The sequence below is a fragment of the Myodes glareolus genome, chromosome 21 (genome assembly GCF_982192425.1).
Source record: "Myodes glareolus chromosome 21, mMyoGla1.1, whole genome shotgun sequence".
In the NCBI taxonomy this organism is placed as follows: Eukaryota; Metazoa; Chordata; class Mammalia; order Rodentia; family Cricetidae; genus Myodes; species Myodes glareolus.
The window spans coordinates 7930564-8074742 of NC_142046.1; the positions used below are offsets into that span (position 1 = coordinate 7930564).

Genomic DNA, 144179 nt, shown 5'->3' on the forward strand with positions numbered 1-144179 from the left:
GTTATGTTTCTGTAACAGAGTAATAGTAGTTGATTTCCCTCAAGTCTTATCTAGTCTCAGATCCTGACTACTTTACCAGTGCCATTTATGGGTACCATCTCCTGGAGTAAGCATAAAAGCAATCAGAAATGGTTAGTTACTATCATCACACGCCCCTATTGCCCCAGTATATCTTCCAGGCAGGTCACAGTGTAGACTACGAGTTCATAGCTGGGTGCTATTGAGGATTACTCTTAACTCTAATGATGTGTAATACCCACATTTTTCTATCAGATTCAGATTATCTGCTCTTATGTTGAAGTTTTGAGTTTAGTTTTGGACAGGGTGAGGAATCTGATTCTCTTGTTGGTCTAGTATCGTTTGTTGAAGATGCTGTCTTTTATTTCAGTGTGTGTTTTTGGGTACATTGTTAAAAAGCAGATGTTTGTAGGTGTGTTGACATATGTCTGGATATTAACTTCAAGTTCATGTATCAACATGTCTACTTTTATGTAAATATGAAGAGATGAAATCCCCAGGCCATGTAGGTTATGTGGAGGAAGCCGATCCTGAATGCAGGCTGCAACAAGACTAAGTGTAGTCTACCCAGATTGGAGTGAAAGAGCTGGTAGAATCCTGGGTTTGTACCAAGTGGTGGAGTCCCCAGAGGTTGGAGGTAGGCTGGGGGAAGGATTCCCACAGGCAAGTAGACTCAATTGTGTCCATTAAAAAAGTCATTCTAGATCTCGTGTTTATGAGTGTTCTACACAGTAACTATCATGGCTTTTTGATAACCTTTAGTGTTATTTATCATCACCATACTTTCCTTTCTACATTTCCTTCAGCTTCCCACCCATTTCATCATTCCTGACTCATTATTCCCTAAAATTCAATACTAGTATGTGCTATTTCTCTACCCTAGAACAAGCCTCCCTATTTCCCCTTCATAATTTTCTGATCTCTAACAATAATTCAAATTGACCATGCATGTCTGAAGAGGTTTGCATTCACTATGGAAGGAAACATGTGGCTTTTGTCTAAGTCTGACTTAACTTATTCAAAGTGATGGCTTCCTACCCTATGCATTTATCTCTGAAGTTCAAATTTTCATTCTTCTCAATAGCTGAGTAGTATTCCATTGTGAAAATACACCACCTTTTCCTCATCAATTTTTCATTTGATGAACACCTGGACTCTCTTCTGTCTGTTAGGAGTATAGCGTAGGATACAAGGTCCAGGTTTATGTGGAAGAGGAGCACAGTTAAATCATATGGTAGGCAGGTTTCTTTCTTTCTTTTGGAGCCACTTACTGACCAATTTCCATAGAGGTTTTACGGCTTTGCTTTCCCACCAGGAGTGGACCATTGTCTCCACTTTCCAATATTTGTATCAGCATTTGTCATCATGTGGATTTTTTTTTATAGTGGTCATTTTGATTGAGGCAGGATGGAACTTAAAATACATTTAATTTTTATTTTTCAAGTGGATAATGATGTTAAAATTTAAAAAGTGTTTTTTCTTTGTAGGACATTTTTTGAGAGCTTTTTTGTTCTATTCCCCAATTTTGAGTCGTTTACCTTTTTAATGTTTATTTTATTCTATATTTTAGTTCTTTATATATTGTAGATACTAAATCCATGACAACTAATGAAGACATTTTCCCATTATGTAGGCTTCCTCTTTGCTCATATGTTCCTGTCTTTTGCTGTACAGAAACATATAAGTTTCATGTGGTCTGAATTATTAGTTGTCAGTTTTTATGTCTGCACTGTTGGCATCCTGTTCAGTCAGTACTTTTCTGTGTCAGTGACTTTGAGTATATTTCCTAGTTTTCCCCTATATAAGATCCAGGCTATCAGAGAGTTTTGTGTAGTGTGAGAGGTAAGGATCAAATTTTATTCTTCTACATGTAGCGACTCAGTTTAACTGCACTATTTATTAAAGATGCTGCATCTTCTCCAAGTGTATGACCGACTTCCTTGTAAAAAATCAGGGCACTGTAGGAATGTGGACTTATATGAAGATCTAAGTTCTATTCCTTTGATAAGTGATGTTTTTTCTGACAGTGCAATTTCGTATGCATTATTGCACTGCAGCATAACTTGAAATCTGTCATGGTGATACTCCCAGCTTGTTTGTTGTTAGTTTTGATGATGTTTAATATTTGGATTTGTTCTTTATAGCCTCAGTCATTGCACTCATTCTTTATGAAATTCAAAAAAGCTTTTTAATTTCTGTGAAAATATTTCTTGGTATTTAGAAGGCGATGCATTGAAAACATGATGCACAGCCATTTTCACGACACTAATCCTGCCAGTCCATTAGCATGGGAGGACTTTCCATTTGCTGGTGTATTCAATTACTTTCTTCAGTGTTTTAAAGATATTATTGCACAAATCACTCATTTTTTGGTTAGATCTATTTAAAATTTTGTTTTGTTTTATGTGACTATTGAGAATGGAATTGTCTTCTTGATTTATTTCCTTGTATTTGTCATTTTTATGTAAGTGGATGTTGATTGCTGTGTTTTAATTTTGTGTCCTGCTACTTTTTGGAATATTTATTAGCTGTAGGAGTTTCTTGTGTACTCTAGGATTTTATGCATAGAATTGTGTCATCTGGAAATAAATTTATCTTGACTTCTTCCTTTCTCATTTGTATTTGCCTCATCTCCTCCTTTTGTTTTATCGCCCTAGGTAATATTGTAAGAACTATGTTGAGAAGAATTGCTAAGAATGAACTTTTTTTTTATGATTTTAGCACAAACGTTTTGAGTTTCTTCTATTTTTAGGATGACTTTGACTGTGGGTTTCCTGCTTATGCCTTCATTATGTTGAAACTTCTCCCTCCTGTCCCTATGCTCTCCATGACTTTTTATCATAAATAGATGTTGTATTTTGTCAAATGCCTTTTATGAATCAAATGGGGGCTATCATTGTTCTATTCTTTAGTTCACGTATATGGTGGATTATGTTTTTAAATTTACATACGTGGACTCTTTCTTCCATCTCTGGTGTGAATTTGACTTGAGCTTAATGTGAAATCTCTTTGTTATTGAATTTGGTTTGCAAGTATTTTACTAATATTGTTTGTAGGTAGTTCAACAGAGATGTTGGTCTATAATTTTCCTTTTGGTTGTTGGTTGTTTGACTTTGGCACCATGATTAGACTATCTCCAAATATCTACTTGATAATATTTCCTGGATGTTTTTGGAATTTCTCACTTTTCAAACTGAGGAAGTGCTGCCAATAATTTTTATACATTCATTCTTCAATATTTATGTTAAATTAAACAGTATTTTGGACATAATATCATTCATTACCAATACAAGTTACTTTACTATGCACATTCAAAGTAAAAATTGATCTTTGGTTTTGAACCATGTAGGATCATGTTCCTTCTAATGTGGGACTAATGTTTTCAGAACCGAATCTGATTCCTAAATGTCACACATTAGGGCAACCTGCTATTTCCTGTAATGTGCCCTGTTTTGTAAAATTTGTTGCTGATTCTCACTTTAAAATTAAAAACTGTTAACATATCCTTTATTGACATGAAAATAAACACTAGACAATTTTACTTTTTGTTTTTTTAATTGAATTTGACCAGATCTATTGATGAACATAAGAAGAAAGATGATGGAAAGAGAATCACACTTGAGATACTCACAGAGGACATCCCCAGCTGGAGTACTGTATGTACACAAAGACCAATATTTCATTGCATGGAACTGACTGAGGGAGGGAAAGGGCAAGGGAGGGGAAACAGGAGGAAATTTGAAGATAAGGCTGATGACAGCAGGGTGACAAAAAGGGAGGTAAAGATTTAGGTAATGCTACCTGAAAAAAATATCTTCATGCACACAAATATGTCTTTGCCTATGTTAAAGAGTTACTACTAGGCAGACTGATCCATATTAGCTCCAGTACAACATGCTTAACAAATTGTTTTGTGCCCAGTGACTTAAATTAAGAGAGATGTTGGGGGTTTTATATGTAATGTGTGCTTGTGTGTCTGTGTGTGTGAGCAGTGCTGAGGATAAACACGGGCTCTCACATGTGCTGTACAATAGCCATCTCTGAGGTACACCTCTATTATGAAATTTCAATTTCCCATTGAATTTCAATTTGACATCTATTTCTCCGGTAGTGTTCTCCCAGAGAAAATAGTGTTTCCAGAGAAAAGTCTGCTTGTGGGCCAGGTATTGCACTGATCCTTATGCGAGTTTATTTAATCTGTAGGTCATTGTTTTATAAGATCATCAGGAGTAATTGGGTTGAGCGGAATGGTTACTATAAAGGGACTGGTCTGTTCTTTGTTTTTATATGCAAATGCATTGAAATGGGATTCTAAATTTTAAAAATGTGGTGCAGTAACTAATATATTCATGGTGAACAAAATATTGCAAACAGTCTATGCACTTAGTTCTGCACAAGCTCTCTCTATACCAGACAATGTAGCAGTGAAGGAGGCAAATGGTAGAATTATAGTGTATCCTGTCCAATAGTGAGGAGAATGGTCTCACCTGAGTTTTGTACCAGAATGCCAGGAAGGCAGGCCTGAGCAGACACTCCCAAAGGAAAGTGTTTTCCTTCCTTCTTGATTTCAACTGTGACAAATTCTTTTATGCTTAACATTTGTGTGTTATTACAAAAATCACCTTGTTATCTTAGGAAGCCAATTTTATTTAGATACTGTTGCACGAGTGGCTGTATCTTTCCATGCTTGTCATTCTTGTGGACTGCAGGGTCCACAGTTTGATTAGACTGAAGATTGCTATTGTGCTTCCAATTGGATAGCAGGTATCCCAAACTCAAGTATTATTAGATTTAGACCATAGGCATGGTTTCCAAGTCAATACCAGCTTCATTTCCCTTTTGTTGTGTGACTCAAGTACATAGTATCTTCAGCTATAGGGATTTGCAATCATTCCTGAATAGTAACCAAAAACCATGACAATAGCCTAATATTTCAGGGTGTATGGAGACCCACTGTGCAACAACTCCAATAGAAATCATCAATTCTTTGGCCTAGGAGTTTTATTTTTAGCCTGTGAGGTGCAGCATGTTTATTGTCACAAAATTAATGTCAGATACTAGACTGTGAAAGGATTTTCCTTTAGCATTGACCACTTCTTTTAGAGAGAGGCATCTCTGCTGTTCTTCTTCTCTAAGACTTGATTTTTGGAGGATACAATCTGCAAGTGCAGATCCATGCGCTTTCAAAAATCTGTCAACATAGTTAACTTTCTAAGTGTCATGTGTAATAGCAAAGTTCTGAGAATAACTTCCTCTTTCTTGGACATTTTCTAGTTATAAAGTATAGTAGATATCTCCTACCAAGGAGACCTTAGTCACTGGCAGATTTAGGGATGAAATTTTAATGACTAAAATTTTTATTCTGGATTCATACATTCATCATCTCAATGGATTCCAGGGACAACCAAACTAACCATGAAGCTAGGTACAGAGAAATCCTCATTTCAGAGTGTTGTTGTTTTAAATTCTCTAACAGTTCATATGAATTTATGATATCTGAATACATGATATGTAAAGAAATAATTCAATTTTATAAACAAAATGTGTGAAAACAAGAAACTGCTTCTCCATCTCTTCAATTGTCCACCCTCTCATTGTCAAATCAGACTCAGCTGAGGACCAGAGGCTGTGTAACTCCTCTGAAAATATAATCTCATTGTTTGACCTTTATATTTGTCTGGGCATGCATATGTGCATGCATGTGTATGTGTGTGTGCATTCATGCAATATGGACTTGTGTGTGTGTGTGAGTGTGTGTGTGTGTGTGTGTGTGTGTGATACAATTCAGAGACAGCCACGATTGCTTCTCTCATTCTACCATGTGTATTCTGGGTTCTATTCCCCGTCATAAGGCCGAGGGGAAAGCACTTTTGTTTTACCACCCCTCCCCCATAATCCAGTCCATCAGTTCACATCTTATTGTATTTTGACTGATCCAAATTTTTACAGGAATCCATGTTAGACTAAATTTCCTACTGCCCTCAGGTTTTGTAAAGGAAAGGAAAAGCACACTCATGTTTCCAGCCTTCTATTTGTTTTACTTTGCCATTACTTGAACTGAGCTTTGGTTACTTGATGTGGAAAATGTTTGGATAAACAGCTATCAAATCATGTATTTCATGAGCATTATTAACTAGTAACATTTTCCTCTGTGTTTTCTACAGTCGTTCACTGTAATAGCAGCACGATCAGACACAGTGAATGACATCATCAAGAAGTTAAGACCGTTGCTGGGAATACCTGTAAGAGACTTGAAAACTCTTTTTATTTGTTCCATGTCTTCTTGTGATTCATTAATATTTAAATAAGTGCATAAAATCACTGCCAAATACATGATTACTCTGTATGAAGAATTTCCATCTTCTTCCAACTTCCAGAAGTAGTCACCTGACTCGTTACATTAGTCTATATACGGCCTCTGCTCTTGTCTTCTCCCATGAAATTTGATCTCAATGATCAGCATGTGTAGTTGATTTGTACCACTAGTGCACAATAAACAGTGTATGCTGCACATGTCAATGCATATATAATGAATTGTTTGTAAACGATCATAATGTAAAGTTGCTAATACGCATCACTAGATATCTTCAGGTGCCATTTTCTACATATTTTTTGTCATGTAAACATTTTTGATACTGATTTATTCCTTATGGACAGAGGTTCAAATTAATAAGGATATCATGACAGGTTTGATAGACAATTTCATCTAGAATATATCTCTAGATGTAAACCCTGTGGAATATTTGTATCGAGAATCTAATAGAAGATTCCTAAAATAACTTGTAAAGAGGGAAACATTTTGAAAATGGTCTTGAATGTAGGGCGTTCATTCATTCAGTTTTAGTGTGTGTATATACATATGTGTATAGGAATGTGCTTTTTAATTGTCATAATATCATAAATAGGATCTCAATATACAAGTAAAAGTCATTATTTTCCATCAGGAACCAAAAGTAAACAAGTTATCAGTAAGCCATAACTCTACTTAATGCATTTTTCTTTTTTATCTCATGTGTTACTCTATCATAATTCTATAGATGTTACATAATTTACATTGGCTTATTATATAAATCCCAAGATGATGGGCAATAAATCTGTCGTGGATCTTGTTATTTGCTTCTGGTTTGTTATGAAGGTTAGATACTTTTCCTTTCTCTATGAAGAATGGTGACTCTCTGAATGAAGGTCAAATGCTGATTTCTGGATTTCTCCTCCAGGCCTCTCTAGCCTTTCTCTCCTTTACTTGGGCTACTGAGGTTCCAAGGTTTCTAAGTTTAGCATTGTTCAGTCAAAGATATGGTGGGCATAAGTACACTGTAATAATAACTACATAAACATGGGTAATAGGTTGTCTGCACAGGAACACATTACGACAAAGCTCAATGTTCTCCAAAATTTGAAGGACATGGATGACAGAGACACTTTTCTTACCTGGAGACAGGGCATGGAGTGATGACTTATTTCCAGTGTCAGAAAAATGCAGCAGAAACCACACATTTTAAAATAATAATTCTGTTCTACCAGCAATTAGAAGGCAGGAACTTCAATTTTTGCAGATTTCAGAGGGAGCAGGTACATGGGACTCACTACTGTTAATTCCCAATGGCAGACTCTTCTTACATAGACCAGAATTCTTGCCTGCCTCAATATATTCCAGTTTTAAGGATGCAGATGACAAAAGAAAACATGCACTTAACTGTGTCCTGGGAAAGTACAGTGTGACTTTGGGTTCTTTTGTTCCCCAGAATGCTGAGGAAGATTATCAACTGTGGTTCTCTGCTAGCCAGGAAGAAGCACCAGGCCCACTCCTGGGTAAGCACCTGAGAAACATAAGCAGGCATTGAGTTAAGACTGTAACCCTAAATTGTTGACGTTTTCATTGATTTTCTTAAGCTTACTCATAAATGCAAACATTTTACAAAATGTTCTCTCATGCATTTAAACAATACGTACAATGCTTGAAATTTCATACATGAATCGTGTATTTACATCATTTCTGTCTCTCCTTCTGGCCCCGTCATCTCTTTGTACATTTTTCTTAGTCCCCTTCAATTTTATAACCATTTAAAATTAATCTTGTTCCTTTGTTTCTTTGTTTCTTTGGTTGGCTGTATGTGTGTGTTTGTGTGTGTAAGGCAAAAAGAAAGAGCACATTTATTGTGTCTCATAGGGGTATGTGTTTAGAGATGAGCAATTGGGGCAGAAAATCCCCTATAGTTGGTCCATCCCTGGGGAAGTCAGATTCTCCTCCCTCTGAGCAGCCACTGACTGTTTTTAGCTCTCCATCTAAGGGTGAGGCCTTATGAGATCTCCCCGCCCACAGTGGCTGTTCAATTGGTGCTGCCCCCTTTTTGAGTCTCATTTAGGGAATTATATTGTTGAGATTTCAAGTATGCAGCTTCCCTCTCATCCACTGAAGATAGGATCTCCTAGAAAAGATCCTGGTTCTCTGCCTCTCACAAGCTTTCTTCCTACTCCCCCAGGAAGCTGTCCAACCTTAGGTACAACAATTGCACTATAGATGTACCAATGGAGTTGTGGACTCTACAAACATTTATTCTCTGACTGGCTGTTGATTGCTACATTTCTTAAACTCTCTGCATGCAACAATATCTGATCAGTCCAAAGATCTAAGAGCCAGAGGAGACCTGCAGCTCTTTTAAATATGTGCTCATGCTCACAAAAAGGACTTTTTGGTCATTCATCACTGTTAGCATTAATCTATATTTAGTATTTTCTCTACACAGGACACGAGAACCCATATGCCATCAGAATGAGTGACCTTCGAAATTCTGCCTTTGTGGCAGTGGGGCCAAGTGACTACACTGGTTATCTTGATATCAGCAAGGCAATCCGGGAGCTACAGTCCCCACATGTGCCGGGACTATTCATCCTGAAGTCCAAGGACCCACCCAAAGACCAGAGCAGTGAGTCTCCTACCTCCTAGGTTTTTATTTTACAGGTTCTTAAATTCTACTGTTCCTATTTCCCACCAGTAATTCCCTTGTGATCTCACTGTTGTTTCTTTATCTAATTAAAGCATATTTTCATTTAGGTAAGTGATTATGAAAGAAAAGAAATTGTACTAAAGATGTTTGGTTGTGATTATTACTGTGTGTGCATCCAGCTATATTTTGCTTGATTAACATAACAGTTTTTTGGTAAACATGCTCTGCTGTCTCCTAATTACTTTCTTTTCTTTTCTTTCTTAATTCTTTTTTTTTTTTGAGACAGGGTTTTTCTGTAGTTTTTGAGCCTGGCCTTGAAGTAGCTCTTGTAGACCAGGATGGCCTTGAACTCCCAGACATCCATCTGCTTCTGCCGAAATTAAAGGTATGCACTACCAACGCCTGGTTTATCACCTGATTTCTAATGAATGTTTGCTTGACATGGGTGGAGCTACAAAAAGGGTTTGACAGACTTAAACAAAGTGGGGGGTATTAAAAAGGCAAATGAAGATACTGGAGAAGTTCCTCTGAGATTCAGAGCTCTGGCTGCTCTTTCAGAAGTTGCGAGTTCAATTCCTGATTACCACTTGGCAGCTCATAGCCCTCTGTAATGAGGTCTGGTGCCTCTATTTGGTACCCTCTTCTGGGACACAAGCACACATGCAGGTAGAAAGCAGTATATAATAAATAAATACATTTTTGTAAAAAGGTGAATCAAATTAATCATTACAAATCTTTATCAAACTTTCTTGGTTAAGAACAAAGTCTAAATATAATTTTTTCATCAGTTTAGCAGAGGCAACTTCTTAGAAGCTAGCATGAGTGGAGCATGCCACATTCATAAAGAAAAGCACAAATACAACATCTTTAGTTTTTTTTTAATTTCTTTTTGTTTTATTCATAAAACTTTCCACTTCCTCCCCCCCACCAATACCCTCCCACTCCTCCCACTCCCTCTTCCCCTCCCTCTCCAGTCCTAAGGGCATTCAGGGTTTCCTGCCCTATGGGAAGTCCAAAGTCCTCCCCCTTCCATCCAGGTCTAGGAAAGTGAGCATCTACACAGACTAGGCTTCCACAAGGCCAGTTCATGTAGTACAGTAAAAACCCAGTGCCATTGTCCTTGGCTTCTCAGTCAGCCCTCATTGTCAGCCACATTCAGAGAGTCCAGTTTGATCACATGCTCCATCAGTCCCAGTTCAGCTGGCCTTGGTGAGCTCTCATTAGATTAGTCCCATTGTCTCAGTGGGTGAATGCATGTCTTAGGGTCCTAACTTCCTTGCACATGTTCTACCCTCCTTCTGCTCCTCATTTGGACCATGGGAGCTCAGTCCAGTGCTCCATTGTGGGTCTCTGTCTCTATCTCCATTCATCGCTGGAAGAAGATTCTATGGTGATATGCAAGATATTCATTAATGTGGCTATAAGGATAAGGCCAGTTCAGGCACCCTCTTCTCTACTGCCCAGGGAACTAGTTGGGGAAATCTCTGTCCACTCCCCCTCCACCCAAAGCCTGCCCTATTGTCTGTGACATCCTTGGCCTAGGTACAGTTCCTGCTCCTGCACTGAGGAGATCCACCCAGCGTCAGTCACAGCATATATTAGATCAAGACACCAAGACTCTCCTGGCTGAATTTGAATGAAGAGATGGGCAGGCGTCAATGCAAGAATTCCTCCAATAACCTGAAAGGCAACATGAGAACACCAGATTCCAGGGATTTCGTAACAAGAAGACTTGAACACCCTATTCCAGAAGAAGTAGAAGAAATCGACTTTAAACGTAATGTTATGAAAATGATAGAGGACCTTAAACAGGATGTGAAAAACTGCTGTAAAGAAGTGGAGAAGACAAACAGAAAGGTAGAAGAAATGAATAAATCTCTCAAAGAAACCCAAGAAAACCACGATAAAGCAATCAAACAGGTAATGGAAACAGTTGAAGACTTGAAAAATGAAATGAAGAAAACAAGATACTCTAAGACAAAAGCAGATTTAAGCAATACTTAGCCACAAACCCAGCCTTACAGAAAATACTAGAAGAAAAACCGCAAACCAAGGAAGCCAACTGTAACATGAAGGGACCTGCTTGTTTGTTGGGGTTTTCTGTCCTGCCCTGCCCCCCAGCTGGCAGGCCCCAGAGAAAATCAACCACACAGAGATTTCTGTAAGTTATAAAGCTGATTGGCCCATTAGGTCAAGCTTCTTACTGGCTAACTCTCACATCTTGATTAACTCATTTTTCTAATCTATTTTAGCCATGTGGCTCAGTACCTTTTTCAGTGGGGCAGCTCACATCCTGCTGCTTCGGTGATCTGGGTAGGAGTGGGAGAATCAACTTCCTCCTCCCCAGAATTCTCCTGCTGTCCTTGCTTTCCACTTCCTGTCTGGTTTTCCCACCTACACCTCCTGCCTGGCCAATCAGCGTTTATTTAAAACATGATTGACAGAATACAGACAATTCTCTCACAGCCAACACCCATAATAACACAAGCATTTAACAACCCTACACCAGCACAACTTAAAGAAGGGAAACACACAAACACTGCCACCAGGAAAAATAACCAGAGTTAGCAACCACTGGTCATTAATATCACTCAATATCAATGGACTCAATTCAACTATAAAAAGGCACAGGTTAAGAGAATGGATACGAGAACAGGATCCAACATTCTGCTGTTTACAAGAAACACACCTCAAACTGAAAGAAGACACTACCTCAAAGTAAAGGGTTGGGAAAAGGCTTTACAATCAAATGGATCAAAGAAAAAAAGCGGGTGTGTCTATACTAATATCTAACAAAATTGATTTCAAACTAAAATCAATCAGAAGAGATGGAGAAGGGCACTTTATTCTCATAACAGGAACAATTTCATCAGGAGGACGTCTCAATTCTGAATATCTATGTCCCTAATACAAAAGCACCCACTTATGTAAAAGAAACATTACTAGAACTCAAAGCATACATCAAACCTCACACTCTAATAGTTAGAGATTTCAACACTCCGTTCTCACCAATGGACAGGTCAACCAGACAGAAACTTAACTGAAAAATAAGAGAACTATCAGATGTAATGAACCAAATGGACCAAACAGACATCTATAGAACTTTCCATCCAAACAGAAAAGAATATACCTTCTTCTCAGCATCTCATGGAACTTTCTCAAAAATTGATCACATAATTGGTAACAAAGCAACATCTATAGTTAGAAAGAAACTGTAGTAACCACCTGTGTACTATCGGATCACCATGGAATAATGTTAGAATTCAACAACAATTCTACCCCCAGAAAGCCTACAAACTCATGGAAACTGAACAATCAACTACTGAAGCACCCCTGGGTCAAGGAAGAAATAAAGAAAGAAATTAAAGTCTTCCTTGAATTTAGTGAAAATAAAGACACAACATACTAAAACCTATGGGACAATATGAAAGCAGTGCTAAGAGGAAAATTCACAGCACTAAGTGCTCAGTTAACAAAAACGGAGAAAGCACACATTAGAGACTTAACAGCACACCAGAAAGCTCTAGAAAAAAAGAAGCAGACTCACCCAGGAGGAGTAGAGGATTGGAAATAATCAAACTGAGAGCTGAAATCAACAGAATTGAAACACAGAAAACAATCCAAAGAATCAATGAAACAAAAAGCTGGTTCTTGGAGAAAATCAACAAGATTGACAAACCCCTATCCAAACTAATCAAATGGCAGAGAGAGAACATGCAAATTAATAAGATCAGAAATGAAAAGGGGGACATAACCACAGACACAGAGGAAATTCAGAGAATCATTAGATCTTACTACAAAAGTCTGTTGCCACAAAATTGGAAAATGTAAAAGAAATGGACATTTTTTAAAAGATAAGTACCATATACCAAAGTAAATCAAGACCAGGTGAACAGTTTAAATAGACCGACAAGTCGTGAGGAATTAGAAGCAGTTTTCAAAAACCTCCCAACCAAAAAAAGCCCAGGACCAGGTGGTTTCAATGCAGAATTCTACCCAAATTTCCAAGAAGAGCTGATACCTATATTCCTTAATGTATTTCACAAAAAAGAAACAGAAGAGTCATTGCCAAAATCATTTTATGAAGTTACAGTTACCCTGATACCAAAACCACACAAAGACTCAACCAAGAAAGAGAATTACAGGCCAGTCTTATTCATGAACATCGACGCAAAAATTCTCAATAAAATACTGGCAAACTGAATACAAGAACACATTAGAAAAATTATCCATCATGATCAAGTACGCTTCATCCCAGAGATAAAGGGCTGGTTCAACATATGCAAATCTATCCATGTAATCCATCATATAAATAAAATGAAAGAAAAAACATATGATCATTTCATTAGATGCTGAAAAAGCATTTGACAAAATTTGACACCCCTTTATTATAAAGGTCTTGGAGAGATTAGGGATACAAGGTTCATACCTAAATACAATAAAAGCTATATACAGCAAGCTGACAGCTAATATCAAATTAAATGGAGAGAAAGTCAAAGCCATTCCACTATAATCAGGAACAAGATAAGGTTGTTCACTGTCTCCATACTTCTTCAATATAGTTCTGCTTGAAGTTCTGGCAATAGCAATAAGACAACATAAGGAGATCAAGGGGATTAAAATTGGAAAGGAAGAAGTTAAACTTTGTTATTTGCAGATGATATGCAGTGTTCATAAGCGACCCCAAAAACTGTACCAAGGAATTCCTACAACTGATAAACATCTTTGTAATGTGGCAGGATACAAGATCAACTCCAAATACAACATCTTTAATGCTCTGAAAATGCAAATGATTTCTTGTAAGATGAGAGGTTTTCATCTGGGAACCTGATGGTTTCACTCTGCCCATCCAACACCAGAGACCAGAGATGACTGTGTCTTTTAGATTCCACATCTTCCTTCAGTGTCCTAGAGGATTTATAACAGCAAATCAAGCTAATTTTCATTCTCAAATTCTCATCTCTTAGTTCATACAATGAGATATCATTAACTAAAGTTGGTTTAAGATGATTAACTAAGTTAAATCTGATTAATCAATATATACATTAATAATGGATACAAGTTACTTTGTTAAATCTATGTTTCTCAAGGCAGAAGCACAGGTCCCACTTGTCACAGTGGACTGAGAAGTGTTCGCATCTCTAATATCCACGATATCATTCTGATAGGATTTCTGAGATTTTTGGTTGGGTGATTTTTATTATTCTTCATCTAGTAGCTGAACATATACTTCTAAATCAAGAGACAGAAAATAGATTAGGGTGTTACTGTTGTGATATGGCAACATGACCAAGAGCAACTTTAGTAGGAAAGGGTTTGTTTCAACTCACAGTTCCACATCACAATCCCTAACTGAGGGAATTCAGGGTAAATGAATTTCTGCCCTCTCCTTATAATAAGGTTCTAATCTGATGCATGAAGCTAGATTAAACAGAACTGAAAAAGTACAACAACAGGGTATGTATGAACAATGCAGCCACTGAGTGGATCCTCCAGTCTAGAGACCTGAGTCAGAGGAGTTTCTTGCTTTTTGTAGAAACAGGGTAGAAGGCAGTGATGTGCTTGTTAAGGTACTGGGACACTGTCTGGGTCTGGGGTCTGATACCTGTGTCCTGGGTCCAGTGGTCACTTTGGCATCTGTGGCTAAGTGTGCCATTTTGTTCATTGTTTTTCATGGGGTTTTGTGAACATGCTGACTTTTGTGGGCACACCCTTATGGTGGGAATCTCTTTGATTGCAGACTGCAACTTCTAGCCAATTTCTGTCTGGAAGTGGGAGGGTGAGATCTTTTTGTTCCTAAACCTCAAGACTAACTTAGGAAGCTCTCAAAATGGTAAAGCAACAACAACAACAATACATGTTTCAGGAGCCATGGCACAGTGCTGTTCTTCCTTCCTTGCTCAGCCTGTCTTCCTACAACTCCCAGGACCACCATTCAGGGGTGGCACCACCCACAGTGAGCTGAGGTGCTGGACATCAGTAGTAAGACAGATCACAAGAAAAGAGATTACAGTCTTTCCCACAGGCCAGTCTGATGATGGCATTTTCTCAATAGAAGATCCTTCTTCCCAAATGAGTCTTGCTTATGTCAAGTTGGCACAAACTTAGCTAGGACAGAGCTTTCCTCTTACAGTATTTTCATTAGAGAGCAGGAGTAAAGTATATTCGGATGGAATTCAAAATAATGAAATCAGTTTGGGAATAGAGAAAACATGTTACATAGAGAATGTGAAATGTCTGCCTCCATGTTTAGTTTCCAAATATTTGTATCTATGAACTTATAGAAGCATCTTCCTGGATGTATGGATGCGTATGCTTTCTCTTTTCCCACATTTTAAAGATGATTGGGTATTAATTTCAGAAATGGAGCTGTGTGGTCACAAGACCTTATACCTGTCAGCGGCTGCTCATCCAAATACAATATAGCTAAGGAGGCTGTTTTGCTTACAATGGCAAAAAATCACCTAAGTAAGGGTTAACATTTTAGGAACATTATTTTGACCATGCTTTGAGGTATGCAGTGCTTAATGCACGCATGGGTAGGTAGTCTCATTCATAATAAAATTAATTAAACAGAAGATAAAAGATTTTATTGATTATTTGGCAATTTCATATATGTATATATATAAAATCATAATTTTTCCCAACCCCAACTACTCCCATTTTCAAGCCTTTTTCGAAACACACCTGCTTTGTGTCCTCTTTGTTTTCCTTAAAACAGTTTTAAGCATTCAGTTATATTTTGTCCATCTACTGTTGGATGTGTGGCCATCTGCTGTATCGTGATCCTCCAAATGGAGACAGCATCCTCAAAGCAACCTGAATTTCACTATTGGCAGATTGGAATTGTCCATAAACCATTACATGTGGTTTCTGCCCAGTTACTTGAGTAACTGACTTAGTGTTGTTTCCCAGAGTCAGAATCCTGTGTAGTACCTTGTACAGTGAGATGAGGTCATTTAAAGGTAAATACAGAAAAGACAAGTGACCAGGTAGATAAGATATTGGGTGAAATTTCACACATCTTCTATAGTGTGCCCTATCTGTTCACTTTTAAATTATTTGATGTATGCAGCTTATTTAAGCAAATATTATAGTACCATGTTGGGAAATCATCAATCTACTGCAAGTAATGACTTCCTTTCTTCCTCAGATTCAAAGAAAACAGTTAGAAGAGGATGTTCTTTGATAAACTGGATTTTTCGGCGGGGCCCTGACTATGTCCGACTGGACTCACCAGCCCCAAGCACTGGGCAGCCTTTTGCAAGGCCCCTCATGGATATTTGTGAAGATGGTGATCTGTCTGCTCCAGTTCTGGTAAGCATGATATTTTGTCTTCTATGGCCACACTATTTCTACAGAATACGGCACTTTCAAATCCTTTCTCTAACTGGAAGAACCAGTAACAACCCATGACTAGGAGAGAAAGCTGGTAAAATTTCACTTTTAAAGAAAAATAATACCTCTTTTCAGTTTTAATGATTTATAGAAAGAAAGAAGGCAAACATGAGAGGAAAATTCATCCTTGCCTTTTTCACTGGTTGAAGCAGTAACTATCTTCTGGATGATGGCAGGGGATACAATGAACCTGATCCTGTGAACTGACCTCTGCCTCACATCACCCTGTCAGCTTCCTCCTTGAACTCTGTACTTGTCTGAGAGGTCCTTCCATGGCCAATGATTGTTCTGAGAGTGCATATTCTTTTTTGCTAATTAATTCATTAACTAATTATTTTTCATTCCAACCACAGTTTCCCCTCCTTCCTCCCCTCCCTTCCCCTTTACCATCTTCACTTCTACTGTCTCCAAATCTTCTGCCCCATCTTCTTCCTGAATCTACTCCTCTGCCATCTCCATTCAGAAGGATAAGGCCTCCCATGGGAGTCAACAATGAATGGCATATCAAGTTAAGGCAGGACCAAGTTCCTCCCTCTTGCATGAAGCCTGGACAAGGCATTCATAGGAATAGATTCCAAAGAGTGAACTCAAAGGTCAGGGAGAGATCCTGGCCCCACTCCTAGGGACCCTAGAAAAGACCAAGCTATAAAACTGTCACCCAGATGCAGAGGGTCTAGGACAGTCCCATGCAGGCTCCCTATCATGCAGGTCCAGTGTCCCTGCATGTCCCCAAACTCAGGTCAGCGTTTCCCTGTCATGATCTTGACCTCTCTTGGTCATAGATACTCTTCTCCTCTCTCTTCAGGAGCTCAACCCAGTGTTTGGCTGTGGATCTCTGCATTTGCTTCCATCACTGGATGAAGTCTTTATGTTGACAATTAGGATAGTTTCCAATCTGATCATAGCACTCTCTCCTCTGTTGCTAGGAATCTTACCTAGGGTCGTCCTTATGAATTCCATGGAGTTTCTTTGGTACTAGGTTTCTCCCTAACTTCATATTCACTCCTTCTATCAAGATATCTCTTTCAGTGCTTTCTCCAAGTCCATTTTCCCCCATCTAGAACACCTATTCCCTCATTTTCTCATCCTCTGTTCCCTCTTCTTTACCTCTCTACCCTACACTCAGTTTACAAGAGATCTTACCTATTCACCTTTCCCAGGGTGATCCATGCATCCCATTTTGGGGCCTCCTTGTTGCCTAACTTCTCTATGGCTGAGGATTGTAGCTTGGTTATCCTTTGCTTTACATCTAATATACATTTATGAGTGAGAATATTCCATTTTTGTCTTTTTGAGTCTGGGTTGCCTCACTCAGGATGATTTCTTTCTAGTTCCATCCATTTGTATGCATAGTTCATGATGTCATTGTTATTTTTGGTTAAGTAATACTCTATTTTGTAATATCACATTTTCTTTATCCATTATTCAGATGATGGGCATGTAGTTGTTTCCAGGTCTGGCTATTATGAATAATGCTGCTATGAACATAGTTGAACAAGTGTCTTTGTGGTATGATTGAGCTTCCTTTGGATATATGCCTAAGAATGGTAATGCTGGGTCTTGAGGTGGAGTGATTTCCAATTTTCTGAGAAACCACCATACTGATTTCCAAACTAGCTGTACACGTTTTCACTCAAATTGCCTGTAGACGAGTGTTTTTCTTACTTACTCCACATCCTCTCTAACATTAGCTCTCATTAGGATTTTGATATTAGCCATTCTGAGAGGTGAACGAAGGTATCTCAGAGTTGTTTGGATTTGGCATTCCCTGATAGCAAAGGATGTTGAACAACTCCTTATGTTTATCTTGGCCATTAGAGATTCTTCTGTTAAGAATTCTGTTTAAATCTGTACCCCATTATTAATGGGATTATTTGGTATTTTGATGTCTATTTTCTTGAGTTTTTTTAAATATATGTTGGATATTAATCCTCTGTCAGATGTGGGGTTGGTGAAGATCTTTTTTCATTCTTTTGTCTGTCATTTGTCTTATTGAAAATGCCCTTAGAATAACAGAAGATTTTCAGTTTTAGGCATTCCAATTTATTAACTCATGTGATTCAACATGTTTTTTTAAATGTGGCATTAATCCTTTTATCTCAACCAAATATATAAAAAATATATTTCTTATTTTGACCAATTTTAACTTTAAAAAGTTATTAAATTTTCATTGGAAATATTTATTGACTATTTAGCATCTCTCCAAGCACTGTACTCCATATCAGGAAGTTAATGCTACATTGGATCAAGATTATCATATTAGGTACAAGATTGTACTTGAAAAGCCTCAAATGTTTTATAAAATTTAGCAATGTCTACATCTGTCTAATCCTACATTTGAGAATTAATAAAAACTTTGGTAAGGTCTGTGTATCACTCAAGGTTACAGAGTAAATCAGTGGCAGTATAGATTGCATTCACTGTGGTTTTGTGAGTCTGACAGCATCTTTCTATACTGAGAGCTATAAATACTAAGACAGAACAGAGTAAAATCGAAGACTGGTTCAAATACGTGTCATCACTAAAACATCCATAAATCCAGATAGTTGCTAATCAAATAATAGAAGGATCAGGACTTAACCATTTTATAACCATTTTTAATCAAAACTGAAAATGTAATCTGTGCATGTGCATGGTCAATATGCCCAGTTGAATCCTGTGTGAGGTGCTCACTGTAGAAAGTTCATGTCTTATTTTTTTACTCTTAGTGGCCCATGGGACTACAGAGGATGGCAGAGTTCTTAAAAAATTACTTGGTTAAAATATCAACCACTCTCAAGAACAAAGCCCTGTGCCAGTGTTTATTATGTTGCTACTTTCAAAATAATCTGTCACTCTGCTTGCTTCTCTTGAATACAGATGAAATACTGAAAAGTTAGTCTTCCTAAATGGTTGAAATTTAATATACTGCACAATGAATTTCTGAAATAATAGACTAAGTGAAGTAAAATTTTCTTTGAAGTCAGCAGTTAGCACCCTAATACCCAGAGATTTACAGCTATCAGTTTATAATCCAGTCTAGAATGGAGGTGAGATTCTGGACTTATAGTCACACATCTGTAGCCCTTTAATTTTTACATTGCTGACGTTTCTTTGCTTGATGGAATTTGTCTAATTGTTTTAGAATGTCTTTAGAAACTATTGCAGTTAGAACTGAGGTGAGTCTAGTGTCTGAGAGGATATTTGTACTAAAATAACATTTTTTTATTCAACAGTGACTATCAAACAACCTTTCTGCCCAAGACCGTTAAGTGCCACAGTGTTCTTCACAAGGGACAGCTGCAGCGGGATGTCTGAGGCCCCATCTGGATCCATCCATGCAGCTAGCTCGCCATCATTATTTTCCTTCATTAGAGACTAGAATCATTGTAACCACAAATTACTTCTTTCTTCATTTATTGCTACTGTATCCTTCTGACAACTCTTTTCAAAGTACTGACAGGACTGGTTACAACTTGGTTTAAATCTGTCTGTACAGAAATAAGAGAATTCTTCAACAAAAGAATCAAACCACCAAACAGAAACTTCGAGAAGCATCTGAGTTGATGCTTCCTTTCACCTATTCACAACTGAGAAAAATCTATCTACCAATTATCTCCCGTTTTTCTACTTCATATTATTTGAGTTTTTATTGTTTATTATATGAATTAAATTTATCTGTTTATTTTGTATTACATTAATTCTTTATTGTTATAATAAATATTTCATAATATGATGTCTAGACAGTTCTTCTTCATTACCTCCATTTCAGTTTTTAAGACTTGAAGTGTTTCCATTACCTTTTTGATTGCCTTTTCCTGGTTCCTAGGGTATCTTTGAGGGATTTATTCATGTTTTTCAAACTTTTTGTTATTCTTCTCATCCATTTCTTTAAGGGAGTTTTTTACTTCCTGTTTAAGGGACTCTATCACTTTCATAATGTTACGTTTAACGTCTATTTCTTCTACGTCTTTTGCATTAGGGTGTTCAAGTCTTCCTGTTGTATGTTCGCTGAATCCTGATGTTATGTTGTTTTCAGATTGTTGGAGGAATTCTTGTATTGGCATCTGCCCATCTCTTCCTTCGATTTCCCTCCAGAAAAACGGATAATCTGGTACAGGATCTAGGATGCTTGCTGGCCAGAGACCTCGCAGGCAAAAGGGCATGCTTGCTGGGTTCGGGCTCAGCGGGACAAAGAAACTCCTGCAGCAGGTGCCCTCACCACTTTGTCCCCAGACCCTCAGCCCCGAAGCAGGCTGAGTTGGGGAATCCTATGACCCAGCAGATGGAGAGCGGTGCTTGTGAGGGGAAGCTGGAATGGGTTAAGAAGTGTTAGGCAGCAGCCTTGGGGGAATCCCCTGCTATATGGGCAGAAAGTTTAGGGGGGGATGGAGGGTGCCTGAGCTCCCTTTTCCGGGGTGTCAGGCCGGATGCTGGTCAGGCACTCACTTACCCCTCTGGAAGGATGGATCTTCTGGTACAGGGTTCAGGCCATTTGGTGGACAGGGATCTTGCAGACTAAAGAGTACCCTTGCTGGTTGCAGGCTCATTGGGACAAAGAAACTTCTGCAGCAATTGCCCTCACCACTTTGTTCCCAGACCCTCAGCCCCGAAGCAGGCTGAGTTGGGAGATCCTATGACCCCACAGAAATAAAGGGGTTCTTGGGGATCAAGCTGAGCTCCCTTTCCCGGGCTTTTGCTGACCGCTGGTAGGGCGCACACTCAACTCCCCGGAAGGATTGATCGGATCTTCTGGTACAGGATCCTGGCCACTTGCTGGCCAGGGACCTCGCAGACAAAAGGTCTCACTTGCTGGTTGCACACTCAGTGGGACAATGAATGTCCTGTCGCAGTTGCCTCACCACTTTTACCCTAGACCCCCAGCCCGAAGCAGGCTGAGCTGGGGAAATCCTATGACTCCGGATATGGAGAGGGGTGCTTGGGAGGGGAAGCTGGGATGGGATAAGAAGAGTAAGGCAGCAGCGGGGGGCGGGGAGGTAGGGGAAGCCCCCACTGAATGGCCAGAAAATTTAGCGGGGGATGAGGGGGTGCCTGAGCTCCCCTTTCCGGGGCATCAGGCCGGCCACTGGTCTGGAACTCACTCACCCCTCCAGAAGGACAGATTGTCTGGCACAGGATCCAGGCCATTTGCTGGCCAGGAACCTTGCAGACTAAAGGGCTCTCTTGCTGGTTGCAGGCTCAGTGGGACAAAGAAATTCCCTAACTATCTGTGATGAAACTCTACATTGGGACTTGAAGATTCTTGGACCTCACACCCTTAGGTAAATCTCATCCAATATGTTGATGATCTTTTCATTGCTTCTAAGGACCAAGATTCTTGCTTACAGGCAAACAGAGACTTACTTCAGACTTTATGCCAATTGGGGTACAAAGTGTTGGCTAAAATGGCCCACATGTGTGTCCCAGGATATATACTGAAAGAAGGTAAGAGATGGCTGCTGCCTGTTCAAAAACAAACTATTTTCAGTATTCCAGTCTCCCAAACCCGGAGATTGGTTCGGGAGGTTTATGCTCAGCTGGATTGTGCCGGCTCTGGGTACCAGGATTTGGTGAATTTGCAAAACCCTTATATGATGCTACCCATGGGGCAGAGGAACCCTTCCTCTCTACTGGGACTCAAGAAGGAGCTTACAGAGCCACAAGGAAAGCTCTGGTAAAGGCCCCCACCTTAGCTCTGTCAGACATAAATAAGTCCTCCCAACACTACCAGGCTTTGCTCCTAAACCCCCTTGCATTAGGTTCCTTCTGAGATTCTTGCTCAACCCAGTGACCTTGCTGCTGCCTAACTCAGAATCTGATGTCATCCATGGCTGCACAGAGATACTTCAGCAAGCACATGGAAGCCGATTGTGTGCTCAAATCCAGATCTCATGCATTTCACAGGCGGTGGCAGCAGTTTTATTGGAGAAGGATGCAGGGTCAGGTTCTCTGGGATTGTGAATTGTAAGCTGTCTTTTTAAATGGTTTTGTTTTATGTCTAAAAGTCACTTATAAATGACTACATGTGATATTTGTCTTTCTGGGTCTGGGTTATATCACTTTCTAGATCTATCCATTTGTCCACAAATTTCAAGATGTCATTATTTTTCTGCTGTGTAGTACTCCATTGTGTAAATGTACCAAATTTTCTTTTTCTGTTCTTTGGTTGAGAGACATTTAGGTTGTTTCCAGTTTCTGGCTATGACAAACAATGCTGTTATGAACATAGTTAAGTGCATGGTCTTTGAGATATATATATATATATATATATATATATATATATATATATATATATGTGTGTGTGTGTGTGTGTGTGTGTGTGTGTGTGTGTGTGTGTGTGTGTATGTATCCATATTTGGGTATATACCCAAAAGTGGTGTTACTGGATTTTGAGGAAGATTGTTTCCTAATTTTCTGAGAAATCCCCATACTGATATCCAAATGGGCTAAATCAGTTTACATTCCCACCAGCAATGCAGAAGTGTTCCATTTGCCCCACATCTTTTCCAGCGTAAGTTGTTCTTAGTGTTTTTGATCTTGGCCATTCTTACAGGTATAAGATGGAATCTCAGAGTTGTTTTGGTTTGCATTTCTCTGATGGCTAAGGGCGTTGAACATTTCCTTAAGTGTCTTACAGCCATTTTATTATTTTTTTAAGTGAATTTAAATGCACTTTATTTTTAGACAACCTACATGACATGTTTTTTCTTTAAAGAAAAAAAAGGAAAAAAGAAAAAAACAATGTCTCCACTCCAGATAAATCACGGTCAAAATAAGAGCTCAAGGTGACATCAGTCCCATTTGTCCTAAGTCCTGGTGTTGTATGAATGGGAAGCAGCAGCCGGTTATGGTGACAGGTGATAGATCCAATTTGTTAACATTTCTCCATCTCTAAGCCATCCTTGAAGAAAATCATGTATGGAGTCACGCCATCTCACAGTAGTCCAGGAGAGCAGCCATGCCATCTGGATTCATGTTCTCACCAATAGAAAACTGGTAGTTATTGAAATTAGCAAGGATGTGCTTAATCTGCTCTGCAGTCCCAGTCATAAAAGGCTTTACTCTTTCTGGTTTCTGTTCTTCAAGTTTGCCTTTGAGTGATTTCATGTAATCTTTGATGTACTTTTTGTAGGCCTCTTTTGTGAAGCTGGTTTCTTGTAAGTGGTGGTTCATGACAATGTCAACACCAGTGACTACTGTGCTTTCGGTACCTTCGCCCTCTGGGCCTTCAGCGAAAGCATTCCCACCAATGAGCGAGTCATCGATGTTACCCTCTGTTCTACTGACCATCTTGCCCTCCACCTCCAGGCACAGCCTGTCCGCGATCTCCCGGATCTTGTAGATGTCGGAGAACAGCTCGTCATGGCTTATGATATCCCGGTAGATGATCATGGTGGCGACTGGGGATGGAGGCACTAGCCTGACAGCCCGGAGCAAGCTCGGTGCAGCCGGATTGGCGCTGGGGGGGGGGGGCGGGGAGTGGGCGGAAAAGCTCTTACAGCCATTTTAGATTCCTCTGTTGAGAGTTCTCTGTTTCGGTCTGTACTCCTTTTTTTGTTGTTGTTGTTGTTGGATTATTTGTTCTTTTGATGACCAATTTCTTGAGTTCTTTGTATATTTTTGAGATCAGTCCTCTATCTTATGTGGGGTTGGTAAAGAACTTTTTCCATTCTGTAGGCTCCTGTTTTGTCTTGTTGACCTGTTCTTTGCTTTACAAAAGTTTCTCAGTTTCAGGAGGACCTATTTACTAATTGTTTCTCTCAGTTTCTGTGCTACTGGGGTTATATTTAGGAAGTGGTCTCCAGTTGCAATGTATTCAAGTGTACTTCCCACTTTCTCTTCTAAGAGGTTCCATGTGATTTTCTTTATGTTGAGGTCTTTGATCCATTTGGACTTGAGTTTTGGCAAACACACATTTAATCCCAGCACTTGGAGGCAGGTGCAGGCAGATCTCTGTGAGTTTTTGACCAGCCAGATCTACATATCGAGGTCCAGGGAAGTCAGGGCTTTCACACAGGAAAATCCCATCTCAAAAATGGCCACACATACATAAATGCGTTTTTTAAGAAAATTCTTTGTGGGAATTGCAGGCCCGAGTTACATTTCCCTGCCCCCATTTGAGGTGGTTATCTGCAAAGAAAACATAATGACTTCCCTCTGCTCCTGGAGTTGGGTAAGGAAGTTTGAGTGCACGTGTTCATTCCTTGATCCCTGCTGGGGTCACGTGACAGTCCCTGCTTGGGTCAGGTGACAGTCCCTGCTGGGGTCAGGTGACAGTCCCTACTGTGGTCAGGTAACAGTCCCTTCACAGCCCCTTCCTCTTTTGGTGCCATGGTATAAAAGCTAGCCCCAGCAGAACAATAAAGAAGCTGTTCCTCCTCAACCTCGTGCTCTGTGGATTCATTCAACCTGGATACCCTCTGTCGAGACTCCTGTTTCCAGCCCGCCCTTGCACGGTAATTGGAGATCCCACCGAGATCTCCAGGATCCAACATTCTGCTGTTTACAAGAAACACACCTCAACCACAAAGACAGACATCTACTCAGAGTAAAGGGCTGGGAAAAGGTTTTCCAAGCAAACGGACCTAAGAAACAAGTGGGTGTGACCATTCTAATATCTAACAAAATCGACTTCAAACTAAAATAAATCAGAAGAGATGGAGATGGACATTTCATACTCATAACAGGAACAATTCATCAGGAGGAAGTTTCAATCCTGAATATCTATGATCCTAATATAAAGGCACCCACTTATGTAAAAGAAACACTTCTAGAACTCAAGGCAGTCATCAATCCACAGACACTAATAGTAGGAGACTTCAACACTCCTCTCTCACCAATGGACAGGTCAATCAGACAGAAACCTAGCAGAGAAATAAGAGAATTATTGGAGGTATTGAATCAAATGGACTTAACAGACATCTATAGAACATTCCACCCACATAGGAAAGAATATACCTTCTTCTCTGCAGATCATGGAACCTTCTCGAAAATTGACCACATACTCGGTAACAAAGCAAACTTCCACAGATACAAAAAAATATTAGTAACCACCTGTGTCTTGTCAGACCACCATGGATTAAAGTTAGAATTCAACAACAATGCTACCCCCAGGAAGCCAACAAACTCATGGAAGTTGAACAGTCAACTACTAAATCACCCCTGGGTCAAAGAAGAAATAAAGAAAGAAATAAAATCTTCCTTGAATTTAATGAAAATAATGACACAACATACTCAAACCTATGGGACAAAATGAAAGCAGTGCTAAGAGGAAAGTTCATAGCACTAAGTGCCCAATTAAAGAAAATGGAAAAAGCACACATTGGAGACTTAACAGCACACTTGAAAGCTCTAGAAAAAAAAGAAGCTGATTCACCCAGGAGGAGTAGAAGATTGGAAATAATCAAACTGAGAGCTGAAATCAACAAAATAGAAACACATAAAACAATCCAAAGAGTCAATGAAGCAAAAACCTGGTTCTTGGAGAAAATCAACAAGATTGACAAACCCCTCTCCAAACTAATCAAATGGCAGAGAGAGAACATGCAAATTAATATCAGAAATGAAAAGGGGGACATAACCACAGACACAGAGGAAATTCAGAGAATCATTAGATCTCATTGTAATTTCTTATGAAGTTCTAAGTCTTATTTTATATACACACATAAGTGTAGTGAGCACCCTCATTCCAAGGGTGGTACTCATTACAGTAAACGGAGACCATCACTACTGTAAACAAGAAGCCACAACTGTAAACACCAAAGCAGGATTCCCAACCCCACTGAATAGATTTATTTGCAGCCCCTGCATCTTTATCTGAGGGAACATAGCAGAAGAGGGATTGGAACGAATGTAAGAGCCAAATACCAGGAAGTCGTCTGTGAAAGTTTCTCCTAGAAATAGCTTCATAAACAAGATCAGAAAAATGGCACTATCGACAGACATGTTAAGAACATATACACATTAGAGTTCTACTCAGTGGTAAAAAATAATGACAACTTGAATTTTGCATGCAAATGGATGGGAATAGAAAACACTTTACTGAGTGAGACAACCTAGATCCAAAAAGATGAATAGGGTATGTACTCACTCATTAGTGGATTCTAGCCATAAACAAAGGACATTTAGCCTATAGTTTCTGATCCTAGAGAAGCTAAATAATAAGGTGAACCCAAAGAAAAACATATATTTATCCTTCTGGAAATTGGAAGTAGACAAAAATCATAAGGCAAAAGTTGGGAGCACAGGGATGGGGGGGTGGGGTGGGGAGAAGGGGAGAGGTGGAGAGAGAAGGGAGAAGAGGAGGATTGGGGAGAGCTTGGGGGAGTGGTATGGTTGAGATGGAGGAAGGGTGGATGTGGGAGCAGGGAAGTAAATATCTTAATTAAGGGAGCCATTTCAGGGTTGGCAGAGGCTTGCTATGGAGGGGTTCCCAGGTGTCCAAGGGGATGTCCGCAGCTAGGTCCTTGGGCAGCAGAGGAGAGGGTGCTTGAAGTGGCCTTCTCCCATAGCCACACTGATGAATATCTTCCATATCACCATAGAACTTTCATCCAGCATTGGATGGAGATAGTGACAGAGACCCACATTGGAGCACTAGACTGAGCTCTCTAGGTCCAGATGAAGAGCAGAAGGAGGGAGAAGATGAACAAGGAAATCAGGACCACTAGGTGTACGTCCACCCACTGAGACATTGTGACTGATCTAATGAGAGCTCACCAAGACCAGCCGGATTGGGACAGAACGAGCATGTGATCAAACTGGGCTCTCTGAATGTGGCTGAAAATGGGGTCTGATTTGGAAGACAATGATAATGGCACTGGGTCTTGATTCTACTGCATGGACTGGCTTTTTGGGAGCCTAGTCTGTTTGGATGCACACCTTACTAGACCTGGATGGAGAGGGGAGCACCTTGGACTTCTCACAGGGCAGGGAACCCTGACTTCTCTTAGGACTAGAGAGGAAGGGGGTAATGAAATGGGGGGAGTGGGAGGAAAATGAAGGAGGTGAGGTAAGGAGGTGGATTTTTTTTTTTAAAAAGAACTTAGACAACAATGAGTACCCTAAGAGAACACACATAGATCTAATTTACATGGGAAGTGGAAAAAGACAAGATCTCCAATAAATTGGGAGCATGGGAACCTTGGGGGAAGTTTGATGGGGAGGGGGAGAAGCCGGGAGGAGGGCAGAGAAAAATATGGAGCACAATAAAAAACAATAAAAAATAATCTGAAAGAATAACAGGAAAATATTTCACAGGGCCCCATGCCTAGGAAAAGAACTACAGAAAACTAATGGCTGCTGGCAAAAGGAAAAATAGCATCTCCTAGGAACTGATCCCTTACTGGCTTTCCAGTGCAGTGTGGTCAGACTTGAAACAATGAACACACAAATACCAAAATCAGGGTCAGCAAGAAATATGTGTTTGTATGTGTGTGTGTGTGTGTGTGTGTGTGTGTGTGTGTGTGTGTGTGTGTGTATTGTACACGCAATAACAAAAGAAACAGGAGACTATCAAGTTAAGAGTGGAAAAGAATTGGAGGATTTAAAGTGAGGGCAGTTGGGATGGAATCTATGTAGGAAAGGGAGAGAACAAGATGTAAGTCTATTTCAATTAAAACATAACAAAATTCCATAAACAAAAAATAATAATGGAAAGAACCATTGCTTTAGTGGGGATTTTCTAGCCTTAACTGTACAAGTATGTATTTCCTAGTTCTGTGAATGGAGTCATTTCATTCCATGGGTTTATATGTTGAAGCTTATTCCCCAGTGTGGCAAGGATGAGGGATGGTGGCATTTTTAAGAGATGGACAACCCTAGAAGGCCACCCTCTGTTTGCAAGTACTGACCTCAAAAGGGATTAAAGCTGATTTAGTGGGACCATTCTCATGGATACATGAACATAATTGACTGAGAACAAGGTTAAGCCTGTCTTCCTTGTCTGGCTCTTGTTTACCCCACGCTGTCTCATCCATGTCCCCGACATGACACCATTTGAAATGATGCAAAATAATCAAGGTTAAAGTGATCAGAGACCAAACTGATAGACTACTTTTATCCTTTCAAACTTCAAAATGGTGAGTAACAGAAAATAATCTAACATATGTAGCTATCATAGCACATTAGGGTTTTGGGGATGTAGTACAAGTTTGTGTAGTCTCAGCATCTCTGTTCATCCCTAAAATATTTTTGAAAGTAAAATTTTGTCGGATAAAAACAGATGAGGGCTAGGTACATGTCATTTTGTCAGTTACATCATGAGCCTCAGAACTCTGACATCACAGTGCTCAGTCTCCTTGACTATTGCAGACTCCTCAGACTTCAGTAGTTGGTCTGCCAACTGCTGTGGCTATCTGTGGTGTTTAGTGCCAAGGAGAAAAAAAAAAAGAGAATTTCAAGTCCATTGAAAGGCTCTCCCTTCCAGGCTCTGCTGAAAAGGTATTCTAATATCCACTTTTGATCCTTAGGATGGACTGGTGTTCTCAGGAGATGTCCTATCTTGATCCTTCCAGATTATGTGAACTAATTCTTACACTTTGGTTCCAGCTTTACAGAAGGCTACTTAGAATAATAATGTTAAGTGCTGTCACCTAAAGAAGGGAGACATTACATGTCAGGGGACGAATGCTCTGAACTACATGGGAAGGAAATGTCTGCAAGTTTCTTAAAGTGACTGTTGGAGTTGTGGGGAGGTTTCATGCTCTGCTCAGTCCAGTTGTTTTAACTATTTTGATCACAGAGCAGTGAACTGGAGAGTGGGCACATTTCATCCACAGTTCTAAAAAATCTCTGGCTTTTAGGAATCTTTTGATGTTTCCAAATTTATTTGTTGTTCTTCAGTACCTATTTTCTAAAATATGAGCAATCTCTATGGCAGGAATGACATTACAAGAAATCTAATTCACTCGAATTATGTCACTAAATTGGAACTACTTCTTTTCACAGCTTCTCAAAGTTTTCAGCTTGAGGGAAAACTATTGTTTTCTTACCCCTCCTTTTCCCTTTTCCTTCAGTCCTTGCTCAGTAAATGTATTATATTTATGTGAGTCTTTCTTGAAGAATGGAGCGTAGGAAATTAGTTAAATGTGTATGTATATCCTCCACATATATATGTATATATACATTTATATATATGCTGGTGTGTATAAAGACATAAACATATTATATACGTAGCCACACTGCATAGATTAATGGTATCTTTAACGTAGTAATTCATACTCTTCAAAGTTGTGTATGAATGTATGTTTTCATTCCCAGATTTTAATGATTTCTGCAAATTTGTAAATCATTCCTAATTAAAGAATTTTCCAGTTCAGCCTCTTTCTTGGCACTGTAGAACTTATATTACTCTGACAGTTTACACAGACGTTAGTGCTTAAGCACTTGGAAACAGTAGACTGACCGTAAACTTCACACTCTAGCAGTTGCTCATTTTCCTGCTGCCACCAAGAGTGGCAAGGCGGTTTTTTTGTTTTGTTTTTGTCTTATGGGAAGGAATCTAAGTACTATTAGAATTGTTTTTATTTTTTTTAAGCAGAACTACTTTTCTCCAGTAAAAATTGTTTGTTTTTAAATAGTATAATGGCTATTATTCATAGGAAAATAACAATGTGACTCGTGTTTTTCTAGTGCCGTCTGTTTTGTAGTCTTCTCAATATTTTATATCATTATAATGTTTTTTCTGAATTCTCTGTTTTAATCTTTTAGAGAAAATAGATTTTTAAAATATAATATATCCTGATTATGGTTTTCCCTTCCTCTTTTCCTCACAGCTTCTTCCCACCTCCCCTCCCATTCTGATCTACTCCCTCTCTCTTGCTCAATAGAATATAAGCAGACTTCTAAGGGATGATAATAAAATAAAATAAAAAACTTAAAAGAAAAGCTAGTTTTTTGGAACTTGAAAAAAAAACCCAAAAAACAAACAGACCAGCAAATAGTAGAAAAATAGTTAAGAAAAGGCCCAAGAATCAGAGACCCACTTGTTTGCACACTCAGAAATCATATAAAACACTAAGGTGGAAGCCATCATTTATATGCAAAGGACCTGATAGAACCAGTGCAGGCCGTGTATGCTGCCTCAGTCACTGTGAGCTCAGATGCGCATTGGTCATGTTGATTTAGAAGGTCTTGTTTTCTTGGTGTCCTTCAATCCTCTGGCTCTTACACCCTCTCTGCCACTTCTGAAGGATTTCCTGTTCCCTGAAAGGACAGTTTTGATGGAGACCTCGCTCTTAGGGCTGAGTGTTCCAAGTCTCTCAGTCTCATTCTATCGTCTGTGTGTGGGTCTCTGTGTTTGTTCTAATTTTCTGTAGGGGGAAGCTTCTCTGGTGGCAGTTGAACAAGGCATTTATCTGATAGCATAGCATATTTCATTAGGAATCATTTTATTACTACATTATTTAATTAGAACAGCAGTACTGGGTTCTCCCCTTAGTCCCTGGGCTACCTGGTGTCAGGTTCTTGTTCACACTGACTGTGATGGTTATGGATTACATATTATGGAATTGGCCTTAAGTCAAATCAAATACTGGTTGTTTGCTCCCACAAGCTTTGTGCTCTGTACCATTGCAGGCAGGACACCACCGCAGATTAAAGGTTGATAGCTGACTTGGTGTTTACATTTATTTTTGGGTAGTGTGAACAAAGATGCTAGATCGAAGGAATGAAGGCTCTCTGTAGGCATCAGTTCAAGTTCTGTATCTTCAATGAGTTGTGTATGTGTTTCCCTCAACTATGGGACCTTGTGATCAGTTTGAAGAGAGAAACCTAGAGCCTTGGCAAAAGCCTGGGTTACTTGGAGATTCCAAAGGGAACATGGCAATCCACTGGACAACAACTCAGTTAGATGCAACTGATTTTGGGACAGGAAGCTTTATTTCGTGACAAGATATGGACAGTTGAATCTTCTTTGCCTCTAGTGTCTGGCAGTTGCATTTAGATAATGAAGCCTCTGCTGCATTCAGCTTCCATCCTACTCATGAAATGGCCCTCAGCTTTAGCAGCTTCTCCTTATATTCCCTCTATGTCTCACACTCCCACCGCCCTCCCATATGATCCTCTAATTTAACCCCCCACCATCAATTCATAGCTAACTGTTTACCTTTCCCCTGGCATCTGTTCCCACACCCTCTTAATCTATACTTAACAACGTGGGTCTAGAGATTTTGGTTGCTTATCATGAATTCATTCTGAAAGGTATTGTTTACCTACTTCTATCTTAGTCAATTTGTCATTTGTATACAGGAAGGCCACTGATTTGGGTGAGTTAATTTTCTATCAAGCTACCTACATTCCTCAAAGTGTTTATCAATGTCTGAATTTGATGGTGGGGTTTTTTGGGTCACTTATTTATACTATCACATTTTCTGCAAATAAAGATACTTTGACTTCTTCCTTTTCAATATGTATCCCTTTGATCTCTCTTTAGATGTCTTAGTACTCAGTAAAGATGTCAGATACTGTATTGAATACATACGGAGAAAGTGGACAAGTTTGAATTGTTCATGTTTTTAGTGGAATTGCTTTGAATTTCTCTTCATTTAAGTTGTTGGCCTTGAACTTCCTGTAAACTGCCTTTAGTATGTTGAGGTATGGTTCCCTGTATCCCTAATTTGCCCAGGACTTTTATCATAAAGAGGACTTGGATTCTGACAAAGTCCTTTTGTACATCTAATGAGAAGATTATCTGACTTTTTCCAGTTTGTTTATGTGGTAGATTACACTATTAATATCCATATGTTAACCATCCCTGCATTTCTGGAATGAAGCCTTCTTGGTCATGGGGGATAATCTTTTGGTTATGTTCTTGGATTCAGTTAGCAAATATTTTATTGAGTATTGTTGCAATTATGTTCCAACGGAAAATTGTTCTGCAATTCTCTTTCTTCTTTGGGTCTTTATGTTGTTTGGGTATCAGAGTGTGATCTCATAAAACAAATTGAGCTCTCCCTCCATTGATTTTTTAATGTAAGAATGTTATTCACAGAATACCATTATTGTCACATTTCTATCAAATGGCTTTGATTACGTATGTAATTCCATAATTTTAAAACTCTGTGTGCTATACAGTCATATAAACAATTCTAACATGGATATATCAGTTATCAATGACACAGAATACTTAGATCTTCCTCAAGCCTTAATTATCTGCTTTTAAGGTTGTTTATCTATAGTAACTTTACAATTATTATTGCTGCCAATATGAATTTTTGATATTTCATACATTATCTAAGGAAATAATGCTTCAGTTTAGTCATCCTATTTCACTTTAAATAGCTCCTTAACCAAGTCTTTGGTACCCAAAATTCTTCATGTGGGTATCAATTTCTTTAAAGTAAATTAAGCTGTGTTCTTCAAAATTCTTTCACATTTTCAAAAATTTATTTTCTGCTGTTCCACATTCTTGGCATCTGTTGCAGCAGCACTAGGTCACCTCCATGGACTATGAAGATGAACTACCTGTGTAACAGTTGTTAGAATCTTAATCACTGAAAACAACACCGATAAACTTCAATTCTATCTGCAGTAAGCACAGGTGGACTTCCTAGTTCCTACACTCAGGGGGAACAGGTAGATCAAGGATATGATAGACTGCATTCTTCCTTGGAGACTCAGAAAGCTTTGATTCTTGGTTCATTTAGAGTTTGACTAAATTTGATTATTGCAGAGAGGGTGGTCACCTGAGGACTGTAGTTTTCTCAGGGAAGCTGTATTTCTTCACGGTCTTTCCATTCCACTTCAGTCAACAACCGCAATGTTAATACCACTTTTCTTCAAATCTGACTTTTTCTAGAGTAACAGGTGTCTGACCCTACCTGAGTAGATCTCTATGATTTATACTATCTTAGGTGATGAGAACGGAGCTGATGGGTTTCAGGATCACAATGCTAGTAACATCTGCATGATGTCTGTCCCAACTGACATATTCATAGTTTGGAAGAATCAGGGATTTGGGATCATTGATGAAATTTCTATATTTTATGGTCTTTTACACTAGTATTCCCATCATTCCACCGATACTGTTCTCTTTGGCTTAATGTTCTCAATGACTTACATGTTGCTAATCCATTGGCCAGTTCTCAAGTGTTATGATTGGACTTAATGTATTTTTTGACACAACTATTGCACACTATCTGTAGTATGGTCATTTCTCTTTTCTCAGTGTGTTTGATGATTATTTTACCTCCAAGTATATTATTCTTCAAATTCCAGATCTTCAATCTGTCCTTAGTACAGTTTCCTAAATGTACTCATGTACTCTGTATCTTTTAAAACTGTTATACCATGGAACCCTGCTATAAGAACTGAGCCTTCATGATTAATTTTATGTAACTCCCCAATCTTTGTGTTAGGTTATTTTGTTGACTATTGACTCTCTATTCTGTTAGTGTTTGGCCTGTACCAGGAAAAGCCTCTGTACTGCAATGGAATCTGTCAATGAGAAAGCCTCAACTGGGGAGATGAATATTCAATACCTGGTGTCCCATGGACCAGTGGAGCTCAGACGAGGCTCTAGCAGTAAGAAGTGTCATCTGCATTTGTACAGAGACTTCTTGGTTGTGACCAAAGTCGGTATGTAATTTCTTCATGTTTTACTGATGTCAAGGATTGTATTGTCTCCAGCTCTTACTGTACAACAAATCAAAAAGATTTTTATCCTTCTGTGCTTACAAATGTTTTTGTTCCTATTCATTCAACATTGTGTTGAGGTCCTATTCTGTCCTGTGCTCCTGTAGAAAATCCAGTCAAGAATCTACTGGAGCATTAGTAATTAGGGAAAATGTCAGTAATCCTACCACTTAGGAAAGTTATTGTCATAGTCAGGTAGATCTGGTTATTAAGAGAAAGAAACACAGTGGGCATCCTATGAACAACTGTTTTGTAAAATGTCATGGTATGGTGCATTTTATATATCTCCATGGTAGCTGTAGATTTATTGGTAACAAGTGTATGTAATTTGTCCCTGTACATAAACATGCAGTCCCAATAGAAAGGCTGATTATCCTGGGAAGAAAATGAAGCCAAGACTTTATAAAGGAGGGTCACTTCTCTTAGTGGTGCTCCCAAATAGAAACTTTAGGAGAGAAGAGATGAACCAGAGAGGCCCAGCAGTTCTGAGCTGTGCTTGACTATTAGATTGTCTGATTCTATCCATGTCTGTGCAGCTCTGGGTATTAGCCATTATGGGATTTCCTGTAATAGAAACAGGATCAGGTGATGTTATTTGCAGACTAAATATTTTCAAAGGATTTTCATTAGAGGCAATTGCCCATGAAGCACTTAAGAATAGAATTATGACCTTGAATTTAAATCAATTTATTTGCATAGGTGTTGAGAAAGTATCTTAGGAAGTTTTTAAAATGAGGTTTTCCTTGATTCATACAAAAAATTTCAAAGCACTGTTTTAAATACACAGTATAATTTATACTTTTCATTCAACATTCTGAATATACAAACCATAGATATTTGCAAATATGGAAAAGGTATATGCAGAACCTATGCTAGGTAAGCTTCCCTCAGCCTCTGCTTTGTTAAGATGCATTTGTTCATTTGTGAGCTGTGTCTGCAGTGATAGAGATGGGTGAGTCCTGCTTTTCCTGGGTCAGGAAGAACTAGGTCTTTCTGTTAGCCCCACTGCTCCTTTATTCAAGAAGCAAACTAATGGATCTTCTCTAATTCTCATTTTAGGTGTAAGATAAACTTCAAGATAAAATACATCATCCCGCTGGCTGCCCTGTGGATGGGGGAATGTGTGGTCACTGACTTTGTAGGCCCCAGTCGGGCCAGGAAATCCATTCTCCTGGGATGGCCTATGGAGAATTTTGTGGCCACCTTTCGGTAAGACCCATAGCTTGGTCTTTGTGCTGCTGTGAGCTGCCTGTGAACATAGTCAACTTCATAATTGTCCAACAAAATCGAAAATGTAGATGAAAATTCTTTTTACTAGAACAGTTATTTTTTTCAAGACAGAGTTTTTCTGTAGCTTTGGAGCCTGTCCTGGAACTTGCTATTGTGGACCAGGCTGGCCTCAAACTCACAAAGATCCACCTGCCTCTGCCTCTTGAGTGCTGGGATTAAAGGTGTGCGCCACCACTGCCCGGCTTAACTAGAACGTTTTAAGAGCAGGAAACTGTTTTATCTGGTTATAAACACAGTCAAGTCTCTTTCTAACCTGATGTTTTGACACTTGGCTTGTGTAGTATTTACCTCCTGAAAGCTACCTACACGAAAAAAGTCCAAATGGATCAATGGTTGGTAGTACTGGAGTCCATTCTAAGATATAAATCCTAGGTTTGTCAGACTCTCAACATCCTTGTGTCAGTGGTGAGAGGGATCCTCAGGTACTGTGGAAGGAAGCTGAGTGAGTGAGCAATTGTCCTCCTTGCCATATTGTTCCAACAACAATCTGATGTTATGTTTAGTAAAATTACGTGAGTATGTATTTTAAATACTATTGAGCAGGCAAGTTAGTTTTTAAAGTTTTTTAATACTACCAAATTAGCATTGTTTTGTTATATAAAAAGATAATTACACTATAGAATCTGTCGTTCCTGAATGTCTCTGTAGCAGGTTGTCAGTCTTAGTACCTACAGAGAGCTTGGCAGGACTGGTCTCATTGGACTGTCAGAATAACAGTGACTTGTGGGCATATGCCAGTTTCCAGTTCACATGCTCAGGCTGACATGTAAATATGGAAGACCTCTGTGTATTTGGAAGTTCTCCAGCGGAAATGCTGCACTCAAAGGGATCCTGGGACCAGACCTGCTGCAGGAGTTCATCCTGTGTGTCCCATACCCTCCTTTCCTCATTCTCTCTTCTGCTCAGCCCTCATCAGATTTCAGTCAGCTAGCATACGTACCCCCATGTTTTGTTACCTTATCGAATGCTGCTTCAGTTGTTGGCTTGAAGAAAGTATTTACAGAGCTGTTTAGTAAGACGTTTCTAACTGTGACATTCTCTGCATATCTGCTTTTGCATATCTGAATTATTTAGTATTTTTATTTCCGATCCTTTTTTCAGTTTTGCCTGTTCATATGAACAGTTTATATTGGACATGTTTGGAGTGTTTGAGAGGAGGATTAACAAGTTTTCTTACATCTTTTATATGTTATGTTGGGTTATATAGACATATAACTGAATATTGGACATTTGTGACAATGACTGGCACCCATTGCATTCCCTGTTTGCTATTATTTCTCTATATCACTTGGTGTAATTAGAAGTAGTATCCATGTACTTGTGCATTTTGGGAGTTAGAGGGATGGTCTAACAGATCAGATGAAATTGATCTACTAAAACACTGGTGGGAATTAGGAGAACAGCTAGTAGAACGAATATAAATTATTATAGACTTTGGGAAGAGAAACCTGGTTACATAGAAAGTTGAACAGAATTTGTGTGTGACTTAACAGTTCCAGTTCTGTGTGCAGACCCATGAAAATGGCAGTACACCACCACACACAAGTCTGTGAATAAAATTAACTCACAGCATGGACTAACAGCTTCCAAACAGAAGCTAGAAACTAAGTATTTATCCACTGAATGTACAAAAGAAATATGGAGTAGTGTGTAGGAGAAGAATGAGAGTAGTGAACTCATTTAGGGATAATTTATGACAAGGAAGATGTTCCTGACATAATCATGCTAGTGACAGCTATTGTGGGAGAACAAATATTGTCACTCTTAATCAGTTATATGCTGTATGTGATTCAATTCACTTTCAAGAATGTTAGGGACAAGTTTATCCTTAAAACACTTTTCGTACCAGTCCTAAAATCCATGATGAAGTAGCCTACAGATGATCAGGAATGTTGCATGTAAATGGATCTCGGTGTGAGAATCAACATGTGAAGAATAAATACTCCATAAAGTATTTAACCTAATCTGTTTTTGCAATTTGCCTAAAGCAGTAAAATAATGTGCCTGAAATTTCTCTAAAATATATTATTTCTCATGCAAGTGTTCCATAATACTTGTATTTCCTGAAATATGATTTAATCTAATACAAGTAATGTATTTTTGTGTTGAAAAGATACTCAATCAGTGGAGCTGTTTTGAGACAGCTGCCCATTTAACTGTGGGAATCCTGAAGCTTATAGAAGTTGCCTTGCCTGCTTGAGATTAGAAAGCTTGGACCATGCTGTCTGTCCCTTGCCATCACTGTAAGGTCATCTGTAAATGACAGGTCTGACAGAAACTCTCGTAGGAATAGAATTCCTATAAATTTACACGTGTTGGTAACTATTGGACACTAATATTTTGGTCATGATACATACCCTTAAAATTGAGCAGTTAATATTTTGCTTAATGTCCTTACTTTTTATGTTGCAGTTCCTCAGCTCAAAAAAGAGAGTGGTGCAATTTGCTTCAGAGGTAACATATTTTACTTCTTTAATTCAATATGAAAGAATGAGATTCTCAGCAACCCAACACCTTTTTCTTTTTTTATCTTTGAGAATCTCAAGTTTTTAAGCATATGATTAAAAAATTTACCTACCCACCTCTTCCCAGATCCAGCCTTTTCGCTATTGACTAAGCATTTTGTTCTTTTTCATAATAATACATTTTGATCATATTTTTCCTCCCCATTTTCTCGCAGATTCTCCCTACATACTCAGCTTTAGGGTCTTTTTCCCTCACTTTCTCTTTCCAAAGAAAGAAAGAAAGAAAGAAAGAAAGAAAGAAAGAAAGAAAGAAAGAAAGAAAGAAAGAAACAACCAATTCAAAGCCAAGAAACAATCACTTCAGCCAAAATAGGTACACACACTCTACTACATAAACAAAAACAAAACAAGCAAAAAGCCGTGAAGGCAAAATGCCAAAACAAAGTAAAATGATTGAGTGCATTTTGCAATGGCCTACTGTTCCCTGCCATATGTCCTGTCCTGGTGTGTGACTGATACTGTCACTAACATTCCACTGAAGAAAATTGGTTCTCCTTTTGCCAGTTGGTGCAAATAGCAGTCAGCTTTCTGGTTAGGGGTAGGAGTTTGTATCTAATTCTCCTCAGTCCTGACGCGCCCTCATGCTTGAACCTGTTAGGTCTTCTGCCTGCCCTCACTGTCTCCGTGTATTCGTGTGTTCATCAGTCCTGTTGTGATGGAGGAACTGTTCCTGAGTCATCATTCACCTCTGACTTTCCATTCTTTCTGTCTCTCATCCCCACAAATCCCTGGGCCATGAAGGGAGGTAGGTCTTGCTCCAAAGTGTCTCACTTTCTGCACATTTTCTAGTTGGACATCTCTTTCTTACTTACAATATACTTCAGGAAGAAACTTTTCTGATGAGTATCGACTGATGCACTGCCATAATGTATAGCAACATGCCACTAGGAGTCATGTTATGTTCCTGTAACAAAGTAATAGTAGTCGATTTCCCTCAAGGCTTATCTAGTCTCAGATTCTGACTACTTTACCTGTGACATTTGTGGGTAAAATCTTGACTAAGATCAAAAACAATCAGAAGTGGTTGGTTACTATCATCACACACACCCCTGTTGTCCCAGTATATCTTCCAGGCAAGTCACAGTTGTAGATTACAGAGTTCATAGCTGGGTGCTATTGAGGATTACCCTTGACTCTAATGGTATGCAATACCCACATTTCTTCTTTCAGATTCAGGGTATCTGTTCTTCTGTTAACGTTTTGAGTTTCACTTTTGGCAGGGCAATGAATCTGATTCTCTGGTTGGCCTAGTATCATTTGTTGAAGATGCTGTCTTTTATTTCAGTGTGTGTTTTTGGGTACTTTGTGAAAAAGCGGATATTTGTAGTTGTGTTGACATATGTCTGGATATTAACTTCAAGTTATGGGGCAACATGTTTACTGTTATGCCAATATGAAGAGATGAAATTCCCATAGGTTTCACGTAGAGGTTATGTGGAGGAAGCAGATCCTAAATGCAGGCTTCAACAAGATTAAGTGTAGTCTGCCCAGATTGGAATGAAAGAGGTGGTAGGATGTTGGGTTTGTACCAAGAGGTGGAGTCCCCAGAGGTTGGAGGTAGGCTGGGAGAAGGACTCCTGTAGTCCAGCAGACTCAATTGTGTCCATTAAAAAAGTCATTCAAGACCTAGTGTATATGAGTGTTCTACATAATAACTTTCATGACTTTTTTGATAGCCTTTAGTGTTATTTATCTTTATCATACTTTCCTTTTACATTTCTTTCAGCTTCCCACCCATTTAAACATTTCTGACTCAATATTCCCTATAACCCAATACTAATATGTGCTATTTCTCTACCCTAGAAAAAGCCTTTCTATTACCCCTTCATAATTTTCTGATCTCTAACAATATTTTGAATTAACCATGCATATCTAAAGAGGTTTACATTCACCAAGGAAGGAAATATGTGGCTTTTGTTTTTATGAGTTTGATTTAACTTACTCAAAGTTATTGTTTATTGCCCTATGAATTTATCTCTGAAGTTCAAATGTTCATACTTCTCAATAGCTGAGTAGTATTCCATTGTGAAAATACACCACCTTTTTCTCATCAATTCTTCCTTTGAGGAACATCTGGACTCTTTTCTATTAAGAGGAGAGTACAGATGAACATTCATGAGCATCTAGAGAGTAAGTTACAAAGTCCAGGTTTATGTGAAAGAGGAGTATAGTTAAATCATGTGGTAGGCTTATTTCTTTCTTTTTGAGGAGCTTACACACCAGTTTCCATAGAGGTTGTACGGATTTGCTTCCCCACCAGGAGTGAATAAGTCTTCCCAATTACCAACATTTGCCTCAGGATTTGTCATCATTTGAATTTTTTATAGTAGCCATATTGTTTAAGGCAAGATGAAACTTAAAATAATGTTAATTTTTATTTTTTAGGTGTATAATGATGGTCAAATTTAAAAAGTGTTTTTCTTTGTATGACATGTTTTGAGAACTTTTTTTCTATACCCGAATTTTTATTTGAGTCATTTACTTTATTAATGTTTATTTTATATTTTAGTTCTTTATAGTATCTAGACACTTACTTTGTGACAACTGATAAAGACATTTTCCCATTCTGTAGGCTGTCTCTTTGCTCAATTGATCCTGTCTTTTGCCTTACAGAAACATCTTTGTTTCATGATGTCTGAATTATTAAATGTCAGTTTTTATGTCTGCACTGTTGGCATCCTGTTCAGTCAGTACTTTCCTGTGTCAGTGACTTTGAGTATATTTCCCAGTTTTCTCCCATATAATATCCAGGCTATTGAGAGTTTTGTGTAGTGTGAGAGGTAAGGATCAAATTTTATTCTTCTACATGTGGCGACTCCTTTATAGAAGATGCTGCATTTTCTCCCAGTATATGGATGGTTTCCTTGTCAAAAATCAGGGCACTGTAGAAATGTGGGCTTATATGAAGACCTAAGCTCTGTTACTTTGATAAGTGACGGTTTTTCTGAAAGTGCAATTTCGTATGCATTATTGCACTGCAGCATAACTTGAAATCTGTCATGGTGATACTCCCAGCTTGTTTGTTGTTGGTTTAAATGATGCTTAATTTTTGGTTTTGTTCTTGATAGTTATTGCATTTCTTCTGAACTTCAAGAAAGATTTTTAATGTCTGTGACTTTATTTCTTGGCATTTAGAAGGTGATGCATTGAAAACATGATGCACAGCCTTTTTCATGACAGTAATCCTGTCAGTTCATTAGCACGGGAGGTCTTTCCATATGCTGGTATATTCAATTACTTCAATGTTTTAAAGATTTCTTGGCACAAGTCACTCATTTTTTTTTTGGTTAGATCTTGAAAGTTTTGTCTTGTTTTATGTGACTCTTGAGAATGGAATTGTCTTCTTGATTTCTTCCTTGTGTTTGTCATTTTTATGTAAGAGGATGCTGATTGCTGTGTTTACGTTTGTATCCTGCTACCATTCTGAATATTAGCTCTAGGAATTTCTCATGTACTTTAGGTTTTTATGCATAGAACTGTATCATCTGGAAATAAATTTCTTGACTTCTTCCTTTCTTGGTTGTATCTGCTTCGTCTCCTTCACTTGTTTTATTGCTCTAGATAGTAGAAGAGAGACGAATGAAGTGGCCTTTCTCCTGCTTTTAGTACAAACATTTGAGTTTCTTCTCTTTATAGGATGACTTTGACTGTGGGCTTCCTGCATATGCCTTCATTATGTTGAAACATCTCCCTTCTGTCCCTATGCTCTCCATGACTTTTTATCACAAATAGATACTGAATTTAGTCAAAGATCTTTTATGAATCAAATGGTGTGATCATCATTCTATCCTTTAGTCCATGTATGTGGTGGATTATGTTTTTAAATTTACATATGTTGACACTTTCTTCCACCTCTGGTATGAATTTGACTTGAACATAATGTGAAATCTGTTTGTGTTATTGAATTTGGCCTGCAAGCATTTAATTAATAATTTTTGGATATATGTTCATTAGAAGTTTTGGTCTATAATTTTCCTTTTGGGTGTTTGCTGTTTGGTTTTGATCTCTGGATTAGACTATCGTCAGACTATCGTCAGATAACTACTTCTTAATGTTTCCTGCATGTTCTTGGATTTTCTCACTTTTCAAACTGAGGAAGTGCTGGCTGACATTTTCATAATTCATTCTTCAACTTTTATGTGAAATCAAAGAGCATTCTGGACATAATATCAATTCATTATCAATACAAGTTACTTTAATATGCACACTCAAAGGAAATACTGCTTCTTGGTTTTGAACCATGTATGATCATGATCCATCTGCTGGGGGCACTAATGTTTTCAGAACCAAATCTGCTTCCTAAACATTACACTTTAGGGCAACCTGCTATTTCCTGTAATGTGCCCTGTTTTGCAAAAATTGTTGATGAGACTCACTTTAAAATTAAAATTTTGATAGCATATCCTTTATTAAAATCAAAACAAACACTAGACAATTTCACTTTTTTATGTATTTTTATTGAATTTGACCAGATCCATTGATGAACATAAGAATAAAGACCATGGAAAAAGAATCACACTTGAGATACTCACAGAGGACATCCCCAGCTGGAGTACTGTATGTGCACAAAGACCAATATTTCATTGCCTGAAACTGATTGAGGGAGGGCAAGGGCAAGGGAGGGGAAACAGGAGGAAATTTGAAGATAAGGCTGATGACAGCAGGGTGACGAAAAGGGAGGTAAAGATTTAGGCAGGGTCCACAGCTTGATTAGACTGAAGGTTGCTATTGCCTTCCCATAGCAGGTATCCCAAACTCAAGTATTATTAGATTTAGACCATAGGCATGGTTTCCAAGTCAATACTAGTGTCATTTCCCTTTTGTTGTGTGACTCAAGTACATGGTATCTTCAGCTATAGGGATTTGCAATCATTCCTGAATAGTAACGAAAAACCATGAAAAAAGCCTAATATTTCAGGGTGTATGGGGGTCCCTCAGTCCAACAACTCCAATAGAAGTCATCGATTCTTTGACCTCTGAGTTTTATTTTTAGCCTGTCAGATTGTCACAAAATTAATGTCAGATGCTAGACTGTGAAAGGATTTCCCTTTAGCACTGACACTTCTTTTAGAGAGAGGCATCTCTGCTGTTCTTCTTCTCTAAGAGCTGTTTTTCACAGGATACCATCCACAAGTGCAGATCCATGCACTTTCAAAAATCTGTTCTGGAAATAACTTCCTCTTTCTTTGGACATTTTTAATTTTAGTGTGTAGTAGATATCTCCTCCCAAAGATACCATAGTCACTGACAGATTTAGGCATAGAATTTTAATGGCTAAAATTTTTATTCTGGATTCATACATTCATCATCTCAATGGATTTCAGGGTCAACCACACTGGTCATGGAGCCAGGTGCAGAGAAACCCTCACTGCACAGCTGCTGCTGTAAATTCTGCTGTGGTTCCTATGAATGTATAAGAACGGAATACATGATATGTCATGAAATAAATCTATTCTGTAAAAACATTGTATGAAAGCAAGGAAATGCTTCCCCATCTTTTCAAACGACCAATCACCCATTGGGAAAGCAGACTCTACTGAGGATAAGAGGCTTTGTGTCCTTTCGGAAAATATATTCTGATTGTTCGGCCTTTATATCTGTATATGCATGCATGCATATGTGCGTGTGCATGTGTACATGCTTGTGTGCATGCATGTGTGTGCACATGCAAACGTGAATGCTTGTATTTGTGTGTGTGTGGTATATAGTTCAGAGACAGCCACAATTGATTCTCTCATTCTACCATGTGTATTCTGGGGTTCTGTTCCCTGTCATACGGCCTAGGGGAAAGCACTTTTGTTTTACCACCCCTCCCCCATAATCCAGTCCATCAGTTCACATCTTATTATACTTTGACTGATCCAAATCCTGACAGGGATACATGTTAGACTAAATTTCCTATTACTGCCCTCAGGTCTTTTAAAGGAAAGGAAAAACATACTAATGTTTCTAGCCTTATATGTGTTTTACTTTGCCATTACCTGAACTGAGCTTTGGTTACATGATGTGGAAAATGTTTGGATAAACAGCTACCAAATCATCTATTTCATGAGCATTATTAACTAGTAACATTTTTCTCTGTGTTTTCTACAGTCGTTCACTGTGACAGCAGCACAATCAGACACAGTAAATGACATCATCAAGAAGTTAAGACCGTTGCTGGGAATACCTGTAAGAGACTCGAACACTCTTTCTATTCATTCCATGTCTCCTTGTGATCCATTAATATTTAAATAAGTGCATAAAATCACTGCCTAATACAAGATTATTCTATATGTAAAAAATTACCATCTTCTTCCAAATTCAGATGTGAAGTCAGCTGGCTTGTTACATTAGTCTACATACAGTCTCTGCTCTTGTCTTTGCCCATGAAATTTGATCTCAATGATCAGCATGTTTAGTGCATTACTACCAGTGCACAATAAACAGTGTTTGTTGCATATGTAAATGCATATATAATGAATTTTTTGTAATGTTTGTATATACCCAATGAACACAGTTTGTAAAGTTTCTAATACAAATCACTAGATATCTTTTGGTGCCATTTTTTAATATTTTCTTTGTCATGTAGACATTTTTTAAAGATTTATTTATTATACACACAGTGTTCCGTCTACACACCAGAAGAGGGCACCAAATCTCATTATCGATGGTTGTGAGCCACCATGTGGTTGCTGGGAATTGAACTCAGGTCCTCTGGAAGAGCAGCCAGTGCTCTTAAACTCTGAGCCATCCCTCCAGCCACCTATGTAGACATTTTTGATACTGACTTATTTATTACGGACAGAGTTTCAAATTAATAATCATATCATGACCGGTTTGATATATAGTTTCATCTAGAATATATCAAAGAGCTATATCCTGTGAATATTTGTATCAAGAAGCTAATAGGAAATTCATAAAATAACTCATAAAGAGGGAAATGTATTTTGAAAATGACCTTGAATATAGGGCATTCATTCATTCAATTTTAGTGTGTGAGTATGTGTGTGTATATACATATGTTTGAAGGAGTGCACTTCCTAAGAATCATAATATCATAAATGATATCACTACATGTAAAGGTCATTATTTTCTATCAGTAACCAGAAGTAAACAAGGTATTGATGAGCCACAACTTAATGCATTTTTCTTTGGTATCTCATCTGACTATCATAATTCAATAGATGCCAAATACTTTAAACTGGCTTGTTATATGGATCCCAAAGTCATGGGTATTAAATCTGTCGTGGATATTGCTTTATGCTTCTGGATTATTATGAAGCTTAGATACTTGTTCTTTCTCTTTGTAGGATGGGGATTTTCTGAATGACATTTAAATGTTGATTTTGTGTTCTATTTTCCTCCAGGCCTCTCTAGTCTTTCTCTTCTTTACTTGGGTTGCTGAGGTTTCAAGGCTTCTAAGTTCAGCTTTGCTCAGTCATCATAGATTTGGTGGGCATAAGTACACTGTAATAATAATAAGTACAGAAACATGGGTAATAAGTTGTCTGGACAGGAACACATTATGACAAAACTCAATGTTCTCCAAAGTTTGAGGGACGTGGATGACAGAGACAATTATCATGCTGGGAGAGAGGGCATAGAGTGATCTCTTATTCCCATTGTCACAAAACTGTAGCAGAAACCATACATTTTGCATACACATTCTGATCTACCAGCAATGAGAAGTTAGGGATTTATGTTTTCTGCTGATTGCAGAAAGAGCAGGTACTTGGGACTCACCACTGTTAATTCCCAATGGCAGACTCCTCTTACATAGACCAGAATTCTTGCCTGCCTCAATATATTACAGTTTTAGGGATGCAGAAGAGGAAAGAAAATATGCACTTCAACTGTGTCCTGGGAAAGTACAGTGTGACTTTGGGTTCTTTTGTTCCCCAGAATGCTGAGGAAGATTATCAACTGTGGTTCTCTGCTAGCCAGGAAGAAGCACCAGGTCCACTCCTGGGTAAGCACCTGAGAAACATAAGCAGGCATTGAGTTAAGACTGTAACCCTAAGGTGTTGAAGTTTTCATTGATTTTCTTAAACGTAAAAACTTATAAAAACAAACATTATACAAAATGTTCTCTCATGCATTTAAACAATACTTACAATACTTGAGAATTTCATACATGAATTGTGTATTTACATCATTTCTGTCCCTCCTTCTGGCCCTGTCATCTCTTTGTACCTTTTTCTTAGTCCCCTTCAATTTTATAACCGTTTAAAATTAATCTTGTTCCTTTGTTTCTTTGTTTCTTTTGGTTGGCTGTATGTGTGTGCAAGGCAGAAAGAAAGAGCACATTTATTGTGTCTCATAGGGGTATGTGTTTAGAGATGAGCAATTGGGACAGAAAATCCCCTATAGTTGGTCCATCCCTGGGGAAGTCAGATTCTCCTCCCTCTGAGCAGCCACTGACTCACTGATTGTTTTTAGCTCTTCATCTATGGGCGAGGCCTTGTGAAATCTCCCCACCCACAGTGGCTGTTCAGTTGGTGCTGCCAGTTTTTAAGTCTTATTTAGGGAATTATATTGTTGAGATTTCAGGTGTGCAGCTTTCCTCTCATCCACTGAAGACAGGATCTCCTAGAAAATGTCCTGGTTCTCTGCCTCTCACAAGCTTTCTTCCTACTCCCCCAGGAAGCTGTCCAACCTTAGGTACAATAATTGCACTATAGATGTACCAATGGAGCTGTGGACTCTACAAACATTTATTCTCTGAATGGCTGTGGATTGCTGCATTTCGTAAGCTCTCTGCATGCAACAATATCTGATCAATCCAAAGATCTAGGAGCCAGAGGAGACCTGCGTGTGCTCATGCTCACAAAAGGTCTGTTTGATCATTCATCACTGTTAACATTAATCTATACTTAGTATTTTCTCTACACAGGACACGAGAACCCATATGCCATCAGAATGAGTGACCTTCGAGATTCTGCCTTTGTGGCAGTGGGGCCAAGTGACTACACTGGTTATCTTGATATCAACAAGGCAATCCGGGAGCTACAGTCCCCACATGTGCCGGGACTATTCATCCTGAAGTCCAAAGACTCACCCAAAGACCAGAGCAGTGAGTCTCCTACCTCCTAGTTATTTATTTTACAGGTTCTTAAATTCTACAGTTCCTATTTCCAAACAGTAATTCCCTTGTGACCTCACTGTTGTTTCTTTATGTAATGAAAGCATATCGTCAATTATGGAAGTGATTATGAAACAAAAGAAATTATACTAAAGATGTTTGGTTGTGATTGTTACTGTGTGTGTGCATCCAGCTATTTTTTGCTTGATTAACATAGCAGTTTTTTTGTAAACATGTTATTTGTGTCACAATCAAGTTGACAACACTTTATAGAAATTCATTATATGATACTAACCTCATAACAGAAAGCAATACACTGTTAGGAGTTATAGTTTTGGTATTTTTAAATTCTTTAATACAGACTGTGTTTGGAACAGTAAGCATAAAAACTAAATGTGAATGACAGAGAAAACAAAAGACCCAATAAAAAAATCACTTCCCCTAAACAGTTGTAAAACCATCTGATTACATTTTTCAATCATAAAGGCTCTACGGGACTCAGAATACCATACTTGTTATATATGATAAGAAGTTACATTATTTTAGACACACTTAGAAGGGGAAACTGGATCCCTGTCAATTTGTGTGTTCTTTGTGATATCAGTCTCTCTGGGTTTTTTATTTCTTTTTCCTTTCGTGTTTTGTTTTGTGACAGGGTTTCTCTTTGTGACTGCCTGGCTATCCAGGAACTCTCTTTATAGACCAGGCTGCCTTTGAACTCAGAGAGATACAAACGCCCATGCCTTCTTAATACTGGGATAAGAAGCTTGTGCACTGCTCTCTCCTGATTACTTTCTTTTCTTTTCTTCTCTTTTCTTTCTTAATTCTTTTTTTTTTTTTTGAGACAGACTTTTTCTGTAGCTTTTGAGCCTGGCCTGGAAGTAGCTCTTGTAGACCAGGATGGCCTTGAACTCATAGAGTTCTGCTGAAATTAAAGGTATGCACCACCAACGCCTGGTTTATCACCTGATTTCTAATGAATGTTTGTTGACATTACTGGAGCTACAAAAACGGATGAGAGAATTAAAGAAAGTGGGGGATATTAAAAAGGCAAATGAAGAGACTGGAGAGGTTCCTCTGAGATTCAGAGCACTGGCTGCTCTTTCAGAGGTTGCAAGTTCAATTCCTGATTACCACGTGGCAGCTCATAGCCCTCTGTAATGAGGTCTGGTGCCTCTATTTGGTGCCCTCTTCTGGGACACAAGCACACATGCAGGTAGAAAGCAGTATATAATAAATAAATACATTTTTCTGAAAAGGTGAATCAAATTAATCATTGTAAAATAGTTGAAGACAACCTTTATCAATCTTTCTTGGTTAAGAACAAAGTCTAAATATAATTTTTTTCCATCAGTTTAGCAGAGGCAACTTCGTAGAAGCTAGCATGAGTGAAGCATGCCACATTCATAAAGAAAAGCACAAATACAACATCTTTTGTGTTGTTTTACTTTTTTTGTTTTATTTATAAAAAATTCCACTATCTCTCCTCCTTCCAATACCTTCCCACTCCCCCAAATCCCTCTCCCCCTCCCTCTCCAGTTCTAAGAGCATTCAGAGTTTCCTGCCCTATGGGAAGACCAAGGTCCTTCCCCATCCCTCCCGGTCTAGGAAGGTGAGCATCCACACAGACTAGGCTCCCACAAGGCCAGTCCATGCAGTACAATCAAAACTCAGTGCCATTGTCCTTGGCTTCTCAGTCAGTCCTCATTGTCAGCCACATTTAGAGAGTCCAGTTTGATCACATGCTCCATCAGTCCCAGTCCAGCTGGCCTTGGTGAGCTCTCATTAGATCAATCCCACTGTCTCAGTGGGTGAATGCATCCCTCGCTGTCCTAACTTCCTTGCACATGTTCTCCCTCCTTCTGCTCCTCATTTGGACCTTGGGAGCTCAGTCTAGTGCTCCAATGTGGGTCTTTGTCTCTATCTCCATCCATCGCTGGAAGAAGGTTCTATGGTGATATGGAAGATATTCATCAGTGTGGCTATAGGATAAGGCAAGTTCAGGGACCCTCTTCTCTACTGCCCAGGGAACTAGTTGGGGAAATTTCTGCCCGACCCTCAGGCCTGCCCTATTGTCTGTGCGATCCTTGGCCCAGGAACAGTTCCTCTCCTGCACTGAGGCTTCCCACCCAGAGGGGTGAGTGTGGAAAATTATAGAAGAAAACTTTCCCAACCTAAAGAAGGATATTCCTATGAAGATATAAGAAGCATACAGAACACCAAATAGACTGGATAAAAAAAAAAGAATCCCCTCACCATATAATAATCAAAACACAAAACATACAGAATAAAGAGCGAATGTTAAGAGCTGCAAGGGAAAAAGGTCAAGTTACACATTAAGTGCTGCGGGAGTACCATCCGCTCCTTCAGCCAATAGTCGCTGAAGTACAAGCCCAAGGTGCTGCGGGAGTGCCTTCCACTCTGTCAGCCAATAGCTGCTGAAATACCAGCCCACTGGGGCATGGTATATTTCTCTTTAAAAAAAGAGCAACAAGCCTCAGCTCGGCCTCTTGGTTCCAGTGTTTGCTTCCGGCTTCTGCTCCAGCAACTAGGCTCCTTCCCTGACGATTTGTGTGTATGTAAGTTTTACCCCCCCAAAATAAATACCCCCTTTAAAACCTAACTGGTGTGGGATTGATTCACCATTAATTAAGGGAAACCTATCAGAATTACAACTGACTTCTCAATCGAAACCATGAAAGCCAGAAGGTCTTGGATAGATGTGCTGCAAACCCTAAGAGATCAGGTATGCAAGTCCAGACTACTATATCCAGCAAAATTTGCATTCCCCATCAATGGAGACAACAAGATATCCAAGACAAAGACAGATTTAACAATACTTAACCATAAACCCAGCCTTACAGAAAATACTAGAAGGAAAACCACAAGCCAAGGAAGCCAGAACTTCCAAGAAGAGCTGATACCTATACTCCTTAATGTATTTCACAAAACAGACACAGAAGAATCATTGCCAAACTCCTGTTATGAGACTACAGTCACCCTGATACCAAAACCACACAAAGACTCAACCATGAAAGAGAATTACAGGCTAATCTCACTCATAAACATCAACGCAAAAATTCTCAATAAAATACTTGCAAACTGAATCCAAGAACACATTCAAAAAATTATCCATCATGATCAAGTAGACTTCATCCCAGAGATGCAGGACTGGTTCAACAACGCAAATCTATCAATGTAATTCATCATATAAATAAATTAAAGAAAAAAGCCATATGATCATTTCATTAGATGCTGAAAAAGCATTTGACAAAATTCAATACCCCTTTTTGATAAATGTCCCGCGCTACCGTCTCGCCAGCAAGAACCACACGGAACACTAGGATCCTTCTGCAGAATAGCTTTATGTCTCTTGGGAGCAGAGCATAAGCCAACACGGCCGTGGGGACCCAGATAAGATGGAACCCATCCCTTATAAAGGAAACAGACCCTGCCCTGGACGTGTCATTCCCGGATTGGCTGACTGCTCCCAGTCCCAGGTGAAACCTCGGGAGTAGGCAGGGACGCAGCGGTAGAGAGTTACAAAGCACGTGCGCTGAGATTAAAGGCGTGTGCCGCCACACCTTGGGGTCACAGAGGTCAATCTCTACCTTTGTTCCTAGAAGCAATGGAGAATGTGGTCCGGCCATCCACATATCCCCCTTTTTTTACTTCTTTGCAGAAAGGCAACTCCCTAGGAAGGTAAAGATAGAGGTCGCACTTCCCAAAATGAAAACATAAAAATGGGCTTACACGGAATCTGTCCCTAGGCTCATGACACCTGGAACCTATCTGGCCTGCCCTCTGCCATTTTTCTGGGAAAGGGAATATACAGCAGAAAACCCTTAAGCAGAGCGACTTATCTCTCAGAGAGGGCCATTCTCTGTGCGATGCTCTTCAGCTCGACAACCTTCAGGGCTAGCTAAGCCAAGCACTCCACCCTGTGCAACGGACCACAGTCCTAGGGGTGCAGGAGCTGGTTGGCTTAAACCCTACTGCTTTAGATAACCACACATCAGTAGAGGCCCCCTGTTTCAGGGCAGCCAGCGCTTGTGCAATAACCACTTTGTCCCTACAATTTTAGGATTTGAGTCAGCAGACCATCCATAGGAAAAACACTAATCCATAGCATAGGACTGTTCCAAAACATTTCCACCCCCACCCATTCTTTGAAGTAGGGGAATGAGAGACACGGCCCAGGACTGAAGTCCTACGGCCAAGCTTATAAATCATCTCTAGGACAGTAGGGAGGGGGCCCAGAGTCTTATTGGTTGTAAAAAATCGGGGAGACACCGCCATCCTATGGTTGACTGGTAACAACTTCAGGAAGGCTGAGAGTGTCCTCCATCGGTGCTCTGTCATCCATCCGCAAAATGGCAGGAGGAACAGCAGCCAGGTCCTCAGGCGAATCCGTGTGTTGTGGATCACTCTTCACTGTTCGGGTCAATCGCTCTGGCAGCCAGAATGGGCTTTCTTGATCCTGTGGGAAAACACAAACAGCTCCCCTGGATCTCAATAAGATGGGATCCGGGCCTTTCCATTCATTAGAAAGCACACTTACAGCTGTATCGGCTATCTGGCGGTAGGCGCCGTAAGGGTAGTTTGTCTGGGCAGCGGCATAGTGCCCTCGCCCAGTCAGGAGGTCAAATGTCCATTGCTGTTGTTCTGGAGTTAAGGCCTGAGCGTTAGCTCTGGCCTGTTCCTGGGCTGCCTCGTGCCACAGCGCTTTCCATTCCAAATATTGACCCATGCTGATGAGCGATGCTTTTGCAACTGTTTCCCAGTCCGCTGGAGTCATGGCAGACAAGGCCAATCTATCCAACTGGGCTAAGGTAAAATTAGCAGTCACTCCATACTTTCTGACTGACTCTGCTAACTCTTTGATTTGATTGTACTCCACAGGTACATGTAATCGCCCGTTTTCCCCTTCATAAACGGGGAAAGCCAAGTGTAGCTTTCTCTTGACCTTATCAGGGATAAATGAAAAGGTCTTCGGCCCAAGGCTTTCCTCATAAGGAGGCGCCGAAGGGGCAATTGAGGGAAGGTGTAGCCTATAATGAGGCGGATGGACCGTTTGGGATAACCTCATGGCCCTGCCGTTGGCTAATTCTACTTCCTCCTCTGTATCCATTTCTCCTTCCTCTTCTCCTGCAGAAAACTTTTGGCCTTGTGGGCCAATATTCTCCCCCATTTCTACTTCCTTAGAATTCCTGGAGGGTCCTTTTTCCTTAATTTTTTCTCTCACGCGCACGTCTAACCTCCCACTGTATTCAGTTTCTGATGTTCTGTCCTGAATTTCCTCCGCCCTTGCAACAACCGCTTGGCAAGATTCATCTTTTAAGCAATTTTTGATGGAAAATAAGAGAATTGCTAAGATAAGCATCAAGGCCTGTATGAAACCTTCCCAATGCGGAGACAAGTCGAGCTCAAAACCGAAAAATCCAGGAACAGACATTACCTCTCTGATATGCAGACCCTGCAGTTCTGAATCCTTCCTGAATCCAAAGTGAATCCAAGAGATCCCCGTCGGTGCGGTGGTCAAGATTCCTCGGCGTCCCGAGGGCTTCGGCACCAGATGTCCCGCGCTACCGTCTCGCCAGCAAGAACCACACGGAACACTAGGATCCTTCTGCAGAATAGCTTTATGTCTCTTGGGAGCAGAGCATAAGCCAACACGGCCGTGGGGACCCAGATAAGATGGAACCCATCCCTTATAAAGGAAACAGACCCTGCCCTGGACGTGTCATTCCCGGATTGGCTGACTGCTCCCAGTCCCAGGTGAAACCTCGGGAGTAGGCAGGGACGCAGCGGTAGAGAGTTACAAAGCACGTGCGCTGAGATTAAAGGCGTGTGCCGCCACACCTTGGGGTCACAGAGGTCAATCTCTACCTTTGTTCCTAGAAGCAATGGAGAATGTGGTCCGGCCCTCCACAGATAAAGGTCTTGGAGAGATTAGGGATACAATGTTCATACCACAGTACAATAAAAGCTATATACAGCAAGCCAACGGCTAACATCAAATTAAATGGAGAGAAACTCAAAGCCATCCCACTAAAATTAGGAACACGACAAGGCTGTCCACTCTCTGCATACTTCTTCAATATAGTGCTTGAAGTTCTGGCAATAGCAATAAGACAACATAAGGAGATCAAGGGGATTAAAATTGGAAAGGAAGAAGTTAAACTTTCGTTATTTACAGATGATATGATAGTGTACATAAGCGACCCCAAAAACTCTATCAAAGAACTCCTACAGCTGATAAACACCTTTGGGAATGTGGCAGGATACAAGATCAACTCCAAATACAACATTTTAACTGCTCTGAAAATGCAAATGATTTCTTGTAAGATGAGAGGTCTTCATCTGGGAACCTGATGGTTTTCTCTGCCCATCCAACACCAGAGACTAGAGATGACTGTGTCTTTTAGATTCCACATCTTCCTTCAGGGTCCTAGAAGATTTGTGATAGCAAATCAAGCTAATTTTCATTCTCAAATTCGCATCTTTTAGTTCAAACAATAGTTATCATTAACTAAAGTTGGTTTAAGATGATTAACTAAGTTAAATCTGATTAATGAATATATATATTAATAATGGATACAAGTTACTTTGTTAAATCTATGTTTCTCAAGGCAGAAGCACAGGTCCCACTTGTCAGAGTGGACTGAGAAGTGTTCACATCTCTAATACCCACGATATCATTCTGATAGGATTTCTGAGATTTTTGGTTGTGCAATTTTTATTTTTGTTCATTGAGTAGCTGAAGTGTATTCTAAATCAAGAGACAGAAAATAGATTAGGGTGTTACTGCTGTGATATGGCAACATGACCAAGAACAACTTTAGTAGGAAAGGGTTTGTTTCAGCTCACAGTTACACACCATATTCCCTCACTGAGGAAATTCAGGGTAAATGAATTTCTGCCCTCTCCTTATAATAAGGTTCTAATCTGATGCATGAAGCTAGATTAAACAGAACTGAAAATGTACAACAACAGGGTATGTATGAACAATGCAGCCACTGAGTGGATCCTCCAGTCTAGAGACCTGAGTCAGAGGAGTTTCTTGCTTTTTGTAGAAATAGGGTGGAAGGCAGTGATGTGCTTGTTAAGGTACTGGGACACTGTCTGGGTCTGGGGTCTGATACCTGTGTCCTGGGTCCAGTGGTCACTTTGGCATCTGTGGCTAAGTGTGCCCTTTTGTTCATTGTTTTTCATGGAGTTTTGTGAGCATGCTGACTTTTATGGGCACACCCTAATGGTGGGAATCTCTTTGATTGCAGACTGCAACTTCTAGCCAATTTCTGTCTGGAAGTGGGAGGGTGAGATCTTTTTGTTCCTAAACCTCCAGACTGACTTAGGAAGCTCTCAAAATGGTAAAGCAACAACAACAGCAAAACATGTACCAGGAGCCATGGCACAGTTCTGCTCTTCCTTACTTGCTCAGCCTGTCTTCCTGCAACTCCCAGGACCACTGTACAGGGGTGGCATCACCCACAGTGAGCTGAGATGCTGGACATCAGTAGTAAGACAGATCACAAAAAAAGAGACCATAATCTTTCCCACAGGCCAGTCTGTTGGTGGCATTTTCTCAATAGAATCCCTCTTCCCATATGAGTCCTGCTTATGTCAAATTGGCACAAACTTAGCTAGGACAGAGCTTTCCTCTTACAGTATTTCCATGAGAGAGCAGGAGTAGAGTATATTCGGATGGAATTTAAAATAATGAAATCAGTTTGGGAATAGAGAAAACAGGTTAGATAGAGAATGTGAAATGTCTACCTCCATGTTTAGTTTCCAAATATTTGTATCTATGAACTTGTAGAAACATCTTCCTGGATGTATGGAAGTATGTGCTTTTTCTTTTCTCTCCTTTTAAAGATGATTGGGTCTTAATTTCAGGAATGGGACTGTGTGGCCTCAAGACCTTATACCTGTCAGCAGCTGCTCATCCAAATACAATATAGCTAAGGAGGCTGTTTTGTTTACAATGGCCAAAATCACCTAAGTAAGGGTTAACATTTTAGCAACATTATTTTGACCATGCTTTGAGGTGTGCAGTGCTTAATTCACTCATGGGTAGATAGTCTCATTCATAATAAAATTAATTAAACAGAATATAAAAGATTTTATTGATTATTTGGCAATTTCATATATGTATGTACATATCATATTTAATCCCAACCCCACTACTCCCATTTTCAAGCCTTTTTCGAAACACACCTGCTTTGTGTCCTCTTTATTTTCCGTGAAACTGTTTTAAGCATTCAGTTATACTTTGTCCACCTACTGTTGGATGTGTGGCCGTCTGCTGTATCATAATCCACCAAATGGAGACAGCATCCTCAAAGCAACCTGAATTTCACTATTGGCAGATGGAAATTGTCCATAAACCACCACATGTGGTTTCTGCCCAGCTCCACTCCCCATGATGGGATTGTCTCTAGAATATTGGGCTCACACATGCTTTGTCCATGTTGTCACATGTATTGACAGTTTATATTAGCAGCTGCTGTTTTGTGTAGAAAACATTGTTTCATTGGAGTCAGTTTTTCCATCTTCTCTAATAGTCTTTCTTCTCTCTTCTCTGCAAGTGTCCCCGAGTCACAGGGGAACAACTATGATTTATTGTCACCATATAGGACTATGCTCTCCATAGCCTTTTATTGTCCTCACATTGACCAGCTGTGGATCTGTGTGAAATCTCTATCTACTGCCAAAGAAGCGACTCTGATGAGGTCTGAGAATTGGACTAATCTATATCATAAGTCAGTAGGAGTTGGCTCAGTAGTATGCACACACACTAGTAAAAGATAGTGATAATTTTTTGCTTAAGGCCTCAACCCATCTAGCTAGAGGTTATTGGCTCTGATAATGGTGCCAGATGTGTGTTCCATCTTGGAGACTGGTCCTTACTACATTCAGAACATGGTTCGCAATCCATGACATTTGTGCCACAGTTGCACCACTGGTCAAATCTTGACACGACACTTATTATTATAGTTCACAGGGTTGCAGTAAGGTAAGGTTGATGATGGCTCTTATTCTCCAGTAGTGTACATAGCAGAGATGAAAGGAAAGTTTCAGGTCTTTACCAGGTTGACTTCTTCATTTCTGTGAGTCAAGCATATGTTATCTCCAATAATAGGAGCTTAGTGTCAAGTTCTGGAAGGCAACCATTATCAGTGTCAGTAGCCTTTTAGGATTCTTCGGGATCCACTGGCCAATAACTCACAACGAGCATCTGATTTCTTTTTTCTTTTTTGCTTTTCTTATTTTCTTTTTCTTTTTAATTGGAACTGTGTTTGTCTTTATTTTTTTTAATATTTATTTATTTATTTATTTATTTATTATGTATACAATATTCTGTCTGTGTGGCTGTCTGCAGGCCAGAAGAGGGCGTCAGATCTCATTATTGATGTTGTTAGCCACCATGTCATTGCTGGGAACTGAACTCAGGACCTTTGGAAGAGCAGGCAATGCTCTTAACTGCTGAGCCATCTCTCCAGCCCCTGTTTGTCATTATTTTACATTTTTAAAAGGAAAACAAACTATATTTATTCATTTTATATACTAATCACAGTTCCCTCTCCCTCACCTCCTCTCATTCCCACCACCTCCTGGCCCCCATCCATTCCTCAGACAGGGTAACACACATTACTCTGTGGAATGTCCAAGACCTTCCCTACTATATCTAGGCTGAGCACATTATCTATCCAAAGAGAATGGATTCCAAAAAGCTGGTACAAGCAGTAGGGATAAATCCTGGTGCCACTGCCAGAAACCCCACAGTCAGCCCTAGCCATACATAAACTGACAACCACATTTGGAGAATCTAGTTTGGTCTTATGCTGGTTTCCTCCCTGTCCAGTGAGTTCCCATTTGCTCAGGTAGACTGTTTCAGTGGGTATTTCCATTATGGTCTTGACCTCTTTGCTCATATTCTCATTCCTCCCATTCTTCAACTGGACTTGGGGAGCTCAGACCAGGGCTCTGCTTCAGATCTCTGCCTCTGTGTCCATCAGTTGCTGGATGAAGGTTTTTTCTTTTTTAATTTTTTTATTCCTTAATAATGACTTTATTTTACAAAAATAGCAAATAAAATGATTTACAGTTATAAAGAAAATGCTGTACACAGAGACAGGAAATTAACAGTAAGCAGCATTTTTCAGTTCAAATTCGAAAGAGCTCCTTGGTGATGTGGGTGACTGATGTCATGCAGAAAAGTTCAGTTTGATCCTGGAGACTCCAGAACTCTAGTATTGGGGACACAATGAAAGAGCACATCAGCACTGCAGTCACAACTGATCAGTGGGGATGGGGGTGGAGGGTGGCAACAGACACTTAGAGAAGTGTAGAGAAACAAGGGGCTACGGCCATACCACCCTGAACGTGCCCGATCTCGTCTGCTTTTAATTTTTTTATTGATTTTATAGAGCTATACATTTTTTCTTTGCTCCCCTGCCTTCCTCTCCCCGCAACTTTTACCCTCTCCCAAGGCTCCCATGCTCCCAATTTATTCAGGAGATTTTGTCTGTTTCTACTTCAAATGTAGATTAGATTCATATATCTCTTAGGGTCTTCATTTATTGTCTAGGTTCTCTGGAATTGTGTATTGTAGGTTGGTTTTCCTTTGCTTTATGTCTAAAACCCACTTATGAGTGAGTATATATGATATTGTCTTTCTGGGTCTGGGTTACCTCACTCAATATGTTTTCTAGATTCATCCATTTGCCTGCAAATTTTAAGTTGTCCTGAAGGCTGTGTGTTATAAGTTGTTTGTATTACATTGTTAAATGAGCTGTACAGCTACAATTCCTTGAACAAAATGAGAGACATACGTACAGTATGTTTTACCAAAAGTAATCTCAAATTTGTATCAATATACAAAATTTGTATACAAGATACAAAGTCCATTCCAATATAAAACATTTATGGTGACATTTAAGATAGTCACCAATCTGACTCCAGGGCAAGGCTAGTTCGGGCACCCTCTCCTCCATTGCTTATGGTCTTAGCAGGGGTCATCTTGTGTATTCCTGGGAATTTCTCTAGAGCCAGGTTTCTTGCTAGTCCCATAATGTCCCCCTCAACCAAAATATCTCTTTCCTTGCTCTCCATCTCTGTCCTTCTTCCATCTTGACTGCTCTGTTCCCTCAAGTTCTCCTCCCTGCATCCCTTCCCCACTTTTCTTCCCTGCATCCCTTCCCCCCTCCTCTTCCCCTTTCTCCATCCCTTGCCCTCCCACTCACATGCTCCAGATTTTGTTTTTTGGCTTTTTGAGAAAGGGTTTCTTTGTGTAACAGCTTTTGCTATACTGGACCTTAATCTGTAGATCAGACTGGTCTTGAACTTCCAGAGATCTGCCTGCCTTTCCTTTCCAAGTGTAGGGAATAAAGGAGTGTGCTACCACTGCCTGGCTGAGTATTCCATTTTTAGAATGCATATTTGTTAGACAATTAGTGCTTGGCTGTGGATCTCTGCATTTGCTTCCATCACTGGATGAAGCCTTTATGTTGACAATTAGGATAGTTTCCAATCTGATCATAGCACTCTCTCCTCTGTTGCTAGGAATCTTACCTAGGGTCATCCTTATGGATTCCAGGGAGTTTCTCTGGTACCAGGTTTCTTCCTAACTTCATATTCACTCCTTCTATAAAGATATCTCTTTCAGTGCTCTTTCCAAGTCCATCTTTCCCCCATCTGGAAAATCTCATTCCCTCATTTTCTCATCCCCTGTCCCCTCCCCTTTACCTCTCTATCCCACAAAAGTTTACAAGAGATCTTACCTATTCACCTTTCCCAGGGTGATCCATGCATCCCACTTAGGGTCCTCCTTGTTGCCTAACTTCTCTATGGCTGAGGATTGTAGCTTGGTTATCCTTTGCTTTACATCTAATATACATTTATGAGTGAGAACATTCCATCTTTGTCTTTCTGAATCTGGGTTACCTCACTCAGGGTGATTTCTTTCAAGTTCCATCCATTTGCCTGCATAGTTCATGATGTCATTGTTATTTTTGGTTAAGTAATACTCTATTTTGTAATATCACATTTTCTTTATCCATTCTTCAGATGATGGGCATGTAGTTGTTTCTAGGTCTGGCTATTATGAATAATGCTGCTATGAACATAGTTGAACAAGTGTCCTTGTGGTATGATTGAGCTTCCTTTGGGTATATGGGTAAGAATGGTAATGCTGGGTCTTGAGGTGGAGTGATTTCCAACTTTTGGAGAAACCACCATACTGATTTCCAAACTAGATGTCCACGTTTTCACTCAAATTGCTCGTAGAGGCGTGTGTTTTTCTTACTTACTCCACATCCTCTCTAACATTAGCTCTCATTGGGATTTTGATATTAGCCTTTCTGAGAAGTGAACAAAGGTATCTCAGAGTCGTTTGGATTTGGCATTCCCTGATAGCAAAGGATGTTGAACAACTCCTTACGTTTATCTTGGCCGTTAGAGAATCTTCTGTTGAGAATTCTGTTTATATCTGTACCCCATTATTAATGGGATTATTTGGTATTTTGATGTCTACTTTCTTGAGTTTTTACATATGTTGGATATTAATCCTCTGTCAGATGTGGGGTTGGTGAAGATCTTTTCCCATTCTTTTGGCTGCCAGTTGTCTTATTGACAATGCCCTTAAGAATAAGAGAAGATTTTCAGTTTTAGGCATTCCAATTTATTAACTTATGTGAATCAACATGATTTTTTTATTTTTTAAATTTATTTATTTATTAAAAATTTCCACCTCCTCCCCGGCTCCCTTTTCCCTCCCCCTCTCCACCTTCCCCTCCATCTCTAGTCTTAAGAGCAGTCAGGGTTCCCTGCCCTGTGGGACGACCAAGGTACTCCCCCCTCCATACAGGTTTATAAAGGTGAGCATCCAAACAAACCAGGCTCCCACAAAGTCAGTCCATGCAGTAGAATCAAAAGCCAGTGCCATTGTCCTTTGCTTCTCAGTCAGCCTTCATTGCCAGCCACGTTCAGAGTGTCCATTTATATCACATGCTCCATCACTCCCAGTCCAGCTGGCTTTGGTGAGCTCCCATGAGATCAGACCCACCGTCTCAGTTGGTGGACGCACCCCTCGTGATCCTGACTTCCTTGCTCATGTTCTCCCTCCTTCTGCTCCTCATTTGGATCTAGGAAGCTAAGTTCAGTGCTCCAATGTGGGTCTCTGTCTCTATCTCCATCCATCGCCAGATGAAGGTTCTATGGTGATATACAAGATATTCATCAGTATGGATATGGGACAAGGCCAGTTCAGGCACCCTCTCCTCTGCTGCCCAAGGAACAATCGGGGGACCTCTCCTTGGACCTGGGAACCCCTCTAGAATCAAGTCTCATGCAAACCCTAGAATGGCTCCCTTAATTAAGATATTTACTTCCCTGCTCCCATATCCATCCTTCCTCCATCCCACCCATCCCATACCCCAAGCTTTCCCGAATCCTCCCCTTCTCTCTTCTCTCTACCTATCTCCCCTTACATTCACCCCCTTCCCCTCCGTGCACCCAAGTTTGCCCGGCAATCTTGTCTATAGTTATCCAAGAGGATAACTATATGATTTCCTTCAGGTTCACCTTCTTATTCAGCTTCTGTAGGATCACAAATTATAGGCTCAAAGACCTTTAATTATGGCTAGAATCCACTTATGAGTGAGTATATACCATAATTCCTCTTTTTGGGTCTGGGTTACCTCATTCAGTAAAGGGTTTTCTCTTTCCATCCATTTGTATGCAAAATTCAAGATGTCATTGTTTTTTTACCACTGAGTAAAACTCTAATGTATATATGTTCCACAACTTTAATCATTCTTCTATTGAGGGACAGCTAGGTTGTTTCCAGATTCTGGCTATTAGAAATAGTGCTGCTATGAACATAGTTGAACAAATGCTTTTGTAGTATGATAGGTCATCTCTTGGGTATATTCCCAAGAGTGGAATTGCTGGGTCCTGAGGGAAGTTGACTCCCAGTTTTCTGAGAAATCGCCACACTGATTTCCAGATTGGCTGCACGAGTTTGCATTCCCACCATCAATGGATGAGTGTTCCCCTTACTCCACATCCTCTCCAGCATAGGTTATCATTGGTGTTTTTGATTTTAGCTATTCTGACAGGTGTAAGATGGTATCTCAAAGTGGTTTTGATATGCATTTCCCTGATCGCTAAGGAGATTGAGCATGACCTTAAGTGTCTTTTGACCATTCAAAGTTCATCTGCTGTGAATACCTCTGTTCTGTTCAGTACTTAAAGTTCTTGTCACATAGGTCTTTCACTTCCTTGGTCAGAGTTATCCCAAGATATTTTGTGCTATTTGTGGCTATTGTGAAAGGTGATGTTTCTCTGATTTCCCTTTCTGCTTCTTTATCCCTTGTGTATAGGAGGGCAACTGATTTTTTGGAGTTGATCTTGTATCGTGCCACATTCCCAAAGGTGTTTATCAGCTGTAGGAGTTCTTTTGGTAGAATTTTTCGGGTCGCTTATGAACACTGCATATCATCTGCAAATAATGAAAGTTTACCTTCTTCCTTTCCAATTCGAATCCCCTTGATCCTCTTATGTTGTCTTATTGCTATTGCTAGAACTTCAAGCACTATATTGAAGAGGTATGGGGAGAGTAGACAGCCTTGTGTTCCTGATTTTATTGGAATGGCTTTGAGTTTCTCTCCATTCAATTTGATGTTAGCTGTTATCTTGCTGTAAATAGCTTTTATTATATTTAGGTATGATCCTTGTATCCCCAGTCTCTCCAACACCTTTATCATAAAGGGGTGTTGAATTTTGTCAAATGCTTTTTCAGCATCCAATGAAATAATCATAGGTTTTTTTCTTTCAGTTTATTTATGTGATGGATTACATCGATAGATTTGTGTATGTTGAACCAGCCCTGCATCTCTGGAATGAAGCCCACCTGATCATAATGGATGATTTTTCTAATGTGTTCATGGATTCTGTTTGCCAGTATCTTATTGAGAATTTTTGCATTGAGGTTCATGAGTAAGATTGGCCTGTAATTCTCTTTCTTGGTTGTGTCTTTGTGTGGTTTTGGTATCAGGGTAACTGTAGCTTCATAAAAAAAGTTTGGCAATGACTCTTCTGTTTCTATTTTGTGAAATACATTAAGGAGTATAGGTATTAGCTCTTCTTGGAAGTTCTGGTAGAATTCTGCATTGAAACCATCTGATCCTGAGCTTTTTTGGTAGGGAGATTTTTGATAACAGCTTCTAATTCTTCACAACTAACAGGTTTATTTAAATTGTTCACCTGGTCTTTGTTCAACTTTGTTATATGATATTTATCTAAAAAATGTCCATTTCTTTTACACTTTCCAATTTTGTGGCATACAGGCTTTTGTAGTAAGATCTAATGATTCGCTGAATTTCCTCTGTGTCTTAGGTTTTGTCCCCCTTTTCATTTCTGATCTTGTTAATTTGCATGTTCTCTCTCTTTCATTTGATTAGTTTGCCTAGGGGCTTGTCAATCTTGCTGATTTTCTCCAAGAACCAGCTTTTTGTTTCATTGATTCTTTGGACTGTTTTCTGTGTTTCTATTTTGTTGATTTCAGACCTGAGTTTGATTATTTCCAGTCTTCTACTCCCCCTGGGTGAATCTGCTTCTTTTTTTTTCTAGAGCTTTCAGATGTGTTGTTAATCTCCAATGTGTGCTTTCTCTGCTTTCTTTAATTGGGCACTTAGTGCTGTGAACTCTCCTCTTAGCACTGTTTTCATAGTATTCCACAGGTTTATTGTTGTGCCTTTATTTTCATTAAATTCAAGTAAGACTTTGATTTCTCTCTTTCTTCCTTGACCCCGTGATGATTCAGTAGTTGACTGTTCAGCTTTCATGAGTTTGTAGGCTTCCTGGGTGTAGCAATGTTATTTAATTCTAACTTAAATCCAGGGTAATCCGACAAGACACAGGTGGTTACTAATATTTTTTTGTATCTGTGGAAGTTTGCTTTGTTACCGAGTATGTGGTCAATTTTTGTGAAGGTTCCATGAGCTGCAGAGAAGAAGGTATATTCTTTCCTATTTGGGTGGAATGTTCTATAGATATCTTTTAAGTCTATTTGATTCAATCTCTCCAATAATTCTCTTATTTCTCTCATGGTTTTCTGTCTGATTGACCGGTTCGTTGGTGAGAGAGGTTTGTTGAAGTCTTCTAGTATTAATGTGTGTGGTTTGATGATTGCCTTGGGTTCTAGAAGTGTTTCTTTTACATAAGTGGGTGCCTTTATATTGGGGGCATAGATATTCAGGATTGAGACTTCTTCCTGATGAATTGTTCCTGTTATTAGTAAAAAAAGTCCATCTCCATCTCTTCTGATTGATTTTAGTTTGAAGTCAATTTTGTTAGAAATTAGAATGACCACACCCACTTGTTTCTTTGGTTTGTTTGCTTGGAAAACCTTTTCCCAACCCTTTACTCTGAGTAGATGTCTGTCTTTGTGGTTGAGGTGTGTTTCTTGTTAACAGCAGAATGTTGGAACCTGTTTTCATATCCAATCTTTTAGTCTGTGCCTTTTTATAGGTGAACTGAGTCCATTGATATTAAATGATATTAATGATCAGTGGTTGTTGACTCCAGGTATTTTTTTTTGTGTGTAGTAGAGTTTGCGTGTTTCCCTTCTTTGTTATGTGCTTGTGACGGGTTGCTAGATGGCTGAGTTATTGTAGGCACTGTTGACAATGTTTGATTTTTTGGGTTGTGATTTTCCTACTATTACTTTTTGTATGGCTGGATTTGTGGCTATGTATTGTTTAAATTTGTTTTTATCCTGGAATATTTTGTTTTTACCGTTGATAGTGAATGATAGCTTGGCTGGGTATAGTAGTCTGGGCTTGCATCCAGGGTCTCTCAGCTTCTGTAGTACCTCTATCCAGGACCTTCTGACTTTCATGGTTTCCATAGAGAAGTCTTGTGTAAGTCTGATTGGGTTACCTTTATAAGTTACTTGACCTTTTTCCTTTGCAGCTCTTAATATTCTTTCTTTAATCTCAATGTTTTGTGTTTTGATTATTATATGGGGAGGGGATGTTTTTTTTTTTGATCCAGTCTATTCGGTGTTCTGTATGCTTCTTGAACCTTCATAAGAATATAGTTCTTTAGGATGGGAAAGTTTTCTTCTATAATTTTGTTGAATATATTTTCTGAGCCTTTGATCTGCAATTCTTCTCCTTCTTCTACCTCTATTATTTTTAGATTTGGTTTTTTTATTGTGTCCCAGATTTTTTGAATGTTTTGTGATGAGAATTTGTTGGATTTGCTGTTTTCTTTGATCAGAGCGTTTATTTTCCCTATGGTGTCTTCAGAATCTGAGATTCGTTCTTCTATCTCTTGTATTCTATTGGTTATGCTTGTTTCTGTAGTCTCTGTTCATTTACCTAGATTTTCCATATCCAGTCTGCCCTCGGTTTGTATTTTCTTCATTGTCTCCTTTTCTGTTTTCAATTCTTGAACTGTTTCCATTACCTGTTTGATTGTTTTTTCTTGGTTTCCCAGGGTGTCATTTACGAATTTACTCATTTCTTCATACTTTTTGTTATACTTCTCCTCCATTTCTTTAAGGGAGTTATTCATCTCCTGTTTAAGGGACTCCATTACTTTCATAATGACACTGTTTTCCTCTTCTTCTGGAATAGTGTGTTCCAATCCTTCTGTTGTAAGAGTGCTGGGATCTGGTGTTTTCATGTTGTTTTTCAGATTGTTGGAGGAATTCTTGGCGCCTGTCCATCTCTTCCTTCAAATGCTCTCCAATGGAACTTCTGGTACAGGGTCAGGTTCCCTTGTTGGCCAGGGACCTTGTCCTCTGATGGATCTTCTGTTACAGGATCAGTGCTCCTTGCTGGCCAGGAATCTGGCTGACTAAATGCCTACCTTGCTGCAGGAAGGCTATTAAAACAAACGAACTCCCTCCTGCCTGGTTGCACTCACCACCCAGTACCAGAACCCAAACAGGCTGAGCTGGGAGATTTTATGGCCCCGAGGAAGAGACGGAAGAAGGGAAGGAGTTCCTGGATGAATGCTGGGATAGGGTAGGAGTGAGAGGGCTTAGCAGGGTGAAGCAGCCCCTGCATAATGACCATGGAGATAAGGGTATCTGGGAATTTCTGAGTTCCCTTTCCCAGCTTCTGCCACGGGTCAAGAGCACACTCACCCCTCCAATGGATCTTCTGCTACAGGATCAGAGCCCCTTGCTGGCCAGGAATCTCGCTGACTAAAGCAACATGATTTTGAAAAATGTGGCATGTTTCCTTTCATCTCAACCAAATATATAAAAAAATGTTCCTTATCTTGACCAATTTTAATTTTAAAAAGTTATTAGACTTTCATTGGAAACATCTAATGACTATTCAGCATCTCTCCAAGCACTGTACTCCATATCAGGAAGTTAATGCTATATCGGATCAGGATTATCATATTACATACAAGATTGTACTTGAAAAGCCTCAAATGTTTTATAAAATTTTGCAATGACCACACCTGCCTAATCCTACATTTGAGAATTAATAAAAACTTTGGTAAGGTCTGTGTAGCACTCAAAGTTACAGAGTGAATCAGTGGCAGTATAGATTGCATTCACTGTGGTTTTGTGAGTCTGACAGCATCTTTCTATACTGAGAGCTATAAATACTAAGAACAGAGGAAAATGGAAGACTGGTTCAAATACGTGTCATCACTAAAATGTCCATAAATCCAGATAGTTGCCAATCAAATGATAGAAGGATCAGGACTTACCATTTTATAACCATTTTTAATCAACACTGAAAATGTAATTTGTACATGGACATGATCTATATGCCCAGTTGAATCCTGTGTGAGGTGCTTACTGTACTCAAGTTCATGTCTTATGTTTTTACTCCTAGTGGCCCATGGGACTACACAGGATGGCAGAGTTCTTAGAAAAAATTACTTGGTTAAAATATCAACCATTCTCAAGAACAAAGCCCTGTGCCAGTATTTATTATGTTGCTACTTTCAAAATATTCTGTCACTCTGCTTGCTTCTCTTGAATACAGATGAAATACTGAAAAGTTAGTCTTCCTAAATGGTTGAAATCAGATATACTGCACAATGAATTTCTGAAATAATAGGCTAAGTGAAGTAAAATTTTCTTTGAAGTCAGCAGTTAGCACCCTAATACCCAGAGATTTACAGCTATCAGTTTATAATCCAGTCTAGAATGGAGGTGAGATTCTGGACTTATAGTCACACATCTGTAGCCCTATGATCTTCACATTGCTGACGTTTCTTTGCTTGATGGAATTTGTCTAATTGTTTTAGAATGTCTTTAGAACCTATTTCAGTAAGAACTGAGGTAAGTCTAGTGTCTGAGAGGATATTTGTACTAAAATAACATGTTTTTATTCAACAGTGACTACCAAACAACCTTTCTACCCAAGACTGTTAAGTGTCACAGTGTTCTTCACAAGGGACAACTGCAGCAGGATGTCTGAGGCCCCATCTGGATCCATCCCTGCAGCTAGCTCACCATCATTGTTTTCCTTCATTAGAGACTAGAATCACTGTAACCACAAATTACTTCTTTCTTCATTAATTACTGCCATATCCTTCTGACAACTCTTTTCAAAGTACTGACAAGACTCGTTACAACTTGTTTTAAATCTGTCTGTACAGAAATAAGGAAATTCTTCAACAAAAGAATCAAACCACCAAACAGAAACTTTGAGAAGCATCTGAGTTGATGCTTCCTTTCACCTATTCACAACAGAGAAAAATCTATCTACCAATTATCTCCTGTTTTTCTACTTTGTATTGAGTTTTTATTGTTTATTATATGAAGTAAATTTATCTGTTTATTTTGTATTACATTTATTCTTTATTGTTATAATAAACATTTCATAATATGATTTCTAGACAGTTCATGTCTCCCATAGTTCTTTGCAAGATGCTCAGTTGAGCATTTTATCTGCTCTTAACTGTGTAGTTCATAGATATGCAATCATTTAGCACTTCAATTGGGATTCACTAACAAGTCTGCCATTCAATAGGCTAGGGAGTTATTCTTGGTCTATGTCAAGTGAGTTAAGTTTCTTTTTACATGGTAGTAGAAGAATTTTCAGAAGCTAGAGCAATTGATGTTTATTAATCTCATATTGATCAAAGATTACAGTGCCATGGTCCAATCAAAAATTAATTGAGGAGAGCTGACAGCTGGAAAAGGTACTGAGCCACATGGCTAACACAGACAAGAATTATGGGTTACCGTAAGATGTAAGAATTAGTTAATAAGAAGACTGAGGCAAGCAGGGAGATTTCTGACCAGCAAGTGGCACTGATCCTGTAGCAGGAGGTACAATGGAGGGGTAAGTGTTTGCCTGACCTGCCACAAGCCCAGTAAGGGAACACACAATCTTCCAGCCATCCTTATCTCCCTGGGTATTCCGAAGGGGCAGCTTCCCCCACCTAAACCCTCACTCCCCCTACCCCATCACCGCTTTCAGCCTGGAATCCAGTCCCTTCTTCTCTCCCTTTTTCGGGGCACAAAATCCTCCAACTCAGCCTGGGTGGGCACTGCCGGGACAGGGCAGTGAGTGCAAATGGGAGGGAGTTCCTTTGTTTTAATAGCCTGCCTGCAGCAAGGTAGGACTGCAGGCAAAGTGATTTTTGGCCAGCAAGGGGCACTAATCCTGTAGCAGAAGACCCAGCGGAGGGAAGACCCATTGGAGAGCATCTGAAGGAAAAGATGGGCAGGCGCCAAGGCAAGTATTCCTCCAACAATCTGAAAAACAACATGAGAACACCAGATCCCAACCATCTTACGACAGAAGGACTTGAACACCCTATTCTGCAGTGTCATTATGAAAGCAATAAAGTCTCTTAAACAGGGTATGAATAACTCACTTAAAGAAATAGAAGACAAATATAACAAAAAGATTGAAGAAACTAGTAAAGAAATAGAAGAGAAATATAACAAAAAGTTTGAAGAAATGAGTAAATTCATAAATGATACCCTGGGAAACCAAGAAAAAACAATTAAACAGGTAATGGAATCAGTTCAAGAATTGAAAACTGATTTTTCCATATAAACTTGATTATTGTTCTCTCAAGGTCTGTGAAGAAGTTTGATGGGATTTTGATGGGGATTGCATTGAATCTATAGATTGCTTTTGATAGAATTGCCATTTTTACTATGTTGATTCTCCCAATCCAAGAGCAGGGGAGGTCTTTCCATTTTCTGGTATCCTCCTCAATTTTTTTCTTCAAAGACTTAAAGTTCTTGTCAAGTAGGTCTTTCACTTCCTTGGTCAGAGTTATCCCAAGATATTTTATGCTATTTGTGGCTATCGTGAAAGGGGAAGTTTCTCTGATTTCTCTCCCTGCTTCTTTATCCTTTGTGTATAGGAGGGCCACTGATTTTTTGGAGTTGATCTTGTATCCTGCCACATTAGTAAAGGTGTTTATCAGCTGTAGGAGCTATTTGGTAGAGTTTTTGGGGTCGCTCATGTATACTATCATATCGTCTGCAAATAACGAGAGTTTAACTTCTTCCTTTCCAATTGGAATTCCGTTGATCCCCTTATGTTGTCTTATTGCTATTGCTAGAACTTCTAGCACTATATTGAAGAGGTATGGGGAGAGTGGACAGCCTTGTCTTGTTCCTGATTTCAATGGAATGGCTTTGAGTTTCTCTCCGTTCAGTTTGATGTTAGCTGTCGACTTGCTGTAAATAGCTTTTATTATATTTAGGTATGATCCTTGTATCCCCAGGCTCCACCCTGCTAAGCTCTCCTGCCTACCATCCCAGCTTCCATCCAGGTACAAATTCCTATATTTCTCTCTTCCCCCTGGGGCCATAAAATTTCCCCAGCTCAGCTGCCTTGGGCACTGGGCCTGGGCTGTAGGCACATCCCGGCTGGAGGCAGTTTCTGTGTCTTAAAGGCCTCCCTGAGGACAGGTGGGCCCAGTGTCAGCTCAGGGACATTCCTGACCAGCAAGGGACCCTGACTTCTAGCAGAGGGCCATCGGAGGGGTGAGTTTGCTTCTGGCCCTCAGCTGGGCCCGGAGAGGAGGAGCTTGGACTTTCCTGGACCCCATAGACTCCCAGGTCACCCTGCAGTGCTGGCTCCCCCCTGTTAAGCTCTCCCGCCTGCCATCCCAGCTTCCATCCAGGTACAAATTCCTATATTTCTCCCTTCCCCCTGGGGCCATAAAATTTCCCCAGCTCAGCTGCCTTGCATGCTGGGCCTGGGTTGTAGGCGCATCCCAGAAGGAGGGAGTGCCTGTCCTTCAATAGCCTGCCTGAGGAAAGGTGGGCATTCTGTTAGTGAAGTCCCTGCCCAACAAGGGAACCTGACTCAGTACCAAAAGATCCAATAGAGAGCCATTTTTTTTTAAAACTTAGGGTAACTAACCTAAATACTATTAGAGTAGTTTTATTGATTTTTTTAAACCAAACAACCATTTTTTTCTCCAATAAAAATTAAGTTAATGACTTTTAAGTAGTATAGTGACTATTATTCACAGGAAAGTAAGTGTAACCCATGCTTTTGTGTTAGGCTTTAAATAGATTTTTCTCATATAACATGTCCTGATTATGATTTCCCTCTCTGTCTTCTCCTCCCAGTTCCTTCTTACATCCCCTCCCACTCCAATCTTCTCCCTCTCTATTGCTCTATAGAAAACAAGCAGACTTCCAAGGGATGATAATAACATAAAATAAAGGGAGATGAAAGAAAAACTAGTCTATTGGAATTTGAAAAAACAAACCAAGAAAAAGTAGGAAAATGGCTAAGAAAAGGCCAAGAATCAAAGACCCACTTGTTTGTGCACTCAGAAATCATACAAAACACTAAGGTGGAAGCCATCGTTTATATGCAAAGGATCTGGTAGAACCAGTGCCAGCCGTGCATGCTGCCTCACTTGCTGAGAGCTCAGATGCGCATTGGTCATGTTGATTTAGAAGGTCTCGTTTTCTTGGTGTCTTCCATCCCTCTGGCTCTTACACCCTCTCTGTCTTTTCTGCAGGATATCCTGTTCCCTGAAAGGACAGTTTTGATGGAAACCTCACTCTTAGGGCTGAGTGTCCAAGTCTCTCAGTCTCATTCTAACGTCTGTGTGTGTGTGTCTCTGTGTTTGTTCTAATTTTCTGTAGGGAGAAGCTTCTCTGATGGCCTACCACCCACAGCATTTTTCTGTGCAAGCAGAGAATGGGCCAGCACTCTCTCCTTTCAGACTGATTTTGGAAATGTTAGCAGTGAACTTGACTAGCTGTGGCTCAAACAGGTAAGCACTCTCATTTGTCAATGAGTCCGGGCACAAACTTGTGAATAGCGACTGTTGCTCCCACAGCTGTAATTAAACAGTCTTCCTGCTTTCATTCAGACACCTTTGCCTGAGGTTTTTATTCTTAGAGCAGAAGACGACTTCACACGGATATTCTAGACAGGAAAAAGAGAATAGGATGGGCAGGCAGAAGGTTTGCAAACATTTTTTGTTTAGGGAAGAGTACCATCCCCAGAGGCTTCTGCCTATCTGCTCTAGACTGTAACTGAGCTGGGTAACGCCTTGCTGCAAGACAGCCAGAAAAGGAAGGTGACTGTCAAGTTTGTTGGGGTTAAAATGGACTGACTGTGAAGCTTGGTGTGGTGGCACACACCTTTAATCTCAGCATTCAGGAAATTTAAATTCAACAGAGGCAGGAGAATCTCTGTGAGTTCGAGATCATCCTTACCTAACATAGTGAGCTCCAGGCCAGGAAAAAGTGAAGAGTGAGACCTTGTCTTAAAAACCACACCAAAAAGCCTTTCATCTCTAGCAACCCTGTCTCTAAAAAGGCAAAAACCAAAAAGAACAACAAAAACAAATCTCTCCACCACCACCACCTAAAAACCAGAAATGATAAATAAATAGATAAAAAAATTTAAAAACAATAGTGGAATGATTTGGAAGACATTTCATGTCTGTGGACCTGTCTTGGTTTTTCTCAGCATCCCTGAGCGGCAGTTAATGAAGCCAAATAGAAGTCTCAGAGTTGGAATGTCTCCCCACCATCCTTTCTGATGACAATTTTGTACGAGGACAGCAACTAAATAGTATCCTAAACACCGAATTAGAAAAAAATCAGGTTAGAAGACACAAACCTTTGTAGCCCGGGGACGATTGTAATGCCAACTACACACTTCGTTAAAACTTAGAGTTCCCACCAGGATTAACTCAGCATTCTTTCCACAAACCTGGCTTGACTCCATGCACCCACATAAGGATTCTCTTCCGACCTCTGCGGTACCAGTGTTACAACTGAGAAGCATTTCATGTACAAAGTAGGCAAAATATTCATACACAAAAGCTTCAAAAGCAAAACCTTTGTGGGTTTGTTTTATTACATTCTCATTTCTAGCGTTACAGACCAGAAAAGACAAAGAAAAGCAGACACTTGTCAGTGGCAGAGACATCTTTACTGTCTTTTGAGGACGTTAGGACTGCTTTCGCTCCTTTTGTACACATCAAACGTGCACCCACACAGGACGTTAGATGGAACTCGGATTGATATGACCACCTCAAGGAAAAGAAAGCAAAGCTAAGCGCTTCCACAGAGAACAACTGTGGAGCAATGCTGTAGTTAAACATCAGCCCCCGCCTCTCGTAAACAAAATCAGACCACCTCTTTTTAGCTGCAAGGAAAACCAGGGGAGAGCGCGAACACAGTTCCCCACTGCCACAAATTATGCAGTCCAGTTTCCCGCACTTGGGAGCAAAATCGCAGAGGTCAGCACACTCCAAGTGCAATGGGTGAGCTTCAGCCTGGAAAAACCCACCCACCTGATCGTGGTGTCTCCCCTACTTTCCCCCTCCGCAGCCCCGACCCAGCCCCACCCACCCTGTGCTCTGAATACGCAGTCACTTCTCTGCATTCTTGCGCTAGCTTTCTGAGACGCATATATATGTTCTAAGTTTATCTGTCACCTACAGCCTGGCTTTTCTTCCTAAGTCATGAAAAATCTCTACAGTTCCAAAGAGCCACAGACCCGGCGGCTGTAACTGGCCTCTTATCTGCATAGATCACGCCCTCTGGCTACAGGTCCTGCCTTTAGTCTGCTTCTCCTTCCTCCCCGTGTGGGTTTACCCTCAAGCCATTTTCGCTATTTTATTGGCTCATTGTCCTTGGTGTATTCTGAACTTTTGGTTTAAGGTTTACAGCGTCACTTTTACTGTCCCACAGCCTGTGCTCTTGGACCGCTCTTCCTTCCCCGCGCTTAAGGGCTTCTTACCATGAAGTTTGCTTCTTCCAAGTTTGTAGACCCCACAATTTATTGTTATTATTTTTGTCTAAACAGTCAGTTTTTTTAAATTTTGTTTTATTGTTTTAAGATAGGGATTCTCTGTGTAGCCTCAGCTGTCCTGAAACTCTCTGTAGACCAGGCTGGCCTCGAACTCAGAGATTCTGCTTCTGCCTCCCGAGTGCTGGGATTAAAGGCGTGTACCACTACTTCCTGGCATCAGTAAATCCCCCCCCCAACAAAATTTCAGTAATACCCTCATTTGTTTCTTTTTCTTTCTTTCTTTTTCTTTTTTCCCTGAGACAGGGTTTCTCTGTAGCTTCGAAGCCTGTCCTGGAACTTGCTCTTGTAGAAAGGATGGCCTCGAACTCAGAGACCCACCTACTTCTGCCTCCCAAGTGCTGGGATTAAAAGCCTGCACCACCACAAATGCTGGTAAGAGATGTGGAGCACCATGCCTGACTTACAGCAGTAATACTGGTGATAATAAATACAGGGCCCACATCCATGTCTGTGATGAGGACATATCCAGACAATTGTTCTTCTCACACACTACAAAGAGAACGTATTTATCTGGAAAGTTGTTGATGTCAACTCTTGGACCAGGAACGGCAGCACCCACATTAATAATGACAAATCCTAAGAAAACATTTCTTCCACTGAGTCCTTAGACTCCACGCTGAAGCCTCAAGTGTCCTTTAATATTTGGGACACCGTGTGAAGCCAGCGCTCCTACCAGTCTGCTTTATAGTCTAGATCTTGTCAGTGATTTTTTTGCCGGAGAATTAGGCAAGTAGACAGAATGACAACCATATTTTTTCATTTGTGGATTTGTTAACCATTAAGGAAGCCAAATAAAGGTAAATTGAACTTGTTAAGCTAATAGACGCTCTCAGGACAGTTAGCAATGGACAGAAATCACCTCTGTTTCCAAGTCCTAACAATAAACTCAACAGGGGCCATCCTCTCCTCATGCTGTGGGTTTGAAACCACAGCTGTACAGTATCTGGGTTTTTCTGAGGGTTCGGGTGTCCTTATGGGCCTGGGAATGTGTCGGTCCTCAAGGTGACGGCCACTGCTTGGGCTCAGCTCTGGGCCTGAGGTCCTTTTCCTTGGCCCTGTTTCATCCCTGTTGTTAAAAGCCCAGGCAGCTAGATGTGAAGTATGGAAACCACAGACATGACATCTTAAACATTCTACAGCTGTGAATGTGTACTCAGGGAAGATGCTCATAGACAGGAGATGTTTTATTTTGCCTTACCAACAAAACTAATTTAATTTCTTCATCAGATATTCAAGTCCCATGAACTAAAAATAATTGGAACTATTTTTCTATGAGCACTCATTTTTAAATTTATTTATTTTGAAGCCCTGCCACCATTTGGCTCTGGGTGACCTAGAACTCACTATGTGGACTAGGTTGGCTTTGAATTCACAGAGATCTACTGGCTTCTGCCTCCTGAGTGAAGAGGTACAATAAGCCAAAACAAATAGAAGCCATGTGGAGAACTTTATCTTGTAAACTTGTGATACAAAATATATTCAAAAATAGCATACAGAAGTTTATACTTTAAGAAGATGTTTCCCTTAGGTTGAAATCATAACCATGAAGCAAAGTAATACAGCAAAAAATTTTCAGTTTTTTAAAGTTTTGAATTTAAGTATGTAATGGAATGAAATAAAGATCATCTGTGTATTTGGTGAAGTTGTAAAGCCTTTTGTTTGAATTTTATCCCTTATTATTATTGTATTTATTTATTTATTTATTTATTTATTTATTTATTTATTTGATATGATATCTCTGTGTAGTTCTGACTGTCCTGGAACTCATTTGGTAGGACAGTGTGGGCTCAAACTCCCAGAGATCTGCCTGTGTCTGACTTCTGGGTGCTGGGATTAAAGGTGTGTGCCACTACTGTTCTGCTTGAATTATTTATTTTTGTTGAATTTTTTCATACAATATATTCTAATCAAGTTTCCCTAAATTCCAGATCCTCCCCATCTCCATACCCACCCAGCTCCCTCTTTAAAAAACAAACAGAAAAAAATGCCCAAATAACACAATATGAGACAAAAGTCTACAAAATACCCCTAAGTTAATTTTGATTCTAATGAATCAGGGAGACCTCTGGATTGACAGGAAACGGTGCTGAAGGGCTTCCACTGTGTCCCAGGGAAGGCTCCTGGAAAGGGTAGCTTGGTTTTTTGTGAATTGGGAAAGAGCTATCTATCAGATAGTTTGTGATCCTACATGTCTCTTGTCTGGACATTTTATTGTATCCTGAAGAGCCCTTGGCATCTTCTATGAAATTACCAGTGTAGCAGCAGCGTCAACTGCCCTTGAGGCATTCATTGTTTATATGGTTCACCAAGAGGCGTGTTGACAAGACTAAGCACATTGATTGGCAGAGAGATCTCTGGCTTTCTAAGAAGAAGGTGAGACTCAAATTGGACCTTCTAGAAATAGGGTTTGGGAGCTGGGACCACCTGAAGCAATGGGCCTATGCTTCTTCTCTGGGTTCCTAAAGAGCAGACCACAATTGCAGGATTTCTGATGTTTAGTTTGGCAGCGAGTTAGGAATGGTCAAGGTTATGCTGGGAGCTCCTTACTATAATTCTGAGTGGGAAGAATGCAGCAGGAGACAGTGTCACTGTGAGTTGTCACGGTCGGGTGTCCCTGCTCTTCATCCCCAGTGGATTTCTGCTGGTTCTCTGGGTATCTGATGTGAATATCTGGGAGTGAAACTCCCCTTCCCTGCACTCAGCTCTGAGACATTCAGTTGCTTTTAGTCTTGGACACAGGTTAGCAGGTCCGGGAGGTGAAAAGCATCAGGGCATGAGAACCTTCCTGCATCTCATCAGACATGAGCTGACATTTCCAAACCAGCGTGACTGGGCTAGCCTGTATCTTCCAGGGTCAGTGGGGCTGCAGTAGGGACTGATGTGTTGTGGGATGTTTTACTCCTTTGGCTTTCTTATGGGCCCGCCACCAGGCTCCCAAATGAATTACACACAGAGACTTATTCTTTGATATGAATGCCTCAAAACAACCCAAAATGCAACTCTTCTACAATATGATAAATGAGAGACGTCAACCTTTCCAATAGCCATAAACACCATAAAATATCTTGGAGTAGCTTTAACCAAACAAGTAGAGAATTCTATATGATAAGAACTTTAAATCTTTAAAGAAAGAAATTTCAGACATCAGAAAATGGAAAGATCTGCTATTCTCTTGTGAAGGTAGAACCAACATGGCAAAAATAACAATCTTACTGAAATCTACAGATTCAATGCAATGCCCATTAAAATTATAGCAAAATTCTTCACAGACCTCAAAGAACAATCTTCCACTTTGTAAGAAAAAATACTCAGGATAGCCTAAACAATCTTATAACTCCTGTAAATCAAGGAACTTCTGAATGCATCACAATCCATGGGTTTAAACGTCACTGCAGAGTTACAGCCCTGAAAACAGACTGAAAAGGAGTTGAGGATCAAAAGAACTGGTATCAATAACCTTGGATACGAATCCACACGCCTCCAAACAGATTTTTTAAATAAATTTATTTATTTATTACTCATACAATGTACTGCTGGCAAGAAAGGCACTAGGTCTGATTACAGATGTTTGTGAGCCACCATGTGGTTGGCTGGGAATTGAACTTGGGACCTCTGGAAGCCTCTTACCCTCTGAGCCATCTTTCCAGCCCCAGACAGCAGATTTTTGACAAACAAGCAAAATTGTGAACTGGAAAAAAGAAGCATATTTAACCTGCTTGCTTATTTTCAATTGTCCTGAAGCTGCAGCTCTCTGAGGCTCCTTTATCAAACCTGCCTTTCAGCTCCCTGCTGCAGCCAGGCCACATGGCAGAGGGCAGGGCATAGGCTCCCTCTGCCTGCCAGTCTGCCGTCACAAGCTCTGGTGCAGATAGCCACACTGATTTTAAACTATTTTTTTTTTTAAATTTTAACTTGTCATCATAAAATTAGGAGAATTCCTGAATCCTCTCCACTGTTCTATTAGATGACTCTGGGCTACTGACTGCGTGGGGTAAAATTTGTTCTCTACACTTACTCTGACTTGCCTTTCATCCACAGGTGGGTCAGATTCAGCTGGCTACTGTGTGCCTCCTGTGCCTGGCACTTCAATCTCAGCAGCAACCTAGGCGATTCTTGGGCCAAATGCCATAGTTCATTTACTTCTCCTACCTGTTTAGCTAGCGATAAAAGTTGCATTTCTGCGGCTATCACACTTACAGACTCTAAATATCTCTGCCTTTGTGTCTGCTCCATTTTAACTCCCTTTAGCTATCTAACTGAATACTCTTTCCTTATCCCATGTATGAAACTTACTATTTACAATTTTTTACTCCTGATTTAAACTTTCCACTTCTCTATACTTCTTTAAATTCTATTTTTTCTTTCTGAATGCACATTACTCACATATGCACAACCCAACACCCACTTCTAGGTGCCCAAAAAGGTACACAGTGTATTCTACATGCAGTGGTTCTGGGATACTACCAACAAGTCCTGGGGGTCACTGTGGCCTTCTGTCTCTCCCAGCTGAACATGGTGAGAAGGTCCCTGTGGAGCTTCCCTTAACTCCACAACAGGGCTCAGATAATTCTGTTCTTCCTTCCTGAGACCACTCTCGCCATCTGGGGGATAAGGTACCCTGAACATAGCACCCCTCCAAGACTGTGCTGGGCCTCACTAATTACCAACTGCACAAATTCTGTCATCCATCTCTCCTTCTCTCAAAGCAAATCTTCCTTCCTGGGGTCTCCCGGCCTGTGTCCTGAAAATCCAGTTTTCTCTCTTCCAACATATAGCCCAGGCTGGCCTCCATCTCACCATGTAGCTAAGGCTAACCTGCAAGCTGTGATCTTCCTTTCTGCCCAGATGTCAAGGCATGTTTACATGGTCCTGAAATGGAGCTTGGGGTTTAATGTCTCCTAGGGAAGACTTCCACCAACTGAGCTCCCATCCTGGTCTGCCTGTCTTCTTTGTACCAGAGTTTCTGTAGTCCAGGTTGATTTGGAACTCCTGATCTTCCTATGTTGCTACCCCAACACTGGAATGACAGGCTTGTGTCTCACACATCTTCCTTTCTAATCAATGAACACCTCTCCAGTATGCCCAGGGTCTGGTATTGGGTCACTATCATTAGAATGTGGCCATGAGGGAGGTGAATGACACTAACCACTTGGGGTGCCATGCAAAGGTGCATTCCTACAGTCACACGGTCATTAGGCAGCCTGGACAGGACTGATTTGCTCAGCACCATTTTTGGCTGCAAGTTCTTGCATGGAACACTAGTGGCATGGATGAAGCAGGGCCTTAGCATTGCTCTGGGTCCTCCAGTGTCAGGAAAACCATCTGCTACAGCAAAGAAAGACTTATCAGAAATTTCTAAAAATGGGAGTGACTCACAAATACAAATGTCATAATGTGTGTTTGAGGTGTGGAGGAGGGGAGGCATATAAGCCAGAAGAACCAGACACAGTTGGAAGGAGCCAGGAATACAAGGAATATTGTGGTTGGACCAATGTGAGGGGAATGTGAGCCACAGGATACATGGGGCTAGTTTGGTAACAGAGCATCCAGTGTGGACATGAGAGGAGCCAAAGAGACAGGGTCAGATCCTGAGACTCCACAAAAGTGGGAAGGAGCTGGACAGCAACTTGTATCTGATAGGAACACTGTGGGGATTGATGGAGGGTCTGGGAGGGACAAGATCCCATGCAGTGGTAGATGCAGGTGCCAACATTGCTGACAGTGGCAGAGGTCAGACCTATGACAAGCAGTCAGGCACTGGCTGCAGATGGGAGGTATGGCACAGGCCCTGTGAATGCCCAGGTTAGGGAACATTTCCTGTGCCCCATCAACTGCAAAATAAAGTCAAAGGACACTAGGCAGAAGTATGGTTCCATGCACAGGATAGATATCTCTGTGGACCTTTCTAGAATTTCCACAGGCCACCTGTCACTAGACCTCAGAAGGCATCAATGTCCAGCCTGCTGCTTTTTAAATTGGTAAGACAACTGAGTCTTACGGCAATCTCAGGGCCACATAGAGGGCAGGAAATCACCCAACATCTCAACAAACAAACAAACCCAACCAAGCAAACTTGCCTCCCTCTGGAGCACAGACTGACCTTAGGCTCCTAACCCTCCTGCCTCAGAGTGACTGAGGCTCCCAATCTGCTTTGAAAGGCAGTTGATTTACAGACTAGGAAGACAGATCAGATTAAGGACCTGTGGTGGGAGCCATCCAAGGACACAGGGATGGTGGGATTATCAGTGACATAGTGTCAGGCTCTAAGTCTGTTTCAGCAGCCAAACAGTGCAGTCTGAGTCAGCTGTATTGTGGGGACCCTATGAGAGATATCACACCATGGAACACTCTATCTCACATATAGTTTTAGGTCACTTTTGGGTGAAGTTGTTAGCAGGGGTTAATAGCTGTATCGTATGACATCAGCAGTCCCCCACCTGGACATTCTACTGTATCCTGGAGAGCCTGGAATTCTGTGATGTCACCAGTGTTGTGGCAACGCCAACTGCCCTTGTGGCATTCATTCGGTGCCTGTGTGGTTCACCCACAGCCATGCTGACACGACTGAACAGGCTGTTTGCGAGACAGGATGGAGAGCGCAGGGAGAGCAGAGAGAGGCCCAGGGAAGATGGCCTTCAGTCTCCGAGACACACATCAAGAAATAAATGGTTCTGGGGAAAGCGCAGTGAGTCCTGGGCAGGGGACAGAGAGCTTCCTGAAGGAGGAAGGCTTAAGTTGTTCCTTTCAGGAGTGGGACTCAGGAGGTGGGAGTTTCTGGGAAACAATGGTCCTTTCTGCTTCTCTGAGTTACTAAAGAGCAGACCCAGAATCGAGGATTTCTGATGGTGTGTATGGCAGAGAGCCAGGGATGGTCAAGGCTTCAACTGCTGTGCTGAGGGCCCTCTGCTTTCCCTTGGCCTCTGCGTGGGAAGCACAAAGGGACCACAGTGGTTCCAGTTTGACCCTGCCATTCACTGGCACTGGATTTCTTTTGCTTGTGTGTCACTAAAATGAGGGAGAGTAACGTCTCCCAGACAAGATCCCAAATAAAGCACACACAGTAGCTTCTCCTTCCTTATGAATGCCTGCCCTTATCTTGGTGTGTTTCTTGTGAGCTCTTCTTGATTTAAATTATCTCAACTGCTTTTTGCCTCTGGGCTTTGATCTTTCTCTTCTGTAAATCTTTCCTTCATTCTTACTCCATGGCTGCTGAGTGAGCTGGTGTCTTATCCCCTCTTGTTCTTGGGCTCCTCCTTATTCTCCTCTCAGAGTTCACCTTCTATTTATACTCTCTGCCTGCTAGTCCCACCTCTCCCTGCTCCTGTGTCACTATTGGCTGTCCATCTCTTTATTAGGATGTTCAGGTGTTATAGACAAACACAGTAACATGGTTTCACAGAGTTAAACAATTGCAGCATAAACAAAGTCATACACCTGAAAATAATATTCCCCAACATGATGGACATATTTAGAGACAGTGATTGGCAAAAGAGACATGGTTTATGGGTTTGATTTGAGGATAGTTGTTCTGCTCTCTGAGGTCTTCAGTGAGTTCCATGCACTCCCTCTTCCTCAGGCCTCTTCTGAAGACTCAACCTGGTCTCTCATGGCTCTTTACCATCCAAGTGTTCAAATTCACTGATGTTTATCTACCTGCAGGGAGTACTGGAAAGGCACAGACCTCAACCTCACTCACTGAGAAGGAGCAGCAGATGAACAAGATCCATGAACTGACCCTTCAGCTTCAGATGATGACCAATGAAAGGAATGAACTTCGTGCAATCCTGGCCAGTTATAACAACAATGCTGTGAACAACAGGTAGTCATTATGTCCAGTTCTCTGGTGACTGTCTTGACCCCCCTGTGTCCACCCCAGCATTCCTCATGTCACTTGAGGCTGCATCTCCAAGGTGTCCTCCTGCCCAAACTACTTTTCCTGAGTGCATCTGAGAGGCAGAACTGAAGTCTGGGTGGGAGTGAGATGGGGACACAGGCTGTTCTGCTTCCTCCCAATGAAAAGCAGGGCCTGTGGCCTGAGTCACATTCTATGGATGGGGCAGCAGTGTGTGAGCTCACAACACGCATTTCAAAGAGGCCTGGACAGGTGTTGGCTTGTGGGAGATGCTGGGTGCTGAGCTTATGGGGAGTCCTTGTATGTGACTGGGGGATTACTTGCTGATTGCTGTGGGAGTTGGGCCTGGTCCTAGTGATCCATCTCAGTGTGTGACTGGAAGGCCTGGAGCTCATCTGATCACCTCTCTACTCTTGTTCCTTGCTCTCTGATAAAATTTCACCTACTGCATATCCTTGAGATATGATATCACAGGTGTCAGGTAGGTTCAGACCCTGAGATGTGATATCACAGGTGTCAGGTAGGCCCAGACCCATAGCACAGAATCCTGGGACATCTTAAGAAGAGCTAGTTTGTTCCTCCAGGCCTACTGAGGAAGCTCATGTAGCCCTGTATGTCTCCCTCTTGACGCTTCGCCTTTCTGGCAGTGGGTCAGTGTAGCAAGTCTAATAACATCAACAGGTCCTAGTACCTAGGATTCAGGATGTGACACCCAGTGCACTAGAATAATCTTAGACACAGCTTAATTCATGTGTTCATGGGGTTCCGATGACCGTACTCATGGGGTTCTTTGTTCCTAGGCCCATGCTCTATCACAGGCAGAATTCGGAGCGTGAGGAGCTGAACATGGATCACCAGAAGGAGATGTCAGAGCTGGAGAAATTCCCCAAGGAAATTAGTGAGGACTCTTCCAGGAACAAGGAGCTGACTGAGAAGACCAACTCCTACAGGTGAGTGTCTGATTGGATGGTACCGCCCTTCAGAAGGACAGCTGCTGCACTTATTTCTCTTTGTAAGAAAGTGAGGGCTGTGCTTCTAGCTTGTTTCCCTTGTACTTGTCCTCCCAGACTGATTTCTCCTGAGTGCAAGGAGTCGGAGAGTCCCTCCCAACGGTGGGTGCCCTGTCAGCTTCCAGAGCTTCTAGATAGAAAACATGGTTTGCACCATAAATGGTCTCTGGGACTCTGAGAGGGGCTTACAGAGCCTGTTGCTATGGGATACAGATGTGGAATGTATTCCTCTTGGGTCTGCTGTCCTCCCTCAGGCCATGTTTGTTCTATACCTGATGATGTTCTCCCAATACCATGGACAGTGTAAGATCAGTGCTTGTTGGGCGTACAGAATCCTGTTCTCAGAGCTACATCACCTGGGTGATACTGGCATGGCTAATGTGGGTTGCAGTCTGGGGCTGTCTGAGGACATGGGGCCTTGCAGGGAAGGTGGTATTAGTAGGTAGGAGTGGCAGATGGAGGTGGACTGGAGCTCATCATTGTTTGTGATGGTTAAACACCCTCCGCAGCCGGCTTCTGAGGGAAAGGACACAGATGAAGGAAAAAGTGGGCATGTTGAGAGAGGACAACAGAAAGCTGCAGCAGGAGCAGATTTTCCTGCAAGAGTCCTGTGAGGAGACAAAGAGGCTCTGTGAGGAGGACCTTGAGAAGATCTATGACCTCTTGACCAAGCAGCAGCAGGTAAGCTGAGGCAGCAGGAGCAAGCTGCCCACCTATCTAACCACACACACATATGTACACCATCATGTAACCATCCACTCAGTTACTCAGCTGACCACCTACGTTCCATCTCATAGTTCATTTCTGGGATCCTTCACAAGTCTTTCTGGGGAGTTACCTCTTGAAAGACACAACCTGAGTGAAAAGAAACCATCCTGTTCTGGTAGAAGCTGTAGTTCTTTGTGGGAGATGGGTAGGTAAATCACACATCACACACCTACATGTCAGTATGGTAGGAAGGGTTCTGTGCTGGGAACCACTTTGGGAGAATCACAGAGCTTTCAGTGAGTGTGTGAGTGAGCACAAGGGCCTGTGGATCATTTGCTTGATATAACAGAGTATTTTTGGTCTGCTTAAGCTACCAGGCCAGAGTTCTTTGGATCTCCTGTCTCCTCACAGGGAGAGCTTTCTATATTTTCCTGTCTCATCTTATTGCTAAATGGTTCGTTTAGTAAGAAATAGAAAGGTCTTGGTGTTTTCTCTCAATTTTTACACATTTTTGTTACTTTGGAATTAATGAATTTTGTAATAGAAAATTCAAACCCCAGAGCTATTTTGAAAATAAAAAGTAGATCTTTCTGTAGAAGGCCGCAGCCACATTCTCCATTATCAAGATGGCGCTGACATCCGGCTTCACCGCCAGATGAACGCACATGTGCTCGGTAATTTCCCACTGAGTCCCCGCCTACTCCCGAGGCATCACCTGGGACTGGGAGCAGCGGACCTATCCAAGAGTGACACGTCCGAAGCAGGGTCTGTTTCCTTTATAAGGGATGGGTTCCATCTTATCTGGGTCTCCGCCATGTGGCTTATGCTCTAGCTCCCAAGAGACATAAAGCTTTTCTGCAGAAGGATCCTATGTGTACCGCGTGGTTCTTGCTGGCGAGACGGTAGCGCGGGACATCTTTCCTTTCAGTGAACTGAAGTAACCTCCCAGACAAAACCGGGCAGTCTGTCTCTTTGCTGACATTTTATGCTCAATTTTTCATGCGCATGGTTATATCTTAGTACAGATTCCCTTCATCGTTGTACAGAGTGATGCATTTCAGAACAACGCTCTGGTGACCTCACTAAGCTCCTATTGTCTGATCTGGGGCTATTTTTATATTATATGCCCTGTGTTATGGTCCAAGGTTTTTGGGTCATGATCATGGGTGTCTTCATTCTCTGGTGCTATCAAGGTCTTCTCTGGAGGAGCCTGGGTAAGGTTTCTTAGGACTATAACTTAGAGCTATCAGGAGGCTTCATGTGCAGCCTCTTCCTTTGGGACTTGGTCTTTTGTGGTCAAGCTCAGGTGTGCAGACGTTTTCACTTACTGTATGATCAGTGAGTCTTGAGATGAAGAACTTTACTGAAGGGGGAGGCTCTTTGAGGCCTAGGTTCAGACTAGGGCAGGAGCCTGACTGAGTCTAAGAGCACTGAGAGACAGCACTGAGGACCGGCTACCTCCCCCTGCAGCAGGAAAGGTGCTGCAACACTCTAGTCTTCTCTCTTTTCTGGGTTCAGGAAGTGTGTGTGTGTGTGTGTGTGTGTGTGTGTGTGTTGTGTTTATATATATCTTTGTGGGTTGGAGAATATGTGATTGAGCCTCTATATGCATGTTCACTCATGGAATGATGGACATCTTTCATGTTAATAGAAAGTACTGTTCCTGCTCTGGTTAGCATCAGTTTGCATCAGTCACAGAGCACATGGAGCTGCCCATCTTTTGGCATGTCCACACAGCTAACTAGCACAAAAAACACAAAACTGATGCAAACTAAAAGTTTTTCAGGTGTTGTAGTGGCATAAATGTTCATCTGCAAAAAATCCTTTGTAGAAAACGAAGGTAATGCAGGACATGGTGGTGAAAAAGAAGCTGCTGAGGCAACTCAAGGTGCCTGAGAGCAAGAAAACCTAGCATAGGTTGTGTGTCCTTCTCTGCTCTGGGTGAAAGGTGACTTCACACTAACAACTTTTCTGCATCCTATTTTGTTCTCATCATATTACCTGTTGCCATTTTCCTTTCACCTTTGTCTAATCTTGACTCATTTGGATTTTGGATCTTGGCCTGGATTTTATCATGTAAGAGATTCTGAACTGCAGAGGTGTCTCCCCCAGCAGAAGTCCCATAGCCATGCTGAGCTGTGAGAACAGCTGTCTTAGTGCAGCCCACTTAGGCTCATCCTAGTCTAAAGCACTCACTGCATGTTGTGTCTGCAGCACTCAGAAGCTGCTTTTATTCTAAGCTTCTTTACACTGAATTAATTTCGGGCTGATGGGGGTTGAGAGAAATGAGGACCCTCAGATATTGCGAGGGTTGAAAAATGAGTAGCCCAATGAGAAGCTATGTATAATTTTTCAGAAGCTTTGTTTGCAGTCACAAGATGACACTGTGATCCCATAGGAGAAGTAGGGTCCACAGAGAATTTAGGGGACACCTGGGTTACAGAAGCATTTCTCAGAGCAATCGCCAAACCAGAAAATATTCAAATGCCCATCATTGATGAGTAGAAATTCAGTGAAGTCAAGCCCTTCCATGGAATATTGTTAAGCATGAAGTAATAGAGGTACTCATTTTGGCCATGAATAAACTAGCCTTCTGTTACTTAGAGAAATCCATGACTTAACCATCTTACTGCAAGAATAGGGTTTCTTTAACTCCTGATTGTAGAGTTTTCCTGATTTTCTGAACTCATTCCTTAAACTCATTGGGATGAAATTGAGGTAACCTGTGGTTTAGAGAGCTCCTTTTGGAGGAAGCTGCCCTCCTTGGAGCCACAGGGAAGCACTGAGTGAGAGGAAGGGGCTGTTCCACCATCAGGCAGGGGTCCTGTACCATTGAACTAAGCTTTTTGAGTAGAGGACTATAGTGTTGCAGTACATTTTCTGCTGCAGGGGGAGGCAGCGGGTCCTCGGTGCTGTCTCTCAGTGCTCTTCGACTCAGTCAGGCTCCTGCCCTAGTCTGCATTTCTTTCCCTTTCCAGGAAAGTACAGTCTTGACAACGTGCTATGCAAGCTTAGATAACTGGTCAAGGAACCCTGACATCCACCATTTTGTGGCCTGGGTTTATAAGGCAAGCACTACATTGACTGCTCTGCCCCTGTGTTCTTTTCCCAGGCATGCATGTGGTGCATAGACACACAGGCACACAAACCCCACATACATAAAGTAGAAATAAAATGAGAAATTATCAAAACAGACACAAAGTACACAATCCTCAGCACATCACCACATCCCTGTGCCTGCTTTAGAATACATGGGGAGAGGATGTGGGTTACTGAAATTTAACCCTCTTCTCTAGAAGATCCCAGGTGATCTCTTCTTCCCTTCGTGTTACCTAGGAACTACATAGGTGGATGCAATGTAGTGTGCTTGTATGTGTGCATCCTGTACTTATGATGATCAGGACTGTGTGAGTGTGTTTGGTTGTGTTTGTGTACAAGCATGCAGACCTGTGTACGTGGGTGCAAACAACCCTGCCCTAAGAACACAATCTTCTAATGAATAGGAACATCAAAGCCTGGAGGAACACCTTCAATTCTTACTGAAGCGGAAGGAACTGGTTATCCAGCAAAGGGACTTGGCAGGAAAGCTGCAGCATCACTTCACTGAGTCCCAGACGAGGTAGGAGCACGGACTGAGAGAAGCAGTTGTAGTCTAGTGGATCCTCTGTTTCGGGATCTCTAACCTCTTTGGGTTTTAGTGTATTTGGCAAGGTTCCCACCCACATCCAGGGAAAAAATACCTCAGAGTATCGATTTGGTGAATCACCAGAAACTTTTGTTCAGGCAACAGTATGCTTGATTATGAATCTTCTAGGGACCATGTCCCCTTCTTCTCCCGTGAGGAGGAAGAGGTCAATTGTGAGGGACAGTGTGTCCTCTGCCACTTTATTTTCCTTCAGGAACATCACATTTAGAGATAAGTTTCTAATCTTCTTGCTGACATGAATGCAGCAAACTCCTGCTGATTGCAGGCTTTCTGTAGGATTCATCAGTTTCCTGTGAGATGATTTACTCTGGCCATAAACAGATTAGGAGTTGACATAATAACCCCTTGAACATTCTGGGCTGTAGGAATGTAGCCTTCTCTGCAGCGTTGTGTAGGCTCCACTACAGGGCAGACATTGAGTTTTACAGGTTGCTTACATTCACCTGGTATCCAATTAAGGCCAGGACTATCTTTCCTGAAATGTGACTCAGATATGGATATTCCTCCAAAATAATGTTTTTTGACTGTTGAAAAAATATGCTGTTTTTTTTCAAGTACAGCACAGAGTATTTTCCAGTTCAACTTATATCAGTTTTTAAATGTTGAGAAATAAAATCCATCCCAGGGACACTCAGACCCTTTTTCCCTTGGGGAAGCAGTCAATGAGCTCAGCTAAAAACAATGAATTTTCTAACTGGTGAGGGCTCAGAAGCTGACATGGCAGGGCCCCACCAGGCCTCATTCCAAGCTGCCTTTCTCCTCTAGGTTTGAACATATCCAGCATGAACTGGAACAGACCACAGCCCAGGAGGAGAGCCTCCTGCAGATGGAGCTGCTGCAGCAGGAGTGCTATGTGCCAGGCAAGTGACCCACCATCCAATCCTATTCCCACCAACCACGGGATCACACTGTGGGCTTTCTTCCTTGACTTTTCTTTACTAGGGGTAAATAGGCCCTGATTTTTTTTCTTGCCTGTGTCCCAGAGAGACTGTTTCTGTGTCTGATTTCCATTTCTTCTCTGACAGCACCTCGTAAGAGAACTGAGAAGCCTAGAGGAAACGTGAGACACCTTGCAGGCATAATATTCTACACTCCAGGATCCAGGCCACCTCTGAAAAAGCCACCTCCTCTCTCCTGTGAGCATTGAGGCAAATATCAACCAATCATCAGAGGATCCAGCCACAATTTGATCCATCTCTGTTGGCTCACAATTTCCAAAGAAAAGACTGCGTCAGAAATAAGCTTGAAATTTAGAAGACACCCCACAAATTATTCAGAAGCCGAACACCCATCAGCAAGTGGGCAAAACAACATGGAGGGAGATATGTGGGTGAGAAAGAGTTATTCTGTCAGCTGCTGTCAAGGACTTTGACATGCTGACTCCATATGTGATGTGGAATCTGACAAGGAAGACTCTTTCACACTGCTATCCAAACTGACTGCACCCAAAAGCCTAAGATTCTCTCTCTAGTGCAGAGCTGACGCTGACCCCATATCACGCACAAGTGTTGCTGAAGATAATTCCCTACAGAGACTAATGCACTGCCTCCTGGCTCATGTTATTGATTTGCTTTTTCTTAAAGAAAATTCCAAAGAGAAGTGGGAATTTTGTTTGGATGGTTGTTTTTGTTATGTTTTAGATTGTTTTGTTTTGTTTTGGTTTATATCTCAGGATATCTGTTCATTAGTTTTTTGGTTTTCTTCATTTTAGTGTAAGGTTTTGCTATGTTTTGTTATTTCATTTGTTCTTTCCATTGCTTTCATAGTTTGTTAAGGTTACACACTGTCTGTAATGACCGCCTTCTTAAAGCCCCCATTGATGAAATGAATGTCTTATGAATAAAAAGCAGTTTCCAACTTTTTTTAAAGACTCTTCTTTAGGCAGGTGCGCTGTCACACACCTGTAAACCCACAACTCACAGGCGTGGATCTGTATCAGCAAGTTTCAGGTAGCTAGGGATGCACAATGATTTCCCAGCCAAGGTCTGCACAGGCAGATGGTATGGCCTACTCCATGTATACCCACTAGTCTACAGAAAAACTAGACATATTGCATCCTTGGGGTCATATATTTAGCTTCAGTAGAATGTGGACACACACTGTACAACATGTTCATGAAATCATCATGCAGACCAAACTAAAGGAAACGCAACTAACTGTAGCTGGAACCTTTCCTGTGTTCTGCCCTGTCCTGTGGATGCTTATAAATAATTACAAATTATTACTTTGAGGCTTAATATGAATTATTATTGTTTGGCCAATGACTCAGGCTTATTCCTAGCTAGTTCTTACATTTAAATGAATCCATTTCTATTAAACTGTGTATTGCCACATGGTTGCGATTTTGCACTAATTCTCTGGCATCCCCCTACTCTAGTTGTTTCATGGCATCTCCTAGACTCTGCCTTTTTTCTCTCTGTATCTTTGTTTGTATTTCCTGCATAGCTTTAATCTGCCTTACCCTAGGACAAATCAGCTTCTTTATTAACCAATGGTAGTAAAACATATTCACAACATACAGAGGGGCATCTGACATCACACAACTACATTGTTCCTGGCCTCACAGGATAGGAGAACATTCAACAAAGGAATGTACAAAAGAAATCAAAACATTCAAAGCAATCTGCCTCTGTTGTTTTTGAAACCTGAGCGATAAGCAAAAATGATAACCGCACAGAAGGAATGTCCTCCAAGACTTGCTGGGTCCTTTTGTGGTGCTTGTGGGTGTTTTGCCACCACATACATGCAATTCCCACAGTGACCAGATGAGGGCAGTGGATTCCAACTGGAATGCACATTAATGACGTTTGTTTGCTATTATGTTGGTCTTCTGAGACAGCCGAAAGAGCTCTTATTGCATGAGCCATTTTTCCAGTCCCTTGTACTTGACTTTCTCCTTCCAGTCATACCTGCTAATAAGTGGATTGGATCACCTTCAACCAAAGACAGGAGTTTCTTGAGACCTGTAGGGACAGGTACATGAAGTAGGCATGCTGATTGTCTTAGGATGCCACACATCCATGCAGAGCTCACATAGTTCTGGACCCTGCCCCAGCATCACTGACTGATTGGAACGGATTTCTTCACCTCTCATCTAGGTTGACGATGCAGGTTAGGACTGTCTAATCAAATTCAGAATTTGAGAACACCCTATTGGTTAAAAGTGGGGTGAAGAACCCCTCTTTTTTATATTGATTTTTACTGAGCTCTACATTTTTCTCTGCTCTCCTCTCTGTCTCTCCCCTCTTCCTACAATACTCTCCCAATATCCCCATGCTCCCAATTTACTCAGGAGATCTTGTCTTTTTCTACTTTCTCCTTCCCATGTAGATTAAATCTATGTAAGTCTCTCTTACTGTCCTCATTGTTGTCTAAATTCTCTGGAATTGTGGTTTGTAGGCTGGCTTCCTTTGCTTTATGTTTAAAAACCACCTATGAGTCAGTACATGTGATAATTGTCTTTCTGTGTCTGGGTTACCTCACTCAAAATAATGTTTTCTAGCAGCATCCATTTTTTTTTTTTTTGCAAAATTCAAGATGTCGTTATTTTTTTCTGCTGTTCTCCATTGTGTAAATGTACCACATTTTCCTTATCCATTCTTAGGCCGAGGGAGATTTAGGTTATTTCTAGGTTCTGGTTATGACAAACAAAGCTGCTATAAACATAGTTGAGCACATGTCCTTGTGGCATGGTTGAGCATCCTTTGGATATATATCCAAAAGGGGTATTTCTGGGTTTTGAGGAAGGTTGTTTCCTAATTTTCTGAGAAATCACCACGCTGACATCCAAATGGGTTGTACCTGATTGCATTCCCAACAGCAATACCTGAGTGTTCTCTTTACCCCACAACTTCTCTAGCATAAGTCATAGTTAGTGTTTTTGATCTTGGCCATTCTTACAGGTGGAAGATGGAATCTCACAGTTGTTTTGACTTGCATTTCTCTGAAGGCTAAGGATGTTGAACATTTCCTTAAGTGTCTTTCAGCCATTTTAGATTCCTCTGTTCAGATTTCTCTGTTTAGGTCTGTACTCCATTTTTAAAAATTGGATTATGTGTTCTTTTGGTATCCAATTTCTTGAGTTCTTTGTATATTTTGGAGATAAAACCTCTGCTTGATGTGGGGGTTAGTGAAGATCTTTTCCCATTCTGTAGGCTGTTGTTTTGTCTTGTTGACTCTGTCCTTTGCTTTACAGAAGCTTCTCAGTTTGAGGAGGTCCCATTTATTAATTGTTTCTCCCAGTGTCTATGCTCCTGGGGTTATATTTAGGAAGTGGTCTTCTGTGCCAATGCATTCAAGTGAACTCCGACTTTCTCTTCTATACGGCTCATTGTGACTGGCTTTAGGTTGAGGTCTTTGATCCAACTGGACTTGAGTTTTGGACAGGGTGACAGATATGGGTCTATTTTCATCCTTCTACATGATGATATCCAGTTATGCCAGGACCACTTGTTAAATATGCATTCTTTTTTTCATTTGATATTTTTGGCCTCCTTGTCAAAAATAAGGTGTTCGAAAATGTGTGTATTGATATCTGGGTCTTCTATTCAATTCCATTGTTCCTCCTTTCTGTTCTTATGCCAATTTAAGGCTGTTTTCAGTATTTTAACTCTGTAGTAGTGTTTGAAGTCAGGGATTGTGATACCTCCAGAAGTTCTTTTCTCGTACAGGATTATTTTTGCTATCCTAGGTTTTTTGCTTTTCCATACGAAGTTGAGTACATTTCTTTTGGGGTTTTTGTAGAATTTTGCTGGAATTTTGATAGGCATTGTGCTTAATCTGTAGGAACCCCTCTTGATAGCCTAACTAAGCAATATTATGAGGAGCCTTACGACTAGCTGGAGTAAAAGGAGCCTGGATCAAGGGCCACAGACCTCCTGTGGAGAGTGTTTCTGTGCAAGACTATAAAAAAGGAGAGAGATGATAGATGGATAGATAGATAGATGATACATAGATGATAGATAGATAGATAGATAGATAGATAGATAGATAGATATCTCAGAAGTAGATAGCTCAGAGACCCAGGGCAAAAACTTTTATTTATAAATCAGTAATGTTTGGTTTTATCCTAGGTCTTGGGGCTATCTACTACTGGCCTATCAACGATCTGTCTGTCAGTCTATCTATCTATCTATCTATCTATCTATCTATCTATCTATCTATCTCTCTATCTTTCATCTATCTATCTATCTATCTATCTTTCATCTATCTATTTATCTATCCATATATCTATCTATCTTCTCTGATTCTTAGTTACTGAAGCAAGTTTTTGGTGTGGTTCCTTCTTGTGGAGTGGGCCTTAAGTCAGTTCAGACAGCAGCTGGCTATTCCCACAAGTTCTGTGCCTCCATTGTCCTTCATATGTTGTAGGCAGGATATTTTGTAAGTCAAGGGTTTTGTGACAGAGTTGTTGGCATCTGCTTTTCTCTTTCAATAGCCCACAGAGTACCTTCCCTCAGATGAGAGACAAGAAGGTAGAAATGCAGGCTTCCTGTATGACCCAGCTTGACTTCCCCATGCTCCATGTGTGGATGTTACCTCAGCAATGGGACCCGCTGGCAGTTTCTGGAGAGCAGCCCAATATCTTAGCAGCAGTATGACTGGTTTGGAGATTTCCATGGGGCACCCTTGGCCGACAGCTGAATTGAATGCAGCCCAGTCCTACCACTGGAATCCCTGACTAATGAAGGAGATGGCCAGTTGAGACTCCACTACTAGGAGCCATCACTAGTGATGCGGGGGACTCATAAATGGGAGGACAGGACATAGAAAATAAACTTTCCCACTTAATGTGGTATTACTGAGACAAATACCAGATAGGAACATTCAGACCCTGTATCATGCTGACATGACCAAAACCAGGGGTACGGGTGTTGGTCAAAGATGGCGCATACTATGCCCTGGGTCTTAGGGTGATTGATAGTGAAGGCGATTTTCTGAGCCCACCTGAGACAGCCTGATTGACAGTGAAGACTCCAAGCTACAAACTGTACTAATAGTGTTTGAGTTCCTCCATGTCCGCAGGACTTGAACTAGGGAGACTGGAATCTGTGTCAAGACATTAGCTAGGCTTGGGTGCATGGGGCAAGAAAGCAGCATACTATGGAACCCTCACACTTTATTCTCAAAGGGGCGAGAAGAAAGTTCCTAGCAGAAAGCTTTCCAAGGCACATAGTGGTTTCCCCCTCTCCTACCCGGTAGATTCTGAGTACAAGGTCACTTAGCTCAGCCCAGCCAATCACCTGGTACAGACTGATAAAGATGGCCTAACTATAAGAAAAAGGAAAAACTGACTTAGCAGAATGGGAGAGAGCAAAATGGCACCCGTGCCAAAGCAGCTTCAAAGATTCTCTTTGTAGTTATGCCTTTAAAGGCTTACCCCACAGAGGAGATACAACTCTTCTCTACCTCACTGTAACGGGGATGGAGATGAGTTCCAAACATGTTTGTATTATGCTGATTAAACTTTGCTTATTACAGTCTGGGCCTCTCTGGGGGTCATATTCTGGGCACATCACATTCCAGACTACGCGGGAAGGACAATAATTGTTGTGACTCAGATTCGAACTGTGGTTACTCCTGCCACAACACAGACACTACCTGCCGAGCAATGAGCTCTAAAGTGGGTGCTTACCTAAGCCTCAGTAAAGCTCAGCCCTGCACAGACTGGTTTCTGAGGCTTCCTTCAGTGTATAGGATTTCAGAGACACCTAGGACAGAGAGGGCCTGAGGAAACAAGCTCCACTGGGAGCAGAAGCCAGGAGCAAATCCAATCATTGGATCCAACCCAGTCCCAGAACACTGGCGGATCAGGACTGAGCCAGCGACCAGATCCAGAGTCAGTGATCTCCACCAGAACAGGTCCAACTCCAAGCAGAGACTTCTGCGGGGGGGGGGGGGATACAGATGAGGATTTACAGAAACAGATCAAAGCAGCAGCCTAGACCAAAGTAGACCTGAGACAGCAAAGTCCTCGGGAGCAGAGCAAAGCACAGGAACACTGAGCTATCTCCAGAAACAGGAGTAACCAATGGGGTAACCAGAACTGTGACACTGACTGTACCACAAGGAACAACCATCTGTGCTTTGGATTCATTGGCACCTAGAACATTATTCAGTAGAATCTCAGACAGCCCCAACCCCACCTATTAGAGGAAAAGATGAGTAGAAAAGGTAAGATCAGAAGTTACACCACAAAGAGTAACACATTACCAGTAAAAAGACTCTACTGTAGTAGAAGGAACGAGCAGGCGGCATCCTGTCACCCAGCTAGCTTAACCCCAAAATTACCACACAGAAATTGTATTATTTAAATTACTGCCTGGACCATTAGCTCTAGCCTCTTATTGGTTAACTCTTACATCTTGATTAACCTATTTCAATTAAATCTGTGTATCACCACGTGATTGTGGCTTACCAGCAAGAGTCTAACCTATGTCTGTCTCAGGCAGGAGATTCACAGCATCTGTCACACTTCCCTTCTTCCCAGCATTCTGCTCTGTCTTCCCCGCCTTCCTGAGTTCTGCCCTATCAACTATGTCAAGGCAGTTTCTTTAATAACCAATGAAAGCAACACAAATACAGAAAGGCCTCCTACATCACCCTACAAAAGCAAGACCTGAACAACCAAATATGGATGAACCAGAAGAAAATAATCGAAAAAATAATCTCAAGAGAATTTTGAAATTCTTAAAGATGAAATGAGAAATTCCCTTAAAGAAATAAAGATAAAAACAAACAAAAAATTGGAAGATATTAACAAGACACTTAAAAAAAACCAAGAAAAAGAAATCAAACATATCAAAGAAACTATCCAGGACTTGAAAACTGAAATAAAAACAATAAAGAAAACACAAGCTGAAGGAATTATAGAAACAGAAATCATGAGAAAAAGATCAGTAACCACAAATGCAAGCATGAACAACAGAATACAAGAAATGGAAGAGAGGATCTCAAGCACCGAAGACACAATAGAATCCTAGTAATGGAGAATCAACTGGTCATCTCCTGTCACCAGGCAAGACTTCCACTGGTAGGACTGGGTTGCATTCAATTGAGTTATTAGCCAAAGGGGATCCATGGAAATCCCCAAACAACTGAATCTGTTGCAAAAAAAAGGGCTGCTCTCCAAAAACTGACAGCGGTCTCCATTGCTGAGGTAATATCTACAAATGGAACTTGCGGAAGATGAGCTGGTTCACACTGGAAACCTGTATCCCTATGTTCTCATCTCTTTGTTGAGGGACAGTTCTCTGCAGGCTATCAAAAGAGAAATGTGGACATCAAACCAGTTACAAAACCTTTGACCTAAAAAATGTCCTACTTACAAAATTTACAAGGACAATAGTGCCACAGAACTTGTGGGAAAAGCGAACTGGTGTCTGCATTAACTTAAGGCACATTCCACCAGAAGGAAACCACACCCAACATTTGCTTGGGTAACCAAGAACCAGAGTAGATAATAGATAGATAGATAGATAGATAGATAGATAGATAGATAGAAGATAAGACAGCATTAAATAGCCAAGAGACCTAGGCTAAAACCAAACATTACTGTTTTTTTAAAAAAAGTATCACTAAATTAATCCCTAATGATATTCTGCTATACTCATAAATAAGTGCCTTATGCCGTCATCATCATAGAGGCTTCCTCTAGCATGAGAGAGGAACAATGTAGACCCAAAACCAGAAATTATTTGGAGAGTTTCTAAATGGGAGGTCTCTATCAAATCTCTGCTCTCAAAACTCAGAGAAGCCCATGGAAGGGGAGGCTGAGCCATTGTAAGAGCCAATGAGGATGGGGGACACCAGGAGAACAAGGCCAACTAAGGAAGGTACATATGAGCTCACAGGGATGGACGCAGCAAGCACGGGCCTACATGGGTCTGCACCAGGTGTGTGCTGGACCCTCGGTGGGACACGTGTGGGAAAGGAGGCGAGTGCGGTGCCAGTGCTCAGGGAATCCGGACAGGCAAGAGATGGATGGACTTGATCCAGAATGGAGAGGGACCGATGGGGACAAGGTTGGCCTGGGGTGGGATTGGAGGCTGTGCCTGTGGGGACCAGAGGAGGCAGAGTCCAGCAGAGCCCCAGGGCATATCCCAGAGAAAGGTGCTTTTGAACTGAGCTGATGCAGTTTTATCGGCGAATCAATTCCACACCAGTTATGTTTTAAGGGGTTATTTATTTTGGGGGGTAAAACTTACATACACCATAAACCGTCAGGAAGGGAGCCTAGTCGCAGGAGCCGGGAGCAGGAGCCAGGAGCAAGCACCGGAACCAAGAGCCAGAACCAAGAGGGCCTGATCCGGATATGTTTCTCTTTTTAAAAGAGAAATATACCACGCCCCAGTTGGCTGGTATTTCAGCAGCTATTGACTGACGGAGCGGAAGTCGCTCCCCGCTGCACTGTGGGCTCGTATTTCAGCGACTATTGGTTGAGGCAGCGGAAGTTACTCCCACAACACCTCCCCCTTTTGTTTAAGTAAGAGAGTTTTAAGCCTACTACGAAATTATATACAGTAAGTACAAACCTACACAATTATATACAATAAATACAAATATCCTATTCTAACTAGCTTAAGTCTTGTATAAGAAATAACTTGGCCATGTCATGAAAAGAAAGTAACTACGTTTATATAATCTTTAATCCCATCAAAGATCTGAGAAGGGAAATAATGTTACCTGAGTAATTAGGAAGTGCAATCAAACTTTTAGAACATGTAACAAATCACATAGACAACTGGCTACCTGGGCAAACACCCAAAATCACGTTTGTAGTGTTGAAGCAACCAACTTTGGCTAAGGCCTAACGTAACTGACATACCATTTTTAAAGGTAAGGAACTTTTTAAAACTATCTTATCCTGTCTTGGCAGGATATGACATTCCTGTTTTATCCATTTACGGATACTCTGTAACTCTGTCAGTAGTTGAGGTATGGGCATTTCTTTACCCAAAGGCCAATTCTGTCAAGAAGAAAGGCTCCAGGTGGAGTGTCTTTGGTGCTCAACATTCTCTCGGGAATAGATCAGTGTTGCCAGGAGCGATTGTGTCTCCCTACCACAGAACTCTGAGTTAGATTAAAGGCCATTTTTTACAGCTCTTTGAAGAGGTTGAAGATTATCTATCTATACTGAATATAATGTCTATGTATCTAAAGAACCTGATTAGTCTAATTATAAATGACAAACTTAGATGATTATTGATCTATATTATTTTTAATATCTATCTAACTTAAAGACTGAAATAGTAAACAACTGTGTAATAAATGGGGACAATATTACCTCCAAGTATAAACAATGTGTAAGTATACATTGCAATATGGTAAATATATATATTAATACATAAACAATATATAAGTATCTTAATCAGAGGTAGAAGTGTACAATGCAATATGGTAAAATATACATATATTAATATAATATATATATGTTAATACATAAAAATGTTTTAAACAGAGGTAGAAGCATGCATGCCTAAAATAGTCAACATAATTTAAGTTTGTATCAATATATAAGAATCAATACCAATATATTTGTCTAAAAACAATAACTCACAAGTACAAAGCTATTATCCCATAATCCAATTATCCCTCTTTTTTTTTTTTTCGTGACGAACAGGGCAAAGTAAGCCAGCAGAGACTGTCTGGACCTGTGTATCCTGGGAGGCCGAGCTGGGGGTGGGGGGGTGGGGCGGTTCTTAAACCAAACGTTGGGCGTCAATTATCGGCGAATCAATCCCACACCAGTTATGTTTTAAGGGGTTATTTATTTTGGGGGGTAAAACTTACATACACCATAAACCGTCAGGAAGGGAGCCTAGTCGCAGGAGCCGGGAGCAGGAGCCAGGAGCAAGCACCGGAACCAAGAGCCGGAACCAAGAGGGCCTGATCTGGATATGTTTCTCTTTTTAAAAGAGAAATATACCACGCCCCAGTTGGCTGGTATTTCAGCAGCTATTGACTGACGGAGCGGAAGTCGCTCCCCGCTGCACTGTGGGCTCGTATTTCAGCGACTATTGGTTGAGGCAGCGGAAGTTACTCCCACAACACAGTTTGAAGCCAATTTTTGTTAGGAAGATAATTATAATCACGAGGGGTGTTTTATTTTGAATTAACCGGAATTTTTGCTTCCTAGCAATGGATGTTTCCTGTCTTTCACCTAGAGGTGTACTGGCTCCACACCCGGGTCTGGTGTATATTAAGTGCAGGAAAGAAGGAAGGTCTGGAGTAGTAACCAAAATTTGAGACAGAATGCTCCTGGACTTCAAGACAAAACCTCCAGACCTGAAGGGAGTTTACTAATATTCCTAAAAATGTCACTAATAAGGAAGAGGTCTATAATTGTCATGATAAGGTTGACAGCTAATGTAGACATAAAAAAAAAGACAAAAAAGACAAACCAAAACAAAATAGAAAAAGAAACCCACAAAGACATGGAAAGTAAGAGAAGAGTTTCCTGTTGTTTTGTAACAGAAAATATCAGGGGAAAGCACAAACACAGTCCTCCACTAACAAAAATTATCCAGTCTTTTCTACAGAGTGAGCGTCAGGACAGCCAGAGCTGCAACACAGAGAGACCTTGTCTCAAAAACCCAAATTAAATTAATAAGTAAAATATTTAATTAAATAATGTACCTGTCTCTATTGTCTGCTGCCTTTGTGTTAAAATGTAAGGGTTAAGGTATCGACTATTTTCTTCAGGAGGTTTCAGACTTCCCTAGGTGAGGGACTGCGACCTGGGAGTGGAGGCCAAACACATTCTACCGAGTTGTTTTTGCTCACTGTCCTTGTTGCAGTAGCAGAATGAAGCTAGACCACATGTTTGAACTTAGTGTAGTCTTATCTAGTCAGGTGGCTACGCATCAGATGCCTCCGGTACCCAGGTCTCTCACTAATGCATGTCTTTCTGTCCCTGATATTCATGGGAACCCACATGGGCAACAACCAAGTGACTGCACTGGTTTATACTAGGGGCTGCTGCTGTGGAATATTATTTTAACTAGGCAAAGATGTATTACATTGGTTTATGATGAAGAATACTTTAACGGTGTAACAGTGTGCCCACTGCCGCCACTGGGAACCTATAGCGTTTCTGCTGCTACAGCCACTTGGGACTCCACAGCATTTTTCTTAATCCATTATAGACTAGGCTAATCTTCCACTCATAGAAATCCCCTTTCCTCTGCTTCCCAAATTCACTTTTACCCAATTTCCCTACCACATCAGAAGCTAAAGTGGAGGAAGCTAGACATGTGTCCCTTTCTCATTGTACTACCTCCCATGAGCAAGCACATTCTGGAAAGACAACTTGGTCATGAAGGGAAGCTCAGGCCTGTACGTGATCTTGCCATGTTAAGGGATTCATTCTTTCAGCTATCAGCTGTCTGGGGACACCTCTGTCCTCACTAGGTGGGTCCCATCCATGGAAGAGACATAGAACCCCACACAAACAGAAGAAAATGCTCACTTTGGGATTTCCCTCCCAGACATTCCACACCCCTGAGTTACATGTTTCACAACCCATAGCAAGACCCACATAACCACAGCCATAGCAAGGAAGCATCCCAACATCCCTGCACGGGCAAGGACAGTCATGCCATATCCAGAGTCCTCCTGAGGAAGCTTCCCCCTCAGACTGTCAGCTTCAGTTGCACACCTTGTCATAATTTGCATTCATAGATAAATGGATAAAAGAGAACTTGGAAGGCAGAGTCATAGCCAAGACCATGAAGTCAGTCTTTCCAAGCTCATCAGTGGTTCTGTAGATCCCTGTGCAGGCATCAGCTGGGGTGTGTGAGTCTCCTAGGACACTTCTGTGGGGCCTCTGATGTCAGACAAAAGAAATGACTCTCCTAAAGCTGAACGTGGGGAACCAAAAAGTTTATTGGCATTATAGACATGAGAATTGGTCAGGGATTACTCACAGGAGAAGAGAGGGTGCTATGGGAGCACTTGCGGCTGGGACAAACACGCATCTCTCCACCAACAAAGCCTACCTCTACCACAAATGATGAGTCACGAAAGCTGCTCCTCGAACTCTGTGTGGGCAGTTTGACAGGCCAGAGAATCTCCTCTCATCAATTCTTGCTGTTCATATAAACTCAGGGAAAGTGGGTCCTTGCTAATCTTTTAAATTTCAGGAACTTTCTGAAACTTGTGAGTTGTTTACTCCTGATTCTTAATTCAGAGGCTGTTGCTAATATGTTAAGCTCTAGGTTTAGAGAAGGGATTTGCTCGTGTGAATGGTCTGACTTCTATTGTTTGAAATTGCTATCCATGTTAAATGAGCAAATAAGTGGGTTCCTCTTCTTTGGGACCAGGACTCAGGCCAAGGTCTTTCTATCTGGTGAATTGTCTTAGTGATTGGATTGTTCGTAATGAATGGACAGGGAGGATTCAAGAACAGCAGAGGTGCATCAAAGGAAACTAAACAAGGCCTAGAGGTAGAAAATGGGCAGCAAATGAGTCCTACAAAGGAAATACCATTAAGGACTCAGGCATTGAGCCCCTGGACACAGGCTGCGAAGCTGCAAGGGTCTATCTTTAACTTTTGGGCCCCTCATGATGGGGTCCTGATGAACCAGCCTGCCTCCATCTTCTGCTTGAAACTGGAATCTGTGTGAAACAGGAGGGGCCCTGAAGGAATGTAGCTAAAAGAGAGAAAATATCTCCAGAGACGCCTGGAGGACTCTAGAGCAGCGAGAGAAAGAAGCAGACTGGACATAATCAGTGTTGTCTGTGTGAGAAGGGAGAATGACCAGACATGGAAAGTAGAGAGAAAGCCAGGCAGGGGTGGTGGTGCACACCTTTAACACCAGCACTTGGGAGGCAGAGGCAGATGGATCTCAGTGAGTTCAAGGCCAGTCCATTTTGACATTAGAATGTCAAGATGTTTATTTTACTCGTTGCTCTTTTGGGGACCCACCACCCAGCTCCCAAATAATTCACACAGAGGCTTTATCCTTGTTATGAATGTCGGCCTTAGCTCGGGTTGTTCCTAGCCAGCCTTTCTTATCTTGATTTATCCTGTTGACCTTTGCCTTGGGGCTTTTACCTTTCTCTTCTGAGTATCTTACTTTCACTCTTACCCCCCAGGCTGGCCATGTGGTTTGCCCCTCTCCTTATTGTGTTGTGTCTCCCCCTCCTATTTATCCTCTCTGCCCTCCAGCCCCTTCTAACCTTTCTCCTGCCTCGCTATTGGTTATAAGAAGGATGTGTTGCTGGGGGAATTAGGGTAGAGGAGGGAGGGAGTATGCAGGGCTAGGATTCTAGTAAGTTTTAAAATATATAACAGTTTTTTTGTGGTACTAAGTCTCTTGGAGACCAGCACAGGATCTGATATGCTAATAGATGCCATAGGTAGTCAGCCATGTGTCCCTTCTGCCTTCAGGCAAAGGAAATGACTCCTTTTGGGTATGGGAACCAGTTTCACAAGTTCCTGAGCATGCTGGTTTTTACCTCACCACCAGAACTCCTATAGCCAACTTTAAACTCATTTCTGGATATTTGCACTCCCTGTGAGACCAAACAAGTTCCAAATCAGTCTGGTCTGCATAGCAGATCCAGGCAGCCAGAGAGAACACGCGGGTGTGGTGTAACGGCCCCTGCCTGCAATCCCAACACTCAGGAGATGATAGAGCAGGAGGAATTCAATATCATCAATGTCTGCATAGTTACAGGCCAACCTGGGTTATAGAAGATTTGTTGTCTCAAAACACAGAAAGAAAAGTGGAACTGGAGTGACAGGTGGCTATGATCCACCTGGAGTCGGTGCTGGCGACTGAACCTGGACACTTGGCAAGAGCAGCAAGTGCTCTTAACCACTGAGCATCTCTCTGGCCCCTACATCGTATTTTTAGTCTCTACAATGTCACCGAACCAATTTACAGAGTCCTCATTTTTTTTTTAACAATTTGGACATATGGAACACATGCAGAATTAGCTTTTTCAAAGGTCCGTTCTCCTCCCAGGCATCATGGAATATAACACCATTAATGCCAAGACTTGGGAAATAGAGGCAGGTGGATCTCTGTGAGTTTAAGGTATGCCTGGTCTACAGAGTGACAGCCCTGTTTCAGAAAAAAAAAATCTCTCCTAATTCTTTTGATACAGGGTCTCACTATGCTACTCTGGTTGGCCTGGAACTCATGATGTAGATCAGGCTGGCCTCACACAAACATGGCTGTCCCTGCCTCTGCTTTCTGAGTTTTCTGAGTTTCAGATTAAAGGGGTCACCACTGCCCAGCTAGTCTCTCCTCCTCCTAACCTGATGGCAAATCTGATTTTGGTTCACTGGGAATTTTCCTGCTCATTATCGGTCACAGCCTCCTGGGCTTTGACTTGCCTGGTGTATGAGTTAAAACATTATTGCTGGGGTAAAACACTGTCACCAAAGCCTTCTGGGGAGGAAAGTTCTCTTTGGCTTACACTTCCACATCACTATCATCAGGGAAGTCAGGACAAGAACTCAAATAGGACAGGAACCTGCAGGCAGGAACTGATGAGGGCCATGGAGGAGTGCTGCTTACTGGCCTGCTGCACATGGCTTGTTCAACCTGCTGAACATAGAATTCAGGAGTGGCCCCATGATTAATGTAATCAAAGGATTTCACCAAGGAACAGAGATCAAAGGTCAAATCTGGGTACCAAGTATTGCCTGGTCCCATCTTAGAAGCAAGGTTCAGTGTTTTACCTGCTTGAGGTTTGGAGATTACTCAGGTTTGGCTCCAAAGGGTATGTGGGGAAACTTGGGTGGGGCATGGCAGCCATAGGAGACAGAGTAGACTTGTCATGGCTTTACCCACTGTAGTCTTAGTTTGAGAGGCTTAACAGGGTTTGGTCTCGTGGTCCAATCTCAGAGAAGTTTGGCGTTGTCTGGCTGTAGTTCTGGAGGCCCAGTCAATTCTGAATCTGCTGCTTGAGTGTGTGAATGGTCAATCTTGATAGCTGTGGTGGTAATCAGGTTCACAGTATAAGGTCCCTTCCGGCGGTGCTCTAGGGTCTTCTGTTGGTATCTCTGGATACAGACCCAGTCTCCTGGCTGGAACTGATGAGGTGGGGACATCAGTGCTGCATATGCACTTTTTGTAGTCTTGACCAGAAGTCTTTGCGCACCAGAGTTGCTGCCTCTAGCGAAGCAAACAAGTCAACATCATTAACTTTAGTAAGCAAATTTTACCTCAAGTTAGGTAGTCTGGGTAGGGATTGCCAAACACAAATTCCAAGGGGGTGTGTCCGAGGGCATAAGCGGAATTCTGGACTCAGAATAAGGCAAAGGGAAAAAGAGAACAACTGAACTTTCGACAGTCCAATGTTAATTTGGCAGTGGTGTCATTAGGGTCTGATTCATATGCTCTACCTGCCCAGAACTTTGGGGTCTATATGCACAATGTAATTTCCAATCTGCCTCCAAACACATTGGCCAAGTTCTGAGTTACTGGGCATCAAATGTAGGTTCGTTATCTGAACCTAGCAAAACATGAGTTCCAGACCATGGGATGGTGTCTTCCAGCAGCTTCTAGACTATCATCTGGGCCTTCTCATGTTTTGTAGAAAACTTTGGAGGTGGTGAAGGTAATTTTGGTCATGGTGGCAACTTTGCTGGAAGAGGAGGCTATGGTGATACAGGTGGTGGCAGCAGATCTGGTTATGGAGGTGGTGATGATGGACACAGTGGATTTGGAGGTGATGGTGACACCTATAGTACTGGTCCTGGTTACAGCAGTGGAGGAGGCTGTGGTGGTGGAGAACCAGGCTGTGGAAACCAAGGTGGTGGATATGGTGGTGGTGGAGGAAAATGATGGTTACAATGAAGGGAGTAATTTTGGTGGACGTAACTATGATGATGATGGGAACTATAATGACTTTGGAAATTATAGTGGAGAACAGCAATCAAATTATGGACTCATGACAGGGGGCAGTTTGGGTGGAAAAAGTTCAGGCAGTCCCTGTGGTGGGGGCTATGGATCTAGTGGGGGAAGCGGTGGATATGGTAGCAGATGGTTTTCAAAAAGCAGCAGAAAATGGCTGTGGTTCTTAGTAGGAGAGAGCGAGGAGTTGCCGGGAAAATTGCAGGTTACTTTGAGACAGTCGTCCTAAATGCAGTGGAGGACCTGTAAAAATCTGCTGCAGAAGAAGCGGTGATCCACAGTCAGAAAAGCCCCTGAAGCTTAACCAGGAAACCCCTCCTGTTCAGGACTGTCACCGCTACAGTTTGCAAAAGTGCAGCTCCTGATTAACACAACACAGTGCCGATTAGATGTACGTTCCTGAGGACGTTTATAGGTTGTACCTTGATAAATGGGCACTGACAGGTGGAGAGAATGGATATTTGTATATTTGCCATGTGTGTTTTAGATGATTAGGACTGGGTAATAAAAACTAGCATATTTGTGAATTTCATAGCATTAAGATTACTTTCAAATGAAAAAGGTCTCAAAAGTTCCTATTTGGATTTTGTGCATTTTCTTTCAAAAAGTAATCATGATTTTCTTATGTTAGATTTATTGTGTCCTAGCCGTGTTAAGAACACCTCCGCTCCTCATTTACCTTGATCACGTTGAGAAGGATGCAGGAGTGTGTCCTTTCCAGTTGCCAAGTCAGCTCACACTGGCTGTAAATTTGGAAAGCCATTTGCTAAAAGTCTAAAAGCCTAAGTCCCCGGGTGGGCTGGAACGACCAACCTTCCAGTTGGTCAAAGGTGACAATCTGTTCCGCCACAGAGAAGGTGCACAAGACCTTGACGGGTCGCCTAGGTGAGCCAGACGTCACCGCGGCGGCCACACCCGAATGCCCACCATGCCCGCGGCCGAGTATCCAGATCAGGAGGCCTGGAAGCCAACCTGCCTGGCGCCTGTCGGCTCAGCGGCTGCTTCCTGAGCTCTCGGGAACGTTAAGAACTCAGTGCCTCTGGGATGATGGGACCCCGCCCCCACCCGGAAGTCGGGGGCTCAGGGGACTCAATACTGGCGAACTTGTGGTCCCGGAGCCCATCACGACTCTGCTAAGGAGTCCAAGGGCACTTTAGGGTCCGGTCCTTTACAAACCACAAGCACAGACGCACGAGGAAGTGGTCACTCCGGGTGTGTGCTGGAGCCTAGGCGCGGCTGGTGTAGAAAAGGCGGAAAGTGAGGGTGCCAGTACTCAAGGAGTCCAGATGGGCTGGAGACAAACTTGACTCAGGTTGGATAGGACCAACCAAGGCCTAGGAGTGGGATTGGGGGCCAAGCATGGCAGGGACATAGAGGAGTTATCTGCATAGACCACGCACCCAAGCTAGGACTGCTCACTGCCTTGGCCTATCAGCATTGTTGCTGGTTTGTGTAGTAGCAGACCCCTATCTTCTGCCAATAGGAAGTCAGAGAAGTCAGGCAGCAAGAGAACCAGCCCTAGAGAAGAGGTCTCCAGCTTCACTGGAACCTGCCTACCTCTTGTCTCCACCACTGCATTTTACAAGGCTCTTGATGTATGGATTTCTCTGTTCTCTTCTACAGAAACACCATGAAATTGACACTACATTGGGATATGGTATTTGGGGTGTCCCGAGTCTGTGTTCCTGGTCCAGGGGATCTACTCTGCCCTCTCTTGGCCTCCTCAGGTTCCTACTGGTGCTGAGAAGAAAACGTGGAGTGGGCATGTCCAGATTTTAAAGACTGCCTGGTGCATGCACATAGGGACTTGGCTTGCAAAGCTGTGGCTTCTGCAGGGTGGATCAAGAGCACAGGGGCTTGAGAGCCCTTGGTGGCTATGTAAGATGCAAGAGTGCTTGATGGCACAGGTATGACCTGGAACCTAGAAGTGCCAGCACTTGGGGTCGCTAGACATTTGCCAGAACACAGAGTTTTAATTATATGGAAAAGGGGAGATGTTGGGAAGCATAGACCCTGACCCTGAATTTTCTGTGACCCCCTGCCTGTCAGAGTAAACAGTTTGCTTTCTTATGCTTGCAGTTGCACCGGGCAAACAACTCGTTTTCTTGTATTCAGAATGAGACCCACAGGTGTTCCTGATGGTAGGGGGAATGGTTTCTGGTGGGCTTTCAACTGAGAGTTAGAGCATGGCCATTACTCAAGGAGACCCTATGTAAGCTGCCCTGGAACAAAATAAAGAGAAGCATTCTTGGTTTCTGTCTCTCTGTCTCTGTCTCTGTCTTTCTCTGTCTCTCTCTCTCTCTGAGTGTGTGTGTGTGTGTGTGTGTGTGTGTGTGTGTGTGTGTGTGTGTATCTTTGGTTGGGAGTGATTCAATCTACTAATAGAACACATATGACTAGGAGAACAGAGTCAAGTTCAGGGACTGGAGAGATGGCTCATTCATTAAGAGCATTTTTTGTTGTATCAGAAGACCCACATGTCAGCAAACAACCATACTAAATGTGTTTTCCATGTGGAATCTACTGCTCTCATCTGGCCTCAGTGGGAAATGCATGTATGTGGTGGCAAAACACCCACAAGTAGAAATAAAAGCTCCACAAAATGACCCAACATGTCTTGGAGGACATTATTTCTGTTGTGTGGTTATCATTTCTGCATATCACTCGCGTTTCAAGAAAACCAGAGGCAGATTACTTTGCATTTACTGATTTCTTTTGTACAGTCCTTTATTGAATGTTCTCATTTCCTGAAAGGCCAGGAACAATGTAGTTGTGTGATGTCGGACGCCTCTCTGTATGCTGTGAATATGTTTACTACCATTGTGAATAAAGAAGCTGATTTAGCCAATGGTAAGGTAGATTATAACTACACAGGAATTCCAAACAGAGATACAAACAAATGGAAGGCGAGCTTAGGAGACGTCATGTAGCCACTGGAGAAGTGGGATGTCGGAGAATTATTGGTAAATCACTACCATGTGGCCATACACAGATTAATAGAAATTGATTCATTTAAATGTAGGAACTATCTAGTAATAAGCCTGAGTCATTGTCTTAACAATTATAATTCATATTAAGCCTCAGAGTAATTATTTATAAGCATCCACAGTACTGGGCAGAACACATAAAAGCTTCCAGGTTCAGATAGTTGTTTCCCTTTAGTTTGGTCTGCATGATGATTTCATGAACATGTTGTACAGTTTTTTATACCACATTCTACTGGAAGCTAAATATATGACACGAAGATCCAATATGTCTAGTTTGTCTTTAGACTAGTGGGTATACACAGAGTAGGCCATGCCATCCGTATCCATATCCAAGGTGCCATTCGCCTGTGTAGACCATGGCTGGGAAATCATTGTGCAGCCCAACCTACCTGGAACTTGCTGATACAGATCCATGTCTGTGAGTTGTGGGTTTACAGGAGTGTGACAGCTCACCTGACTAAAGAAGAGTCTGAAGAGTGAAAAGTTGGAAATTGATTTTTATTCATAAAGCATTCGTTTTATTCAATGGGGGCTTCATAACAGTGGTCAGTAGAGACGGTGTATGGCCTTAGCAAACTATAAAAACAATGAAAATATAAAAGAAATAACAAAACCTTACACTAAAATGAAGAAAACAAAAAAACTAATGCGCAGATATCCTGAGATATAAACCAAACCAACCAAAACAATATAAAACATAACAAAAACAACCAACCAAATAAAATTAAGCAAAATTCCCACTTCCTTTGGGATTTTCTTTAAGGAAAAGAAAATCAATAACATGAGTCAAAAGGAAGTGGATTAGTCTTTGTAGTAAATTATCATCAAAGCTGTGCATGATATGGGGTCAGTGCCAGCTATGCACTAGAGAGAGAATCTTAGGCTTTTGGATGTGGTCTGGATAGCAGCGTGACGGAGTCTTCCTTGTCAGATTCCATGTCACATATGGAGTCAGCTTGACAAAGCCCTTGAAAGGGGCTGGCAGAATAACTCTTGCTCACCCACATATCTCCCTCCATGTTGTTTTGCCCACTTGGTGATGGATGTTCGGCTTCTGAGTAGTTTGTGTGGTGTCCTCTGAATCTCAAGCTTATTTCTGGTGCAGTCTTTTCTCTGGAAACAGTGAGCCAACAGAGATGGATCAGATTGTGACTGGATCCTCTGATGATCGGTTGATATTTTCCTCAATGCTGTGCTCACAGGAGAAAGGACGTGTCTTTTTCAGAGGAGGCCTGGATCCTGGAGTGTAGAATGTAATTCCTTCAAGGTGTCTCTGGATTCCTCTAGCCTCGTCATTTCTTTTAAGATGTGCTGTTAAGAAGAAATGGAAATCAGACATAGGAACAGTCTCTCTGGGGCACTAGCAAGAAAAAAGTCAGGGCCTATTCACACATAGTAATGAAAAAGTCAAGGAAGAAAACACACATTGTGAATCCCATGGTTGGTGGGAATGCGGTTCAGTGGTGGCTCACTTGCCTGGCACATAAGCTCCTGATGCAGCAGCCTTATCTGCAGGAGGCTCTCCTCCTGGGCTGTGGTCTGTTTCATTTCATGCTGGAGATGTTCAAACCTAGAGGAGGAAGGCAGCTGGGACACAGGCCTGGTGTGGCCCTGACATATCAGCTTTTGAGCCCCCACCAGCTGAACAACCCAGCATTACCTTTCAGCTGAGCTCATTCCCTGCTTTCCCAAGGGAAAAGGGTCAGAGGCCCCTGGGCTGGATAATTCCTCACGTTTAAAAACTCTTATGAGTTGAGCTGGAAAATACACTGTTTTGGACTTGAAAAAACAGCATGTTTTTCCAATAGTCCAAAACCAATATTCTGGAGTTATATCAATGTCTGAGTCAGATATTCATGGCCTTGATTAGAAATCAGAAGAATGTGGGCAACCTGTAAACCTCCATGTCTGTTCTCTAGTGGAGCCTACACAACACTGCAGAGAAGGCTCTGATTATTCTTATAACTCAGAACCTACATGGGGTGAATTTGACACCTCCTAATCTGTTTATGGCCAGAGTAAATCTTCTCACAGGAAACTAATGAACCCCTCAGAGACCCTGCAACCAGCAGGAGTGTCAGCCAAAGACTAGAAACCTATCTGTAAATGTAATGTTCCTGAAGTGAAATGAAGTGGCAGAGGACACACTGTCCTTCACAATTGACATCCCGCTTCTCACAGGAGAAGAAGGAGACACAACCCCCATAAAACCAAAACCAAACATATTGTTTCCTGGACACAAGATCTCGGTGATTAGCCAACTCGATACTCTGAGGTATTCTTTCCCTGGATGGGTGGGAGCCTTGCCAAATACTCTAAATCCCAAAGAGGTCAGAGATCCCGAAACAGAGGATCCACTAGACTACAACTGCTTCTCTCAGTCTGTGCTCCTACCTTGTCTGGGACTCATTGAAGTGATGCTGCAGCTTTACTGCCAAGAACCTTTGCTGGGTAACCAGTTCCTTCTGCTTCTGCAGGGATTGAAGTTGTTCCTCCAGTCTTTGATGTCCCTATTCATTAGAGGATTGTGTTCTTAGGGCAGGGTTGTCTGCACCCATGTACACATGTGTGCATGTATGTACACAAATACACACACAAGTACACAAGTACACACTCCTGATCATCACAAGTACATGGATGCACACATACAATCACACTGCATTTTAGCCACATGTGTAGTTCCTAGCTAACAATAATGGAAGAAGAGATCACCTGGGATCTTCTAGAGATGAGAGTTAAATTTTAATAGCCCACGCCCTCTCCCGCCCATATTCCAACTCAGGCACAGGGATGCGATGATGTGGTGAGGATTGTATACTTTGTCTCTCTTTTGATAATTTTTCATTTTATTTTTACTTTATATGTGGGGGTGTTTTGCCTGCCTGTGTGTCTATGCACCACATGCATGCCTGGTTCCTGGGAGAAGAACACAGGGGGCAGAGCAGTCAATGTAGTGCTTGTCTTATAAGCTGAGGCCAGAAAATGGTGGATGCCAGGGTTCCTTGACCAGTCACCTAAGCTTGCACAACAAGGTTTTCTGACTGTACATTAAAGGCTTAGTTCCATGATACAAGATCCCTGCCCGATGGTGGAACAGCTGCTTGCTCAAACTCAGTGCTTCTCAGTGGCTCCAAAGAGTGCAGGTTCATGCTAAAGGAACTCTGTAAACCACAGGTCACCTAAATTTCAGCCCAATGAGTGTAAAAAATAAGCCCAGAAAACCAGGCAAACTCTACAACCAGAAGTAAAAGAAACCCTAGCCTTCCAGTAAGATGATTATATTAGGGATTTCTCTAAGTAACAGAAGGCAGACTGACTCATGGCCAAAAGGGTACATGTATTACTTCATGCTTTAATATTTCATGGAAGGGGTAGACTTCATTGAATTTTTATTCATCACTGGTGGGCATTTGAAAATTTTATAATTTGGTGGTGCTCTGAGGAATGTTTCTATAACTGGGTGTCCCCTAGATCCTCTGTGGTCCATTACTTCTCTTCTGTGATCAGAGGGTAATCTTAGGACTGCAATCCAAGCTTCTGAGAAGCTATGCATACATAGCTTCTCACAGGGCCACACAATTTTCCAGCATAGTAATATCTGAGGGTCCTCATTTCTCCCAACCCCCATCAGGCCAACTTTATCTCAGTGTAAAGAAGCTTGGAATGAAAGCAGCTTCTGAGTGCTGCAGACACAACATGCAGTGAGTGCTTTAGACTAGGATGAGCCTAAGTGGGCTGCACTAAGACAGCTGTTCTCACAGCTCAGCATGGCTATGGGACTTCTGCTGGGGGAGACACCTCTGCAGTTCAGAATCTCTTCCATGATAAAATCCAGGCCAAGATCCAAAATCCAAATGAGTCAAGATTAGACAAAGGTGAAAGGAAAATGGCAACAGGTAATATGATGAGAACAAAATAGGATGCAGAAAAGTTGTTAGTGTGAAGTCACCTTTCACCCAGAGCAGAGAAGGACATACAACCTATGCTAGGTTTTCTTGCTCTCAGGCACCTTGAGTTGCCTCAGCAGCTTCTTTTTCACCACCATGTCCTGCATTACCTTCGTTTTCTACAAAGGATTTTTTGCAGATGAACATTTATGCCACTACAACACCTGAAAAACTTTTAGCTTGCATCAATTTTGTGTTTTTTTGTGCTAGTTAGCTGTGTGGACATGCCAAAAGATGGGCAGCTCCATGTGCTCTGTGACTGATGCAAACTGATGCTAACCAGAGCAGGAACAGTACTTTCTATTAACATGAAAGATGTCCATCATTCCATGAGTGAACATGCATATAGAGGCTCAATCACATATTCTCCAACCCACAAAGATATGTATAAACACAACATAACACACACACACACACACACACACACACACACACACACACACACACACACACACACTTCCTGAACCCAGAAAAGTAGAGAAGCCTAGAGTGTTGCAGCACCTTTCCTGCTGCAGGGGGGAGGTAGCGGGTCCTCAGTACTGTCTCTCAGTGCTCTTAGACTCAGTCAGGCTCCTGCCCTAGTCTGAACCTAGGCCTCACAGAGCCTCCCCCTTCAGTAAAGTTCTTCATCTCAAGACTCACTGATCATACAGTAAGTGAAAACGTCTGCACACCTGAGCTTGACCACAAAAGACCAAGTCCCAAAGGAAGAGGCTGCACATGAAGCCTCTTGATAGCTCTAAGTTGACCCATTATAGTCTCCTAAGAAACCTTACCCAGGCTCCTCCAGAGAAGACCTTGATAGCACCAGAGAATGAAGACACCCATGATCATGACCCAAAAACCTTGGACCATAACACAGGGCATATAATATAAAAATAGCCCCAGATCAGACAGTAGGAGCTTAGTGAGGTCACCAGAGTATTGTTCTGAAATGCATCACTCTGTACAACGATGAAGGGAATCTGTACTAAGATATACCCATGCACATGATAGAGTGAGCATAAAATGTCAGCAAAGAGACAGACTGCCCGGTTTTGTGTTGTGAAGCCAATGAGACAAACCAGACATTTCCTGGGAGGTTACTTCAGTTCACTGAAAGGAAAGATCTACTTTTTATTTTCAAAATAGCTCTGTGGTTTGAATTTTCTATTACAAAACTCATTAATTCCAAAGTAATAAAAATGTGTAAAAATTGAGAGAAAACATCAAGACCTTTCTATTTCTTACTAAACGAACCATTTAGCAATAAGATGAGACAGGAAAATATAGAAAGCTCTCCCTGTGAGGAGACAGGAGATCCAAAGAACTCTGGCCTGGTAGCTTAAGCAGACCAAAAATACTCTGTTCTATCAAGCAAATGATCCACAGGCCCTTGTCCTCACTCACACGCTCACTGAAAGCTCTGTGATTCTCCCAAAGTGGTTCCCAGCATAGAACCCTTCCTACCATACTGACATGTAGGTGTGTGATATGTGATTTACCTACCCATCTCCCACAAAGAACAGGATGGCTTCTTTTCACTCGGGTTGTGTCTTTCAAGAGGTCACTCCCCAGAAAGACTTGTGAAGGATCCCAGAAATGAACTATGAGATGGAACGTAGGTGGTCAGCTGAGTAACAGAGTGGACGGTTACATGATGGTGTACATATGTGTGTGTGGTTAGATAGGTGGGCAGCTTGCTCCTGCTGCCTCAGCTTACCTGCTGCTGCTTGGTCAAGAGGTCATAGATCTTCTCAAGGTTCTCCTCACAGAGCCTCTTTGTCTCCTCACAGGACTCTTGCAGGAAAATCTGCTCCTGCTGCAGCTTTCTGTTGTCCTCTCTCAACATGCCCACTTTTTCCTTCATCTGTGTCCTTTTCCTCAGAAGCCGGCTGTGGAGGACGTTTAACCATCACAAACAATGATGAGCTCCAGTCCACCTCCATCTGCCACTCCTACCTACTAATACCACCTTCCCTGCAAGGCCCCATGTCCTCAGACAGCCCCAGACTGCAACCCACATTAGCCATGCCAGTATCACCCAGGTGATGTAGCTCTGAGAACAGGATTCTGTACGCCCAACAAGCACTGATCTTACACTGTCCATGGTATTGGGAGAACATCATCAGGTATAGAACAAACATGGCCTGAGGGAGGACAGCAGACCCAAGAGGAATACATTCCACATCTGTATCCCATAGCAACAGGCTCTGTAAGCCCCTCTCAGAGTCCCAGAGACCATTTATGGTGCAAACCATGTTTTCTATCTAGAAGCTCTGGAAGCTGACAGGGCACCCACCGTTGGGAGGGACTCTCCGACTCCTTGCACTCGGGAGAAATCAGTCTAGGAGGACAAGTACAAGGGAAACAAGCTAGAAGCACAGCCCTCACTTTCTTACAAAGAGAAATAAGTGCAGCAGCTGTCCTTCTGAAGGGCGGTACCATCCAATCAGACACTCACCTGTAGGAGTTGGTCTTCTCAGTCAGCTCCTTGTTCCTGGAAGAGTCCTCACTAATTTCCTTGGGGAATTTCTCCAGCTCTGACATCTCCTTCTGGTGATCCATGTTCAGCTCCTCACGCTCCGAATTCTGCCTGTGATAGAGCATGGGCCTAGGAACAAAGAACCCCATGAGTACGGTCATCGGAACCCCATGAACACATGAATTAAGCTGTGTCTAAGATTATTCTAGTGCACTGGGTGTCACATCCTGAATCCTAGGTACTAGGACCTGTTGATGTTATTAGACTTGCTACACTGACCCACTGCCAGAAAGGCGAAGCGTCAAGAGGGAGACATACAGGGCTACATGAGCTTCCTCAGTAGGCCTGGAGGAACAAACTAGCTCTTCTTAAGATGTCCCAGGATTCTGTGCTATGGGTCTGGGCCTACCTGACACCTGTGATATCACATCTCAGGGTCTGAACCTACCTGACACCTGTGATATCATATCTCAAGGACATGCAGTAGGTGAAATTTTATCAGAGAGCAAGGAACAAGAGTAGAGAGGTGATCAGATGAGCTCCAGGCCTTCCAGTCACACACTGAGATGGATCACTAGGACCAGGCCCAACTCCCACAGCAATCAGCAAGTAATCCCCCAGTCACATACAAGGACTCCCCATAAGCTCAGCACCCAGCATCTCCCACAAGCCAACACCTGTCCAGGCCTCTTTGAAATGCGTGTTGTGAGCTCACACACTGCTGCCCCATCCATAGAATGTGACTCAGGCCACAGGCCCTGCTTTTCATTGGGAGGAAGCAGAACAGCCTGTGTCCCCATCTCACTCCCACCCAGACTTCAGTTCTGCCTCTCAGATGCACTCAGGAAAAGTAGTTTGGGCAGGAGGACACCTTGGAGATGCAGCCTCAAGTGACATGAGGAATGCTGGGGTGGACACAGGGGGGTCAAGACAGTCACCAGAGAACTGGACATAATGACTACCTGTTGTTCACAGCATTGTTGTTATAACTGGCCAGGATTGCACGAAGTTCATTCCTTTCATTGGTCATCATCTGAAGCTGAAGGGTCAGTTCATGGATCTTGTTCATCTGCTGCTCCTTCTCAGTGAGTGAGGTTGAGGTCTGTGCCTTTCCAGTACTCCCTGCAGGTAGATAAACATCAGTGAATTTGAACACTTGGATGGTAAAGAGCCATGAGAGACCAGGTTGAGTCTTCAGAAGAGGCCTGAGGAAGAGGGAGTGCATGGAACTCACTGAAGACCTCAGAGAGCAGAACAACTATCCTCAAATCAAACCCATAAACCATGTCTCTTTTGCCAATCACTGTCTCTAAATATGTCCATCATGTTGGGGAATATTATTTTCAGGTGTATGACTTTGTTTATGCTGCAATTGTTTAACTCTGTGAAACCATGTTACTGTGTTTGTCTATAACACCTGAACATCCTAATAAAGAGATGGACAGCCAATAGTGACACAGGAGCAGGGAGAGGTGGGACTAGCAGGCAGAGAGTATAAATAGAAGGTGAACTCTGAGAGGAGAATAAGGAGGAGCCCAAGAACAAGAGGGGATAAGACACCAGCTCACTCAGCAGCCATGGAGTAAGAATGAAGGAAAGATTTACAGAAGAGAAAGATCAAAGCCCAGAGGCAAAAAGCAGTTGAGATAATTTAAATCAAGAAGAGCTCACAAGAAACACACCAAGATAAGGGCAGGCATTCATAAGGAAGGAGAAGCTACTGTGTGTGCTTTATTTGGGATCTTGTCTGGGAGACGTTACTCTCCCTCTAAAAGAGACACACAAGCAAAAGAAATCCAGTGCCAGTGAATGGCAGGGTCAAACTGGAACCACTGTGGTCCCTCTGTGCTTCCCACGCAGAGGCCAAGGGAAAGCAGAGGGCCCTCAGCTCAGCAGTTGAAGCCTTGACCATCCCTGGCTCTCTGCCATACACACCATCAGAAATCCTCGATTCTGGGTCTGCTCTTTAGTAACTCAGAGAAGCAGAAAGGACCATTGTTTCCCAGAAACTCCCACCTCCTGAGTCCCACTCCTGAAAGGAACAACTTAAGCCTTCCTCCTTCAGGAAGCTCTCTGTCCCCTGCCCAGGACTCACTGCGCTTTCCCCAGAACCATTTATTTCTTGATGTGTGTCTTGGAGACTGAAGGGCATCTTCCCTGGGCCTCTCTCTGGTCTCCCTGCGCTCTCCATCCTGTCTGGCAATCAGCCTGTTCAGTCCTGTCAGCATGGCTGTGGGTGAACCACACAGGCACGGAGCGAATGCCTCAAGGGCAGTTGGCGTTGCCACAACACTGGTGACATCACAGAATTCCAGGCTCTCCAGGATACAATAGAATGTCCAGGTGGGAGACTGCTGATGTCATATGATCCAGCTTTTAACCCCTGCTAACTACTTCATTTAAAATGACCTGAAACTAAGGTGCCATTTCCAAGAGCTTCTCAGGGCCAACGGGGAAGCCTTTATGCACATTGTTTTCCTAAAGTCAGATATCTAGCCTTCTGCTTCTCAAGTTTTAGGTGAGAAGTTGAAAGCTCCCTCCCCAACCATAGCCCAGGGATGGCTTTTTCCCTCCTTAAGATCCATACTCAAATGACGTGAGAAACAAAGGATACTTAGAAATGAGGTCAGGATAAAGGGGGTAGAACAAATGAGATCTCTGAAGTGAACAAGCACCTGGTGCAGATCCTCAGACTTTTAGAGATTGGTGGGTTCAAAACAAAGGGAAGACACATGAAATTTTCACTCAGAGTGTCACTAGAGCTCACTCAAACTATGAGGTTGATAGTGAAGATGTCAGTAGCTCTTGGCAGGTCTACCCGGAGCCACTGAGCCCAGGTGAGCTTCAGATATTGAAAGCAAGCAGTCGTAGAAAGGGTATGATGGCCCCAACCTTGAACCGATAGACTGAGGAAAGAGTAGTGGTGACCAGATGTCAGTGTGCACCAGCTAGAGGAATCGTTAGTGAAGCACACACAAGCACACACACACACACACACACACACACACACACACACACACACACACGAAAATAGGATTACCGGCACACAATCACACACATTCACCCACACAGAGAAAGAAGAGGAAAAACAGGCACACAATCACACAATCACACAATTCTGGTGCAGAACGTACTGTAGATCACTGCTATGCTTTATCAAACAGCAAACAAAAGCCAAATTCCTTTTCTGGAGCCACCTGTTCCAATTCCCATGCTCTTCAATAGGTGGCGCTGCGAGCTTTGGGAGAGCAAGAGAAAGACAGGCAAGGGAGGCAAGAGAAAGACTAGGCAAGGGAGTTTTTACACCATACAGGTGTTTTATAGCCATCACCAAATTTCTACAATCCTGACAGTCCCTGTAAAGAGAAGCCAGTTCATGGTAGGCCTGGAATGCATGATCTCCAGATATGACCTCTGCCACTGTATACAACGTTGGCACCTGCAGACACCACTGTATGGGACCGTGTCCCTCCCAGATCCTCCATCAATCCCCACAGGGTCCCTATCTGATACAATTGGCTGTCCAGCCCCTTCCACTTTTGTGGAGTCTCAGGATCTGACCCTGTCTCTTTGGCTTCTCTTACGTCCACACTGGATCTCTGTTACCAAACTAGCCCCAGGTGTCCTGTGACTCACATTCCCCTCACATTGGTCCAACCATAATGTTCCTCATATTCCTGGCTCCTTCCAGCTGTGTCTGCTTCTTGCAGCTTCAATGCCTCCCAACCTCCTCACCTGAAACATACATCATAATGTGTGAATTTATGGGTCTGTCTGGTCGTCAGATATTTGAGACAAGCTCTTCTTTGCTGTAGCAGATGGTTTTCCTGACACTGAAACCCAGAGCAATGCTTAGGGTCTTGCTGCATCCAATCCATGCCACTAGTGTTCCATGCAAGAACTTTCAGCCAAAAATAGTGGTGAGAAAATCAGTCCTGTCCAGGCTGCCTAATGACTGTGTGACTGTGGGAATGCACCTTTGCATGACACCCCAGGTGGTTAGTGTCATTCACCTCCCTCATGGCCACATTCTAATGATAGTGACCCAATACCAGACCCTGGGCATACTGGAGAGGTGTTCATTGATCAGAAATGAAGATGTGTGAGACACAAGCCTGTCATTCCAGTGTTGGGGGTAACAGCATAGGGCGATCAGGAGTTCTAGACCAACCTGGACTACAGAAAGTCTGGTACAAAGAAGACAGGCAGACCAGGATGGGAGCTCAGTTGGTGGAAGTCTTCCCTAGGAGACATTAAACCCTAAGCCCCATTTCAGCACCATGTAAACATGCCTTGACATCCAGGAAGGAAGAGAGATCAAAGCTTGAAAGTTAGCCTTAGCTGCATGGTGAGATGGAGGCCAGCCTGGGCTACATGAGGACTGTTTTGAGAGAGAGAGAGAGAGAGAGAGAGAGAGAGAGAGAGAGAGAGAGAGAGAGAGAGAACTGTCTCATCAAGGCACCGGCAGGGAGACCCCAGGGATGGAGAAATGCCTTGAGAGATGGAGAGATGGGTGACAGAATTTGTGCAGTTGGTAATTAGTGTGGCCCAGCACAGTCTTGGAGGGGTGCTGTCTCCAGGGTACCTTATCCCCCCGATGGTGAGAGTGGTCTCAGGAAGGAAGAACAGAATTATCTGAGCCCTTTTGTGGAGTTAGGGGAGGCTCCACAGGGACCTTCTCACCATGTTCAGCTGGGAGAGACAGAAGGCCACAGTGACCCCCAGAACTTTTTGGTAGTATCCCAGAATCACTGCATGTAGAACACACCGTGTACCTTCCTGGGCACCTAGAAGTGGGTTTTAGGTTGTCATAAGTGGCTACAATCCACATGGCTAAAAGCAACAGGAATGAAATTTTCTGGTTCTGGTGACCAAAAGTCCCAAATCCTGGAGAATGCCTTAATCAGTGTGTCCAAGTAGAAGCTCCTTCCTGCCTCCCAGGATCTGGGACTTGGATAGCCTGAGTCTCAGGTCATATCCCACCAGTCTCCATCTCTGTCTTCCTTTGAATTTTTGTATTCTTTATTATGTCTTTATTTGAGACATGGTCTTGATGCGTAGCCCTGCTGGTCTGAACTTCTAATCACCTGTCTCAGCCTCGCTAGTGCAGGGTCAGTCCTGGGGCTATAGCTCAGAGGTAGCGTGTTAGTTCAGTGTGTGTGAGGTCTTGGTTTCCATTCCCAGTGCTGGAGAAACCCCCAAAAGGTCTATTCCATTATGTGGCCTTTTCCTCCTTCTGAGGCTGACAACCCATCAAGGTCCAGCAATCAATTATTGAAGTTCAGTCATCCAAATCCCCAGTTAACTCACCAAATCAAACTGCCCAATTAAAATGAAAGACCTCATCCTAACATAGGGGTTTCTATTTTACCTTCATAAGTCATCATTTTCCTATGTGTTATGTCTGTCTCCTCTCGATCCAGAATCAGTTCTTTGAGCCTTCAGAAAAATATCCCTGTCTGCTTCCCTTGTTCCTTTTCCCTTCCCCCTCATCCTCTATCTCCTACATCTTGTTCTTATTTCCTGCCCTCTGTGTCTCTGGGGCAAATAAGTCTCTTGTGTGCTAAGAACTTGGTCTTCGGTGTCCAGAGTTGAAACTTTTCCTTTCAGTGGTGTTAAGACCCTGCAGAAGAAATGGGGTTCTCACGGGCCCCATGAGTGTCAAGTCTGTCTTGTGTGATCTTTGCTTCACCATACACCCAGGTGGTCCTTGAGAATGAGTCTGATTGTGGAGGTTGGGCAGGTCAGTGCAGCACTCAAAATGTGATGGCTACAGGGACAGAAAATTGATACTAGCCTGGGCTACATAGCAAGACCCTGTCCTACACACAATTATTTCAATTGTGATAACTACACAATTAAACTATCATCTGTTTTTAGAGGCGCCCTTCACTACCATATAAACATTTATATTCATCAGAATCATGGTGATGAACATCTCATCCTAGCACTCAGGAGGCAGAGGGAGGCAGATCTCTAAGTTCTAGGCCAGCTTGGTGTACATAGTGAGTTACAGGACAGCCAGGGCTACAGAGAGGGAAAAGAGTCTTTCCATTAAACAGCTAAAGAGAAAGGTTTTGGTTAGGAGCACTGACTGCTCTTGCAGATGATCCAGGTTTGATTCCAATCACCTACATGAAGACTCACATCTATCTAACTCCAGGTCCTGGCGATCCTATTTTCTTTTCTGATCTCACAGGCACCAAACAACTATGAGGCCCATATATATGATATGATATGTGATGTGTGTGTGCGTTCATATGTTGCCAGAAACAAATGGTAAAGGTGCTTCCATTAAGACTGAAGACTTAAGTTCAATGTCCAGATAGATATAGATAGATAATAGTAGATAGTCCAGTTACTTAAGATAAAACCAAATAGTATTTTAACCTTGATTTCTGGGTTATCCACTACTGGGCTATCTATCTATCTATCTATCTATCTATCTATCTATCTATCTATCTATCTGTCTACTTATCTATCTATCCATCTATATCTATCTTTCCCTCTCCCTATCTATCTATCTATCTATCTATCTATCTATCTATCTATCTATCTATCTATCTATCCATCCATCCATCTATCTATATATCTCTCCGTCTCGCTATCTCTCTCTCTCTCTCTCTTTCTCTCTCTCTCTCTCTCTCTCTCTCTCTCTCTCTCTCTCTCTCTCTCTCTCTTTCTCCCTCCCCCCCTCTATCTATCTGATGTGGGAATCCCCTCTGTGTACTGTGATTACCATTAATGAATAATGAAACTGCTTTGAACCTATAGCAAGGCAGAACTTAGGTAGGCAGGGAAAACTAGGCTGAATGCTGACAAAAAGAAAGGGAGAATCAGAGAGACGCCATCGATTCACTGCTGGAGACAGAAGTTCTGAAACTTTGCTGGTAGGCCACAACCTCGTGCTGATATACAGATTAATAGAAATGGGTGAAATTAATGTAAAAGCTAGCCAATAAGAAGCTAGAGTGGGCCAAGCAATGCTTTAGTTAATATAGTATCTGTATGGTTATTTTGGTTCTATGCAGTCGGGACAAACAAGCAGCCTCTTTCCTCCAACATCTGTCTGTCTGTCTGTCTGTCTGTCTGTCTGTCTGTCTGTCTATCTATTTGCTCTGATTCTTAGTTTCCCAAGCAAGTGTTGAATGTGAGTTCCTTCTGGTGGAGTGGGCCTTAAGTCATTTCAGACACCGGTTGGCTATTCCCACAAGTTCTGTGCCACCATTGTCCTTCATATTTTGTAGGCAGGACATTATGTAGGTCAAGGGGTTTGTGACTTGGTTAGTTGATGTCTGCTTTTCTCTTTCAATAGCTCTCAGAGTACCTTCCCTCAGACAAGAGACAAGAAGGTAGGGATGCAGGCTTCCTGTATGACCCAGCTTGATTTCCCCATGCTCCATGTGTGGATGTTACCTCAGCAATGGGACGAGCTGGCAGTTTCTGGAGAGCAACCCAATATCTTAGCAGCAGTATGACTGGTTTGGAGAGTTCCATGGGGCACCCTTGGCCCACAACTGAATTGAATGCAGCCCAGTCCTACCACTGGAATCCCTGCCTGATGAAGGAGATGGCCATTTGAGACTCCATTACTAGGAGCCATCACTAGTGATGTGGGGGACTCATAAATGGGAGGACAGGACATAGAAAATAAACTTTCCCACTTAATGTGGTATTACTGAGACAAATACCAGATAGGAACATTCAGACCCAGCATCATGCTGACATGACCAAAACCCGGGGTAGGGGTGTCGGTCAAAGATGTTGCTTACTATGCCCTGGGTCTTAGGGTGATTGACAGTGAAGGCGATTTTGTGAGTCCACCTGACACAGGGTGATTGACAGTGAAGACTTCAAGCTGCAAACTGTACTAATAGTGTTTGAGTTCCTCCATGTCCGCGGAACTTGAACTAGGGAGACTGGAGTCTGTGTCAAGACATTAGCTAGGCTTGGGTGCATGGGGGCAAGACAGTAGCATTCCAGACCAGACGGGAAGGATGATAATTGTTGTGACTTGGATTCGAATCGTGGTTGCTCTGGTCACAACAAAGAGTACTACCTGCCGAGCAATGCGCCCTAAAGTGAGTGCTCACCCAAGCCTCAGTAAAGCTCAGCCCAGTGAGGACCGGTTTCTGAGTCTTCCTTCAACTGGCCTGTCCTGCAGAAGTATTTCTCCATGCTTCATGCATCTGTGCCTTGTTTGGGTGGTGAGGACAGTCCCTAACTGTGAAGTCAGTGGGTCGATGCCAGTCTTGCAGGTGCAGTTTTTCCCTCCAGCACCTGATAGGTCTCCATCTTCCTCCGGTCCGCGGTAGCTGGGACACCTGGGGAGGGGACGAGCTGCTCTGGGATCCTTCTGAAGAGCTGGAGAGCAAACCAGCGGTCCATAACCTTCTCTAGATGCCGCACACCTACAGTGTCCAAAACCATTGCTGCCAGTCCTTGGACTCCTTACTAAACACGGCTGGGCCTGCCCATTTCTGTGATTTATTTTGGTGTTTCCACACCACATGGTTTTCAAAATAAATCGGTTCTAGGGTTTTTGATTGCAAATTACATTGTCGTAGCCCTTGTCATATCTGTATCTTTATCCAGTGGTGTAAAGTTTACCAGTTTTATTAAAATCTGGTCCGTTCCTGTGCTTTGGTGACTTGTTTTCCATAATTTTATTTTATTAATAAAGGATTGCCTCCAGGCGGAGGTGGTGCACACCTTTAATCCCAACACTCAGGAGGCAGAGGCAGGCAAATCTCTGTGAGTTCGAGGCCAGCCTAGTCTACTAGAGCTAGTTTCAAGACATGCCTCAAAGCCACAGAGAAACCCTGTCTCAAAAATCCAAAAGAAAAAAAAAAGAAGAAGAAGGGATTCCCACTCTTGTCCTCCCCAAATAAACCAGAGACAGCAGGTGGGGGTTGTCCACAGGTGTTCCCCTTCCCATCCTAGTCTCCAAAATAAAAATTGCCTTTATTGTTTACCCTGCCACATGACAGGCCATAAATAGCATGTGACAGAAAGGTAAGGCCATAAGTACCTTAATTCCATAGGGTTTTTTTTTCTCATTTTTTCTTTAGTGGACTTCTGGTATTTCAGAGAAGTAAGTAGGAGTGTTTCAATTTGACAAGTCAGCACACAAGTGACTGTAAATTTAGAAATCTGTTTGTTAAAAACCTAAAGATTGTAGTCACTGGGTGGGCACGAACGACCAATCTCTTGGTTAACAGCTTAATGCACTAACCAATTGTGCCAGAGTCGTTAAAAAGATCAAACAGCATCTCTTTGGTGAGTCAGGAGTCACCATGGCAGCCACACCTGGGATGCCCACCATGTCACTGCACAGCATCTAGAACAGGAGACCTCGAAGCCAACCTGCTGGGCGCCCTGTGGGCCCCATTGCTGCTTTCTATCTCATGCGAAGGTTATGAACCCTGTGCCTCCAGAACACTGGGACCCCGCTGCCTCCCAGCACTCCAAGCAGGCGGAGTCACGTTCTGGATGCCCATCAGGACTCCACAAAGGAGCCCAAGGGAAAGTGGGAAGTAACCTTGAATGAATTGTGACAGTGACTCCTTCCTAAATATAACACAAGGAGCACAAACACTGGAGAGCAACAATTAATAAATGGGGCATCCTGAAATAGAGAAGGTTATGTAAGGCACAGTACATGGTCAATAAGACAAAACTACTGCATACAAGATGGGATAAGATCTTTATTAACCCACATCAGACAGAGGACTGACCTTCAAAATATATAAAGAAATTAAGAAACTAGACATCAAAATACAAAAATAATCCAATTAAAAAATAGGGCACATATCTAAACAGAGAATTCTCAACAGAAGAATCTCAAATGACTGAAAGATATTTAAGGAATTGCTCAACATCCTTAGCCATCAGGGAAATGCAAATCAAAATGACTCTGAGATACCATCTTACACCTGTCAGAATAGTAAAGATTAAAAACATTCATGACTGCTTATATTGGAGAGGATGTGGAGTAAGGGGAACAGTCCTCCATTGCTGGTGGGAGTGAAAAGTTATACACCAATATGCAAATCAGTTTGGCAGTTTCTCAAAAAAATTGGAATCAATCTACTTCAAGACCCAGTGATATCACTGTTGGGCACATATTCAAAGGATTCTCAATTATACTACAATGACACTTGCTCAACAATGCATTATTTATAATTGCCAGAACCTGGAAACTACCTAGATGCTCCTCAGTCAAAGAATGGATAAAGCCCAGGGAGTTCCCATGCGAATAACTTATTTTATCATTGACTTTAGGACGTGGCTTATGGTTTTAATGAAAAATGGTCATTGATGTAGACTTTCTCAAAGTAATGGGAGAAACCACTGCCAAAACTAAAAAATGAAATGTATTGTTTAAAGTTTGTGTACACTTATTTAAAAGGTAACTTTTTCTCTGAGAAGACAATTTGGACTGGAACTGTGTAATATGGGATCCTAAAGAGTTCACTCACTTCAACCATTATAGAAGGAAAGGAGCTTTATGCAAGCTATGTATGTTAGCTTCTGGTACATATATTGCTTATATGTATCAAGTCTAGGAGAAAAATCTAAATAAAGCAGAACTGAGTGTTTAGAGACTGCTCTTGCTGTAAGCAGGGTCTCTGCCTATGTGAATTACTAAAGGCAGGACAAAGTTTGTCACTTCTGCTTTCTTATTAACTTATTAAAACTTTGTTGATAAAAAGAAAAGAAAATGTGGTACATTTATACAATGGACAATTACTCAGTGGCAAAAAACAATGATATCTTGAAGTTTGCAGGCAAATGAATTGAACTAGAAAAAGCATCCTGAGTGAGGTCACCCAGGCCCAGAAAGACAAATATTATACATAGTCAGTGGTAAGTGAATATTAGACATAAAGTAAAGGATAACCATGCTATAATCCACAACCCTAGAGAAATTAGGCAACAAGGAGAACCCTAAGATGGACATGCATTGATCCCATTAAGAAGACGAAATAGATAAGGTCTCGTGAGTAGTAATTGGAACCATGTTAGGAGAGGAAATGGGGATGGGAAGAAGGAGAAGAACATGAGGGAATGGGATGGTTAAGTTTGGGCGGGGGAGACAGAGAAGGAGAACAAGGAAAGCGATATCTTGAAGAGGGTGCCATTAAGGAGTTAGGGAGAAATCTGGTGGTAGGGAAAGTTCCAGCAATTCACAAAGATGGCCCCAACAAAGACTCTAAGGTGCCTGAACTGGCCTCCTGTGATCAGATTGATGACAACCCTGATTGTCATCATAGAGTCTTCATCCACTAACTATGGAATCAAATGTGAAGATCCACAGCTAAACATGGGCTGAGCTCTAAGAGTCCAGTCATGAAGAGGAAGGGAGGATTATAAGAACAAGGGGGTTAGAGTAATGAGGGTGAAAATCACAGAGAGAGCTGACCCACTCTACAAGGAGCTTACTGGGTCTGGACTGATATTTGGGGAACCTGCATAGAACCAAACTAGGCCTTCTGAATGTGGGTGATAATTGTGTGACTTGGGCAGTTGTAGGGCCACTGGGAGTGGGACCAAAATTTATCACTTGTGTGTGAACTGGCTTTCTGGAGCCCATTTCTATAGAGGGATGACATGTTCAGTTTCAAAGCAGGAGGGAGGGGCTTGATTCTGAAACAGCTTGATGTGCCAGACTCTGTTGGCTCCCTATGAGCAACCTTTTCCTTTCTGAGAAATAGATGGTGGTTGTGGTGGGGGAAGATGAAGAAGAAATGAGAGGAAGGGAGGGAGGGGAACTGTTGTGGTATGTAAAATGAAGAAACCTGAAAATGGTATAAAAATTGAAAGAGATAGTTTCTTTTCATTTAAAAAATAATAAAATAATAAAAAAGTGAAAATAGTAAAAACCTGATACTCAGATCATTATGGTGATCCATGCCTCATCTCAGTCACCATAGAACACCTGGGAGGTATCTCTCCTTGGACCTGGGATCCCCTTTATAATCAAGTCTCTTGTAAACCCTAAAATGACTCCCTTAGTTGAGATATATACTTCCCTGATCCCATATCCATCCTTCCTCCCTCCCCCCGATCCCAATCCCCTGAGCTTTCCCCATTCCTCCCCTACTCCCTTCTCTCTAACACTCTCCCCTTCCAACAACACCCCCCCCAAGCACCCGCGGTTGCCTGGCACTCTTGTCTACTTCCAATCTCCAGGAGGATAACTACATGATTTTCTTCAGGTTCACCTTCTTATTTAGCTTCTCTAGGATTACGAATAATATGCTCAAAGACCTTTAATTATGGCTAGAATCCACTTATGAGTGAATACATACCATATTCCTCTTTTTGGGTCTGGCTTACCTCACTCAGTAGAGCGTTTTCTATGTCCATCCATTTGCATGCAAAATTCAAGATGTCATTGTTTTTTACCGCTGTGTAAAACTCTAATGTATATATATTCCACACCTTTTTTAACCATTCTTCTATTGAGGGGCACCTAGGTTGTTTCAGAGGGTGCCTGAACCTGCCTTGGACCATAACCATACTGATGAATATTTTGCATATCACCATAGAACATTCATCTGGCAATGGATGGAGATTGAGACAGAGACCCACATTGGAACACTGGACTTAACTCCCTAGGTCCAAACGAGAAGCAGAAGGATAGAGAACGTGAGCAATGAAGGCAAGACCAGAGGGAACCTTCACCCATTGATGGATGGAGATTGAGACAGAGACCCACATTGGAGGACTGGAATGAGCCCCCAAGGTCTAAATGAGGAGCAGAAGGAGGGAGAACACAAACAAGAAAGGCAGGACCATGAGGAGTGCGATCACCCACTGATACAAGGGGACTGATCTAATGAGAGTTCTCCAAGGCCAGTTGGACTGGGACTGAATGAGCACGTGATCCAACCAGATTCTCTGAATGTGGCCAGATTCTCTGAATGTGGCTGGCACGGGGTCTTTCTGAAAAGCCATTGACAATGACACTGGGACTTGTTTCCTCTGCATATACTGGATTTTTGGGATCCAGTCTGTTTGGATGCTCACTTTCCTGGACCAGGAGGGAGGGGGGAGGAACTTGAACTACCCACAGGGCAGGAAACTCTGACTGCTTTTAGGGATGGAGAGGGAGGAGGAGAGGGAGTGGGGGGATAGGGAGGGTGTTGGGAGGAGGGGCAGAAATGGAAACTTTTATTAATTTATAAATTTTTATAAATAAAAAAAACAACACCTGGGAGTTTGGTCTATGTTGTGATCCAATTTGTTCATCTAGTTGAATGACAGGCCCACTTCTGGTCTCATGTGTAAGATTTCTGTACACGCAAGTGCTGAGGACTGTTTGTGGGTGCTTCTCAAGTTACCTAAGAAGGCTTATTCTGCCCTATCTGTATGACTTCCTTAAACATCATGGCCTTGGAGGGCCAGGCCCAGGCTCATTAGTAGACAACAACACAGCTAGAGGGACACAACATTTTTTTAGTGCAAGGCAGGCAGTGTTCAGTTAAGTACCAAAGAGATAAGGAAATCTGACTGCAGACACTCTGTCTATATAATCAAGCTCTGCAGCTCAGCCCACACATGGCAAAGACTGCTCATTCCATATCACACAGGAGAACCACCATCTCTGAGCACTCAAGTCAACCAGCCATCAGGCCGTGATTAATCTTCTGCCAGGTTCAGTAAGAACAAAGATCAAAGGCAAATATTAGAAAGACCAACAATGATTGAATGAGGCCTTTGCAAGGGTCAAAGGTCCCACAGCAAGTCATCTCGGTCTGTTATCTTTGCAGCACTGTTACTACACAAGGCCACTATCAGAAGCAACAATTCTAATCTCATTGAAGCTGACAACAGTAGCCTGGAAGCCTATATGTTAGTGTCAGAATACAACCTACCTGTGCAGGATAATGGTCAGAGCCTCTCATAAGATTCTAGGCTGGAACTGGCAACTGGGCTCTCTCTTATTCACTGTGAAAACTGACACAGAATCCTGTGAGTGTATAATCTAGAAATGAGTGACTTACACCTAAAGTGACCCATTCAACTTGAATGTTAACTGTGAATAATTTCTGTTTCCTCATGGCTATAACAACTTACATACAGAAATATAGAGCTCCACTCATCCACCCTTGGGTATTGATAAAGAACCCCCACAGATAACTAGACTGGTCAGGGAACCCTGCTCTAACACAAGCACATTCAGTAAAGTTGAGCACTGAGTTAGAATGGGTGGAGGGGGAACTTCTCCTTCCATAAAAGCTAAGGGTGATGATGTCAGGGAACATCTCAGACTCAGGCTCAGTTTACATGATAGTAAATTGGGAATATTTGTTTGTTAAACCAATGATTGATTAGTGCTTGTGTATGCTACATGAGTTCTCTTCTACTAATCTAAACCCCAGTTCTGGTTGGAATCTGTCCAACTGATGTAAAAAAGATAGATATTAGAGCCTGCTATACATGAGGATTTTTCCATTTCTTTGCAGACATCACATGTGGCTTTATTCAGTATGTTCAATATTATTCAGGTGATGGGATAATATCCATCTCAGATAATCACATGTATCCAGGGTCAAACCTCAAGCTCTTCCACAAAATTGCTTCTTACCCACCTGCACAGTACTGTTGGCTTAACAGTGGAGAGCCCCAGATATCCTGACAGGAGATATTTATCCAAAACTTTATTACTAACATTTGTAAATTCTATACCTCCCTTGACTAGAACTCAGTCATTAGTGTCTATAGGACCCAAGTAAAGAAAATTACAGGTTTTGGGTAGCAGATCACTGAAATGACAGCATCAACCTTAGTTTGATAGATAGATACAGAAATTACTTCCCAGCCTGTGTCATGGACACAAACAAATATCAATCCTCGTATGAGATGTCAGCTATGCTTCTTTCTTCTCTCCTTACATCTCTGCTTTCTCTTGGCACACCTTGGACTGTTATTGAAATGTGAAGTGGTGGGGGGCTTCTCCCAGGATGGAGGAACATCCCAAGTAGAAAAACTTTGCTTAGTGTCAAGTACACTTTTCTTTTTGTCACTAACTCCTGCATTACCCCTTCCATGTGCTATCATGGTCTCTATGACCCAGAAGAAATACTTAGAACTTTAACCCGTGCTTATTTTCCTTTACCAAAGGTGCTTCCATTTCCTGTCTTGTTTCAGCTGATAATTGGCTTTTGCTCTGATTCCAATGGAGTCAGAAGAGGCAGGTGATGAATATACCTTAGAAGACTGTCATAAGTCAGGATGAAACATGTTTTGATGATGCTGTTTCCTTAACTCTATACTATATCTTTTGTGGACATCGTAGGATACCTGATATTAGGATCAGGGAGGTGAGGAAAATGATACTCAGGGTATATGTCTTTGAGGACAATTCTGGCTCAGGATAGACCAGCACATGTGATGACCATGGCAATTAAAGAGGGGTAGTCACTTGGAAAATGGGAAACATCTTCTGGAATCTCCCTATGGAGAAGGAGGACTTAACAGTTTGAAACATTGTCCTAGTTAGTAATAGCTGTCATCTTGAGATTGTCCCAAATCACCTTATGTGAAAACAGTCTTGAGGCACAGGCCACACTAGTTAGAAAACTTGGTGAGTTATCTCGCTGTCAATTGAAATACAACACTCCCTAGGTTCTACTTCAAAGGACCCCTCCCACCAAGCATTCTGTGCCAGATCAATTGCACTGCTCTTGGGCATTGTCCCTGTTTCTGGCTAATTTTTGATGCTTAGGCATAGTTCACATCTATCAGAAGAGTTGCAGGCCACAGCAGTAAGAAGAGAGTCCTCATGCTGCACAAAACGCAAAGCTAATTTTCTAAACACTAGTTCCTAACCTCAACAGTGACTCACTTCCATATCAAAGTAAAGAGTTGGGGAAATGATTTTACAACTAAATCACTTAAGAAGCAAGTTGGTGAAGGTGTCCTAATATGACAAAATGACTTCAAACAAAAACTAATTAAAAGAGATGGAGATAGAAATTTCATATATTCTTCAGAAAACAACATGATAATTTTGTAACATGATAATTCAATTCTGAGTATCTATGTGCCAGTACAAGAGCATCTACATTTATAAAAGCCATATTACTAAAGCTCAAATTAATCATCGAACCCCTTGCATTAATAGTGGAAGATAGCAACACCTCAATTTTATCAATGGGCATATTGTCCAGACAGAAAATAAACAGAGAAATAAAGAACCAACAGATATTATGACTGAAATATACCGAACTGCTCTCTGCAGAACATTTCACCCAAACACAAAAGAATATACCTTTTCTAAGTAACTCACATAACATTATCCAAAATTGACCATATATCTGGTCACCAATGCAAGTCTTTTCTGATACAAGAAAATTGAAAGAATCCCCTGTGTCTTATCACACCACCATGGATTAAAGCCGGATTTCAACAGCAACAGAAACAGCAGAAACCCCATAAATTAATGGAAACTGAACAACTCTCTATGGAATTATGACTTAGTCAAGGAAGAAATAAAGAAGGAAATTAAAGACTTCCTAGATTTCAATATAAAAGAATACAGGACAAATCCAAAGTATGTGACCCAACAAAAGTGGTGCTAGGAATAAGTGCCTTCATATCAACACAAGGAGATCTCATAATAGTGACTTAACAGCACACCTGAAGGCTCTAGAACAAAAAGAAGCAAACACACTCAGGAGGAGTATATGAAAGCAGGAAATAATCAAACTGAAGGTTAAAAAATAAAGTGCCAATGGAGAGAACAATACATAGAATCAATGAAACCAAGAGTTTGTTAAATCAACAAGAGAGACAAACCATTATGCAAAGGGTACATAACATCAGAATTAGGAAATCCAAAGAATCACAAGGTCATACATCAAAAAATTGTTTTCCATGAAATTAGAAAATATAAAAGAAATGGACAATGTTTTCAATAGGTACCACTTACCAAAGGCAAATCAAGATCACATGAACAATTCAAATAGGCCTATAACCCAAAGGAAATAGAAGCAGTCATTAAAATTCTACCAAACAAAGAAGGCCAGGGATAGATGATTTTAGCATAAAATTCTACCAGGCTTTCAAAGTAGAGTTAATACCAATACTTCTCAAATTTCTCCACAAAATAGAAACAGAAGGAACATTTCCAAATTCTTTTTAGGAAGCCACAGTCACCCTGATACACAAACTATACAGAGCCTCAACAAGAATAGAGACTTGCAGACCAGTTTCCTTCAGGAACATGGGTGCAAGCTATTCAATAAAACTTGCAAATCGTATACAAGGACACATCAAAAAGATCATCCACCATGATCTAGTGGGTTCATCCAAGCAAAGCTGGAATTGTTCAATATATGAAGATCTATCAATGTAACCCACCATATAAACAAAAAGAAACATATAAACTAAAAGAAATAACTCTATGAAATCATCTCTCATGTGATGTTGACAGAGCCTTTGAAACAATCCACCATTCCTTCATGATAAATGCTTTTAAGAAAAAAAGGGCTACAAGGGACATATCTAAATACAATAAAGGCAGCATATAGCAAACCAGTAGTGAACATCACATTAAATGTAGAAAAATTCAAAACAATTACACTAAAATCAGAGAAAAGACAAGGCTGTCCACTCTTGCAAGATGTATTAGAGTCCTTGAAGTTTTAGCTATATAAATAAGACAACTGAGGGAGATCAAAGGGATAAAACTTGGAATGGAAGAACTCAAAGTATTACAATTTGCAGATTATATGATTGTCTATATAACTGAGCCCAAAAATTCGACCATGGAATTCCAAATCTGATAAACACCTTCCAAGAGTTGACTGGTTGTAAAATTAATTTAAAAAATCAGTAGTCTTCATATATATAAATGGTACTGTGTTGAGGAAAAAATCAGAGCTAAAACATCCTTCACAGTTTCCACAAACAATAAAATTGATCTTAGTATAATTCTAACACAAAATGGATGTTTGAAAGATAATGTCTTCCAAAGGGAGTGGCGCTATTAGGAGTTGTGATGTTATTGAAGTAGGTGTGCTACTCTGGGAGTAGGCCTTGATGTTTCTTTTGCTCAAGATTTGCTTTGTGACAGACATCATTTCTGGTTATATGGTTGATGTAGGAATCTCAGTTAATTCTCAAGCCCTTTATCTGTCTGCACACTGCCATGCTCTCCTCCATGATATCAATAGTGGAACCTCTGAAACTCTAAGTGAGTCACCTCAAATAAATTTGTTCCTTTATAAGAGTAATGATAATTATGGTTTCTCTTCACAGCAATATAACCCATAAGACACCAAGCATATGAAAGACCTTTATGACAATAACCTCAAGTCTTTGGGAAAGATATCAGAATATAGAAAGATCTCCTATGCTCATGGATCGGTAGTGTTAACATTGTAAAAACGGCTATCTTACCAAAAGCAATCTATAGATTCAATGTAATTCCCATCAAAATTCTAACACAATTCTTTACAAAGCTTCAAAAACAATGTTCAACTCCTTTGGGAAAAACAAAGAAACCCAAGAAAGCTAAAACAATCCTGTATAATAAAGGAAGTATATGAGGTAACACCACCCCTAATTTCAAGAGCTACTATAGAGCTATAGTAATAACAATTGTATTGCATTAGTATAAAAACAGACAGGTGGATCAATGGATTGGAGAAGTAGGCAGAGGAACAGGGAGGAGGTGTTGAGGGGAAACTGTGGTCAGGGCGCCAAAATAAACAATGGCACAAAAGAAAAGAACACAGAATCTCAAGTAAGTTAGGTCAGACTATACATTTCTGTGAATGATTGTCTTAATAACTGATACAGGAGGGTCCAGACCGCTGTGTGCAGTATCAATCCTAGGAAGGTGGTCTCTGGTTGTATAAGAAACTAACTAAGGATGAGCCAGAGGGAAGGCTGTGTCACCCGGTTGGCTCTGGCTCTAAGGCAGAATCTGGGTGCAGTCCAGGGAGGCAGTCTCAATGGGTGGGACAGGCCACAAGAGCAGCCTCCTGGCAGCTCAGACCCAAACTCACACCCTTCCCAACTCTGCTGAGGCAAAGGCTTGCAGCAAGTGACAGGCATCCTCCATCCTGAGGGGCTGCTCCAGAAGCCCTGTGTACGAAGCGGACCTGCGGCAGTAACTAGTTACAGAACCTCTTACTGCTGGTGACACCAGCCTGTAATCTCAGTTACCCAGGGGGCTGAAACCAGAGGAGCTCAAGAGCTGCAAGAGCTCCAGAGTGGGTGCAAGGCCAGCTTAGGAGCGTAGTGAGACCTTATCTCAAGAAGTACAAGCGGTGGGTTGGAGAGATGCCTCAAAGGTTTAGAGCATTGGATGCTCTTCCAGAGGTCCCGAGTTCAATTCCCAGCACCCACATGGTGACTCATAACCATCCATAATGAGATCTGGTACCCTCTTTTGGTGTACAGGCATATACGCAGGCAGAACACTGTATACATAATAAATAAATAAATCTTAAACAAATTAAAAAAAAGTACAAGTGGTTATGGTAGCTCACAACTAATGACTCCAGGACTCAGGTGACAGAGGGAGAAGGAGCATTATAAATTCTGTGCCAGCCTGAGCTACATAGCCAGTTCCAAGTTAACCAGAGTGACACCAAATGGGTGAGAGAGAAGAGAGGTACCTGGGAATATAGCTCAGTGGTAGAGGGGTTTGGTTTAAATTCTCAATACCACCAAAAACAAACAAAGAGAACCCCAATAAAACAGATGATGAGCCCACCAAGACTAAGAAAGCTTTCCAGTCTGAGGCCAACCACCCAAGCCATGCTTGTCTAGTTTATTTTTATTTATTTATTTTTAGACAGGGTCTACAGCCTAGGCTGGCCTTGAACTCAGGGATTAACCCAGGGCTTTGTGCGTGATAGGCAGGCACTCTACCAACCGAGCTCCAGCTACATCTTTTTAGAGTCTGTTTTTGTTTTTAGGTGATTTGTTCTTGTTGTGGGCTTTTGGTTTTCATTTATTTTTTTTGTTGTTCTTGTTTTTTTTTGTTTGTTTTTAGATAGGGTCTCTCTATTTAGTTCCAGCTGTCTTGGAACCTGCTATGTAGACCAGGCTGGCCTCGAACTCACAGAGATCCACCTGCCTCTACTTCCCGAGTGCTGGGACTGAAGGTGGGCACCACTAGAGTCAGTGTGTGAGGGGAAGCTACAAACTGCCTGAAGGAGGCAGCAGAAAATGTTCTGAGTTCTAGGGACCTGTTTTTTTTTTAATTTTTAATTCATTTTATATATCAACTACATTTCCCCTCCCCTGTCCTCTCTCTTTCCCCCACCCTCACCCTAATCCCCATCTACTCCTCAGACAGAAAGGGTAAGGCCTCCCATTTGGGAGTCAACAAAGCCTGGCACATTTAGTTGAGGCAGGACCAAGACACTTCTCCTGCATCAAGGCTGAGCAAAGCATCCCACCATATGGAACGGGCTCCAAAAAGCCAGCTCATGCCCCAGGGAAAGATCCTGGTCCCACTGCCAGGGGTCCAGGGACCTCCTTAAATCCCAAGTGTCTTGCTAACTGAACCCTTGGTTAGATAGAGGCCCTCCCCCACCTTGACTGGATCGCTAATGGGCTGAAGGACGGAGAGCCCACCTTAGAGGCTCTCTGGCCAACACCCTTGGGTCTCCCTAGCCCAGAGCTCACCCCTCCCACGGTCTGCTCACATTCCTCCAATCACACTGTCACTCCCGGTGTCCAACCTGTGCCAGCTGCCAGCTCTGCCTGCCACAGTCCTCCGCCTCCATATCCAACCCAAACCATCTGTGGTGGGTACAGCCCTGTCCTGCCAAGGCTGCCAGCCCACTGAATGTGCCCACCCGCCTTCCCTGGCTCTGGAATCAGTGAGGCGTGGGTCCCAAGGTCACATGAAAGCCCCTTACTGACAGCCTTCCCCAGCCTCACTTCACACTCAAGGACCCTGGGATTGGGTCTGTCCAGGTGACGGGAAACGAGCCCATCTAGGCCTGCTCTGTTCTGCTCTTGCAGTTGCATTTAGATAGCCTTCATCTCCACACACACACACACACACACACACACACACACACACACACACACACATATGTATATATACGTGTGTGTGTATATAAATATATGTTAAAATTCAATTGTACATCTAATGAGAAGATTATATGACTTTTTCTCAGTTTGTTTATATAGGAGTCTGTTTTTTTTATATCAATATCTGTGTGTTAACCATCCATGCATTTCTGGAATGAAGACTTCCTGGTCATGGGGGATAATCTTTTGTTATGTTCTTCGATTAAGTTATCAAATATTTTATTGAGTATTGTTTCAAGTATGTTCCAAAGGAAAATTGTTCTGTAATTCTCTTTCTTCTTTGGGTTTTTATGTTGTTTGGGTATCAGGGTGTGACCTCATGAAACAAAATGAGCAGTGTTCCTTCTGTTTTTACTTTGTGGAATTATTTGAGGTGTATTAGTGTTAACTCTTCTAAGATATTCTGGTAGAATTCTGTGATAAAACAATCTGGCCATGAACATCTTCTTTGGGAGACTTTGAAAGACTGCTTCTAATATACTACAAGTTACAAGTTTGTTTGAGTTATGTATCTGACCTTGATTTAACTTTGACAAGTTGTAGCTATTGTGAAAATTAGACCTTTCTTTTATATTTACCAATTTGGTGGACTTCAGTTTTTAAAAGTGTTTCTTTATGATTTTTAGAATTTTCTTAATTCTGATATTCTTTTCCCCTTAATTTGGATAGGGGTTTGTCACTCTTACTTGATATTTTCTGATAGTAAACTTTATTTCATCTATTCTTCATACTTTGATGCTTTTATATTTTCTCAATTTCAGCCTTGAGTTTGTTATTGGGTATCTGCTACTTTGTGTGTGATTTACTCCTTTTATTCTGGTTCATAATGCCAGTAACATCTATATGATGTCTCTCCCAACTGACATTTTTATAGTTTGGAAGAATTAGGGATTTGAGATCTTTGATAAAAATTCTTCATCAAAGTTCTTTTACACTAGTATTCCCATCATCCCACAGATACTGTTCTCTTTGACTTAATGTTCTCAATGAATTACATGTTGTTACTCCACTGGTGAAGTCTCAAGAGTTACATGTCTTGGACTTGCTGTAGTTTTTAACACAACTATTGTGTACTACTTGTAATCTGTCCATTTCTCTTCTCTCAGTTTTTTGCCGATTCTTTTACCTCCAAGCTGTATTATTCTTCAAATTCCAGGTCTTTAGTACAATTTATTAAATGTTTTCATCCATTATGTATCCTTCAAAATGGTTACTCATTGGTGCAATCTACAAGAACCAAGACTTCATCATTAATTTTATGTAACTACTCAACTTTTGTGTTTGGTTATTTTTTGACTATTGACTCACTGTTCTGTTAGTGTTTGGCCTGTACCAGGAGCAGCCTCTGTACTAAGCTATGGAAACTGTCAATGAGAAAGCCTCAACAGGGGAAATGAATATCAATACCTGGTGTCCCATGGACCATTTGAGCTCAGAAGAGGCTGTAGCAGTAAGAAGTGTCATCTGCATTTGTACAGAGACTTCTTGATTGTGACTAATAGTCGGTTTGTATTTTCTTCATATTTTATTGATGATCATAGAGTGTATTATCTTCAGCTCCTATTGTACAACAAATCAAAAGATTTTTACCCTTCTGGGCTTACAAATATTTTTGTTCCTATTCATTTAACATTATGCCAATGCCCCATTTTGTCTTGTGCTCCTGCAGAAAATCCTGTCAAGAATCTACTGGAGCATTAGTGATTAGTGAAAATGTCAGTAATCTTACCACTTAGGAAAGTTATCATAGTCAGGTAGATCTGGTTATTAAGAGTAAGTAACACAGTAGGCATCCTATGAACAACTGTTTTGTAAAATGTCATGGTATGGTACTTTTTATATATCTCCAAGGTAGCTGTAGATTTATTGGGAACAAGTTTCTGTAATTTGTGCCCTTACCTAAACATGCAGTCCCAATAGAAAGGCTGTTTTTCCTCAGAAGAAAAGGATTCCAAGGCTTTGTAAAGGAAAGTTGCTTTTCTGAGTGGTGCTCCCAAATGGGGGCTTTAGGAAACAGATGATGAACCAGAGAGGCCCAGCAGTTCTGAGCTGTGCTTGGCTATTAGATTTTCTGGTTCTATCGTTGTCTGTGGTGCTCTGGGTTTTTAGTCATTATGGTATTCCTGATCTAGAAATGAAGCAAATAGAGATCAGGTGGTATTATTTGAAGACTAATTATTTTCAAAGTTTTCTCATAAGATGTAAGTGCCCATGAAGTCCATAAGAACAGAATTATGACCTTGACTTTAACACAATTTATTCATGCAGGTTTTGGTAAAGTATTTTATTGAATTAAGGGGAGCTATTAAAATGAGGATTTTCTTGATTCATATGAAAACATTTCAAACACTGTTTCAATTACACTGTATAATTTAAAGTTAGTTTTCAACGTTCTAAAAATACAGACCGTAGATGTTTACAAATGTGGAAAGGGTATATGCAGAACCTATGCTAGGTAAGCTTCCCTCAGCCTCTGCTTTGTTAAGATGCATTTGTTCATTTGCTGAGCTGTGTCTGCAGTGATGGAGATGGGTGAGTCCTGCTCTTCCTGGGTCAGGAAGAATTAGGTCTTTCTGTTAGCCCCACTGCTCCTTTGTTCAAGAAGCAAACTAATGGATCTTCTCTAATTCTCATTTTAGGTGTAAGATAAACTTCAAGATAAAATACATCATCCTGCTGGCTGCCCTGTGGATGGGGGAATGTGTGGTCACTTACTTTGTAGGCCCCAGTCGGGTCAGGAAATCCATTCTCCTGGGATGGCCTATGGAGAATTTTGTGGCCACCTTTCGGTAAAACCCATAGCTTGGCCTTTTGCTGACATGCATGATCTGGTATGGAAGAACATAGTCAACTGCCTAATGAAGAATTTACATGCGATATTTTTGGAGTGTTTGAGAGAGAAAAGAAGTTTTCTTAAATTGTGGACATCATCTTTTATATGTCATGTTGGGTTATATAGACATATAACTGAATACTGGCATTTGTGACAATGCCTGGCACCCATTGCATTTCATGTTTGCACTTTTTTCTCTCGTAATACTTGGTGTAATTAGAAGTAGTATCCATGTACTTGTGCATGTTGGGAGTTAGAGGGATGGTCTAACAGATAAGATGAAGTTGGTCTACACTAAAACACTGATGGGATTTAGGGGAGCAGCTAGTAGAACAAACATAAATTATTTTAGACTTTGAGGAAAAAAGAAACATGGTTATGTAGAAAGTTAAGAAGAATTTGTGTGTGACTTATCAGCTCCAGTTCTGTGTGTAGACCCATGAAAATGACAGTAAGCACCACACACAAGTCTGTGAGTAAAATTAACTAACAGCATGGATTCACCGCTTCCAAACATAGGCAAGAAACTAAGTATTCAGCTATTGAATGTACAAAAGGAATGTGGAGTAGTGTGTAGGAGAAGAATGAGAGGTGTGAACTCATTTAGGGATAATTTATGATAAGGAAGATGTTCCTGGCATAATCATGCTAGTGACAGCTATTGTGGGAGAACAAATATTATTTTTAATCAGTTATATGCTGTATGTGATTCAATTCACTTTCAAGAAAGCTAGGGACAAGTTTATCCTTAAAACACTTTTCTTACCAGTACTTAAATCCATGATCAAGTAGCCTACAGATGATCAGGAATGTCATTTAAATGGATCTCGGTGTGAGAATCAACATGTGAAGAATAAATACTCCATAAAGTATTTAACCTAATCTGTTACTGCAATTTGCCTAAAGCAGTAAAATGATATGCCTGATATTTCTCTAAAATACATTATTTCTTCCTAAAGTTTCCATCCATATTTAAATTTCTTGAAATATGATTTAATTTAATACAAGTAAGATATTTTTGGATTAGCAGATACTCAATCAGTGGAACTGTTTTGAGACAGTTGTCCATTTAACTGTGGGGATCCTGAAGCTTAGAAAAGTTGCCTTGCCTGCTTGAGATTGGATCGGTTGGACCATGTGGTCTGTCTCTTGCCATCACTGTAAGGCCATCTGTAAATGACAGGTCTGACAGAAACTCTCATAGGAGATGAATTCCTATATCTTTACATGTGTTGGTAACTACTGGACACTAATATTTTGGTCATGATACATACCCTTAATATCGAGCAGTTAATATTTTATTAATTTAGTGCTCTTACTTTTTTTTTGAAAGTGATTTTATTAAATTATAAAAGTTTCCATTTACGCCCCTCTTCCCAACGCCCTCCCACTCCCCCCTCCCTCTCCTCCTCCCTCTTTGTCCCTAAGGGCAGTCAGGGTTTCTTGCCCGGTGGGAAGTTCAAGTTCCTCCCCTCTCCCTCCAGGTCCAGGAAGGTGAGTATCCAAACAGACTGGATCCCAAAAATCCAGTATATGCAGAGGAAACTAGTCCCAGTGTCATTGTCAGTGGCTTCTCAGAAAGACTCCAGGCCAGCCACATTCAGAGAATCCGGCCACATTCAGAGAATCTGGTTGGATCACGTGCTCGTTCAGTCGCAGTCCAACTGGCCTTGGTAAACTCTCATTAGATCCGACCCCTTGTATCAGTGGGTGATAGCATCCCTCGCAGTCCTTCGTCATTTTCTTCCTCCTTCTGCTCCTCATTTGGATCTTGGGGGGCTCAGTCCGGTGCTCCAATGTGGGTCTCCGTCTGTATCGCCATCCAACGCCAGATGAAGGATCTATGGTGATAAGCAAAATATTCATCAGTATGGTTATGGGCCAAGGCCGGTTCAGGCACCCTCTCCTCTGTCCAGAGAACAATCTGGGGATCTCTCCTTGGACCTGGGATCCCATATATAATCAAGTTTCCTGTAAACTCTAAAATGACTCCCTTAGTTGAAATATATTCTTCCCTGATCCCATATTCATCCTTCCTCCCTTCCCCTCATCCTGGTCAACCGAGCTTTCTCCATTCCTCCCCTACTCCCTTCTCCCTAACCCTTTCCCCTTCCAACAACCCTCCCACCCCCTCATGCACCCAAGGTTACCTGGGACTCTTGACTATTTCCTACCTCCTGGCGGATAGGTAAATAATCTTCATCAGGTTCGTCTTCTTATTTAGCTTCTCTAGGATCACGAATAATAGGCTCAAAGACCTTTAATTATGGTCAGAATCCACTTCTGAGTGAATACATACCGTGTTCCTCTTTTTGGGTCTGGCTTACCTCACTCAGTAAAGCGTTTTCTATGTCCATCCATTTGCATGCAAAATTCAAGATGTCATTATTTTTTACCGCTGAGTAAAACTCTAATGTGTATATGTTCCACACCTTTTTTAACCATTCTTCTATTGATGGGCACCTAGGCTGTTTCCAGGTTCTGGCTATTACAAATAGTGCTGCTATGAACATAGTTGAACAAATGCTTTTGTAGTATATTCGGGAATCTCTATGGTATATTCCCAAGAGAGGAATTGCTGGGTCCTGAGGGAGGCTGACTCCCAGTTTCCTGAGAAACCGCCACACTGATTTCCACAGTTGCTGCACAAGTTTGCATTCCCACCAACAATGGATGAGTGTTCCCCTCATTCCACATCCTCTCCAGCATAGGCTATCATTGGTGTTTTTAACTTTAGCTATTCTGACAGGTGTAAGATGGTATCTCAAAGTGGTTTTGATTTGCATTTCCCTGATCGCTAAGGAGGTTGAGCATGACCTTAAGTGTCTTCTGGCCATTCGAAGTTCATCTGTTGTGAATTCTCTGTTCAGATCAGTACCCCATTTTTAATTGGGTTAATTAGAGTTTTAGTGTCTAGTTTCTTGAGTTCTTTGTATATTCTGGAGATCAGACCTTTGTCTGATGAGGGGTTGGTGAAGATCTTCTCCCAGTCAGAAGGCAGCCTTTTTGTCTTACTGACAGTGTCCTTTGCTTTACAGAAGCTTCTCAGTTTCAGTAGATCCCATTTATTCATTGTTTCTCTTATTGTCTGTGCTACTGGGGTCCTACTTAGGAAGTGGCCTCCTGTGCCTATATCTTGTAGGCTACTTCCCACTTTCTCTTCTATCAGGTTCAAAGTGGACGGATTAATGTTGATGTCTTTAATCCATTTGGACTTGAGTTTTGTGTATGGTGATAGATATGGATCTATTTTCATCCTTCTACAGGTTGACATCCAGTTATGCCAGCACCATTTGTTAAAGACGCTTTCCTTCTTCCATTGTATACCTTTAGCTCCCTTGTCAAAAATTAGGTGTTCATAGGTTTGAGGGTTAGTATCTGGGTCTTCTATTCGATTCCATAGGTCGACTTCTCTGTTCTTATGCCAATACCAAGCTGTTTTCAATACTGTAGCTCTGTAATAGAGTTTGAAGTCAGGGATAGTAATGCCTCCAGAAGTTCCTTTATTGTATAAGATTGTTTTGGCTATCCTGGGTTTTTTGTTTTTCCATATAAACTTGATTATTATTCTCTCAAGGTCTGTGAAGAAGTTTGATGGGATTTTGATGGGGATTGCATTGAATCTGTAGATTGCTTTTGGTAGAATTGCCATTTTTACTATGTTGATTCTCCCAATCCAAGAGCAGGGGAGGTCTTTCCATTTTCTGGTATCCTCCTCAATTTCTCTTTTCAAAGGCTTAAAGTTCTTGTCAAATAGGTCTTTCACATCCTTGGTTAGAGTAACCCCAAGATATTTTATGCTGTTTGTGGCTATCATGAAAGGTGATGCTTCTCTGATTTCCCTCTCTGCTTCTTTATCCTTTGTGTATAGGAGTGCCACTGATTTTTTGGAGTTGATCTTGTATCCTGCCACGTTACTAAAGGTGTTTATCAGCTGTAGGAGTTCTTTGGTAGAGTTTTTGGGGTCGCTTATGTACACTATCATATCGTCAGCAAATAACGAAAGTTTAACTTCATCCTTTCCAATTCGAATCCCCTTGATCCCCTTATGTTGTCTTATTGCTATTGCTAGAACTTCAAGCACTATATTGAAGAGGTATGGAGAGAGTGGACAGCCTTGTCGCGTTCCTGATTTTAGTGGAAAGGCTTTGAGTTTCTCTCCATTCAATTTGATGTTAGCTGTCGGCTTGCTGTATATTGCTTTTATTATATTTAGGTATGATCCTTGTATCCCCAGTCTCTCCAACACCTTTATCATAAATGGGTGTTGAATTTTGTCAAATGCTTTTTCAGCATCCAATGAAATGATCATATGGTTTTTTTCTTTCAGTTTATTTATATGATGGATTACATTGATAGATTTGCGTATGTTGAACCATCCCTGCATCTCTGGGATGAAGCCTACTTGATCATAATGGATAATTTTTCTAATGTGTTCTTGGATTTGGTTTGCCAGTATTTTATTGAGAATTTTCGCATCGATGTTCATGAGTGAGATTGGCCTGTAATTCTCTTTCTTGATTGTGTCTTTGTGTGGTTTTGGTATTAGGGTGACTGTAGCTTCATAAAAGGAGTTTGGCAGTGACTTTTCTTTTTCTATATTGTGGAATACATTAAGGAGTATAGGTATTAGCTCTTCCTGGAAGTTCTGGTAGAATTCTGCATTGAAACCATCTGGTCCTGGGCTTTTTTTGGTAGGGAGATTTTTGATAACAGCTTCTAGTTCTTCATGACTAACAGGTCTATTTAGATTGTTCACCTGTTCTTGGTTCAACTTTGGTATATGGTACTTATCTAAAAAAATGTCCATTTCTTTTACATATTCCAACTTTGTGGCATATAAATTTTCGTAGTAAGATCTTATGATTCTCTGAATTTCCACTGTGTCTGTGGTTATGTCCCCCTTTTCATTTCTGATCCTATTAATTTGCAAGTTCTCTCTCTGCCGTTTGATTAGTTTGGATAGGGGTTTGTCAATCTTGTTGATTTTCTCCAAGAACCAGCTTTTTGATTCATTGATTCTTTGGATTGTTTTCTGTGTTTCTATTTTGTTGATTTCAGCCCTCAGTTTGATTATTTCCAGTCTTCTAGACTTCCTGGGTGTATCAGCTTCTTTTTTTTCTAGAGCTTTCAAGTGTGCTGTTAAGTCTCCAATATGTGCTTTCTCTGTTTTCTTTAGGTGGGCACTTAGTGCTATGAACTTTCCTCTTAGCACTGCTTTCATTGTGTCCCATAGGTTTGAATACATTGTGTCTTTGTTTTCATTATATTCAAGGAAGACTTTAATTTCTTTCTTTATTTCTTCCTTGACCCAGGGGTGATTTAGTAGTTGACTGTTCAACTTCCATGAGTTTGTTGGCTTCCTGGGGGCACCATTGTTGTTGAATTCTAATTTTAATCCATGGTGATCTGACAAGACACAGGTGGTTACTAATATTTGTTTGTATCTGTGGAAGTTTGTTTTGTTACCAAGTATATGGTCAATTTTCAAGAAGGTTCCATGAGCTGCAGAGAAGAAGGTATACTCTTTCCTATTTGGGTGGAGTGTTCTATAGATGTCTGTTAAGTCCATTTGATTCAGTACCTCCAATAAATCTCTTATTTCTCTGTTAGGTTTCTGTCTGATTGACCTGTCCATTGGTGAGAGAGGAGTGTTGAAGTCTCCTACTATTAGTGTGTGTGGTTTGATGACTGCCTTGAGTTCTAGAAGAGTTTCTTTTACATATGAGGGTGCCTTTATATTAGGGGCATAGATATTCAAGATTGAGACTTCTTCCTGATTAATTGTTCCTGTTATGAGTATGAAATGTCCATCTCCATCTCTTCTGACTGATTTTAGTTTGAAGTCGATTTTGTTAGATATTAGAATGGCCACACCCGCTTGTTTCTTAGGTCCATTTGCTTGGAAAACCTTTTCCCAACCCTTTACTCTGAGTAGGTGTCTGTCTTTGTGGTTGAGGTGTGTTTCTTGTAGACAGCAGAATGTTGGATCCTGTTTTCGTATCCAATCTCTAAGTCTGTGCCTCTTTATAGGTGAGTTGAGACCATTGATATTAAGTGATATTAATGACCAGTGAGCGATGACTCCGGTCATTTTTTTGGGTAGTAGAGTGTATGTGTTTTCCTTCTTTGAGTTGTGCTTGTGAAGGGTCACTAGATGTCTGAGTTAATGTAGGCAGTGTTGGGAATGTTGGATTCCTTGGGTTGTGATTTTCCTTCTAGTATTCTCTGTAAGGCTGGATTAGTAGCTACGTATTGTTTAAATTTGTTTTTATCCTGGAATATTTTGTTTTCTCCGTTGATAGTGAACAATAGCTTGGCTGGGTAAAGTAGTCTGGGCTTGCATCCATTGTCTCTTAGTTTCTGCAGTACCTCTATCCAGGACCTTCTGGCTTTCATGGTTTCCATAGAGAAGTCTGGTATAAGTCTGATAGGTTTACCTTTATAAGTTACTTGACCTTTTTCCTTTGCAGCTCTCAATATCCTTTCTTTAGTCTGAATGCTTTGTGTTTTGATTATTATATGACGAGGGCATGTTTTTTTCTGATCCAGTCTATTCGGTGTTCTGTATGCTTCTTGAACCTTCATAGGAATATCGTTCTTTAGGATGGGAAAGTTTTCTTCTATAATTTTGTTGAGTATATTTTCTGGACCTTTGAAATGCAATTCTTCTCCTTCTTCTACTCCTATTATTCTTAGATTTGGTTTTTTTATTGTGTCCCACAGTTCCTGAATGTTTTGTGATGAGAATTTGTTGGATTTGCTGTTTTCTTTGGTCAGAGTGTTTAATTTCTCTATGGTGTCCTCAGAGTCTGAGATTCTTTCTTCTATCTCTTGTATTCTATTGGTTAAGCTTGTTTCTGAAGTCTCTGTTCGTTTACCCAGATTTTCCATAGCCAGCCGGCCCTCGGTTTGTGATTTCTTCATTGACTCCATTTCAGTTTTCAAATCTTGAACTGTTTCCATTACCTGTTTGATTGTTTTTTCTTGGTTTCCCAGAATTTCATTTACGGATTTACTCATTTCTTCAAACTTTTTGGTATATTTCTCTTCCATTTCTTTACTCATTTCCTCAATTTTTTTGTTATACTTATCTTCCATTTCTTTACGGCAGATTTTCACCTCCTGTTTAAGTTCCTCTATTATTTTCATAAAGAAGCGCTTAGAGTCGATTTCTTCTATTTCTTCTGGAGTAGGGTGTTCAATTCTTCTAGTTTCGAGCTCTCTGGATTCTGGTGATGTCATGTTGCCTTTCAGGCTGTTGGAGGAATTCTTGCATTGGCGCCTGCCCATCTCCTCCACTCTGGATGAAACTCCTCAGCACTTTCTGGATAGAACTCCTCAGCACTCTCTGGGTAGGACTTCACAGCACTCTCTGGATAGAGCTCCTCAGCCCTCTCTGGGAAGAACTCCTCAGCAGTGCAACAGGGCTAGCTGATCTTCCCAGGACCTGGGAGACAAAGGGCCCGCAGCAGTGGGGGGAGGGGAGGGGTCCCTTGGAACACCGAAGACCCTGCCGCAGAAGCTGAGGGGGGAAGGGCTGTGCTCCCTTCCCGGACAGGCAGGCAGGCTGCCCAGGCTAGCACCCACTCAGCTCTCTGGGAAGAGTGCCTCAGCAGTGCAACAGGGCTAGCTGGTCTTCCCAGGACCCGGGAGGCAAAGGGCCCGCAGCAGTGGGGGGGAGGGGAGGGGTCCCTTGGAACACCGAAGACCCTGCTGCAGAAGCTCGGGGGGGCGGCTGTGCTCTCTTCCCGGGCAGGCAGGCTGCCCAGGTGAGCACCCACTCACCTCTCTGGGAAGAACTCCTAAGCAGTGCAACAGGGCTAGCTGGTCTTCCCAGGACCTGCTCTTACTTTTTATATTGCAGTTCCTCAGCTGAAAAAAGAGAGTGGGGCAATTTACTTCAGAGGTAACATATTCTACTTCTTTAATTCAATATGAAAGAATGAGATTCTCAGCAACCCAACACCTTTTCTTTTTAAATCTTTGAGAATCTAGTTTTTACACATATGATTAAAAAATTTACCTATCCACCTCTTCCTAGATGAAGCCCTTTCCCTGTTGACAATGCATTGTGTCCTTTTTCATAATAATACATTCTGAGCATATTTCCCTCCCCATTTCCTCTCAGATTCTCCCTACATACTCAGCTTTAGGTTCTTTTTTCCTCCCTTTTCTTTCCAAACAAACAATTCAAAACCAAGAAACAATCATTTCAGCCAAAATAGATACACACTCTACTACATAATCAAAAACAAAACAAGCAAAAGGCCATGAAGGCAAAATGTCAAAACAAAGTAAAATGATTGAGTATATTTTGCAATGGCCTACTGTTCCCTGCCATAGGTCCTGTCCTGGTGTGTGACTGATACTGTCACTCACATTCCCCTGGAGAAAATTGGTTCTCCTTTTGCCAGTTGTTGCAAATAGCAGTCAACTTTCTGGTTCTGGGTGGGAGTTTGTATCTAATTCTCCTGCTCAGTCCTGACACATTGTCAAGCTTGAACCTGTTAGGTCTTCTGCCTGCTCTCACTGTCTCTGTGTATTCGTGTGTTTATCAGCC

At 41.5% G+C, this 144179-nt stretch overlaps 5 protein-coding genes and 1 non-coding gene across 8 annotated transcripts; 3 read left to right on the forward strand and 3 right to left on the reverse strand.

Moving 5' to 3' along the window:
• The first annotated feature begins 4265 nt into the window (after positions 1-4265).
• LOC148118637 (rho GTPase-activating protein 20-like) lies at positions 4266-19957 on the forward strand. The gene is made up of 6 exons (XM_087900139.1): positions 4266-4286; positions 6183-6260; positions 7764-7830; positions 8766-8945; positions 16128-16283; positions 19580-19957. The coding sequence occupies exons 1-5, from the start codon at positions 4266-4268 to the stop codon at positions 16136-16138; spliced, it is 357 nt and encodes a 118-aa protein (XP_087756265.1). The 3' UTR covers positions 16139-16283; positions 19580-19957.
• A 3044-nt stretch (positions 19958-23001) lies between these two features.
• Positions 23002-23772, reverse strand: LOC125394018 (translationally-controlled tumor protein). The gene is given in 2 exon segments (XM_048424717.3): positions 23002-23279; positions 23282-23772. Coding segments are annotated over 2 exon segments (516 nt in total). The 5' UTR covers positions 23736-23772; the 3' UTR covers positions 23002-23217.
• A 9988-nt stretch (positions 23773-33760) lies between these two features.
• LOC148118638 (rho GTPase-activating protein 20-like) lies at positions 33761-66546 on the forward strand. The gene is made up of 9 exons (XM_087900140.1): positions 33761-33924; positions 35037-35186; positions 37680-37721; positions 42265-42349; positions 43886-43963; positions 45677-45743; positions 46668-46866; positions 64505-64524; positions 66238-66546. The coding sequence occupies exons 1-9, from the start codon at positions 33773-33775 to the stop codon at positions 66381-66383; spliced, it is 939 nt and encodes a 312-aa protein (XP_087756266.1). The 5' UTR covers positions 33761-33772; the 3' UTR covers positions 66384-66546.
• Positions 66547-71510: 4964 nt separating this feature from the next.
• Positions 71511-71670, reverse strand: LOC148118639 (U1 spliceosomal RNA). Its single transcript, XR_015735895.1, has one exon. It is a non-coding gene; the product is annotated as a U1 spliceosomal RNA (small nuclear RNA).
• Positions 71671-78604: 6934 nt separating this feature from the next.
• On the forward strand, positions 78605-86310 carry LOC125414764 (disks large homolog 5-like). 2 transcript variants are annotated; one of them, XM_087900116.1, is made up of 6 exons: positions 78605-78851; positions 79826-79985; positions 80819-80968; positions 81538-81709; positions 85240-85355; positions 86208-86310. In XM_087900116.1, exons 1-6 carry the CDS (start codon positions 78719-78721, stop codon positions 86308-86310), a joined length of 834 nt encoding a protein of 277 aa, XP_087756242.1. In that variant the 5' UTR covers positions 78605-78718. The 2 variants fall into 2 exon arrangements, with proteins under 2 accessions (XP_087756242.1, XP_087756243.1); XM_087900117.1 differs by having other exon boundaries at positions 78630-78851; positions 80837-80968.
• A 19511-nt stretch (positions 86311-105821) lies between these two features.
• Positions 105822-113951, reverse strand: LOC148118640 (disks large homolog 5-like). Of its 2 annotated transcripts, XM_087899670.1 has the most exons (6): positions 113807-113951; positions 112674-112833; positions 111691-111840; positions 110950-111121; positions 107695-107810; positions 106621-106870 (listed from the first exon to the last, which is right to left on the reverse strand). In XM_087899670.1, the coding sequence occupies exons 1-6, from the start codon at positions 113937-113939 to the stop codon at positions 106708-106710; spliced, it is 894 nt and encodes a 297-aa protein (XP_087755796.1). In that variant the 5' UTR covers positions 113940-113951; the 3' UTR covers positions 106621-106707. The 2 variants fall into 2 exon arrangements, with proteins under 2 accessions (XP_087755797.1, XP_087755796.1); XM_087899671.1 differs by lacking the exons at positions 106621-106870; positions 107695-107810 and adding an exon at positions 105822-106611.
• Positions 113952-144179: the final 30228 nt, after the last annotated feature.

What these genes read in the sequence shown, in the direction of transcription:
- LOC148118637 (XM_087900139.1), top strand. Translation starts at nt 4,266, where the DNA reads ATGGTTACTATAAAGGGACTG. An exon ending in GACCGTTGCTGGGAATACCT is followed by an intron (nt 6,261 to 7,763) that starts GTAAGAGACTTG and finishes TTTGTTCCCCAG; the next exon opens with AATGCTGAGGAAGATTATCA. An exon ending in AGCACCAGGCCCACTCCTGG is followed by an intron (nt 7,831 to 8,765) that starts GTAAGCACCTGA and finishes TTCTCTACACAG; the next exon opens with GACACGAGAACCCATATGCC.
- LOC148118638 (XM_087900140.1), top strand. Translation starts at nt 33,773, where the DNA reads ATGGAATCTGTCAATGAGAAAGCCTCAACTGGGGAGATGAATATTCAA. An exon ending in GACCGTTGCTGGGAATACCT is followed by an intron (nt 43,964 to 45,676) that starts GTAAGAGACTCG and finishes TTTGTTCCCCAG; the next exon opens with AATGCTGAGGAAGATTATCA. An exon ending in TGTGTTCCAATCCTTCTGTT is followed by an intron (nt 64,525 to 66,237) that starts GTAAGAGTGCTG and finishes TTTATTCAACAG; the next exon opens with TGACTACCAAACAACCTTTC.
- LOC125414764 (XM_087900116.1), top strand. Translation starts at nt 78,719, where the DNA reads ATGCTGACACGACTGAACAGGCTGTTTGCGAGACAGGATGGAGAGCGC. An exon ending in GAGAAGACCAACTCCTACAG is followed by an intron (nt 80,969 to 81,537) that starts GTGAGTGTCTGA and finishes CACCCTCCGCAG; the next exon opens with CCGGCTTCTGAGGGAAAGGA. An exon ending in TCTTGACCAAGCAGCAGCAG is followed by an intron (nt 81,710 to 85,239) that starts GTAAGCTGAGGC and finishes TCTAATGAATAG; the next exon opens with GAACATCAAAGCCTGGAGGA.
- LOC148118640 (XM_087899670.1), bottom strand. Translation starts at nt 113,939, where the DNA reads ATGCTGACAGGACTGAACAGGCTGATTGCCAGACAGGATGGAGAGCGC. An exon ending in ATGGTTCTGGGGAAAGCGCA is followed by an intron (nt 112,834 to 113,806) that starts GTGAGTCCTGGG and finishes ATCTACCTGCAG; the next exon opens with GGAGTACTGGAAAGGCACAG. An exon ending in GAGAAGACCAACTCCTACAG is followed by an intron (nt 111,122 to 111,690) that starts GTGAGTGTCTGA and finishes CGTCCTCCACAG; the next exon opens with CCGGCTTCTGAGGAAAAGGA.